The sequence below is a fragment of the Camponotus vicinus genome, unplaced genomic scaffold (assembly GCF_025532165.1).
Source record: "Camponotus vicinus isolate PSW18456_S1 unplaced genomic scaffold, iyCamVici1.0 SCAF_4, whole genome shotgun sequence".
In the NCBI taxonomy this organism is placed as follows: Eukaryota; Metazoa; Arthropoda; class Insecta; order Hymenoptera; family Formicidae; genus Camponotus; species Camponotus vicinus.
This window is the reverse complement of record NW_028141976.1, coordinates 15,673,977-15,799,666: the sequence shown is the minus strand read 5'-3', so window position 1 is coordinate 15,799,666 and position 125,690 is coordinate 15,673,977. Positions and strand designations below refer to the sequence as shown.

Here is a 125,690-nt window from a genome sequence, read left to right as displayed (position 1 = left end):
GCCATTAAATTGTTTTTATGTAAGTTTCACACAAACGAGTAGATGATTCTCTCTCAGCGTATATCCACGTTCTATGAAAAGAAACATAGAGATATATTGTAAAACTAATTATTCGTTTGAATAGCATGACATTATAATACAGTAAAATAATTATCGTTGTTACATTTCATCAAAGCAGGACCGCAAAAATCTATATAATCGTAGATAAAAAATATATTCGAGCTATGATTTATATTCTCTCCGCATATTGTAACGTTATAACTATAAAAAATGGATTGTGTTTTGATGATTATATCATGAAATATGTAGAGATATTCCAGTTAATAAATTTTCGCCTAAACATGTTATTTATATAACTTGTGTAACGTAATAATTTTTATGAAGAAATTTAAATGAATAGTATGCTTGAACGCAATCTATATAAAATCGTAATTGGAATTTCGTCCATATTGGATAATTTTGAAAGGCATTATTCACGAATTATATTTTTTATTATTTTTATTATATACTCTGCGTACGAATTTAGAAGTCCAAGAAATACGAGTAGATTAGGATATTGTGTGAAATGGAATCAGGTATGATACGATGTACTTACATAAGGGGAACAAAACTCATCGGTATATTAAAATTTATTTCCTTTCTCGGCGCTAGTAGAAACTGTTAGTTTTTTGCTTTGGTCCACCTACTGGACTTCCAAGAATAAATCCATGATTTTGTGAAGGCTAGTGTGACTCTAGGAGAAACTATTTTCGACCCTTATCTCCCGCGGAATCGGTGACACGCAATAAATGTCAATGAAAAAAAAAATTGCCTCCATGGCAGAGATCAATTAGGAAAATATAGAACGTTATGTACTTGAATAACATTTGACGAAATCGATACGTATCTTCTTTTGCTTCGCCGTGATATTTGTAAACTTCAGCTTCTTCCTTTTGCGGCGAAAACAAAAAGAACTAATCTGTCTGCTAAAAATAATGATGGAATAAAGATGCTTTAAACGCGCGTGATGAAAAATGCAAAAATGGAGGACGGAAGAAACAACTCTTTTGTAAAAACACTTTTTATATTATTAATTTCGAAAGATAAGCTCTGAAGAATTTGATGATCGTATAAAACATATTTAATAATTTTTTCCAAAAGATCTTATATTGATGAATGAAAGATATTTTCTAAGCAAAATCTTATTAATTTCTTCCTGTTTTCGAATTCTGTCTATCCGAATATTGGAGTGAAGACAAAAACTGCGGAGCAAATTAGTAATGTAATTGATTCTAATAAGTGTCATTATTACGAGCAATTATGTTTAAGATACTTTTGATATTTTGTATGTATAAATCAGCGTTTCTCATTTTGTATGTATAAAAAAGCGTTTCTTTATATATGTAAAGAGCCTTATAGGCATAAACGTGTCCCAAATGTTTGCCCTCGCAGTGTATGTGCGATCCATAGGCTGCGGAGACATGAAAGTGAGAGTCCGGTATTACTCTTCGACTGTTCGAAGGCTGAAAGATCAATAATCGGGTTTAAAATGTGTCGATACATATGTGTAATTATTTGAATGTATAATATATGAAGATGATATAGTTGAAAGCAAAATTGATTTAATTTCCATCGATTGTTATCGACTGTATCGAGATTTGCCGTCGTAATTTTTTAAACTTGGTTTTGATTTCATTTACCGTGCGATATAAAGTTAATGTGAAATGTGTTATATAATATAATTATAATATATCTATGTTTAATAGAATATCCATCAAGATGTCTCTTTTTTAAAAAATAGGTCTATTAAAGCATAAATATGTGGAAATTCTAAACAATCTGAAATCCCCTGAAGAAAACCTTATAAAGGTAAAAAAATACGTCAAATACATAAAAAAAATCAATAAATCTAAAAGAGTGATAAAAATAAAATATTTAAAAACCGATATGAGATCAATACTATTAGCCAAGTACAAACAACAAGCAACGGTTAAAACCTTCGGAAAATTGGTCACAGTTATGACCTTAACAAGATATGTCAAAATCAAAGTAGTCGGTAATGAATCCTAAACGGTAGTTTTACCGTCTTCTTTTTCGAATTTCTCCGCTCCTAGTCGTTTCCGCAAAAAATCCTTTATGATGTGAATGTGTTCTGTTATAGTCTTCAAATGTTGGAAGTTTCATCAAATTCGGAGGTAGGGGCTATTCGGAAGTCTTACCTCGTTTTCGAGATAGATTAGATTTTACCCCCAAGAGGTTTTTGAAAATTGTTATGCGATAAATTAATCTCTCACACGTATACACACACATATACACATATCACACGTATGCACACACATGTACATAAATGGTTTTGTTTCTTAAAACATTTTTGCACACTAAAGCGAATAATCATGCGCGGTATGAACGCAGCTTGAGGGACAAAATCGCTTTGAATGTGTGCGTGCGAAGATACGTTCATGAGTCTGAACCTTATTATGAAGGAAAATGAAAAATGTCACAATTCTGACATGCGATTATCATTTCTCGGGATTGACTGCACCGAATTTATTCAAACTGGTCACAATCGAAAGCTTGTATTCACATTATATAAGAAAAATGCCGTTAGATTTTCAATTACGGCTTTAGTTTCTGAAATATTTCAATCGAAAGTTTATGTGACGTCATTTAATGTTAAATTCCGGATAAGCTACTTGGTAGCGCAGCGTCGAGAACAGTGACTCTCAATGCTCGGATCCAATTTTTATCAGTTTTTTATGTACTTGGCGTCGCGACGCTACCGCGTCGCTTGATAGACGGAAGTCTTATTTCGTCACGGTCACAATCGTGCTGAAAAGTTATGTAACATTTCCGTTTAACGGAAATTAAATTAACGTTTAATTTAAATTTACTTGGAGTTAATGATATTTATCGCTTCTAATTAGATTTTTTTGCTGGTATAATTTTATTAATAATTCTGATTAATATTCATCTTTACTTCTCCAATACTGATTTTGATCTTGACATGTGTTGTCAACATCATGTCCCTGAGTAATATGCAAAATAAAATGCGTTTTAATTTCTTAGGGTTTTAATTATATTGGGTACGATTTTAATTATCCTGCAATGATATTCGATTCGTTTGTATTATAAGAATACTGCATGATTACAGATTTTCTTATCGCTCTACAAATCTGACATTAAATTGTACTATTAATCATGCAAATGAGAGAAAGTTATATTTTAATACGTAGATTAATATATTTTGTTGATATTATAAAAACAAGCTGAATTCTGAATCATTAATATAGTAACTCAATAACTATAAAATTACATTTAAATATTTATTTACTTATTTTAACATCTCTTAAGTTTTTTATTGTATTAATAATGTATATCAATATATGTATATTAGTATTGCATTAATTATTACTTGCTAATACACATAAATTAATATATGTATATTAATGTGTAATATATATGTGATTTAATAGTGGATAATATTACAGTATAGATTATAATTTTAGTATAATGTAAAATAATTACGAATGTTGTATGTAATAAAATATTATATGTGTAATTAATATTATAAAATACTGTACATATAATTAATATTTAAATATATTTGTATATAAATATTAACAAATTAGTGCGTTATATTAACATATGTTATTAATATTTTAAATCCTATAAAAAGTATTCTTTACCTAGATAGCACAAGGATATCCATTGTACATCCAGTGAACATTCGCTTGTGGACATTTGGACATACAAATAAAGTCCAAGTAAGGTCCGCCGGACATTCTATGGATGTTCATAAGATGTACGTTTGTCACAACTTTGTACGTATACAGAATGTCCGCTATATACCTAATTTTGGACTTATTACAGACTGATTTTGGATATAATTTTTAGTTATAAATTTTAATTAGAAAAACAACAACTAATTAGGTAATTTTTTAAATCTATTTATTTATTTTTTGCGTTACAAAATATTTATCGCAAAAGAATATTTAACAAATTATTTAAAACAAAATATACATTATTTTAATTATAAGCTTTTTAGTATATAAACTTTTGGTATATAAACTTTTTAATGTATAAACTATATTATATTATATTATATTTACCTATATTATATTATCTTAATCATATTTCATTTAGTCTGTACGATTATTCTGTTCTCTCTGCAATTTTTTTTCACTTGCGTCATATCTTTCTTTAGTTCTTCGTAGCCATTTTTGTGTAGACTCTTCCAAATCTTTTCTAGTAAAGGACGCATTGTATGCTTCTCCTGCAGCTGAAACATAAAAATATATGTCGAGCAATAATAAAAATGTTTTTAAATCAATAAGTTTTAGAGATTTTCGCCTTATTATTGCGTTTTGAATTGTGCACCATTTCATAAACATTGTGTTTATTAAAATGACTTGCAAGCTTTCTAATATACGTATATTCTACACAATATCAGAGAGATTATCAGATTTGATGAAGTAAACTATATAATCTTTATAAAACGTCAATAAATAAAATAAATAATTTGATGAAGTAAACTATATAATCTTTATAAAACGTCAATAAATAAAGAAGCAAACTCAATATCTAGAAAAATGGAACAAGAAGAAAACTTTTAATTTTTAAATTATTTAGACATTATTTATTACTTACCCATTAACATTTTCGCTAATTTCAATTCATGAAATTTTTTTTCTGCTTCTTCCCAAACCAACTGTATTTTTTACCCAGGTTATTACTTAAAAGTTGGTTCAAATTTCGTTTTACGAATTCATACGAGTTTTTACCACCAATACGCGATGCTTGTACTATCTGCAATATATTTATGTTAACTTTTATATTATCTTATAATTTTAATTCTTAATTATATATAAGAGTTTTAGGTAAAATGTATACGTGTGTGTGCACGCGTGTGCATATACATGTGCGTATGTATGTGTATGTGTGTGTGATTTATTTTGAATACTATTTTAATTTTTTAAGTACCTAAAAGATTACAGTATTCAATATAAAGCAATAGATTACCGATATTTCAAAATTAGCTTGATTTTGTAAATATTGTTCTACTTCTTCTAGTTGTTCTTCCGTTTCTAATGGGAGCGTGAAAGAAGAAAATATTGATTCTTGTCTTTGAATGCCGTTAGCTTGATTTAATCCTGTATTTTTCATGTCTCGTATGTCTTCGCATGTTTACCATAATTGCGCCTTGAAATAATTCTGTTGGCGAATTATTTCTTTAAAATATATTTCTGAAAAAACAATCATTATAAATAATTTTATATAACACATATACACGATGAGCTAAAGATAAAATGTATACCATTTTTACTTTGCATTTCAACGTGTGCTGGACAAACTTTACAAGTACATTTTGTTGAATCAATTAATTGAAAATTATTATTTTCTTTTCCTCGATCAACAAAATTATCTTTGAAATAATCCTTCTGTGTAGCACGCAGCTGTTTGCCTGTAATTTTCCATAGTTTTGTAAAATAATTAGTAGAAAATATTGTGAATTTGTGTGTGCGTGTGCGTGCGTACGTGTGTGTGTGTGTGTGTGTGTGTGTGTGTGTGTGTGTGTGTGTGACAACATTATTTAAACATAATATCGCATCACTTTAATTGTAGTTAACAATTTGTTAATAATTGAATACCTGTTATACAATAGGGTTTTCTCATAATCAGAGACGGACTATTTTGAAAAGCATCTTCAGGATAGGATTCTGTCGTATTATTTCTTGTGTCAGGCGTTACCGCAACTTCTTTACCATCGATTTTATTATTTTTTCTTAACTTGTAATTGTCTATATAAACATTTAAATATTTAAATTATAGAAATTAAATTAACAGAACGTAAAACATTTGTTTCGAAATAACGAAAAATGCTTGGCAAAAAAGCATGTATGTATTGAGTATTTAGTATTTTTTAATATTATAATATCGTAATAGTGCAACGGATGTGGAATGGCAATCATTTAAATTTTTATCTTTTGTACATATATCACTTTGTAATTAACTATTAATTACAAAAAATAATAAAAAGTATAAGACTCGAAATATAAAATTAAACAAAACAGTTATAATGGCAATACGAGTCGAGTGTCGATGTTATAACACATTTATTTATAATACAATCAAATAAATATTGATATTAAACGAATACAAAGAGAGGATAGCGAACGTTTCGACCCTATTTTTGGGTCATCTTCAGCGCGAAAGTATATAATAAAAGATAATATAATAAAAGAAATAACAAAGTGTTTTATATCGGAGTCTGTTACAAAGGGTGCTGTCTAAAGCGATAATAAATGTCTCGGTATTTCATTATCTTGACGATGCCTACGTAAAAACAAAGGACAAAAAGTAAAATAAGTTAAATAAATAATATAACACTAATATGAACAAAGAAAGAAAAAAGTACTAAGAATTAAACATGAAAATTACGAGATTGAAATTATTTTAATGTCAATTTATTAAAAATGATCTAAATAAATATAAACTGAACATATAGTCAAAGAAATAAAAATTAAAAAGATTAAAAAGATAAGAAGTTAAATCTATGGAAATAAGACTTACTTCCAGGCATCGAAGATAATGACGCGCCGAGGAGACGAATAGAGACAACTTAACATCTCCGAAGACAAAGATCGACTCATCTTTAACGGATAAATGTGATTTATATATAAACGGTAAAACGAGTCAAGTAATGTATAAATGTACACATACGCAAAGTCGCAGACCTATTTGTTATGATAAAAACTGTGTTAAATTTTTGGCAAGTTGTTGACAATGTTTAAATAAATTTCTGGTAAACGTTCAGTATCCGTTTGCAAATTGAGACCATTTTTTTGCCTTTTGATATATAGCATTTCGGAGATCAATCTTTTACTCAAATATGGTTCCCGATCGAAAACCTGAACGCCATCCCAATTAAAAGTATGATCAAAACCAACCCTGTGATTAGTGATGACGGATTGAGAATTAGTGTTATGTTTAATGTGACTGCGATGTTCGTTGATTCTGGTATGCAGTTGTCTGCTAATTTGTCCAACGTAGGACACATCGCAATCCATGCAGTTCAATTTGTATATGACATTCAAAGAATTGGAGGTAGGAAGAGGATCCTTATGAGCCCTGATGAAGTTTTTCATTTTATTGATACTATAATATGAGAATCGAACATCCAAATCCTTAACGATATATTTAAAACGCTCGGAAATTGAAGGAACGTATGGTATCGTGAAATAAGTAATGTGATCATTTGTGTTTATGACCTGGGTATTATTCACTAAGGAATTTGATTTGAAAAGGTGTTTCTTAAGTTTCTTAAGGAAAATAAAATTTAAAGGGTATCCATTGCTTAAAAGGATGTTGATAGCCAATTTAATATTCTTATAATGGAAAACAGGATGGGACAAGCGGAAAACCTTGTCTATTAAACCAATTACTGTGCCTCTTTTTTGGCAAAGAGGATGTTGAGATAAGAAGTGTAGGTATCTACCGGAAAAGGTATCTTTACGGTACCAGTCAAAAATTATAAAATTATTGTCGGAAATTAAAGTCACATCTAAAAAGTTAATTTTATTGTCTTCAGCAATTTCCATTGTGAATTGTAAACGAGGATGGAAAAAATTGAAAGTGTCAAAAGTGTCTTTAAAAAAAGAAGGAGGAATGGCTAACAGAACATCATCAACATATCTTAAATAAAAGGGGGGGGGGTAAATTTTAAGGAGAGAAGCGCTTTGTTTTCCAAATCCTGCAACACTATGTCAGCTACAATAGGAGACAAGGGGGAGCCCATCGGCGTGCCAAAGGATTGCTTGTAAGTGATATCGTTAAAGGTGAAAAAGGATGAATCCAATACAAACTTAACTGCTAAAAGGAATTCATTGCATGGTATGTCACAATTTGGCGAGATATTACTCCATCTGGAAGAAACGCTGTCAATAATCAAATCTGTTGGCACGTTGGTAAAAAGAGAAATTACATCCAGCGAAACTAATCTGAAATTATTGTCGAGGTATGTATTAGACAGTTTTTTAACCACATCACAACTGTTGGAGACATGACTGTGAGAAACCGGAAAACTCTTAATCATGATCTTTAATATCAATATTTATTTGATTGTATTATAAATAAATGTGTTATAACATCGACACTCAACTCGTATTGCCATTATAACTGTTTTGTTTACTATTAATTGTTAATAATTGAACATACCATATGTATATTTTATAATCTTAAAATTGAAAATTACAAATTAAAATATAAAATTGTAAATTAAATAATTATATTAAGTTATAAGAATAGGTATAAGTATTATATTAAGGTTTTCACTTTTATCAATCAAAATTAAAAAAGTTATATATATATACAGGGTGATTCTAAATAACTTTATGTTTTTGCAAAAACATAATCTTGACCGAATTCTAAGACGATTTTTCTTTTGGCAAAATTTCGTCCGAAGCTTAGTTTTTGAATTATTAAAGGAAGTAGTTAACGTATGACGGGTCGAATACAAGAGGCAGGCAAGGGTGGCGCGATTCACCGTCAGACGCGAGTGCTTACGCGGGGCGCCTGCTGCGATCAGCTGGTCGCTATACACATACAGACACACATGCGAACACATACATTCTCTCTGTCTGTCTGTCTGTCTCTCTCTCTCTCTCTCCCTCTCTCTCTCTCTCTCTCTCTCTCTCTCTCTCTCTCTCTCATTCGCTCACTCACCTGTAATTTTTTTTTTTTTTTTTTTTTACGAGAGGGGAAAATGCATTTTATGCATACCCACCGGTCGATCCAGTGAGTTATGTGGGACTCGAGTACCAAGTCGAATTACCAACTCGGTACTCCCTACCCACTAAAAACCCCTCTCTTTTCACGAATTTCCTTTGACACACTGTCCCTCTGACTTCCCGAGATCTGTTTTCACATAACGTCAAAAAATAGTTATTATTACCTTGTTCGATGACTTTTGATGTATTGCTGTAATTGCTTGAAGGAGAAATGAATTTTCCGATAGATCGTACGTTCTCAAATTTAACGTAGATATCACGTTGCAAAAGACAAGAAATCCACATTAAATTATTAACTGAAAGTTTTTCTTCTTTCATGAACTGTATTCTTTTATAAACTTTAACGTAATCACATTTATTTACTCACTCGATGAGACGAGAAATTTACTAATGACTCTATCACTAATCACTATTAATCACTGTCGAATAATAACTGTTGGCGATTAAAAATCACTCGATGAAAGAAACACGCGCGGACACGTTACTACACGACGCGACGACGCGATAATGCGACGATAATTACTCAGCGACTGCAAGTAGTTTTTTGTCATGGTAGGTTGCGGTAGGTTAAGGTACTACTGGCGCTATCGAACGCGATCATGTGTTCGATTGAAGAATGCGGTAAACATAATAAACATTTAACATATTAATATTATTATTATCATGAATGTGTCTGATATCCATACATCGATATCTACTTAAAAATTAATCAGATTAAATAAGTGTTTTTAAAATATTTATTACTTTTACTATTATCTTAAATAAATATTTAATATTAATATTTTATATGATAATAGTAAAAGTAATAAATATTTTAAAAACACTTATTTAATCTAATTAATTTTTAAATAGATATCATACGATGTATGGATATCACACACATTCATGATAATAATAATATTAATATGTTAAATGTTTATTATGTTTACCGCATTCTTCAATCGAACACATGATCGCGTTCGATAACGCCAGTAGTACCTTAACCTACCGCAACCTACCATGACAAAAAACTGCTTGCAGTCGCCGAGTAATTATCGTCGCATTGTCGCGTCGTCGCGTCGTGTAGTAACGTGTCCGCGCGTGTTTCTTTCATCGAGTGATTTTTAATCGCCAACAGTTATTATTCGACAGTGATTAATAGTGATTAGTGATAGAGTCATTAGTAAATTTCTCGTCTCATCGAGTGAGTAAATAAATGTGATTACGTTAAAGTTTATAAAAGAATACAGTTCATGAAAGAAGAAAAACTTTCAGTTAATAATTTAGTGTAGATTTCTTGTCTTTTGCAACGTGATATCTACGTTAAATTTGAGAACGTACGATCTATCGGAAAATTCATTTCTCCTTCAAGCAATTACAGCAATACATCAAAAGTCATCGAACAAGGTAATAATAACTATTTTTTGACGTTATGTGAAAACAGATCTCGGGAAGTCAGAGGGACAGTGTGTCAAAGGAAATTCGTGAAAAGAGAGGGGTTTTTAGTGGGTAGGGAGTACCGAGTTGGTAATTCGACTTGGTATTCGAGTCCCACATAACTCACTGGATCGGTGGGTATGCATAAAATGCATTTTCCCCTCTCGCAAAAAAAAAAAAAAAAAATTACAGGTGAGTGAGCGAATGAGAGAGAGAGAGAGACAGACAGACAGACAGACAGAGAGAGAATGTATGTGTTCGCATGTGTGTCTGTATGTGTATAGCGACCAGCTGATCGCAGCAGGCGCCCCGCGTAAGCACCCGCGTCTGACGGTGAATCGCGCCACCCTTGCCTGCCTCTTGTATTCGACCCGTCATACGTTAACTACTTTCTTTAATAATTCAAAAACTAAGCTTCGGACGAAATTTTGCCAAAGTAAAAATCGTCTTAGAATTCGGTCAAGATTATGTTTTTGCAAAAACATAAAGTTATTTAGAATCACCCTGTATATAGTGCGGTACTCGCTTTCAATATATTGCATTACTTCGTAATGAGCATTTATAAATAAAACATTAATAATAATATATAATTAATATATTAATTTTTAATGGAATCATTTAATTATAAATTTGGAAATACAATATTTTTTATGTGTTATTATACAACAGAAATAAACATTATATAAAATATTTTTTTTTACTTTCAGATATTATCTACAATGACAATGTAGATTGTTTTGCGACTAAAATCAAAATTGCCCGTTTCATGGCCCATAAAATAATACAGGAATGTTCTTATTATGAAAATCCACTTTGGCCGTTATCCTCTTTGTTAAATGAGGCTATTGTCGCATTTCTTGGATTATATGTCACCAATCAGGTTATTTTAAGCATTCTTTAGCGCAAAACTTGCTCACTAGCAAACAATATGATGGATATATTATATATATATATATATATATATATATATCATATATATATATATATATATATATATATATCATATATATATATATATCATATATATATATATATATATATCATATTGTTTGCAAGTGAGCAAGATTTGCGTTAAACATATATACAGGGTGTCAGGGAAATTTTGGGGGTCAAATGGGTCAAAATTGGCTCAAATTAAGAAGGAAGGACTTGTACTGTTTTGTAATATTCGCAATAATTAACGAAAAATTAAATAAAGAATATCGGCCAATCTGCGTGAGTAGAAGCGCGCGGCGACGAGAGTCGTCCCACTGTAATCTTATACTAGGCGCGCGGCGAAGCGATGGGCGGATCGCTCTCCGAGACATGATGGTGGCGTGCGATATATCGCAATACCGCGCCGAAAAATGACCCGTCCTTTTAGTGGCGAGAAAATGATGCGCTATCATTTCCACACCACCTTGCGGTAGATAGCATGGTGCGCTTTTTTTATAGTGGTTTCCCCCATAGGCCTATTCCACTCTCAATTTAAATATTTGTGAAAATTGTTCAAAATGCCGTTACTGTACGCTGAATGTATCGTAAATGTAAAAAATTGATGATGACAGTACCTTTACAAAAATTGATCCGTGGTTGAAAATCCCTCGATAAAATGTGTTACACACGTTGGTAATGATACGGACGTAATCCATTACACGTAAAGCGTGATGTACCGCGTATCGTGAAAAACCAAATTCATGTGCCACACGACGCACGCTAGTTCCAGGATTTTCATAAAATGCTTCAAGAATCCTTTCTTCATCTCGTACATGAAGACGCACTGCTGGACCGGTTATCCCGATATTATGCACGATACCCAGTTTCACATAATTATTGCACAACTCGTAAAACTGTACGTTCACTTGGCTTTCGTGCACGCCCGGAAAATCATTCCACGTAAATTACGGCCGCGCGATAAGTATTTTCTCCCGCTAGCCCGTATGCCACAATCATATCCGTATATTCCTGTAGAATACACTTCATTTTCACTATTAATTTACTACGCGAACACAAGATTTTTACTAAAACCGTCTGAGCTCTCGCAGGCTGTTGCCAGAGTGCATACGCCAGCAGCACGCAATTACAACTGAGCGGACATGCGAGTGTAAGCGTACGTGAGCTCGCCTGCGCATTATGATTACATGCCCGGATCGTAATCAAATACAGATTAAATATTTAATTACATAATGTCTAATATTTTACATTTTATTGGAGATATATTTGTTTATAATGTAAACAATCCGGGCACGCCAAGTTCTCATAACTTACTTCGATTTAAAGACTGTGCGATTTAAAACTTGCGTAAAACTTTTTTTTTAATTATATACATTATATAAAAAGTGTTTTAAGAATTAAAAGAATCTTAATTCTCATTAAATATTTTAAAAATCAATTTTGTCTGAATAAATATAAAATGCATTTTAATTTCTTAGGGATAATTTATGTATAATATTTCTACTGTATAAAATTGATATTTCACGGCAAATATTATATCAAATTTACAAATTGCTCTTAAGTACTTGGCTAATAATAATTATTGATTTCATATTTAGTTTTGATATTTTATTTTTTAATATTTATTTATGAAAACTGTTTGTTGAGGTTTTGTTTTTTTAGGAAAATGATTTTTTGAGGGAAAATTACTGTAAAAAATTATTTTTAAGGAATTTTTTTAATGCATACAAGGTAGAATATTTTTTATGTACTTGGCGTATTTTTTTTACCTTTGTAAGGTTTTTTTTAGAAGGATGTATACTAACTGGAATGAGTGCTGGGCCTGTCGGTGCGTGACGAGAGAGAGCATGTCAAGTGCGCATGCAGAGAGCGCATGCAAGCATGCAGAGTGCGCGTGTACATGATAGGCCAGTTCGCTTTCGAGACGATCTCCATGTTGTCGAGAGGGTTACAATACAACGAGGTGGTCAACTCCTCGTCGTCGTGATTCGCGCGCGCGTAGATAAACGCGGAACATTCGAAAGGATGCGCGATTCCGTCGCGTTTCAACGACGTATAATACTTACCCGATCGACCCGTTTGATTGTCGATCTCGACGTACGAATGCAAGCCGTTACAATAGTTCAAGGTCGATATTCATAGTCCGATCTTATATTTGAGATCGTCTTAAGTTCGAGCTTAAAATGCTACGCAGCCATTTGATTGGTTGAATGAGGTCTTAAGTCAACCTCGGACTAGACTTAAGACAATCTTAAATATAAGATCGGACTATGAATACCGGCCCAAGAGCAGACATTCGGAGATGCACAGACCTTTGAACATCTCGTATTCCTGAAACATGAGACCGGTGGTGCCAGAACACATCACAACGCTCGTCGCTTCGATGGGATAGAGCGAAACGTGCGTGCCGTTATTCTCGAAACGAGTTCGACAATTCTTCAGAACCCACGCCTCGTCCTCGTCGTCCAGGACGATCGCACCGGGCTGATAGATGGACATGTCGATCGACGTTCCGCCACCGACCGCCGCGGTCGACGAGGCGAAGAAACGTTGATGCACGATAATAGGTATGCATGACGATCGAATCGAAGGTTCCAGCTCGATACGTGTAAAACGGAAGATTGCTCTTCAGCGCGTGACAACTGAAAGCCCAACGTTGCTCGTACATGCGTATGAAACCTATACTCGGCACACAGGCAATCCCGAAGCGCGTCTTCGGCCACAGCCAATAACTCGGTAGAGTGGACCCGTTGCCGAAAAAACCGAAACCCACGTATTTCACTTGACGATACGCGAAAAGCTCGAGCATCGCGTAGTCCGATTTCGACAAAACCTCGATATTCGTAGCGCGACGGTTGGCGATTCGATCCAATTGCCGAAATTTGTCGCTGAACACGAATCTATGCCATATATCTCCGTAGAACGGAATACGTCCGCGCCATAATCGTCCACCGTTGCGTAGACGCACGAATTCGTTTTCCGGCACGCTCTCGGAACCCACCGTACCGAGAAACGTGTCCAGACGCGCCGATCCGACGAATATCACTTTACCGAAACCGAACGACGGAGGGAGCGGTTTCGCAAAGAGCTTCGATCGCGTCTCCGTGAGACTGCGTATCGCTCGCCGATACGCGACGTCTCGCACGAAAGAGACGTTTTTACGATTCCGCGCAAGCGACGCTAGTACGATCCACGGATACGCCGCGCGATAAGCGGTTATATCGTCGACGTCGTCGCTCGTTCGACACGCCAAGCGATACGGATACTTGGCGAGATAAGCGAGACATTTGCTCGCGAGCTCGTACAAACGACGGTCGTCGACGAAGTACATGCAATGAGCGAAATGTTCCGCTGCGTTGATCACGTACAGTCTCCAGTCGGCGAACATATTCGTTTGTTCGCCGAACGAACGAAACGTTGCGCGAAATCGCACAGCACGGCGAGACTGCGACCTGTGTGAAGTTAGCCCCGCACTTTTTGAATTTTATATTTTTATTAATTGTGCCGTATTGTGCTACGTTTGTGCTGATTTGTGCCGCAAACCGCAACTCAATAACTTGAACCATATTCGAGAAAATAATAAAAAAAAAAGAAAAATTACTAGCCCCGCACTTTGTCAGAATCGAGTTCAATTTTTTTAAATAAATTGGCATAAGTTTGTGCCGTATTGTGCCGTTAAGCAAAGCTTTGTTATCTTATTCCATTTAGCTAAAAAAAATTCGTAAAGATAAAAACAATAATAATACGTAAATTATTTTTTATAGCACTAATTGAACTTTAATCAATTGTGTTATGTTGTCCTCATAATTAGAAAGGATAAACAGATAAAAAAATATAGGTAATTATAAAGTTTGATTAAATATTTAATAAAAAGGAGTGGGTGAAAAAAAATTTAACATTTTTTATTTTTTTTCTCTTGTGCCAGATTGTGCTAGACGAGTGCAACAACTTTTCCTAATGACAAAATGCCGTCAGATCATTAGTTTTTGTTGTGGAACAGAAATTAAAAACGGATTTTTAGGAATACAAAACTTTACATGCATATATTTTTCAAACTATAACAGATAATCTGATTCTGCAACTTGTGCTATCTTGTGCCACCAAAGGCGAAGAAATAACAAGTAAAAGATGCATCAACAATCCCAGGGATTGATTAAATATCGATTAAAAAAGGGTGGGGATGAAAAAAAATTAATATTTTTAATTTTTTTTCTCTTGTGCCAGATTGTGCTACATGAGTATGACAACTTTTCCTAATGACGAAATGCTATCAGATCATTAATTTTTGTTGTGGAACAGAAATTAGAAATGGATTTTTAGGAATACAAAAAGAAAAAATATGTAATTGTTAATTGCAAATTACATATTTTTTTTTCGAAACAACTATGTATTTTCTTTACATCAATTAATTCCTCTCATTATTTTGTACATAAAAGTATTAAGGTAAGATAATCGAAAAATAAATATTTTACAAGATATTTTACGGTTTATGTAAAATTAAGAAACGATTTCAAGCCTCATAATTCGGAAAGTACTTAATGAATATTTAATGAATATTCGGCTGATACGGGTGGTCTGCGACACCCTGTATACATACATATATACATATATATATATATATATTTGTAAATTAGATGAAAAAATCACACTATATTATACACGAATTTAAAAAAAATAATAATTACTAAATAAAAACATTTATATTGATAAATTTAGAATTAATTAATATAATGAACAAAATAAACAATATAAAATTTGATACAATTATTTAGCTACATAAAACTTTGCATACAACACATGTACGCAATTCATTGATTTTAAATTATATTATAAAGATTGTTAAATATTATTTTGAAGAATTGTTCAGTATTATTAAAATAAAAATTATTATAAAAATTGTTAATAAAATCGAGACGAGACAATAAAAAACGAGCTTTTTGCTGCGAAAATTCATTCAAGACAAGATTTAAATTTTCGAAAATTTTCGATATCAATGCAATATTGTTATGAATGTTGTCTTATCTTGAGTCCAAGTACAATCTTAAATAAAGTATACTAACCATCCTTTCGTTTCGTCGCTCGGCTGCGGCGGCTTGTGACGAAGCAGGCATTCTTCACGCCCTCCTGCTTCTCTCGCTTTTTTGAGGCACTTCTCCCCTTCAATGTTGAACGACACCTCTTTGCACGACTCGGTCCATCCTATGTCTTGTTTCTGTCCAAAACAAGGTACTAAAGATTAATAAAGAACATTTAATGTATAATCAGGAAATTTAAATTATTGAATAATAAGGAAGTGACAGTGAAAATTGTCGAAAATCGTTTACATATTTATATATTTAATTAAATAATTAAATCATTTGAAATTTCGATTAAAATAAAAATTAATTGCCGATATACAATTTACCATTAATTTACCACAAGATTCTTTTACCATAATATATAATTCGACAACTAATTTATGACTTTTCCTCATACAATCAATAAAAAATTTAAAGATAAGATCGCTTTGCTGCAGATAGTCTATCTTATCACGTATGTATTTTATCCTAGTTATATCTTTCATCTGTAGCAAATGCTCGCCTTGAATCTACGAATGTTTAGCTCGTGCCCAAATATTATCACATTCGCGATATGTGTTATTTCCGAAAAGTTTTATTCCAAAATGTACGCATCACTTTCCTCTCCGATAGTAGATTGATTTGCGGTAAAAGAAATTAATTCTTACAAGTGTTTAAGATCTCCGAGATACTTAAAAATATTAAATATTTTTAAAAAATACATAAATAAATAAGATGCGTATATTTTTCCTAAGAATAAAGCATTTTAAGAGGACACCTTCTCAATTCTTAGATATCGCTCCGAAGACTCTTGGAGCGATTGAATCGCATTTTTCTCGACGACCTTGCCGTTGCTCACGGTAGAGCAGATCGCGGGACATGTTCGCTGATTATGGTCGTTCATTCTCCACGACGGGACACGTCGCGTAGACTTCGATACGTCCGATCGCATCGCATCAGTCAGTCGGATAGAATTCCTACGATATTCCTATGACAAGCGTGGTCGCTTCAATGACATCGTGATATCAGGTGTGCAAACGCACGGAGATGAGCAGCTTGTCAATTCTCCCTCTCTCTCTCTCTTTCTATCTCGTCAAAGATCGAGCAAGCGAACCTTTCGGAGCAGCAGTTCTGGAGCGAAGAATGAATCTTCGGAGGAGAAAATCGAGGATCACGATGAAGTCAAGGTTGGATATTTCTGTCACTGGCTCGCGCACGTAACAGTCTGTTTTCCACCAGTGGTTTCATTTGGCTTATCTGAGAGATATATAAGTGCTATAAGTGATCTTGCTATAAGCGATTCTTGTGGAAACTTACTCTTGAGGAGGATGATCGGCATCATCTTTTTTTGAAGCTTACGACGCAAAAATATATAATTAAAGTGTCGTTAGATGTTTCATGGATACCGTGTGTTCATCGCGTTTTTTAATCGTTATAGGAACAAGAACTTTAGGAGACTAGATATACTCGAGAAATCACATTAAGAAAAAGAGCAACTATCTCCGATGTACAGTGAATATTGTGAAAAAGAAGGATATTATCCAGTCATTCTAGAGGAACGTTGCACGAGAAAAATGATTAATCCGATTCAGATGAATATAAAGAAATATTTAGCACATTCATATTCATTGTTGTGTCAAATGTATCTTGTATAATCAGTATTTACTCCTTGAAAAACATAGAAAATCTCTCAGGGATTCTTTTGTATCAAGAAAAAACAGGGAAGTCTCATGGAATTTTATTAGGACTTGAGAATTTAAAAAGAAATCTTATTTCTTTCATAATTTTGCTTTTATATTATAAACAGCAATAGAGCGAATTACGTATTTAAAATATTATAAATATTATATAAATATTATAACATATTTTATAAATATTATAATATTATAAATATTATAAATATTATAAAAATATAAAATATTATAAATATTATAAATATCTATTTTTCTGTTTCAATGTATTCAATGTTTTTTCAACGTCTAATAAAATATTGAATATACAGGGTGGCAGGGAAATTTTGACAGTCCCGAAGTGTGAAGGTAGATTGGCTCAAATTAAGAAGGAAGCTACTATACTAATTTGCGATATTCGCCATAATTAACGAAAAATTAATTAAAGAAGATCGACCAATGCGCGTGACTCGAAGCACATGACGGCGAAGGCGGTCTGACTGTAACATAATGGCGGCACGCGGCGAAGCGGTGATTGGGGAGGGGAGGAGCCTTCGCCACGCGCTTACACACTCATCGCTCCTCCCCTCCCCAATCACCGTTTCGCCGCGCGCCGCCATTATATTACAGTCAGACCGCCTTCGCCGTCGTGTGCTTCTAGCCACGCGCATTGGCCGATCTTCTTTAATTAATTTTTCGTTAATTATTGCGAATATCGCAAAATAGTATAGTACCTTCCTTCTTAATTTGAGAAGGTCAAAAATTGATGACATCCTGTATAGTACATATTTATTATTGAAATTTTTAGATAAAAAATGAAAATGTTTATTTCACGAAAGTGCTATATAGTTTTTTTAATACATTTATAAATTCAGCACTTGAAACTTAAGAGGCTCTGTGTTTTATCTTCGTATCTGATTGAAAAAATATTAAAAATATTAAAAAAGCACATGCAATAAAAAATTTATTTTAAAAAGTTCATCAAAAAATCTTTAAAATATTCTCTTTTTTGTCTTGAATTTTAAACAAATATATCTAGAAGGTCAGAGAATTTTTTACAAGATTTGAATAATCACTCTGTACATTTAATTTATTTGTGTCTTTTATGATATACAAAAATATAAGAGATGTTTTAAAATATTCCTTTTATCTAAAATTTTAAACAGAAATACTTGAAAGATCAAGGAATTTTCAAGAAAGGTTTTTTCAATATTTGAATATATGTATATAGACACTTTGACAATTGAAATTAATCGAAACAATCATCAAAAATTTAAATTAATGATATGTACTCGTTTTTGGTGTTCTCTAAGTTTTCATTTGTATTATTAATCGGATAAATTATATCTTTATTGTTTTTTGTGGTTTTACTTATAATCTTCTTCATAATCTCAAAGCAAACATTCACAGCAAATATATTGTAATCTACGACCGCAAGACAATAAGATGTTAGTTCGACAATTGTGTTGTAATCAGGTAGATACAAAGAGCCATTAATGAGAAACTTGTTCTGGATTGAGTAGGGATTCATCAAATAGTGTCCAGTTTTCTGATATGAATCGTGAACAACCAAAAGAAATGCATCGTCTACTTTTTCACTTTCAGTTCGAAACGAATCATTAATGTAACCATACATGTTTCGCAGGAAAACAATGTAACCTTGTCCAGGAATGCATTTTCTGTTAACCAGACGATTACCGAAAGGACAGCATAGTCGAATACAGGTAATATCGTCGCACACCTTGTGTGGAATAATATTAATTTCACTGTTATCTCTATTGAAATTATTAAAGGAATCGTACGTAGAATATTGAGTTCTTGTGATATAAAATTTCTTCTGCTGTCAAACTCTGTTGAATTGATGCGAGAATTCACGTATATTTCACTATCATATTCTCATGCGCTCGAGATTTATATTGTGTGAAATGGTCAATCATCAAGTGCTCGTGATTATTATTCGTGAAATTGATGCGATACTGCATATTATCGTTATTTTTAGTAAAACTTTCATGCAAATTATTCCAATCTTCTCCATCATCATAATTTTTCATAGTATTTGCATCAAGTTGATATCGAACCGTTGAATAATCTTTTTTTTTTGTTGTCACTCGTAAAATTTGATCAAAATATCGAAGATGAAGCAATGATTGGAATCATGCAATAAAGCGTGAGATTTTTTCCATACATCATCGATTATTTAACGTGTTGAATTTACTTGTGAAAAAATGTTCTTGATTTCTTTTTACAATAGTTTCACAGACGGGTATCTAACAGTCATAATAATACATAAATTAAAAAGTTGAATAATATTGTAAAATTGTAAAAGATTTGATGATGCTTACTTGCAGCGAAGAACGAATTTTTCGCAACAAACTTACGATTGCACTTTTGAAAAAAACAATGTCGATGAACAAATATTTCGATAATTGAAATTTAATGTATTTAAGACGGTGACAAAAGATGTATTATTAGTTTGCTCCTGTTAGTCTTACTATTCTGAAATTTATGATTTTTGTTATGAAATTATGAATTTTATTTTTTGTAAAAGCTTATAATTTATGAAAATAAAGGATATCTGAAATTTATGATTTAAGTAATACGTCGCATAATATTTATTTCCATTTATATGGCTTTATTTTTAGAATTTTCAAATTAAATTTAAAAATTTGTTATTGTTTATACTGATACAGTAAGAAGATACAGTAGATTTTTAGTTTTTTTCACTCAACTCGATAAAATAATTATTTTATATTTTGTTGTTATATTTTTGTCTTTGACATATACAGAGAGAAGATCGTACGAGAAACGCGGTAAGACTATCGGAGATGACGACTCGTCAAAGAAGCGGTCTGCGTGCTGCTGTAATAGTATATATATAGTGTGTCAAAAACGTTTTATATGCAAACTTCTATGGATGGTATTTTGGTTAATTTAGCGACAAAAAAAATTTGAGATATTTTATTATTTAAACATTTCATCCTTCGATGATAAGTCGTTACAGTTTCGAAAAATTACTAAAAATAAATTCATACACAGATTACCCGAGTCGAAATTATGGCCCTATAATAAACCTTCAATTTCATTATATATAGGAGTTAAGATAGTAAAGGAGGTCCAATTGCAAGGATAGAATTTACTCCTACTCAAAACCTAAAAGTGTCTGAAAATTCTGTTTTCGCACAATTAGCATTAAAGTAGGTCCTCTTTCAGTAGGAGCTAAAGTAGCACGATAGGTTCAAATAAAACCTCTATTGAAGCTTCATGTCCTACATGTATATCTTTTATTCTTAAAATTACATGTTTATAAAAATAATAATAATAATAAGCAAAAAAGACAAGTTAAAATATAATTTTACTTATTTAGCTAACACTGTAAAATAATTGTAATTTAATTTAACAAGATTGTAAAATAAGACAAAATATAAGATGTAATAAATTGCACTTCATGTCTTATTTTACAATTGTTAAACAAAATTACAATTATTTTGCAGTGTTAAGTAAATAAAGTTATATATTATACATGTTTTTTAACGTGTCTTCTCGCAAATATTATTATTATTTTTTTATCTTATTATCTCTTATTTTATTACATCTTAATTATAATAATAAAATTATCTGTGTTTATTATATAATATTTATTTATTAGACACACATAATAATACTTTAATAAAATATTTACCATACACATATTTTAATATGTACGATGCATATATATATATATATATATATATATTTTTTTTTTAATTTATGTATAATTGTATAATAAATTTAATTAAATGTTTATAATTATTACAAATTTGTGTGTGTGTGTGTGTGTGTAATTATAAAAATTTTTATAATTCAAATAATTTATATGAAGAAGAATCTGAAACGCAAAAAACAGTAATTAATTACAAATAAATGATTTTTTAAATAAATAACATTGTTATTCTACAAGATTTTTGCACAAGAATAAAACTTATAACTTTCATCAGTTATAATTTTCAATTACGACTGCATAAAAATTTAAAAAAAATTAATAATTATACCATATTTAACTTAGTTTTTATTAAAATCCTAGCGTGATAAGGCATTTTTACAAACGGACTTGAATTCAGCATATACAAAAATTTAAAAAAAGTAATAGGTTTTATCCTTGTACAAAAAAAAGTTCAATTTTGTCGAGTGTAATCTTTATTTTTGCTTATAAAATCTTTTCTTACCACTCGTTGCTTTATTCTCATAAATTTGCGATGTAGTTGCTTGTATGCATGTTTGTAATTCTGGGATATTATCGAGGGATATTATGGAGTTACTATTGGAATTTATTGCTGCGGAGAAATGAAAGCAAATTTTAAGAAATCTAACATTATTATTACCAAAAAGTATTAATTATTAATAAGAAAATAATTGTAATTAAATTATTACCGTCGATATTAATATTATTGTTATTTAATAGAATATTTTGATCTTTATTCTTTCTTTTGGATTTAATATTTTTCTGTCCTTTAGTTTTTATTTTTTCTTTTGATTTTACGGCCTTCCTATATTTTCTTTTATTGGAAGCCATTTTGTTGATAAAATTAATAAAATCTTTTTTTGTAACAATAAATTGTGTGTTTATCCATTCTGAAAATAAAAAGCATATATAAACGTTTTCTTTATATTTTATATACTTACACGGAAAAAATTTTATAGTAAAAATTATTATGACGTGTTTGTAGTTGCTGTGGACCATCAGAATTATTTTAAAGTAAAGTGCTATGAAAAACTATAAAAATTGCATGAATTAACTAATTAATTAATTAAGTAATTTTTACAGTTTTACATAGTACTTTATTTTAAAATGATTCTGATGGTCCGCAGCTACTACAAACCATAGTAATCTTTACTATAAAATTTTCTCCTTGTAGACATAAATTTCTTACATATTGCAATTTGTACAATTTACACGGAGATAATTTGATATTAAAAATTATTATAGCATATAATAACTGCAGATCACCAGGACCATTTCAAAGTAAAGTGTTACGTAAAATTGTAAAAATTGCATAATTTTTACTATACAATTACTCCGTGTAGAATGTATACGTATAACACATGTGTGTGTGTGTGTGTGTGTGTGTGCGTGTGTGTGCGTGTGTGTATTTACCATATAATCCTTTAAATAGCATAGGATTAATTGCTGGTCTGTTCGTCCTTTTTCCTGTTGCAGAATAATTTGCAATGCTAGAACTGTATACGTCTAATATCGTTTCGCGCACCATTACTTTCCAATCTTTATTTAAATTTGCTTTCATTTCTAAAAATGTTTTCTTTTTTTTGGATAAATAAAAGCCACAATTTGTTGCTATTTCTTCCTGAAATTATTAGGTGCGCAACTAAGTTCTCGCTGTTTTTTTTATGAAAATGCAACTTTATTGTGAAAAAATGGTTACAAATGAATCATTCAAAGTATTGCCCATCGCTAGCTACAACTTTTTCCCCATCTTTCTGGCAGAGCTCGAATACCGTTACGGTAAAAGTGTTCATCTTTTGAGGCTATCCACGAATCAAGCCATTTTTTGATGTCTTCATATGAGCGGAACTGCTGATCAGCCAGACCATGTGCCATCGAACGGAACAAGTAATAATCGGACGGCGCAATATCTGGGGAATATGGCGGGTGGGGTAGGACTTCCCATTTGAGCGTTTCCAGGTAGGTTTTAACGGGTTTGGCAACGTGAGGCCGAGCGTTGTCATGCTGTAGAATCACTTTTTCGTGCCTCTGCTCGTATTGTGGCCGTTTTTCGCGCAGTGCTCGGCTCAATCGCATCAATTGAAGTCGATACCGTTCCCCAGTGATGGTTTCGTTCGGTTTCAACAGCTCATAATAAATAACACCGACCTGGTCCCACCAAATACACAGCATAACCTTCGCAGCGTGAATATTCGGCCGAGCCGACGACGTAGAAGCATGACCGGGCAGTCCCCATGACTTTCTTTTCTTTGGGTTGCTGTAATGAATCCATTTTTCATCACTCGTCACGATGCGATGAAGAAAACCCTTCCTTTTTTGCCGCTGGAGCAGTTGTTCACAGGCGAAAAAACGACGCTCAACGTCCCTTGGCTTCAAATCATAAGGAACCCAAGTTCCTTGCTTTTGAATCATTCCCAACGCATGCAATCGCTTGGAAATGGCTTGGCGGGTAACTCCTAATGCTGATGAAAGCTCTTGTTGCGTTTGGCATGGATCCTCATCGAGCAATGCCTCCAATTCAGCGTCTTCGAAGGTTTTTGGCCTTCCTTCACGCGGACGGTCGTCAACATCGAAATCACCGTCTTTGAAGCGACGGAACCAATCACGGCACGTTGTTTCACTTAGAGCAGCATCTCTGTAAACTTTGTGGAGCTCTCGATGCGCTTCAGCCGCCGTTTTCTTCGAATGAAAGAAGAAAATCAACACTTCCCGCAAATGACGATTATTTAGCACAAAATCAGACATTTTCACACAACCAAAAGTATATGACGCCAAAACAAAATCACTACTGTGTCAAAACGGTTTGTTTACCATATGTCTAAGCTTGATTCATGACGTTTTGGATATGTCGAAATCGACCAACACTTATTGGTGGCGCAATCTATTGACAAACAGCGGGAACTTAGTTGCGCACCTAATATTAATATTAAGAAAATTAGAAGCAACTAATAATTTAAAGAATAAATTAAAATATAAATAATTAAAAATATAAAATTAATTTAATATATTTTTACTTTGTCTTCAGCCGCCTTAAAATAATGATTTGGTAACTGCAAAAAAAAACAAAATTGTTATGTACTTTATACATATATTATTTTTTCCATTTTTATATTATTTCGTTTATATTATGATATTGTTATTATTGATATTTTTTTATTATTCTTATGAAATTTTGTAAATATATATATCAATGTAATTATAATTTTTTTATTATATTCTGTATGTGTGTGTGTGTATGTGCGCGCGCGTGCGCGTGCGTGTGCGTACGTGTATTATTATTACCGCAAAAATTTCTTCTGATTCAACGTCCATTTTCTTTTGACTTTCGTAAGCATTTTTCATCATTTGTAATAATTGTTCTTGAAAACAAATATCTCTTTTTGTGACTGGAAATGATAAATTATAATTTATAATTGCGAATAATTAAAATTTATGAACAAAATTAATGCTTACTTATTCCATTTGGAAGCCCAAAAAATATTCCTTTTCCAACATTATTCTGTTCACTTTCTCGTGAATTTTGTGAAGATGAATCAGAATCTGATAATGAATCTGATGATGAATCTGATAATGAATCTGTGTTGTTTTGATATATGCGTTTTGGTTTTTGTTGATGAAATAAAGTCGATGAAGAGCAAGAAAATGATGATGTTGTAGCTGATTTATTTATTTATTGCAAAATATTAACATTAAAAATTTTTGTATGAGAAAAAAGAAACAAGTTAGGATTATACAACAGATATACCCACATTGTTATAGTGTTGGTAAATACAAAATACAACCAATTACAGATATTATTCGAAATGCATTTGATAATAGTGAAATAACATATGATAATTTTACAATATATCAGTATTTCAGACTTCTTTACAATAACAAACTGTACGTATCTAAAATGTATAATAGAATTCTGCAAAGTGAATCATCTATAGTACGATATTATCAAAACAATGAAGAGAAATTAGGTTCCATTTACTGTTTTGTTAAGCTTTCAAATTGTAATCAGCTTACTTGTAATTGTTGTCACCAACATTATGTAATTATTAATGAAATTAAAAAACACGATGTATTTAACACTGCAGGCGATCGATTTGATTATTCTACTACACAATTTTTATATAAATGTTATGTAACCAATAATTTATATGCTGTTAAAGTGAATACTCTTATGACAACTTGTATTTATATGAATTTTGATAATCAAACATATGTTGCTTTTCCTATTAATAAAAAAGAATTTGAATGAGAAAAATTTGTTTAATTTTTTAATTATTTTATCTTTTTATTTGTTTAATTTTTTTTATTTTTTTGACGACACAATGGACAAATATGCATGCGCGCATTATATTTTCGAAAACAGGAATAGAATAATTAAAAAAACACTTTAGTTCTGACGCTTTCCAATGCATTAAACTGTAACTGAACGTGGCATGCGATGAATAAACTTAATAATGGTTCATTTCGGTCATCATCGTTAATGACATTGTCTTGCTGTTTCTTGCAAACTTGTTCAAGTGATTTGAAAAAATAAAAACTAAAAGGACAGAAAAATATTAAATCCAAAAAAAAGAATAAAGATCAAAATATTCTATTAAATAACAATAATATTAATATCGACGGTAATAATTTAATTACCATTATTTTCTACACACACACACACAAATTTGTAATAATTATAAACATTTAATTAAATTTATTATATAATTATACATAAATTTAAAAAAAATATATATATACATATATATATGCATCGTACATATTAAAATATGTGTATGGTAAATATTTTATTAAAGTATTATTATGTGTGTCTAATAAATAAATATTATATTAATAAATAAACACAGATAATTTTATTATTATAATTAAGATGTAATAAAATAAGAGATAATAAGATAAAAAAATAATAATAATATTTGCGAGAAGACACGTTAAAAAACATGTATAATATATAACTTTATTTACTTAACACTGCAAAATAATTGTAATTTTGTTTAACAATTGTAAAATAAGACATGAAGTGCAATTTATTACATCTTATATTTTGTCTTATTTTACAATCTTGTTAAATTAAATTACAATTATTTTACAGTGTTAGCTAAATAAGTAAAATTATATTTTAACTTGTCTTTTTTGCTTATTATTATTATTATTTTTATAAACATGTAATTTTAAGAATAAAAGATATACATGTAGGACATGAAGCTTCAATAGAGGTTTTATTTGAACCTATCGTGCTACTTTAGCTCCTACTGAAAGAGGACCTACTTTAATTATCAAAATATTGACAGCATTTTTAGTTTCAAAATAGCATTAAAGCAAAATTTTGCAGAATTCAAAATTCAATGCAGGAGTAAACAAGTATAATATCATCAAAGTAGGTTATTGCCACTCGTATAAGCAATAGATCTGTTAAGTAGGAGCAAATTAGTTTTAAAAGTGTCAAAGTAGGATCAAGATTTCGACTCGGGTAGTTATGCGATTAGCTTATGCTGGAACGAAGAAAATTTTTTTACACCAGATGTTTATACACAGTCGAAAATCTCTTAAAAGCAAGAGGACGTACATTTGTATTCGCTACATTTTAAAGAATCCTCTTCCGCTACTGTGTAGAACGCACTGGTTCGGAACGTATCGTCTTGACCAGCGATCGTATAAAATAAATCTCCTCAATCGATATGTTTTGAGTAACCTGACAAAAGTACATACTACCAGGAAAGAAACCAACATTTTTTTACTCGACACAGAGACAAGCGTAAATGATTTCGGAAATGTTGTAAAAAAAGAGTGTTCGGAAGAGAAGAACAGACAGAGGAAGCGGTTGTGTTCACTTCTACTTCGAACGTTAGTAGTACCACCGATCGCTCTCGATACACCACACTCGTCTCCTCGTTCTCTCAAAATATTGGCCGTACTCGATAACGATAGCGACGAGAAGTGGCGAAAACGATCGACGTTTTTATTCCGTTACATCATTTCGCGATTTTTTTTACTACGTCAACGACGTTACGTAGCAGCAATCTGTTCTTTCTCTCGCGCGAACAAACTTTTTCGTTGTATTTTTCTGTCTGTGTTTTCGAGTCATACATCACGAAGGTTTTGTTCGATTCGTTCTCTTTTTCACTCGTACGGAATCAGAATGCCGCGTCCCGCCTTCGAGTAGAGACAGCTCCACGTAAAGCGAAAAAACTACTCTAATCGCACAGTTTGAAAAAGCATCTACAACTACTGGCATTACGATAGATTTGTTTTCTTGGCTCTTCGCATCGTATAAAAATTTCACAACGTCACGAAAAATGTAGTAACCTAACTTGACATTGCTCATTTTTTCATTCGGTTTGCATTCTATCTACGAAAAATTGATATAAAAATTACATACGATTTATTTATTATTGGTGCATGGAAACTTAGAATTTGAAAGCTTATTTCGCTAACCGTCGACGGATGGCAACTCGGATTAGATCTGATTTCATGTCCTTGAATGAAATTAGAACGTCTACCCTTTGAGGTCTTGACGAATAAAAATCGTTTTTTTCTTTCGTAATGCAAGACGATGTGTTTAACACATAGGATATGTAGGAGCATGTTTCGTGCGAAACTATGAATTATAAACATAAATCGTACAATTTATGTACAATACACGCTTGAGCCGACAACAAGAAAGTACTGCCTCGATTGTTACGCACAATTACGGCATCTTTAACGCGACCATCCACTATGTCCGAGAAGTGTACGTTGGCTGCTGCGGCGAAAGATAACGTCTCGCCGTCGTGGTGATTCTCACCGACGGTAGATTCGTTAAAGACGGACAAATAGGCGAAAGGGGGGTTTACAATAGCCGTCCCACATTCCACGATACGATTTTGCGCGTCGCGAGTACAAAGTTGCGCGATCATTTTTCCATCCGCGGCGCTCTCGATGCCGGACACACCGAGAATTCGATTGTACGCTTTTTGAAAACCAACGAAATTACGAGTGTTCGCTCGACGAAATATAACGCCGCCGCGACCGATAGCCGCTTGAATATCCTTGCGTTGGAGTCCGCGACAATCGTTCATTCCGCTAACCAAGTGCGAATTATTCTGTTGTAAGAGACCCATGATATGTATGTACGTTCGTTCGTCGACATCGTACGCGAGAATAACGATACGTCTACCAATGACTTTATCCATTTTTAAATATGCGAGCATTTCGAACGCATCGAACTTCTTTGCAGCAATACGTTGCGACACAGTTTTGCTGAACGCAATTTGACGCGATTCATCAACGACATTCAGGCTCTTTTTCGCGCTATCGTATCGTATGGTCGCTACGGTGCCGTTACCGTTCACGAAAGCGTAACGATCGTCGGGAGCGAACCGATAATCAGCGAACGAACTTTTCACGTACCATCGTACATCGGCACGCATCGCGTACGTCCGAAACGAGACCTTCGTCGTTCGCGAATCGCGCGAATGATTATCGTCGTTGACACGAGAAGAGGGTTTAGGTGATAGAGGCAGCGGTACAGCGGACGATGATAAATTTGTCGCTACCGTCATAGCGGCGGTAGCTGTGGCTGATGCGTCTGTATTTACCACGTTAACTACAGGGTAATTTTCGTATATAGTGTTATCGTTTGTAGCGATACGGCAGAGATCGCGTTCTGAACTCTGATCACTCTGCGCTCTCCCGATAAGCTCTTGCTGCTTCGCCACGATGTCCTCTCGCTGCCGGGACGTTGCGCTACTCTTCGGCGTCGATGTGCGGAATGGATGTGACATCTGTTGCGGTCTTTCGCATCCAGGTATACTGTTACCACCTTCAATACTACCGTATCCACCACCATCACCGCACTCGCTACGATTACGATCATCGTCAGTACTGACGCAGCCGTTCGTTTTTACAGATTTTGCGATATTATACATCGCTTCCTTCGACATCGATGCCGTTTCGCCGTCGTTTGTTTTTACAGAATTTGCGATATTATACGTCGCTTCCTCCGACATCGATGTCTTTTCGACGCCCGTAACGACGCCGTTCGTTTCTACGGATTCTGCGATATTGTCTTTAGTTGCTTCCTCCGACATCGATGCCTTTTCGACGCACTTACGTTTCTTCGTACCCGTCTCGACGTTGCCGAGATCTATTCTTTCTCGTTTCTTCTTGCATTTCGATGATGTCTTCGACGAAGACGAAGCTTGGCAGAACCGTTCACTGTCGGATTTACTATACGTTTTTTGATTGTCATAAATATCGTTGATGATACACATTGCCCTTTTTATATAGCGGAGCCAAGTCCAACGAATCAGTTCCTGTTCGGTCGCGTCTTTGTATTTAGTCAGCATTGCAGCGTAGTCACTCCGTACGCCCTGGTACGCACGCTTTTCAGAATCGATTATATGTTTCGCCGTTTCCAAAAATGCTGTCCTCAGTTGCTGTTGCACACGATCGCTAACCTTTCCTGCCATCGCGCAAGCGTATACGTAGTGGATATTGGAATCGACGATTATTCGACAGAATATGTTACAGCGTCTACAACAACTCACTGTGACGACGGATCTTCGTGTGTACCAATTTATACAATAATTTGAGTAAACAGAATACTTCAAAAACGATTATCGTATCTCCGAAAACCTTATCATCCGCTTCGAACATGACAAAGCATAGCGTTATCGATCGCCCGTGACGTAGTATCCGATAAATAAAAAATTAATCGATCGTCCGCAACGTACATGACGATCCTAATCGTGGATTTTTTCCGATATCACTCGAAAAAGTAATCGTGGTTCTTTCGGCGCGTCTACCGCGGAATTTTTTACACGTCGCTGCTACGACGAACGATACTTCGTATAGCGCGCGTTGGATTCGAACGCGATACTGCGCAATGATCTCGAAATGTTAGGGCGGTCGCTGTTCCCTGTCGCGACCCTTGGGAAAAACAATCTCGCGTTGCCAAACAAACGCACCGTTGTATTTCATACCGCGACACAACATCGAGCTATTTCAGCGCGGCTCGAAGAACGTATCGTTCCGTCCTGACGAGCCGCGGCCTGCACAGTGAGGCGAATTGATCAAAAACCGGATATTGGAAGAAAAAATTAAAGATGCGTAATTTGAGTTTTGACAATTTTTTCTTTTAATATATATCAAGAACTATGAATAAAGGTGTTTACAATTGTTTTATTTCTCTTTCCTTTATTAAAATAGTCCGATAAAGTATGACATTTTCGTAAAAGTTTGAATTCTAGTAATTCGATACATTACTTTCTAAATTTTTTGCGGAAAGCATTACTATGAATATAAGTTAAATGCTTATTAAAATTTGTTATTAGGTTTTCAAGAAACATATTTATTTTAATTTTATGTCATTTGAGCACTGTTATATATTAATAAATAGATGACATATTCGATAGACAGAAGAAATTCTCACTTCAATATTTAAAGATAAAGAAAGTTTTTGGAATGGGATAGAATGAAATGAAACTTTCATCATTTTATAGGGCAAAGTATTTAGTTTTTTGACATGTCAGATTAGTACCCCCCTTCATCCCCCTTAAAAAGACATATGAAATTTACTCCATATGTCCTCAACCTTTCTTTTAGCAATATTTCAATGGAACGAGCAAATAACCATTTCAAATTTTTTATGAAGAATTATAATAATATAAAATAAATTCTATGTTCTCTCTTGTTTATATCTTGTATTTAAAACTTTTTATCTCATTGCTTCCGATGCACATTGGAGTAACTTAATATTAAAAGATGATGTTATGTACCTTATTAAAGCCTTGAAATCTGATAAATCGAGATTATTTTCACCCAAATAGTTAAAAAGTTGACGATTTGTACGGAGATTTTCCATTTTAGTTAACGACATTCTTATGGAGAGACCTACAAAAATCTTAATATAAAAATTTTCAAATTTTTTTTTTATAAATAAAATTTATCAAATTTTTTATTTGTCAATTTATCAAATTTTTTTCTCAATGTTTTGTAATCAAAAACTAGCACTATAAATACGATTTTACTTGAATTGCAAATGAATGTAGCGAAGTCGAATCACATAGAACGATCGAAAGAAGAATAAGAGATCGAAATTTCACAATTTTATAGTACATATTCTAATAGTACATATGAGCAAACTTGCTCTAAATAATGCCTTCTTTTTAAACTGATGTTTCTTAAGGCAACTCTTCAAATTTCAGTGTTGTTTATAACATTAAAGCGCGAAAGATATTTATCTCATCATAAGCGTTACCTCAAGTATTTTCGATAATGTTTGCGCTCGGGTAAACAGTACCGAATCAAAACAATAAAGAATCTACACTTTATATATATATATATATATATATATATATATATATTTGCTTCTAGTCGCAATTGTCTGACACATTGTTTATAACCGGCTGAACTGTTTTTATTCAGTATTGTTTTTATTCAGTATTGTTTCGATCCCGCTATTATTTCGACGCTAAAATTGAAATTGCTTTAAGAAGTATCAAGCTTAAAAAGAAAGCATTATTTAAAGTAAGTTTATTTGTTCATACATACTATAGAATTATACAATCGCTAGTGGCAAAAAGATTAATGTATCGGAATTCGAATCCTACGCTTTTAGAACTGCCGAAATATTTGTATCATTATACCCATGGTATTACATGCCAGTATCAATTCACAAATTATTGATTCATGGTAGCGATATTGTAAAAAATGCTATTGTACCAATAGGACAATTATCTGAAGAGGCTCCAGAAGCAAACCATAAATATTTTAGAAAATATAGAGAAAATCATTCGCGAAAAATGTCACGGATACAAAATAATGAAGATATTTTTAATAACTTGATGATTGCTTCAGATCCAGTAATATCTCATTCGCGAAAATTGATGGAACGTAAGAAGAGAGAATTAACTGAAGATGCAAAGCGTTTATTATATTTCAGCGATGATGATGCAGATTATGATGATTAAATCCAAAAAAATATATCGATGTTTACTTTTACAATTTTATTATTCGACTTGTACAGTGCTATATTTTTATTTATTTATTTATTTATTTATCTATTGATTTATCTATTTATTTATCTATTTATCTATTTATTCTAGTATTTCTTTTATATGTTCTTTTAAATTATTATTGTCACATTGAGGAGGGCCCGAAAGGGATTGAAACGTTTGTGCTTTTAGAATTGGGTTTCTTCTTTTTTAAAAAACATAGATTTATAAAACACGCAATACCACCTGCGCCCTTCTTGATCTTAAACAACCCTTCCTTATTATTATTATCAAAAAAATATATGTGAAAAACAAGACATAGAAAAATTAAGCACCACGAGGAATTAAATATCTGACACATCTATATTGTTGAGTAATGTTAAAAGCAGAAGTTACAGATTTACATTTTATACAATGAAAATATACCATTCGTACATTATTTATATTAAATTTCAAGTCATTTCATCAAAAAATGTGGAAGTTATAATAAGCAAATGACCGAAAATACGGTCAATGCGTGGACACTCAGTCGCGTTAGATACGCGCGCGTATCTAACGCAATCGTTAGAGACGCGTGTCTAACGATTTATCGCGCGTATCGTCGAAGAGAAATGATAGATCGACGTAGTTTTTTGCGTCTAGGTATCGAATGTACATTTAACGATCGGCGCGACTCGTTTTTCTCGTCGTCGAGATCGATCGTGCGCGATCGTTCGAAAGCGCGCTGTCTTGTCGTCTAGAAGATCATCGTCGTCGAAATACAGAGAGAGAGATATGCGTATCGCGCGCACGTAAGTGTCGAGGAGGATGTAGCGGCGCGCGCGTTCGACGACGCGTGAATTAAGTTTCCGCGACGAGAAGAGCGATCCGTAACATCGACGCTGCGCAGCGTCGATCGTCTCGCGAACATGAATAGCAGCTATCCCAAGTACGGCGAATTGTCGGTTCGATACTCGTTTTTCGACTCTTATCCCAAACGTACGACGACGTGGTGTTTAGCGAACTCGGATTTCTTCTACTCGGGCATCGAGGACGTAATTCTATGTTATCATTGCGGTTTGGCGCTGCAGCTGACGCCGCGTACGATCCACGACAAGATATTGCTCGAACATATATTCTAGGAGGACAATTGTTGCTTCGCTCGAGAACTGTTCGTGCGACGCAAATGCTCCACGAAAGATTTCGTGCCTATGACTCTGAAAACGATATATCGAATAGACAACATCAAACCGGCTGTACTCTCTAAATTTCTTAGAGTGAAGCTTGCACTCGAAAAATTGAGTGACTGGTCAAATCACTCTAGTTAGAGTGATACTCATAGGAGTGAAAAATCACTCTAACTAGAGTGATTTGACCAGTCACTCAATTTTTCGAGTGCAAGCTTCACTCTAAGAAATTTAAAGAGTACGTTCTCGCATCACAGATCGACGCGTGTCGTTATACGGCGAGATGAAAACGTTGACCGACTTCATCGTAGATACCATGGATTTCTACGATCGATATCGACGCGTGCTGTCTCGCAGCATCGACATCGAGTCTCGTCTGTACGCGAGTCGAGATGTTCGCGTCGAACGAGTACGCGAAGGCGAATGCGCGAACCTTCGTCGACGAAATTTGTCGAGATCTAGACGTTTTGGAAGAACGCGAACACCTATGTCCGACAAAAAGCGTCACAAGACTATACTCGCCGATCAAAACGTCGCGATTCGCTAGTCACAACTATGAGGATCTGGAACGATTGTATCGGAGTAAATCGGGGTGTTCGGTCTGTTTTCTCACGACTTCCGTGGTTCATACGTTTAACGATATGTCTATATCGGACGTTCTAACGAACGATAACGTTTCGTCGTCGTCGTCGTCGTCAGCATCTTCGTCGTCCTCGATGAATCGTTTCAACGACGACGAGGCGACGTTCCTGGATCAATGTCCGTATCGCGATGCCGACGTCGTGATTTTCAGAGGAACGTCGTCGAAAAGAACGACGTTTGTTCGTCGGACGAATGCGTCGTATGTTATTCGGCGTAACGAAACGTCCTATACGTGCCGTGTCGGCACTTCGTCGTATGCGCTAACTGTTCCGTCCGATTGGACAAATGCCCGCTTTATCGCGCGAACATATATTATAAAATTCACGTGATTCGCGGCTGATACGTCGCCACGAGCGACATTCTATCGATCGATCGTAAATTGCGAAATAATGAACCGCGCGCGATGCGTACGCGACGAACGGAAGCGACGTACGAGTTTGCGGTTGATGTATCGCGACGAACGACGACGACGTTCTGTCGATTGATCGCAAATTGCGAAATAATAAACCGCGCGCGATGCGTACGCTCCTCTTCGAATGGACATTCAGTCTATCCGACGACGCATAAATCATTTAATGATGGTTCTTTCAGGGACACCGCGCCGACGCCGAACTCTATAATGGATAAGTGGCGTGTCGAATGGGTGTCAAAAGAATCTCAGTTCCGAGAAAGGACGGCGGATGCTTTACATATCAATGATGCTATTTGTGGAACTGGTGAGATAATTGCCCCGTGTTGCGCAACGTCTGCGGTTTTGCGCGCGCGGCCTATTTATCCGGTCCAAACGAAATAGACTGAATGCTGGGAACAGGATAGATAACGATCCTTCCGCGACGCGGGAGGATCGGCCGAAAAGGCTTCCCATCACGCTTATCAGCGGTCTCCTGTTTAGGCCACTTTTTGCGCATTTGTATGTGTACCATGACGGTCACGCTTTAACCCGATATGGAATAAATATGTAACACAACTCATACATATATCCCTTTTCTTCTCTTTCCATTACACTTCCTCCGAAAGACGAAAGCGAGAACTCGCAGGCGATAAAAAATGGGTAGCCGAACTAGAAGCGACAGAATTGTACGGCCGCGGCTCGTCAGGACGAAACGATACGTTCTTCGAGTCGCGCCGAAATAGCTAGGTGTTGTGTCGCGGTAGTAGGTATACAAGGCGGGTTCTAACTCAGGTCCTCTCAGGGGGGGTGAGGCGCGAGGGGATCTCAGCGGCGCGGGGGAATGACGTCACGCGGGACGGAGGGGATTTCGTAGGCGCGGGGGCTGCGGGGCAGGGCGGGGGACGCTTGTGTTGGATGTTTTATGACAAGTATAAACAATCATAAACCGATGTTCGGCTGCTTTGTACCCTTGCCGCGCGTGTGAGAGAGAACGATAATATCGCGTGCGAAAAAAATGCGTACGAGAGAGAACGATAGCGAGACTTATAATTAGCGCAAAGAATGGGAAAAGGGTAGTGCAAGGGAGAGGTGCGTAAATAATTATACATTTTTCTTCTTGAAATATAATTTCGGTGGCGCGGGGAATGACGTCACGCGCGAGGAAGGGAGTCTGCGAGGAGAAGGGGGATCCGCGGAAAGAAGACGGTGGTGTGAGAAGGATAGCGCTACGTGTGGGAAAAGGACAGCGCTACATGTGGGAAAAGGATAGCGCTAAGTGTGTGAAGAGGACAGTGCGACAAGGATGACATCAACGTGCGACAAGGATGGTGCAATGTAAGATGGCGTGAGAAGGACGACGCAAAGGTAAGTGAGCGACGAGCATATGAAAGAGAGAAAACGACAATAGCGCGAGAACAACGCGTGCGAGAGAGAACGATATTGCAAGAATAACGCGAGTGAGAGAGAGAGAACGATAGCGCGTACGAAAGAGAGAACGATAATAGCGCGAGAACAACGCGTGCGAGAGAGAACGATATCGCTATACTTACAACTAGCGCAAGAGAGACGCAAGGGATGGGAGCGCAAGGAGAGGCGCGTAAATAATTGCAATTTTTTTTTTCGTTACAATTAAAAATATGTAGAATTTATTTAAATGTGTGTATGAGTATTACAAATTGTGTGTGTGTGTGTGTGTGTGTGTGTGTACTTAATATTAAAATTTAAAAATTAATAAAATATAGGGAAAGAAAATAAAATGATGAATATAAAATAATGCGGACGGTGCGCCGGGCTGTAAGGGGGAGGCAGCTCCTGAAACAGGAAAAACGCTACATTAATTTTATCTTAATTAAAATAAAAAAAATAAAAAAAAAACTAATTTAAAAATTTTAAAAAGAAATATGTACCTTAGCCCCCTGGAACTGCAGAGCCGTACCAGTATTCCAGTAACCGTCTTCTTCTTTCCTCTCCCAGTCTTCTTTGTATTTCCCGTATTCTCTCCTCTTCGATTATTCTGTTCTCTTCGTATCTTATAACCGATAATTCGCAGATTTCGTCAAATAGGGACTCCATCCCGAAGAGCAGCCGCAGATTAAAAATGTCGAGATATCTCCACGATCCATTTACATCATTATCCTGGCGACTCTCCGGGGTGTCGCCCCATTCCTCCGCGAGATCGTGTCGCGCGTTCCAGCGCTCCGCCCGCACGTTGCGTCGATGCTGTATGTTGATGAACCCGGGAATTTTGACATCATCGGGGTACTATAAAATAATATATATTAAAAATCCACATACACATACGCACAATTGTTTTCACAAAAACACTACCTACCTTCCAGACAAATACCACTTTTAGTATCACAGAAAATAAGAGCTCTACAAAACTCCTCTTCCAAAATGAAAAATGAAAAATAGAATCCATCTTATTTGCAGCGTAAGAAATAATCACACACGGAAAAAGAAATACCACGGTTAAACTCGCTGACGCTCTCCTTTCGGACAATACACGACTGAGATTGAAATCGAATGTTACTCTCCGCTGTAGGAATTATAAAGGTCTCAAAACTGGAAGGGTTACACTAGTGTACGAATATTTTTTACACCCACTGTATATATTAACCATTCATGATCCTTTCATGGTCTTTTTCTACGCTCGGTATAAACAATATGAACAGTATTCCTATGAAGAGAAATGGATCTTGGAACCTTCCTTCTTTTTATGTTTTCTGTTTATGATACCAATATTCGACTGCTTTACACCCTTGCCGCGCGTGTGAGAGAGAACGCGTACAAGAGAGAACGATAGCGAGACTTATAATTAATGCGAGAGCACGCAAAGGATTGGAGCGCAAGGGAAAGGCGTGTAAATAATTGCAATTTTTTTTGTTACAATTAAAAATATATAATTTATTTAAATGTGTGAGTTTAATAAAAAAAAGTATACAATATAAAAGAAAAAATAATATATAAAATAGGCCGTCGGGCTATGTGGGGAAGCCGTTTCTGAAAACAGAAGAAAACATATGCATTTCATTAGTTTAAATTATTTAATAATTTATTTTAAGATACTTTTGATATATCATATAATAAATTAAAAGATACTTACAATGTTATCCATGACTCATCTATTTTAATTTGTGCAAATAGGGCACATGTTGCAGGGCAATATTTGATTCAAACATTTTTTTGCACCCTTTGCATGACATATTATCCATATTGCTACAACCTATGGTTCTATGTTCCCGAACAGAACTAGTTTCTTCAAACTGATACGGGTCTTCTAGAAAGCATTCGGTACAATATTTCGATCCATTTTCCATATAGTAATAAGAAATGCAACATATCTTTGTTGCTTCGTTTAATGTTATTATTTCAGGTATGCTTAAATTTCGCTGTTTCTTTTGTAACTTTTCATCAAGAATATCGTCACTATTGTCACTATCGTAATCACTGTCCTTCGCCAAGGGTTCTATTTCTATATTATTGAACTTGTAAATTTCTATTTCCCTTTTTAATAATAAATTGCAGATTATAATTTAAACATTAATTGCATACATGTGCTATGATAATTACGTTCAGATTATTTTCTAATGCAAAGTATATAAAATGTTTTATCAAATATACTACAATGATCAAATTGTGTAGGTGACAGAACAAGAATTAATAGACTTAGTGGCAAATAACATGATGATGATCAATACAAACTTCATGCTGAAGTGATATTTCTGAATGCTTTTCCACGTACAAATTCAGGAAAGAATTAAAAGTTATGGCTAAGAAATTAATTTCAGAGCAAAAGGATAAATTATATTTTTTATAATTATTATAATATTGAATTATAATTTAATATTTTCCATATAACTGTGGGCATATATAAAACTTAAACATATATTGTTAGAAATTTCTTTCAAGTTATTAATAAATCATACACATTTAAAGACAATGGAAAATGGAATGTATATGTATATATAAATATATACACATATAAATAAAATTAATAAAATCTACATATGCACGTCTATTTTCAAATCTTTTTCCTTTATGTATTTTTTTTTTATAATATAAATGTATATCTCTTCTATACGAAATGATAATTATAATGATCAGTTTTATTATCGAGAAATATATGTTATGCCATTGATTCTTATTTTCATTTAAATTTAAAATAAAAGCGTTCTTATAATTCAAATGTAACTTCATTTTAATATTTCAGAGTAATAATGTTGATCATGTTTCATACGAATCGTTATGGTATAAGAAGTATTTTTACAGAAAGACTTAATATATGTTGCATTGCGATGTTAGCAGCTTATATCCGTAACTGTACCATGCATACTACCGATTCTTTCAATTAATTACTATGCTTCTGTAAGTTATACTGGGATACCTGAGATAATTTTGGCGATATACATAATTTAACATATTTCTAACCATTTCTCTTTGCAACAAAAACACAATGCAAAAATTCCTAGTAAATAATAGTTGCTGTTTTCGAATTATAAATATTATTATTTGTATATTTTAAAACAAATAAATTTCTGTTTGCAGAAATATTTGTTACTTAAATTAAACTATAAAATTGAAAATCATTTATGTATTGGGAAAAATAATTAGTTAATTAATCTATATATGTTCAAAAACTATATAAAAATCCTAATTTAACTATAATAAATTTTGTCGAAATATATTTGTTGAATATGTATAAATCTTTGTTTCATTAAATTGCAATTCTCTCTATATCTACAATTAATATATCTTAAATTTATATTTGATCAAAATAAATGCACATAGGCGAAAGTAAAATAAGTAACATAAAATTAAAACATATAAGTAGATAAAAATAATATAATATATAATATAAGAACGACCAGAAATGTAAAACTTACTGCTCGCATATGTGTTAAATTAAAATTAAAATTTGAATGGTGTAGACTTCATTGCCGGAGCGTTTAAAATTAAATAAAATGAATCCATTATATATAAACTCAAGCTACAAATTTTATTTATCTGTTTTGATAATTCCTCATATATTTTGCGAATCTTTATTAATTCTTTTGTAATATTGCATAAATAAATAATAAAAAAAATAAGATAAGATAGCAAAAATGAAAAGAAGAAGTAGAGATATAGTAGATAGAAAGGCAAAAAATTAAGAAAGGAATTCTGCGGATCTATTAAGAATTTTTAATAACTAAATGTGTATTCTTTTACACTGCATTTAAGTACAGTGTATTAAATAAAAAATTGATAGCATTCGATCGATTTGCATTTCGTTGAAAAATTAGTTTCCATTTTTTTTATATGTTCCGCTTTATTATATGATGGGCATTAACCATAAGTTTTATAAGCAAAAAAAGAGAATATGAAAATCAATAATCTATCTCTTTAGCACATACATGTATAAATTTTGTCTAATTGAAATAAAAAAGTTCCATATTTATATCAGTCACGTAATATTTTTAAGGAAATCACAAAAATTAATGAAATATAATCAAGCAATTATTGAATATGTCATATTGAAGTGTATACTAATATCATATTCAAAAAATTACATAATTATAAAAAATATATAATAATGAATAATAAATCTTTTATTAAAAATAATTTATAGGCAAAGAAATTTAATTAAAATCATAAAATGCCGGAAAAATTATTACGCTATCCGAATCGTTATGTCGAATATGTAGTTTAGGCAAATACGCTTATTGTTTGACAGAATAGAATGTTGGAATGCGCAGCAATTTCTTTCTAATTAGTTTTTATCTTCTTGCGTTTTACAAAAAAGTATCGTATATATTACTTCAATTTTCTCTCTCTTTTGTTTGATATATTTATTCAAATCTTATCTTCTTAACAATACAAAACAATCACATCTTCTCTCTTAAGCATATAATAAAAGTAGAGGTAATATATTTCTACTGTATGGTACAGTAACTTTATGGAATAATATCTTCCAGTACGTTGATAATAGGACATCGTCAGTATTCACTATAGTGGTTACTACATAATATTGTACCAGTGAGTATAATTTTTAGCATATTAAGTGTATTCATTCGTTACAAAAACTTTTTACAAGCAGTATACAACTAAAAAAAGAAAAGCAAGTCAACATTGTTGTCGACGTGTAAATAGGAACGAGTGATATTTGGTTTTCTCAAGATGCCTCGATTACTAAGGAATTATTCAAAACTTTTTGTTTTGGAGAAACTGAAATAAGGAATGAAATAAGGAATCGTGTTAAGAATGAAATATACAGCTCAGACTTGATAAACGGTTTTTTATTTTTAATTTAGACGCACGCTTCTATTTAAAAACCTATGCAATTTAAATATAATATATTTTTGAATGTTATTAAAGATCGTAAACCTACATTGTATATTTAATATCTTAACAATAAAATATGCATTTTTTAAATTTGTATGATTATATAAAACTATTTTAAAAAATTATGAATTTTAATTTGTTAGTTTTATAATTTTATTAAAAAATTATTATCATAATATGAAATATGTGAAAGTGTCTAAACACTATACTTTCTATGCACTAATTTTAAAATCGTAAAAATGCTTCAAATTATGCTTTTTACCAATTATATCCCAATCACTCTTGATTTAATTTTAAGCTATGCAATACTCATTTAAAAGAAGATTCATTTTATTTTAATGAAAATGTATATATTATATCCACTTCACTAATTTAATTTTCGTTTAATTAATTGAGACGACCAAAATAAAATTTATTTAGTGCAATTATTTAGGGTACAGTGCTATTAATCGCTAAATCGATTTTTAATTGAATTCAATGTTTCATACCTAGGATCTAAAATTCAAATATTTCCGGAAAAATGGATGATTCAAAGATAAATGCAAAAACAAATATAATCTTATATAATATTTAAATAGCAAACTATACTGTCAATATGAAGTGAGATATGCACAGAGCATTAAAGATATGAGATGCAAATGTACTAGGTTTATAAAAATTTTATAATTAATTAAAAAAATAAACATCTATTATTTTTAGAATTTTACTGTGGAAAATAATGTTTATGGCTGTCGAACGGCTATCGAACGGGTCAGAAACGACTGTGAACGAGGCTACGGACTACCAACAGGGCCAAGGACGGCAACAAACGGGTCAAGAACGTCTATCGAACTCCAACGAACGGGCAAGGAACATCTATCGAACGTCTATCGAACGCCAACGAACGGGCCAGGAACGTCTATCGAACGGCTATCGAACGGGTCAGAAACGACTGTGAACGAGGCTACGGACTACTTAGAAGCGACTACCAACAGGGTCAATTACGGCAACAAACGGCTGCGAACAGCTATCGAACGGGGCAGGAACAGCTAACGAACGGCTATCGAACGGGTCAGAAACGGCTGTCGAACGGGGCAGGAACGGCAACTAACAGCTATCGAACGGGTCAGAAACGGCTATCGAACGGCAACTAACAGCTATCGAACGGGTCAGAAACGGCTATCGAACGGAGCAGGAACGGCAACTAACAGCTATCGAACGGCTGTCGAACGGCTACGAACGGTAGCGGACGATACAGAACGGCTATTGAAAAAAAACGACAAACGGTAGTGAACGGCTCAGAAACGAAGAGCTAAAGAGTGGCAACGAATGATAAAACGCACGGTGATACTCGGGGCACATATCGTTTGATCGACGAATCGAAACAACGATGGATCGACGATCGGGAATAACCGAGGAAGCGAAGAAACAACATAGTTTAGAGAAATGGCAGTACACACACACACACACACACACACACTATTTCCGTTCGATAACCGTTCAACGGTCGTTCATTTCCATTCGACAAACGTTCAATAGCCGTGGCTATTGAAAAATGAACGGTTATGGAATGATATTGAACGACTGTCGAATGGAAATGAACGACCGTTGAACGGTTATCGAACGGAAATAGTGTGTGTGTGTGTGTGTGTGTGTGTGTGTGTGTGTGTGTGTGTGTACTGCCATTTCTCTAAACTATGTTGTTTCTTCGCTTCCTCGGTTATTCCCGATCGTCGATCCATCGTTGTTTCGATTCGTCGATCAAACGATATGTGCCCCGAGTATCACCGTGCGTTTTATCATTCGTTGCCACTCTTTAGCTCTTCGTTTCTGAGCCGTTCACTACCGTTTGTCGTTTTTTTTCAATAGCCGTTCTGTATCGTCCGCTACCGTTCGTAGCCGTTCGACAGCCGTTCGATAGCTGTTAGTTGCCGTTCCTGCTCCGTTCGATAGCCGTTTCTGACCCGTTCGATAGCTGTTAGTTGCCGTTCGATAGCCGTTTCTGACCCGTTCGATAGCTGTTAGTTGCCGTTCCTGCCCCGTTCGACAGCCGTTTCTGACCCGTTCGATAGCCGTTCGTTAGCTGTTCCTGCCCCGTTCGATAGCTGTTCGCAGCCGTTTGTTGCCGTAATTGACCCTGTTGGTAGTCGCTTCTAAGTAGTCCGTAGCCTCGTTCACAGTCGTTTCTGACCCGTTCGATAGCCGTTCGATAGACGTTCCTGGCCCGTTCGTTGGCGTTCGATAGACGTTCGATAGATGTTCCTTGCCCGTTCGTTGGAGTTCGATAGACGTTCTTGACCCGTTTGTTGCCGTCCTTGGCCCTGTTGGTAGTCCGTAGCCTCGTTCACAGTCGTTTCTGACCCGTTCGATAGCCGTTCGACAGCCATAAACATTATTTTCCACAGTAAAATTCTAAAAATAATAGATGTTTATTTTTTTAATTAATTATAAAATTTTTATAAACCTAGTACATTTGCATCTCATATCTTTAATGCTCTGTGCATATCTCACTTCATATTGACAGTATAGTTTGCTATTTAAATATTATATAAGATTATATTTGTTTTTGCATTTATCTTTGAATCATCCATTTTTCCGGAAATATTTGAATTTTAGATCCTAGGTATGAAACATTGAATTCAATTAAAAATCGATTTAGCGATTAATAGCACTGTACCCTAAATAATTGCACTAAATAAATTTTATTTTGGTCGTCTCAATTAATTAAACGAAAATTAAATTAGTGAAGTGGATATAATATATACATTTTCATTAAAATAAAATGAATCTTCTTTTAAATGAGTATTGCATAGCTTAAAATTAAATCAAGAGTGATTGGGATATAATTGGTAAAAAGCATAATTTGAAGCATTTTTACGATTTTAAAATTAGTGCATAGAAAGTATAGTGTTTAGACACTTTCACATATTTCATATTATGATAATAATTTTTTAATAAAATTATAAAACTAACAAATTAAAATTCATAATTTTTTAAAATAGTTTTATATAATCATACAAATTTAAAAAATGCATATTTTATTGTTAAGATATTAAATATACAATGTAGGTTTACGATCTTTAATAACATTCAAAAATATATTATATTTAAATTGCATAGGTTTTTAAATAGAAGCGTGCGTCTAAATTAAAAATAAAAAACCGTTTATCAAGTCTGAGCTGTATATTTCATTCTTAACACGATTCCTTATTTCATTCCTTATTTCAGTTTCTCCAAAACAAAAAGTTTTGAATAATTCCTTAGTAATCGAGGCATCTTGAGAAAACCAAATATCACTCGTTCCTATTTACACGTCGACAACAATGTTGACTTGCTTTTCTTTTTTTAGTTGTATACTGCTTGTAAAAAGTTTTTGTAACGAATGAATACACTTAATATGCTAAAAATTATACTCACTGGTACAATATTATGTAGTAACCACTATAGTGAATACTGACGATGTCCTATTATCAACGTACTGGAAGATATTATTCCATAAAGTTACTGTACCATACAGTAGAAATATATTACCTCTACTTTTATTATATGCTTAAGAGAGAAGATGTGATTGTTTTGTATTGTTAAGAAGATAAGATTTGAATAAATATATCAAACAAAAGAGAGAGAAAATTGAAGTAATATATACGATACTTTTTTGTAAAACGCAAGAAGATAAAAACTAATTAGAAAGAAATTGCTGCGCATTCCAACATTCTATTCTGTCAAACAATAAGCGTATTTGCCTAAACTACATATTCGACATAACGATTCGGATAGCGTAATAATTTTTCCGGCATTTTATGATTTTAATTAAATTTCTTTGCCTATAAATTATTTTTAATAAAAGATTTATTATTCATTATTATATATTTTTTATAATTATGTAATTTTTTGAATATGATATTAGTATACACTTCAATATGACATATTCAATAATTGCTTGATTATATTTCATTAATTTTTGTGATTTCCTTAAAAATATTACGTGACTGATATAAATATGGAACTTTTTTATTTCAATTAGACAAAATTTATACATGTATGTGCTAAAGAGATAGATTATTGATTTTCATATTCTCTTTTTTTGCTTATAAAACTTATGGTTAATGCCCATCATATAATAAAGCGGAACATATAAAAAAAATGGAAACTAATTTTTCAACGAAATGCAAATCGATCGAATGCTATCAATTTTTTATTTAATACACTGTACTTAAATGCAGTGTAAAAGAATACACATTTAGTTATTAAAAATTCTTAATAGATCCGCAGAATTCCTTTCTTAATTTTTTGCCTTTCTATCTACTATATCTCTACTTCTTCTTTTCATTTTTGCTATCTTATCTTATTTTTTTTATTATTTATTTATGCAATATTACAAAAGAATTAATAAAGATTCGCAAAATATATGAGGAATTATCAAAACAGATAAATAAAATTTGTAGCTTGAGTTTATATATAATGGATTCATTTTATTTAATTTTAAACGCTCCGGCAATGAAGTCTACACCATTCAAATTTTAATTTTAATTTAACACATATGCGAGCAGTAAGTTTTACATTTCTGGTCGTTCTTATATTATATATTATATTATTTTTATCTACTTATATGTTTTAATTTTATGTTACTTATTTTACTTTCGCCTATGTGCATTTATTTTGATCAAATATAAATTTAAGATATATTAATTGTAGATATAGAGAGAATTGCAATTTAATGAAACAAAGATTTATACATATTCAACAAATATATTTCGACAAAATTTATTATAGTTAAATTAGGATTTTTATATAGTTTTTGAACATATATAGATTAATTAACTAATTATTTTTCCCAATACATAAATGATTTTCAATTTTATAGTTTAATTTAAGTAACAAATATTTCTGCAAACAGAAATTTATTTGTTTTAAAATATACAAATAATAATATTTATAATTCGAAAACAGCAACTATTATTTACTAGGAATTTTTGCATTGTGTTTTTGTTGCAAAGAGAAATGGTTAGAAATATGTTAAATTATGTATATCGCCAAAATTATCTCAGGTATCCCAGTATAACTTACAGAAGCATAGTAATTAATTGAAAGAATCGGTAGTATGCATGGTACAGTTACGGATATAAGCTGCTAACATCGCAATGCAACATATATTAAGTCTTTCTGTAAAAATACTTCTTATACCATAACGATTCGTATGAAACATGATCAACATTATTACTCTGAAATATTAAAATGAAGTTACATTTGAATTATAAGAACGCTTTTATTTTAAATTTAAATGAAAATAAGAATCAATGGCATAACATATATTTCTCGATAATAAAACTGATCATTATAATTATCATTTCGTATAGAAGAGATATACATTTATATTATAAAAAAAAAATACATAAAGGAAAAAGATTTGAAAATAGACGTGCATATGTAGATTTTATTAATTTTATTTATATGTGTATATATTTATATATACATATACATTCCATTTTCCATTGTCTTTAAATGTGTATGATTTATTAATAACTTGAAAGAAATTTCTAACAATATATGTTTAAGTTTTATATATGCCCACAGTTATATGGAAAATATTAAATTATAATTCAATATTATAATAATTATAAAAAATATAATTTATCCTTTTGCTCTGAAATTAATTTCTTAGCCATAACTTTTAATTCTTTCCTGAATTTGTACGTGGAAAAGCATTCAGAAATATCACTTCAGCATGAAGTTTGTATTGATCATCATCATGTTATTTGCCACTAAGTCTATTAATTCTTGTTCTGTCACCTACACAATTTGATCATTGTAGTATATTTGATAAAACATTTTATATACTTTGCATTAGAAAATAATCTGAACGTAATTATCATAGCACATGTATGCAATTAATGTTTAAATTATAATCTGCAATTTATTATTAAAAAGGGAAATAGAAATTTACAAGTTCAATAATATAGAAATAGAACCCTTGGCGAAGGACAGTGATTACGATAGTGACAATAGTGACGATATTCTTGATGAAAAGTTACAAAAGAAACAGCGAAATTTAAGCATACCTGAAATAATAACATTAAACGAAGCAACAAAGATATGTTGCATTTCTTATTACTATATGGAAAATGGATCGAAATATTGTACCGAATGCTTTCTAGAAGACCCGTATCAGTTTGAAGAAACTAGTTCTGTTCGGGAACATAGAACCATAGGTTGTAGCAATATGGATAATATGTCATGCAAAGGGTGCAAAAAAATGTTTGAATCAAATATTGCCCTGCAACATGTGCCCTATTTGCACAAATTAAAATAGATGAGTCATGGATAACATTGTAAGTATCTTTTAATTTATTATATGATATATCAAAAGTATCTTAAAATAAATTATTAAATAATTTAAACTAATGAAATGCATATGTTTTCTTCTGTTTTCAGAAACGGCTTCCCCACATAGCCCGACGGCCTATTTTATATATTATTTTTTCTTTTATATTGTATACTTTTTTTTATTAAACTCACACATTTAAATAAATTATATATTTTTAATTGTAACAAAAAAAATTGCAATTATTTACACGCCTTTCCCTTGCGCTCCAATCCTTTGCGTGCTCTCGCATTAATTATAAGTCTCGCTATCGTTCTCTCTTGTACGCGTTCTCTCTCACACGCGCGGCAAGGGTGTAAAGCAGTCGAATATTGGTATCATAAACAGAAAACATAAAAAGAAGGAAGGTTCCAAGATCCATTTCTCTTCATAGGAATACTGTTCATATTGTTTATACCGAGCGTAGAAAAAGACCATGAAAGGATCATGAATGGTTAATATATACAGTGGGTGTAAAAAATATTCGTACACTAGTGTAACCCTTCCAGTTTTGAGACCTTTATAATTCCTACAGCGGAGAGTAACATTCGATTTCAATCTCAGTCGTGTATTGTCCGAAAGGAGAGCGTCAGCGAGTTTAACCGTGGTATTTCTTTTTCCGTGTGTGATTATTTCTTACGCTGCAAATAAGATGGATTCTATTTTTCATTTTTCATTTTGGAAGAGGAGTTTTGTAGAGCTCTTATTTTCTGTGATACTAAAAGTGGTATTTGTCTGGAAGGTAGGTAGTGTTTTTGTGAAAACAATTGTGCGTATGTGTATGTGGATTTTTAATATATATTATTTTATAGTACCCCGATGATGTCAAAATTCCCGGGTTCATCAACATACAGCATCGACGCAACGTGCGGGCGGAGCGCTGGAACGCGCGACACGATCTCGCGGAGGAATGGGGCGACACCCCGGAGAGTCGCCAGGATAATGATGTAAATGGATCGTGGAGATATCTCGACATTTTTAATCTGCGGCTGCTCTTCGGGATGGAGTCCCTATTTGACGAAATCTGCGAATTATCGGTTATAAGATACGAAGAGAACAGAATAATCGAAGAGGAGAGAATACGGGAAATACAAAGAAGACTGGGAGAGGAAAGAAGAAGACGGTTACTGGAATACTGGTACGGCTCTGCAGTTCCAGGGGGCTAAGGTACATATTTCTTTTTAAAATTTTTAAATTAGTTTTTTTTTTATTTTTTTTATTTTAATTAAGATAAAATTAATGTAGCGTTTTTCCTGTTTCAGGAGCTGCCTCCCCCTTACAGCCCGGCGCACCGTCCGCATTATTTTATATTCATCATTTTATTTTCTTTCCCTATATTTTATTAATTTTTAAATTTTAATATTAAGTACACACACACACACACACACACACACACAATTTGTAATACTCATACACACATTTAAATAAATTCTACATATTTTTAATTGTAACGAAAAAAAAAATTGCAATTATTTACGCGCCTCTCCTTGCGCTCCCATCCCTTGCGTCTCTCTTGCGCTAGTTGTAAGTATAGCGATATCGTTCTCTCTCGCACGCGTTGTTCTCGCGCTATTATCGTTCTCTCTTTCGTACGCGCTATCGTTCTCTCTCTCTCACTCGCGTTATTCTTGCAATATCGTTCTCTCTCGCACGCGTTGTTCTCGCGCTATTGTCGTTTTCTCTCTTTCATATGCTCGTCGCTCACTTACCTTTGCGTCGTCCTTCTCACGCCATCTTACATTGCACCATCCTTGTCGCACGTTGATGTCATCCTTGTCGCACTGTCCTCTTCACACACTTAGCGCTATCCTTTTCCCACATGTAGCGCTGTCCTTTTCCCACACGTAGCGCTATCCTTCTCACACCACCGTCTTCTTTCCGCGGATCCCCCTTCTCCTCGCAGACTCCCTTCCTCGCGCGTGACGTCATTCCCCGCGCCACCGAAATTATATTTCAAGAAGAAAAATGTATAATTATTTACGCACCTCTCCCTTGCACTACCCTTTTCCCATTCTTTGCGCTAATTATAAGTCTCGCTATCGTTCTCTCTCGTACGCATTTTTTTCGCACGCGATATTATCGTTCTCTCTCACACGCGCGGCAAGGGTACAAAGCAGCCGAACATCGGTTTATGATTGTTTATACTTGTCATAAAACATCCAACACAAGCGTCCCCCGCCCTGCCCCGCAGCCCCCGCGCCTACGAAATCCCCTCCGTCCCGCGTGACGTCATTCCCCCGCGCCGCTGAGATCCCCTCGCGCCTCACCCCCCCTGAGAGGACCTGAGTTAGAACCCGCCTTGTATACCTACTCGCGGTATGAAATACAACGGTGCGTTTGTTTGGCAACGTGAGATTGTTTTTCCCAAGGGTCGCGACAGGGAACAGCGACCGCCCTAACATTTCGAGATCATTGCGCAGTATCGCGTTCGAATCCAACGCGCGCTGTACGAAGTATTGTTCGTCGTAACAGCGACGTGTGAAAAATTCCGCGGTAGACGCGCCGAACAAACCACGATTACTTTTTCGAGTTATCGTCGGAAAAAAACCCACGATTAGGATCGTCACGTTCGTTGCGGACGATCGATAAGTTTTTTATTTATCGGATACTACGTCACGGGCGATCGATAACGCTATGCTTTGTCATGTTCGAAGCGGACGATAAGGTTTTCAGAGATACGATAATCGTTTTTGAAGTATTCCGCTTATTCAAGTTATTGTATAAATTGGTACACACGAAGATCCGTCGTCACAGTAAGTTGTTGTAGACGCTGTAACATATTCTGTCGAATAATCATCGATTACAATATCCACTACGTATACGCTTACGCAATGAAGGCAAAGTTTAGCAATCGTGTGGAAGAGCAAATGAGGACAGCGTATTTGGAAGCGGCGAAACGTATAATCGATTCTGAAGAGCGTGCGTACCAGGGCGTACGGCGTGACTACGCTGCAATGCTTACTAAATACGAAGACGCGACCAAACAGGAACTGATTCGATCGACTTGGCTCCACTATATAAAAAGGGCAATGTGTGTTATCGACGAGATTTATGACAATCAAAAAACGTATATTAAACCCGACAGTAAACGGTTCTGCCAAGCTTCGTCTTCGTTGAAGACATCATCGAAATGCAAGAAGAAACGAGAAAGAATAGAAGTCGGCAACGTCGAGACGGGTACGAACAAACGTAAGTGCGTCGAAAAGGCATCGATGTCGAAGGAAGCGACGTATAATATCGCAAAATCTGTAGAAACAGACGGCTGCGTCAGTACCGACGATGATCGTAATCGTAGCGAGTGCGGTGATGGTGATGAATACGGTAGTATTGGAGGTGGTAACAGTATACCTGGATGCGAAAGACCGCAACAGATGTCACATCCATTCCGCACATCGACGCCGAAGAGTAGCGCAACGTCCCGGCAGCGAGAGGACGTAGTGGTGAAGCAGCAAGAGCATATCGGGAGAGCGCAGAGTGATCAGAGTTCAGAACACGATCTCTACCGTATCGCTACAAACGGTAACACTATATACAAAAAGTATCCTGCAGTTAACATGATAAATACAGACGCATCAGTTACCGCCGCTATGACGGGAGCGACAAATTTATCGTCGTCCGCTGTACCGCTGCCTCTATCACCTAAACCCTCTTCTCGCGTCAACGATGATAATCGTTCGCGCGATTCGCGAACGGCGAATGTCTCGTGCTCGATGCGCACCGATGTACAAATGGTATTTACGTGAAAAGATCGTTCTCTGATTATCGGTTCGCTCCCGACCATTGTTACGCTTTCGTGAAGAGTAACGGCACCGTAGCGACCATACGATACGATAGCGCGAAAAAGAGCCTGAATGTTGGTGACTTGCGTCAAATTGCGTTCAGCAAAACTGTGTCGCAAGGTTTTGCTGCAGCGGCGTTCAATGCGTTTGAAATGCTCGCATATTTAAAAATGGGTAAAGTCGTCAGTAAACATATGGTTATTCTCGCGTACGATGTCGACAAATAAACGTACAGACGTATCGTCGATCTCTTACGACAAAATCAATCGCACTCGGTTTGTGGAATGAAGGATTGTCGCGGACTCAAACGCAAGGGTATTCAAAAGACTATCGGCGATGGCGGCGGCGTTATATTTCGTCAAGCGAACACTCGTAGTTTCGTAGGTTTTCGAAAAGCGTACAATCGAATTCTCGGTCCGGCGTCGAGAGCGCCGCGAATGGAAAAATGATCGCGCAACTTTGTACTCGCGACGCGCAAAATCGTATCGTGGAATGTGGAACGGCTATTGTAAACCTCCCTTTCCGATTCCCCCTTTCCCTTGCCGATTTGTCCGTCTTTAACGAACCTATCGTCGGTGAGAATCACCACGACGGCGAGACGCTATCTTTCGCCGCAGCAGCCAACGTACACTTCTCGGACGTAGTGGATGGTCGCGTTAAAGATGCCGTAATTGTGCGTAACAATCGAGGCAGTACTATCTTGTTGTCGGCTCGAGCGTGTACTATGCATAAATTGTACGATTTATGTTTATAATTCATAATTTCGCACGAAACATGCTCCTACATATCCTATGTGTTAAATACGTTACATCGTCTGGCATTACGAAAGAAAAAAAACGATTTTTATTCGTCAAGACCCTCAAAGGGTAGACGTTCTAATTTCATTCAAGGACATGAAACCAGATCTGATCCGAGTCGCCATCCGTCGACGGTTAGCGAAATAAGCTTTCAAATTCTAAGTTTCCATGCACCAATAATAAATAAATCGTATGTAATTTTTATATCAATTTTTCGTAGATAGAATGCAAACCGAATGAAGAAATGAGCAATGTCAAGTTAGGTTACTACATTTTTCGTGACGTTGTGAAATTTTTATACGATGCGAAGAGCCAATAAAACGAATCTATCGTAATGCCAGTAGTTGTAGATGCTTTTTCAAACTGTGCGACTAGAGTAGTTTTTTCGCTTTACGTGGAGATGTCTCTACTCGAAGGCGGTACGCGGCATTCTGATTCCGTACGAGTGAAAGAGAGAACGAATCGAACAAAACCTTCGTGATGGATGACTCGAAAACACAGACAGAAAAATACAACGAAAAAGTTTGTTCGCGCGAGAGAAAGAACAGATTGCTGCTACGTAACATCGTTGACGTAGTAAAAAAAATCGCGAAAAGATGTAACGGAAGAAAAACGTCGATCGTTTTCGCCACTTCTCGTCGCTATCGTTATCGAGTACGGCCAATATTTTGAGAGAATGAGGAGACGAATGTGGTGTATCGAAAGCGATCGGCGGTACTACTAACGTTCGAAGTAGAAGTGAACACAACCGCTTCCTCTGTCTGTTCTTCTCTTCCGAAAACTCTTTTTTACAACATTTCCGAAATCATTTACGCTTGTCTCTGTGTCGAGTAAAAAAATGTTGGTTTCTTTCCTGGTAGTATGTACTTTTGTCAGGTTACTCAAAACATATCGATTGAGTAGATTTATTTTATACGATCGCTGGTCAAGACGATACGTTCCGAACCAGTGCGTTCTACACAGTAGCGGAAGAGGATTCTTTAAAATGTAGCGAATACAAATGTACGTCCTCTTGCTTTTAAGAGATTTTCGACTGTGTATAAACATCTGGTGTAAAAAAATTTTGTTCGTTCGAGCATAAGCTAATCGCATAACTAATCTGTGTATGAATTTATTTTTAGTAAATTTTTCGAAAATGTAACGACTTATCATCGAAGGATGAAATGTTTAAATAATAAAATAACTCAAATTTTTTTGTCGCTAAATTAACCAAAATACCATCCATAGAAGTTTGCATATAAAACTTTTTTGACACACTATATATATACTATTACAGCAGCACGCAGACCGCTTCTTCGACGAGTCGTCATCTCCGATAGTCTTACCGCGTTTCTCGTACGATCTTCTCTCTGTATACGTCAAAGACAAAAATATAACAACAAAATATAAAATAATTATTTCATCGAGTTGAGTGAAAAAAGCTAAAAATCTATGTTATCTTCTTACTGTATTAGTATAAACAATAACAAATTTTTAAATTTAATTTGAAAACCCTAATAATAAAGCCATAAATGGAAATAAATATTATGCGACGCATTACTTAAATCATAAATTTCAGATATCCTTAATTTTCATAAATTATAAGCTTTTACAAAAAATAATATTCATAATTTCATAACAAAAATCATAAATTTCAGAATAGTAAGACTAACAGGAGCAAACTAATAATGCATCTTTTATCACCGTTTTAAATACTTTAAATTTCAATTATCGAAATATTTGTTCATCGACATTGTTTTTTTTAAAAGTGCAATCGTAAGTTTGTTGTGAAAAATTCGTTCTTCGCTGCAAGTAAACATCATCAAATCTTTTACAATTTTACAATATTATTCAACTTTTTAATTTATGTATTATTATGACTGTTAGATACCCGTCTGTGAAACTATTGTAAAAAGAAATCAAGAACATTTTTTCACAAGTAAATTCAACACGTTAAATAATCGATGATGTATGGAAAAAGTCTCACGCTTTATTGCATGCTTCCAATCATTGCTTCATCTTCGGTACTTTGGTCAAATTTCACGAGTGACAACAAAGAAAAAGATTATTCAACGGTTCGATATCAACTTGATGCAAATACTATGAAAAATTATGATGATGGAGAAGATTGGAATAATTTGGATGAAAGTTTTACTAAAAATAACGATGATATGCAGTATCGCATCAATTTCACGAATAATAATCACGAGCGCTTGATGATTTACCATTTCACACAATATAAATCTCGAGCGCATGAGAATGATAGTGAAATATCGGTGTATTCTCGCATCAATTCAACAGAGTTTGACAGCAGAAGAAATTTTGGGTGTACTTCCGAAAACCGATTACCTCCGATTTGAATGAAATTTTGTAGAAAGCTTCCTTTTAGTCTAAAATATAAGCCTGCAAAAGGAATTTTGGTGACTGCTACAAAAAAGTCATTCTTTTTAAAGCGAGGTTCCACATGGGTTTGTAACCTTCCACGCGAAGCGAGGGGAACGGGGTGGGTTTGGGAGAGGGGCCGAAGGCACCCCCTTGCACACCCCCGTGTGTGTGTGTGTGTGTATACGTTCCTGATATTTATATAAGTATCTTTTGCGAAATATATGAAAACTTTCTTTTTCGAATTTCTCCGCTCCTAGTCGTTTCCGCAAAAAATCCTTTATGGTGTGAATGTGTTCTGTTATAGTCTTCAAATGCTGGAAGTTTCATCAAATTCGGAGGTAGGGGCTATTCGGAAGTCTTACCTCGTTTCGAGATAAATTAGATTTTACTCCCAAGAGGTTTTTGAAAATTGTTATGCGATAAATTAATCTCTCACACGTATACACACATATACACATATCACACGTATGCACACACATGTACATAAATGGTTTTGTTTCTTAAAACATTTTTGCACACTAAAGCGAATAATCATGCGCGGTATGAACGCAGTTTGAGGGACAAAATCGCTTTGAATGTGTGCGTGTGAAGATACGTTCATGAGACTGAACCTTATTATGAAGGAAAATGAAAAATGTCACAATTCTGACATGCGATTATCATTTCTCGGGATTGACTGCACCGAATTTATTCAAACTGGTCACAATCGAAAGCTTGTATTAACATTATATGAAAAAAATGCCGTTAGATTTTTAATTACGGCTTTAGCTTCTGAAATATTTCAATCGAAAATTTATGTGACGTCATTTAATGTAAAATTCCGGATAAGCTACTTGGTAGCGCAGCGTCCAGAACAGTGACTCTCAATGCTCGGATCCAATTTTTTATCAGTCTTTTATGTACTTGGCGTCGCGACGCTACCGCGTCGCTTGATAGACGGAAGTCTTATTTCGTTACGGTCACAATCGTGCTGAAAAGTTACGTAATATTTCCGTTTAACGGAAATTAAATTAACGTTTAATTTAAATTTACTTGGAGTTAATGATATTTATCGCTTCTAATTAGATTTTTTTGCTAGTATAATTTTATTAATAATTCTGATAAATATTCATCTTTACTTCCCCAATACTGATTTTGATCTTGACATGTGTTGTCAACATCATGTCCCTGAGTAATATGCAAAATAAAATGCGTTTTAATTTCTTAGGGTTTTAATTATACTGGGTACGATTTTAATTATACTGCAATAATACTCGATGCGTTTGTATTATAAGAATACTTCATGCATGATTACAGATTTTCTTATCGCTCTGCAAATCTGACATTAAATTGTACTATTAATTATGCAAATGAGAGAAAGTTATATTTTAATACGTAGATTAATATATTTTGTTGATATTATAAAAACAAGCTGAATTCTGAATCATTAATAAAGTAACTCAATAACTATAAAATTACATTTAAATATTTATTTACTTATTTTAACATCTTTTAAGTTTTTTATTGTATTAATAATGTATATCAATATATGTTTATTAGTATTGCATTAATTATTACTTGCTAATACACATAAATTAATATATGTATATTAATGTGTAATATATATGTGATTTAATAGTGGATAATATTACAGTATAGATTATAATTTTAATATAATGTAAAATAATTACGAATGTTGTATGTAATAAAATATTATATGTGTAATTAATATTATATAATACTGTACATATAATTAATATTTAAATATATTTGTATATAAATATTAACAAATTAGTGCGTTATATTAACATATGTTATTAATATTTTAAATCCTATAAAAAGTATTCTTTACGAATGTGTTTTATTAATGTACTACTAATGTTTTTAATTTAATAATAAATTATATGGCATAATTCTTGGAGCACGCTATCTCTATAATACTTTTATTCCACAGTATAAAAAAATCTTTCTCAATTTTAATTTAAAAATATGCTTCGTTATAAGAATGACACGATTATTGACTTAATCGATTTGAGGGATTTCCTGTTGTTTTATTCATATATCCATATAAATTTGAAAGAGTAAACAAGAACCTAAAAAATAATAGTTATTCATTATATTCTCTTATATACAACACTGTAATATTATATTCTATCGTTAATAAGTTACATTTTTTCATTAACTTGCTCAAAAATAACCGATACAGCACAGAAGCTTGCATCAACATTGCACATAGCAGTGTAATGCTGCAGAAATATTGCAGAGACATTATTTCATAATATTACGTTGGCAATGTTGCAGCAACATTTTAACATAGCGAAAATGTATAACATGTGTTTCTTTACTTGCCGCTATGTGGCGACACTAAACTTAACTAACTCGTATTCGAATTTTCATCTAAAGTGGATATAAGGACTACAAAGGACTAATGTAGTAATTATACTTCTTGTCTTGTGTCAGTTAAATTTCTGATAAACTAACTTGATTTATTTAATATTCTGAATCCTAAGGGATCTAGATTATTTAAACAAATAATTTGCTTAATAATCTGTATCCCTCGTTGGGATTCAGAATATTAAACAGATCTTTTTTCATTGAATGGGTAAATGGGAAATAATTCATTTATTGCACGTATTAAAATATTCTAGTATCGAGTGTATGTAAAATAATTGTATGTATATTACTGAGATAAATATTTAATAAGACACATTTGATAAAAAACATTAATAGATGTGTTTTTTCAAAGGCGGTAAATGTTTTCTTCCTATCTTTCTTAAACATTTCTTTATATTTTCAAGGTTTATTTATTAAATTTAAAACAGTCTGCATTTGTAGCAAAACGCGTTTTAATATTACAAATACGTTGCACCGTAACATTACTATAATCTTACAATGTAATATTTCTGAGGGCGGACATTTCAACGTTGCTGCAAGCTTGCAATAATGTTGCAGAAACATTTCGCAACTTCTGTGCAATATTACAATGTTTCAATGTTAGGTCTATGCAACGTTTTTGCAATCTTTCGGTGCTGTATGGGAACTTACCGATACACTCTCGTAATAATGTAGTATATAAAATTTCATTTGAATGTATATTGTAAATTATAAAAATTCTCAAATTTTTGGTAAAGAAATAAACTACTTTTAAATAGTATAAAAGAATTCAAATACATATATTTACAGATATTTTTGCATTCTACGTAACGGTAGCCTCTTTTGCTTTAGACCAACGCGAAATAGACGGTTCTGTCATCTTACGGCGCTCGATCGATAGCACGAATTTGGAGTGGGAAAAACGGCACCGTGCTTTGCTATTACATATCGTTTCTCGATCGAAACGTCTGTTAACGACCTCAGAAGTTGTGTGTTTACATATGACATACACATTTATTGTAATATCGCCAAGTGTTGTTAGTCTTTGGAAGTTTCTCGAAATAATAAGAAATCATAAGTGCGCATATATATTTTTCATGTTTCAATGATAGTGGATAAAACATTAATTTATTGCAGCTAATTATTGTAACGAAACATACACTTGCATGGCATTTGTGGTATATCTCATTATACAGAGTAAGTCATTCAAAATTAAGTTTATTTTTATATATTTGTCTTAATTCCTTCTTTTCCACTAAATCATGGTAGAGACAGTGCTGTGTTTAATTTGTCTGTTTGTACTTTCTAACAAAAATATAGTTTTACAGATATCTAAGATAAAAGTAGTATCATGTTTCTTAAACTATTGTTAAGTAGCAGTTTAACAATCATCGTCGCGGCGGCTTTTTTAACCGACGATCAGATAATTAAAATATCTGAAGAAGAGTTAAACAGGCACTCGAATAGTATATTACCGCAACAATATGATATCATCGTTACACATATCGAAAAAAATATTCTTGTCAGCAACTGCAGTATACGTATAAAGATTATACATCCAATATCAAGCATATTATTGTATTTACACGTAAAATATAATATAACCGTGCTTTATTATCCACAATATAATCCTACAAATGGTAATGAAAAACCGATCATTTATCCATCGGTAAAATCTATGTATGATATTGAGAAAAACATTATCAAATATATATTCGCTAAAGATCTATTGATGGGATATTACATCATAAAATTAGTTTATAATATAACTGAAGATACAGGCCTAAAGAACTTTTATAAAAGAGATGAGCGACAGTGGTAAGTATAACTGTTAAAATGTTAAATATATAGTAATGTTTATGAACAAGCTCTGGTGCAGCATGTTATAACTATTTAAAAAGTATTTCGGTAGTGTTTCGAATTGTTTTTAAATATAAGTATAATTTTGAAGGATTTATATTTTTACAAAACTTGCTTATTTGAAATTTGAAATTTTGAACAAATACTTAAGTTTTACACTGTTTATTTTGACAATACCAAACATTAGGAAATTCGTTTCTAATATTGAAAAAACTTATAATTCAGAAGGAAAACATTTCCAGATATATGTTTATACGAATTCTTTTTATCCTTATAATTCATAAAAGTCATTATCAAAATTTAATCAGATCATGAACACTCACAACTTTCATAAAAACACTCTGCATATAATATATAAAATTAAATATACAAGCTATACTTATGCTGTTTTATGTATTTTAACGTGCATCTACACACACCCATACTATTTTGAAACAATACTAATTTCGCTAATAACTAAGACATATATACATATGTGTTTCATTTAATAAACTATCACTGAAATAAACAGTTTTTTTAACTTGTATAAAATTATGTACGGAATCGTTGATAATACATCAATTAAAATCAATTTAAAAAAGTTATTATTCTAATATTGTTTTATATTGAAATTTATTTTAATTTTATTAAATTTTCATACTAAATATTAATTATTAAATATTTACTTTGTACCAGTATATTCTAAAATAAGCATTTTATAAATCTCGCACAACTAAAATATATGCAACTTTTATACAATTTCATTGAAACTACTTTTGCATAAAGTTTTTGCGGTGTCTTTTATTATTGTTAATTCATATTTCTAAATGTGATAGGTTGGCAACGTATGTTGATATTGGGATCCAACACATGGTTCCGTATTTTCCCGAATCTTTAAGAACCACTATGCCCTATAAGCCCATCTATGATATTATTGTAGAACATTATCAAAACTATACAGTTTTATCAAATGTACCGATACAAGAAATAGAAACGAATGATAAACACATGACGAAGACACATTTTAATACGCATGTAAAGCCTATTTATCTTTTATTTCTGACTAACCGAATTAATTTATCTCTTATGCCTGGTACAAATGAAAGTGTCAGAGTTAATATGTGGTGTAGAATGCACTGCGAATTTGCACACGAATTTGCTGAAAATATAACATCGTACTTGTTCGATAAATGGAAACGTTTGAATGAAACTTGGCAAATAAATCATGTTGCACTTCCGGATTTTCAAAACGAAAGCATCATAAATCTGGGCCTTATTCTTTACAGGTAACTATATAATTATAAAAAATTAATATATTTCGAAGATGAAAAAAAGGATACCACAATTCTTGGTAACTAAAATTATTTACATATCTTTTCTCTATTTTTAAAATATTACTTGAATATGTTTTAAAAAATAAGTAAAATTGTATGAAGCAATGAGACGAGAAACATATCTAATCGTTTATTATTAGTCCAGTTTATTATTTGTCCAGAAAGTTATTGCGATTTTTATTATTTAAAATTTGGCGCCTTTTTTACGTTGTTTTTCTTTTGTATCTATGTTATAAAAATAACTGTATTTTGATATTGGTTTGCGTTTTATTTAAACTATGAAATTAAGAATGAAAAAATAGCAAATTCTAGCGATTTTTTTATATGAATTCAAAATGAGTCGTAAAGCAGCTGAAGGCTCGCAATATTAACGATGCATTTGGTCTAGGAACCGCTAATGAACGCAATGCAATGGGGGTTTTCTCAAATTTCAGTGGAGATGAGAGCCTTGAAGTTGAAAAGTTCTGGACGACTGCGATTATTGACGACGACCACTTGAAGGTGTTCATTGAAACAGAGTCACGCATGTCGATTCGAGAACTAAAACTTGGCGTAAACAAGTCAGCTGTTTCTGATTACCTGGAACTAATTGGAAAAACAAAAATGCTCGACAAATGGATGCCTCATCAATTGAGCGAAAATCAAAAGAATCGTCACTTTGACGTATGTTCTGCATTGATTTTGCGCAAACAAAATAATCCGTTTCTTGATCGCATAACTTGCGATGAAAAATGGATCTTGTACGATAATCGTCGACGTTTTGCACAATGGTTAGACCATGATGGATCGCCAAAACACCCTCCTAAACCAAAATTGTATTAAAAGAAGATTATAGTGACTATTTGGTAGTCAGCCGAGATAATCCACTACAGCTTTTTAAATTTGGATGGAATTATCACGGCAGAGAGGTACTGTCAAGAAATTGGCAAAATGCATCAGGAACTGATACGTTTGCGTTCGGTGTTGATCAACAGAAACGTTCCAATTGTTCTACACGACAATGCTCGACTAAACGCCGCACAACCGACGCTGCATTAATCAATTGAGCTATGAAGCTCCATGAAACTCTGTCTCACCCATCATATTCGCCGGTCTTCTCACCAACTGACTATCACTTCTTTAAACATTTCGACAATTTCTTGCAGGGGAAAATCTTTAACAATAAAGCTACTGTCAAAGACGCCTTCGAAGAGTTTGTCGCTTCTAGAAATCTAAATTTTATGCTACAGGAATAAATAAATTGTTTCTCGTAGGCAAAAATATTTAAATTTCAATAGTTCTCTTTTCAATTAATAAAATTCACTTGCTAAAATATGCGTACTTGAATTTGAACGTTAAAAACCATAATAACTTTCTGGACAACCTATATCTTCAATGTACATCAACTTATATGAAGAATAATATTAAAATATATATATTTTATAATCTTAAAATTGAAAATTACAAATTAAAATATAAAATTGTAAATTAAATAATTATATTAAGGTATAAGAATAGGTATAAGTATTATATTAAGGTTTTCACTTTTATCGATCAAAATTTAAAAAAGTTATATATATATATATATATATATATATATATATATATATATATATATATATATATATAGTGCGGTACTCGCTTCCAATATATTGCATTACTTCGTAATGAGCATTTAGAAATAAAACATTAATAAAAATATATAATTAATATGTTAATTTAATAGAATCATTTAATTATAAATTTGAAAATACAATATTTTTTATGTGTTATTATACAACAGAAATAAACATTATATAAAACATTTTTTTTTTTTCAGAGAAGCAGATATTATCTACAATGACAATGTAGATTGTTTTGCGACTAAAATCAAAATTGCCCGCTTCATGGCTCATAAAATAATACAAGAATGTTTTTATTATGAAAATCCACTTTGGCCGTTATCCTCTTTGTTAAATGAGGCTATTGTCGCATTTCTTGGATTATATGTCACCAATCAGGTTATTTTAAGCATTCTGTAGCGCAAAACTTGTTCACTAGCAAACAATATGATGGATATACACACACACACACACACACACGCACGCACGCACGCACGCACGCACGCACGCACGCACGCACGCACGCACGCACGCACGCACGCACATATATATATATATATATATATGTATATACATAACAATATGATGTGTATATATATATATATATATATATATATATATATCATATTGTTTGCAAATGAGCAAGATTTGCGTTAAACATATATATATATATATATATGGTAAATATTTACCTTTACACAGCCATCCCCAAATGACTCGACCTTGACATATATTGTCAAGGTTACTGCCCTGAATAATATCCAAAAAATTTTAGGCGTCGCTCGTTGTTTATTAAAAAGTTATAAACAAAAGAAGTTTTATAAGGTTCACAGAATTTTTGGACACTATGTACAATAATAGATCTTCCATATTGAAAGTTATAAAGGAATAAACATATTGAAAAACTTTTTAATAAACAATGAGCAACGCCTAAAACCTTTTGCATGTTACTTACAAGTAAAGGTACCCAACTGTCACTCACGGATTCTAATGAAACTTTGTACACTTGTAAAACTATGCAAAATAATAGACACGTATTTTTATCTGCGGAGAAGCGATTTTAAGGGCAGAAACAACCCCTTGTATATATAAGGTGGATATACGTAGACTTCGTATCGCAAAAAATTTAAGTTTTATAAAAAATTGTTTCAGACAAAAGTTGTAGGGTGTAAAAAGATCTATTTACTGGCGCCATGAGTTTGATCTTGGATGGCGTCGCCAAGGTATACCACCCTGTATACAAGGGGCTGTTTCTGCCCTTAAAATCGCTTCTCCGCAGATAAAAAAAAATACGTGTCTATTATTTTGCATAGTTTTACAAGTGTACAAAGTTTCATTAGAATCCGCGAGTGACAGTTGGGTATCTTTACTTGTCAGTGCAGTGAGCTTGACAATATATGTCAAGGTCAAGTCATTTGGGGCTGTGTAAAGTTAAATATTTACCATTATAGCGTGTAATTTATTTTATAAATCAGAATATTTGGCGAAGTTTCTATATTTACAAAGAAAAGTGAGTTTTTAAAAAATGCTAATTTTCAAGTAAATCTCCAATATACATAGATAATACAATTTAAAATATTTTTACATTTTTATGTTTCTTTTATTTTGTGTGTGTTTGTGTGTCAAAGTCACTATGTTACATTTGTCCGACTTTAAATTATTATATAAAAAGAAAGAAAAAATTTCATTTAAATTCTACATAATATATGTATACATATAGAAATTGTGTAATAAGATAATTTTGCTATATAATATATTTTAATAATTCTAAAAATATTAATTTTAAAGTTATATGTCGAGTAATCATTTTTGTTATTAATATATTATATTTTTAAATTATTTATTCTATATTTTAAGAGTATTTGAGTATAACAGATTTTTTTTACATACACGTAGAAAGTAACAGCTCTAATGCATTTTTCTATTGTGTGTTAAATCTAATATTAATTAAGTAAATACATTTAAACTATTTTCTATAGGCTTTCCCAAGTACCCGGATGATGGACTTGTTTGTGGTACAAATTCAACAAGAATCTCTTCATTTCGATACTGAATATAATACATCACTTTATAATACATCATTCAACATTTCTTTTGAACATTACCGTTACATTAAAGGTATGATAATATAAATAAAAATTGATTATGAGTAAATTTTTGAAAATAAATGCTTAAAAAACAAATAGAATAACTGATAAAAATTTTAATTTTATATATAATCTCTTCATTATACACATGCACACATATATACATATATAATGAAGCTGTAGTATATAAAATTATATATAAAATATATTATATACAGAATGTTTCTTTTTAAGTGATACAGTCGATTATCTCGCGAACCGATGATTTTATTGAAAAATTTTTCGAACGAAAGTTGCATAGCTTGAAGGGGTACACATGATGAAAATATGGACTTGACCTTGTCAAACTCAGGTCAAGGTCATTAGTACTTTTTAACATGAAAATCTCTATTTTTTTATTACATATTCTTGTAGATTACCTCGAAAACTTTTCAAGACGCTATAATAAAGTATTTTTTCATTGAGTACTTTTCAAGTTATATCTTAATTTTACATAAGCTATAAAATATCTAGTAAAATATTCATTTCTCGATTATCTTACTTTAATACTTTTATGTACTGAATAATGAGACGAATAAATTGGTGTAAAGAAAAAACATAATTGTTTTTAAGAAAAAATATGTAATTTTCAATTGCAAATTAATGTGTTTAATATCAGTTTGCTTAAGAAAAGTATTAAAGTTGTCAAACTTTAACTTGTTATATCTTCTAAACCAATGTCGCCTCTCATTTACTTTTTTGCGCGGAATTACTCAGGACATCTTCCTCTATAACATATTCAAATGATGATAAAATCGGTGATGTGTAACGTTTTATGCACTTTTACCATAATTATGAATTATTATTTACTATAACTAATATCTTATTCATATTCTGATGTAAATTATATAATTATAGTATCCAGTGTATTGCGTACGTTACAACTCATGATTACTGAAGAGATATTTTGGCAGAGTATCCGTATATATGTAAAGGACAAGTAAGTAATACACTATACTACTATAATTACTATTTTTATTTAAATTAAATTAATTTTATTTTTATTTAAACTTATATCGTTTCTTCCATACTTTATTATCTTTATTATTACCATTTACAATTCTTTTTACCTTCAATGTCATTAAATATTCAAGATATATTTTCAAATTACATATACACTTATCTTTTAAAAGTAATTAAGTTTGGCCATTCCTCTTAAATTATAATTTAAACTGTAGCATCAAATATATATTAACAATTTTATATTGTAATAATTATATATATATAAATATACATATATATAAATATATATATATATATATATATATATATATATATATATATATATTTGCTTATAATACCTTTCGTTAACACATCAATAAATTTTGCATAAATTTTATAACTTTAGCAAGCCAACTTTTAACTATTTTGATGAAATTATGAAGAACCTGTCGTCCATTCAAATGTCTGAAGACAATTTACTTCGTATAAGTCAGCTAATTAATTCTTTAACAAAACAAAAATATTGTCCTGTAGTGAAAATAGTACGAGATTATAATTATACTATCGGAGGGATAAAATTAACGTTTTACGATACAAATTTAAATATGACGTATGATTACATATCTAAGAAGTGGAGTACCTTTATGACATATAATTTAAAACAAACTGGTAAGTTTGCAATAAATTTATTACATTTTATAGTGTTTATCATACATACACATTGAAGAGAAAGATTTACATTATTAAAAATATTATTCATTTTATTATGTATTATATACAGTACATTTATTATACATTATATATACATACATACATTACATATACATACATACATACGTACAATTATTAGAAATATTCAATTTTCATGCAAAATGATTTTATACCTAATATAACATATAATTTGAATTTCCATTTATGTTCACTTTATGATACATTTTTGATCTCTGTTAATGTACAAAAGTATAAGTACAAAAGTATAAAAAGATGCTTGTACTGAACCCTTTGAAAGAATTATATATATATATATATATATATATATATATATATATATATGTATATATATATATATATATATATATATATATACAGGGTGTTGAAAAAAAAGGGTCACATATTTTGATAGCAGGTAATATTGATCAAAACAAGAAGAAAAGGTCTAATTAACATGGGTCCTAAGACTAATATCTTCAAAGATACAAGCTATTTTGTTATTTGAGCTCTTTGTCATTTTGTTATTAGTCGTGTCATCTTTAGAATGTAATGAACAAAGGAGTAGGGGAGAGTGGGGTACAATGGGGATATCTTTTCTCTAGGTGCCTTAAAAAATAAAAAATAAACAAAGAGAGATAAAGAAACAATTTTTATTTTAATATGAAATGTAATCATTTATCTTCCATAAAAAAACTGAAGTAAAGAAACTGAATGTATGATAACAAAATAAAAACTCTTTTTTTACAAAAAACAAAAAATTTTAATGCTGACTCAGCATTAGAGGAGGTGCTCTATGTGATTGCCATTCACTCTCACGCATCTATCAGCCCTACGTCTTAGAGAATCACGCACTCTTTCAAATACACCTGGCTGGTCAGAAATTTTCCGACACGCATTGAAAATGCGATCCTGCAGTGTTTGGATGTCATCGACGGGTGTTGAATACCCCACTCTCCCCTACTCCTTTGTTCATTACATTCTAAAAATGACACGACTAATAAGAAAATGACAAAGAGCTCAAATAACAAAATAGTTTGTATCTTTGAAGATATTAGTCTTAGGACCCATGTTAATTAGACCTTTTCTTCTTGTTTTGATCAATACTACCTGCTATCAAAATATGTGACCCTTTCTTTTCAACACCCTGTATATATATATATATATATATATATATATATATATATATATAATATACAGGGTGATCCAGAACAAACGTTTGTCTTTAAAAAAATAAATTGTCGAGTCTATTCTAAGACGATTTTCCCTTTACCAAAATTGTCTATGAGGCTTAGTTTTTAAATTATTAAATAAAATAGTTTGCGAATTACGGAACGAGTACAAGAGGTAGACAGGGACGGCGCAACTCACCGTCCGATACAGGCGATCATGTGGGGCGCTCGATGCGATCAGCTGATTGCTGCACACGATGAGTGTAACAATCAGTGTGTGTGTGTGTGTGTGTGTGTGTATTTATGCACGCGTATCCACACATGCACCGTACTCTCTCTCTTTCTCTCTCTCTCTCTCTCTCCCTCTTCCTCTCTCACTCTCTCACTCACTCACTCACTCACTTATTCTTACCTTAATAATGAGATTCTTCATATTGCTGATAAATAGCAGTGCCCAGTGTGTTGCACGATAATAATCGTCGTCGACGAGACGTCGTTTCTTCAACACGCAGTCTGACACATCGTCAAATAAGCGAAGTTTTTTCTTTCATCACTTTCGACACTTTTACAAATTTATTCGCAGACTTAATCACTCACGATTGATAAAAGGAGGAATTTACCAACGGTTACGGTACGAATTTAATAAACGGTTAACGCATTTAATTATTAATTACACACTCGATTAAAGAAACGCGTTAACAGAACGCGATACTCGATGCAAAGCGCGCGACACGACGACCGACGACAAGCAGGTCAGATTAGTACTAGCGCCTCTAGCGCTGCCAAACATAAACGTGTAGCATTACGAGAAGAAACGACGTCTCGTCGACGACGATTACTATCGTGCAACACACTGGGCACTGCTATTTATCAGCAGTATGAAGAATCTCATTATTAAGGTAAGAATAAGTAAGTGAGTGAGTGAGTGAGTGAGAGAGTGAGAGAGAAAGAGGGAGAGAGAGAGAGAGAGAAAGAGAGAGAGTACGGTACATGTGTGGATACGCGTGCATAAATACACACACACACACACACACACACACTGATTGTTACACTCATCGTGTGCAGCAATCAGCTGATCGCGTCGAGCGCCCCACATGATCGCCTGTATCCGACGGTGAGTTGCGCCGTCCCTGTCTACCTCTTGTACTCGTTCTGTAATTCGCAAAATATTTTATTTAATAATTTAAAAACTAAGCCTCGTAGACAATTTTGGTAAAGGAAAAATCGTCTTAGAATAGACTCGACAATTTATTTTTTTAAAGACAAACGTTTGTTCTGGATAACCCTGTATATATATATATACAATTCATTTATTTTACAGAATATTATCGAGTCAATTATGATATCGAGAACTGGCGAAAAATTTCAAGTTATCTAAATTCTAAAGATTATAGGACAATGCATGTTTTGAATCGTGCCCAAATTATCGATGACGCTTTCCACTTAATGATAACAAACCAACTTAATTCCACTGCATTCTGGAATATTACGAAATATCTATCACGAGAAACAGACTACGTGGCATGGTATCCTATGTTCAAAGTTTTAGAATATCTGTCCAATATCTTTCTATTTCAGGAACCAATATATTTTAATATCAAGGTAATAACACATATTATAAACAATGTCAATAGTGATGTCTTAAACATACTAAAAACATATTACTTACTGCACATATTAATATTGTGTGCATTTATAACAATAATTATTAAGTGCTTTTCAAAAAGATACATACAATAAAATACATGTAGCTAGAAAAAATTTCATTAGGTATTTTAAATATACATATTTTGGATGAAAGATAAGTATATTTGTAAATTAATATTCGAGTAGTGTATGTACTAATATTATAAGAAATTGGAGAGGAAAAGGGAGAAAAATTTGAAAACTGTTATCATTTTTAATCACAGCATGATATTTATAATGACGATTTAAATATCATTAATTTTGAGATAGAAAGTTGGTAGGAAACATATATATTAATTATCTATGTGTTTAATACTCAAATAGTTAATAAGTTATTAAATTATGTTATATATATAATGTCTACATTTATGTCTACATGTCTACAATATATGCATGTATGCACTTCTGTATGTTTATTTTGTGATATGAACATGTGTTAAGCATGTGTGAATGTGCACGCAAGAAAAATTCAAATTTGCGTATAAATACGTATATATAAGTATAGCTATATAATAGATATCTTTATAAAAAGAATTCAGAGTTGTTTACAAAGACAGAATGTTCTTAATATACACGGTGAGTCATTTTAATCTATAATCCCAATTATCTCGTTGGCAAAGCATGACAGAGAAAAAATTTTCCCACAAAAGTTGTTTGTTTCTTTGGGGGCATAAGATAGTATCATTGGTTTGACCTTGAAGACTTATTTGAAGGTCACCTTCAATTTCTTAAATGCAACCTACTATTTGTCATTGTATATTCTTGTAGCTTATCTCGAGAGCTTTCCGAAACACTATAATTAAGTACCTTTTTGTTAAATACTTTTTGAGTTATGAGGCTTGAAATAATTTCTTAATTTTACATAAACCTTAAAATATCTTGTAAAATATTCATTTTTCGATTATCATACCTTAATACTTTTATGTAGAAAATAATGAGAGGAATCAATTGGTGTAAAGAAAACACATAGTTGTTTTTAAGAAAAAATATGGAATTGTTAATTGCAAATTACATATTTTTTCTTCAAAACAACTATATGTTTTCTTTACACCAGTTGATTCCTCTCATTATTTTGTACGTAAAAGTATTAAGGAAAGATAATCGAAAAATGAATATTTTACAAGATATTTTACGGTTTATGTAAAATTAAGAAATTATTTCAAGCCTCATAACTCAAAAAGTACTTAACGAAAAGGTACTTAATTATAGTGTTTTGGAAAGCTCTCGAGATAAGCTACAAGAATATGTAATGAGAAAATGTAGGTTCCATTTAAGAAATTGAAGGTGACCTTCACGTGACCTTCAAATGACTTCAAGGTCAAACCAATAGTGCCATCTTATGGCCCCCAAAGAAACAAACAACTTTTGTGGGAAAATTTTTTCTCTGTCATGCTTTGCCAACGAGATAATTGGGATTATAGATTAAAATGACTCACCGTGTATAAACTTTCTTAATATGTAAAATACAATTGCGCAAGATATCTTTCTATATAGTAAAATATAATGCAAGAATCGAAAAATATAAAATTTATATCAAGTAACAATATAAATACATATAAATATATATATATATTTATATATTTAGGAGAAAATGCTAAACTTACTATACAATTTGCTTGATAAACTTGAATACGATGAAGTTTCTAATGAACACGAGCTTACAAAGAGTTTAAGAATGGAGGCTGCGAAATGGGCATGTAATCTTGATGGTCGCAGATGCATAAGAGCAGCCCAGCATAATTTAGATCGACATCTCGCAGATCCCGAAAAGAACACGTAATTTTTCTTATATATTCTCGGTTATTTTAATTTAATTGTTTTGTAGATACATGTGCAATGTTTATTACATTATTTGCTCAAAATTTAAATTTATTAGATTATATTATGAAATTATAATTTCTTAAATTATTTGATCAAAATGTAAATTTAATATGTGCATAACTTTTATATTAGAATTTGTTGTTTGTTAAATCTCGTAGGCTTTTGCCATGGTGGAAAGAATGGACATACTGTCAAGGTTTAAAAGCATTGTACTATTCTCTTAGCAATGAAGATTCTCCTTGGTGGGGAGTATATCGTCTGGGAAAAGAAAAATTTAAAACTAAACCTTTAAAATATCTGTCTTGCCCTGAGGATTCACAATTTATCAAAGACTATTTAAATCTTATAAAAAATGATAGTACAACATCGATTATGTTTTTAAAAGATTTTTCCGATCAAGATTATATTAATTATTTTCTTTTTACTATCGCAAAGCATGCAAGGAATCCTGTAGTACTCGACTTCATATTAGAAAAACTTGCGAATATAAAACCTAAGTAATACAATTTTCACTATAAATATGTATATATCTATCATTCAACAATTTATGTGTGTATAAATACATTTATTGTTTTACTGTTATAGACAAGTCAGCCAGCATGCAACATTTGCTGTAATTATTAATCATGTGTATTCTACGATTCAACTCAAAGAGGTAAAAATAGCATGTGCTTATACAGGGTGACCCATTTTAACATAGGCAGCCAAATAACTCGAAAAATAAGCAAGATAGAGAAAAATGTTTTAGACAAAAGTTGTATGGTTTCGAGGGGGCCATAAGATGGTATCATTGGTTTGACCTTGAAGAGTCATTTGAAGGTCACGTGAAGGTCACTTCAATTTTTTTAAATGGAATACCCTATATATTTTTGTACATTCTGGTAGCTTATTTCGAGAGCTTTCCAAAACACTATAATTAAGTACCTTTCCGTTAAGTACTTTTTGAATTATGATGCTTGAAATAATTTCTTAATTTTACATAAACCGTAAAATATCTTGTAAAATATTCATTTTTCGATTATCTTACCTTAATACTTTTATGTACAAAATAATGAGAGGAATCAATTGGTGTAAAGAAAACACATAGTTGTTTTTAAGAAAAAATATGGAATTGTTAATTGCAAATTACATATTTTTTCTTCGAAACAACTATGTGTTTTCTTTACACCAATTGATTCCTCTCATTATTTTGTACATAAAACTATTAAGGTAAGGTAATCGAAAAATGAATATTTTACAAGATATTTTACGGTTTATGTAAAATTAAGAAATTATTTCAAGCCTCATAACTCAAAAAGTACTTAACGAAAATGTACTTAATTATAGTGTTTTGGAAAGCACTCGAGATGTGCTACAAGAATGTACAAAAATATATAGGATGTTCCATTTAAAAAAATTGAAGTGACCTTCACGTGACCTTCAAATGACTCTTCAAGGTCAAACCAATGATACCATCTTATGGCCCCCTCGAAACCATACAACTTTTGTCTAAAACATTTTTCTCTATCTTGCTTATTTTTCGAGTTATTTGGCTGCCTAAGTTAAAATGGGTCACCCTGTATATACATATATATATATATATATATATATATATATATATATAATATATATATATATATTTATATATAATAAATAATGCGACATCAATTTATCATTAAATATTGTTGTGCAATATCATCAAAATAATTTGTTTTAGATAAACGACTTCCTAACTGATAATTTTATTAATATAACGCAAGTTGAATTAAATGAATATAAGAAGATAAAATGGTTATCACATATGGACGGGAAAGATGTGAAAGTAAAGGTACATTTGATGAATATCATTATATTAATATATATTTCGTTTTTAATCGTTAATATTTTTTTTTCATACAGAATATATTAATTTAGTCACAGTATCTCAAAACGACAAGCAAAAATTAATGTTATGTAATTTTATAAAATAACCATATTTTTATTTCTAATTTCCAAAAATATACTGTTTCCAAAATACACTTTTCAAAAAAAAAAAAATAGAGAATACTTTTTGTACCCTAAAAATTGGGCTATTTTCAAACCGCAGAAACTCGTCGAAAAATCATCGTAGATAAAAAATCAGAAAAGCAAGCTTGAAAGCTTTGAAGCTTGAAGTTTCAACTTTAATGCGCAGTTGATGGTATTTCAAATTTTTCTTATTTTCCTTATTCTGCGTTTTAAAAAAGAACACACTGTTTAGTTCCTTAAAATTATGTATTTTTAACACGCAACTTAACTCTTGATATAAAAGGGGGCGTGGAGCTGGGACGATTGTGTCAGGGATAAAGTAAAATACTTTTTGCTAATAAACTCTGTTACGATACTTTATTGGAAAATGAAACGACCCGACACTCACGTGATTACTGTGTAATGACGAGTAAACGAAGATAAAGAGATGCGCATACCGGGGAGTATCGACAAAAGAAAAAAATCTTTAACTGAGAATCTATTAGATGTCACCACGGGTGTCGCCACATAAGATGATATAACATTAAAAAAATAATTTTTCTGGAGAAATTCACCTCAAGTTCTATAAATTACAAAATTTTCCCTGCGAAAAGCTTTTTTAAAAATTTTCCTTTGACTTTTTTTGACCGAGTAATATATAAATAATAAATAACAAATATGATTCTGAAAATAAACCAGCAATTTTTATATACGATGTTGATACTCGGCGAAAAATGGTCGTAGACAAAAAATAAAGAAAGCATTATGAAGCTTGAAATTTCATCTTTAACGCGCTATTGTTAACTTTTTTAATTTTTCCTTGTTCTATGCATTAAAAAAAGACATTGTTTTGTTTACTAAAATTACGTATTTTTGACACTCTGCAGTTCGATAAAAAAATTTTTCTCGAAAAATTTTTTCATAATATCTAAAAAATACTGGTTTATTTTTAACATTGTATTACTCGGTCAAAAAAATCGTAGGAAAATAAAAAAAAAAGCGTTTTGGTAAAAAGCGTTTCAGGCAAAATGTTGTACTTTATGAAATTTTAGTTGAATTTCTCGAGAAAAATTTTTTTATCAAGTTTCGATGTATTAAAAATATATAATTTTAAGGAACTAAACAATGTGTTCTTTTTTAAAGCGCAGGATAAGAAAGATGAAAAAATTTTTAAAAATCACCAACTGTACGTTAAAGTTGAAGCTTCAAGCTTCAAAATACATTTACTATTCTTTTGTCTACGATAATTTTTCGACGAATTTCAGCGGTTTAAAAATAGCTCAATTTTTAGGGTACAAAAAGTGTTCTCTATTTTTTTTAGTAGTGTATTATAATTTTTAGTGAATAAGAGAGTAAGAAAGAACATGGGAGCAAGCAAAAGCAAAAGAGAAAGAGAATTTCTTTGCTTGGAAATTTTAATTATCTTAATAAAAATGGATTTGTATAAATTTTAAAAAGAGAATTTATAGCTTTGAGATGTTAAATAGCTCTTAGTTAAATAAATTTAAATATTTTTTCAATATGATTGAGAGAGTTATTAGGTAATGTGATTAGCATACTCTAATATTACATGAGTCATTTGTTAAACTAAAACTGTGATAATGATAGGTTAACACAACAATTAATACAAAAAATGGCCTGCTAGATATAACAATTATAATATTATAATATAATGATATTTTCTCTGTGATACCCATAGCTCTTATAAATTTCTAATTTTATATTTAAAATCGCTAATTCTAAATTCTGTAAATTTTTATTTGTCAAAAGTTACTTACAAAATATTACTTATAAACATTCTTTGGAGACATAAGGATTGTTAAATAAAATATGGTGCAACACTATGCACATAATGTAATAGAACGTAGTATAATAGGAGTATGATTTCATTTTCGTTTCAGCAACTTCGTCTCGATATTTTTTCATCTACGCTTTTTTATAGGGATTAGGGATTATTTATTTTAATAAAAATCTTAAGTTCAGATTTATTTCGTTATTTAGTATCGCATCGAGGAAAGAAATGTATTCCATATACAACGATTTATTTTGAAAGAAAAATTAATTTTCTCTGAAACTGAGGCACTATCATCCGCATTTCGCTTCCTCTTACTAGTTTGAAAAATTTAAATTTATATTTCACATTTAGAGCTTTACTAATTTCTTAAAATTCATATTACCTTATTCAATAGCTGACAAATTTTTTACAAAGCGAAACCTGCATAGAAATCGACATATATTGATTTAAAATGTTTACAAACTTATAAACCCGTTTTTTCTTCGCGGTAACTAAAATTTTGATTCTGAGAAGAGAATGTAATTTTCATAATCTATAATTATTATTATTTATTCCAATTATATTTAAGATTATTATTATAAATAAAATATTCAAGATAAATATATATGTATATATATATATATATATATATATATATATATATATATATATATATATATATATATACAGGGTGACCCATTTTAACTTAGGCAGCCAAATAACTCGAAAAATAAGCAAGATAGAGAAAAATGTTTTAGACAAAAGTTGTATGGTTTCGAGGGGGCCATAAGATGGTATCATTGGTTTGACCTTGAAGAGTCATTTGAAGGTCACGTGAAGGTCACTTCAATTTTTTTAAATGGAATACCCTATATATTTTTGTACATTCTTGTAGCTTATTTCGAGAGCTTTCCAAAACACTATAATTAAGTACCATTCCGTTAAGTACTTTTTGAGTTATGATGCTTGAAATAATTTCTTAATTTTACATAAACCGTAAAATATCTTGTAAAATATTCATTTTTCGATTATCTTACCTTAATACTTTTATGTACAAAATAATGAGAGGAATCAATTGGTGTAAAGAAAACACATAGTTGTTTTTAAGAAAAAATATGGAATTGTTAATTGCAAATTACATATTTTTTCTTCGAAACAACTATGTGTTTTCTTTACACCAATTGATTCCTCTCATTATTTTGTACATAAAACTATTAAGGTAAGGTAATCGAAAAATGAATATTTTACAAGATATTTTACGGTTTATGTAAAATTAAGAAATTATTTCAAGCCTCATAACTCAAAAAGTACTTAACGAAAATGTACTTAATTATAGTGTTTTGGAAAGCTCTCGAGATGAGCTACAAGAATGTACAAAAATATATAGGATGTTCCATTTAAAAAAATTGAAGTGACCTTCACGTGACCTTCAAATGACTCTTCAAGGTCAAACCAATGATACCATCTTATGGCCCCCTTGAAACCATACAACTTTTGTCTAAAACATTTTTCTCTATCTTGCTTATTTTTCGAGTTATTTGGCTGCCTAAGTTAAAATGGGTCACCCTGTATATATATATATATATATATATATATATATATATACATATATACATATATATATGCGAGATAATATTTAATATAATATTTATTGATAATTGATAGTTGCTATTCACTAATAATTAGTATCGATATAATCTGTTTTAGACAAGCCAATTGTGTAGAAATTACGAAGATGTCAAAAATATTCAGCAATATATTTTACATATTCAAAGCAAGATACAAATACGCTTTCTCGAAATCAAAAGTCAACAGGATTACTTTCAGAATTTTGTAAAATTTCATTAATACCCGTATAATGAAAGTAACAATTATGACGCGAATACATCTATATATCTTTCTTATAAATAGCTTTTTATAATGTTTATAGTTATCGACTTATTATTTATGCTTATGTGCATTAATAATATATAATGAAATGTATTTACAAGGATTTATTTTATCCTGCAATTCATATTTGCATTAATGTTTTTATATCCTTATTAACATATATATTATTAACATATTTATATATATATACATATGTATACATATATATATATAAATGATAAATTGTTGTTATAAATTTAATATGTATTATTAATATTTTAAATATATATTATTAATTGTTTGAAACTCATGATCTTTGTAAATTTATAATCTTTAATTTATAATATATATATAACACACATGGCACAATTTTTTTATACATCTACATGTCTATTTCTCTATACTTCTTCTTACATATATTTAAGGAAATGTAACATATATACATTCGCGCGCATTCGTGTGAATATTTACACAGGCACGTGTACGCATGTACGCGCGCACTAATGCAAACAAATTAATTTGCGCCTACTACATCAGCAAATAGCGAATATTTTTGCATTTTTTTTCTATAATTTATAACAATATAGAAATTATCAAATTTAATTCACTTGATGTCATATAAAAATCACTGCTTTTTGTTAGATTGCTATATTGATATATAGATTAATATGTATATTCATGAATCGCTGCATACTATCCGATTTCAATCCGAGTTCAATTTTTGGATGTTCGTTTAAAAAACGGCGTTAATTACAAATTAATATTTAATAAATTTCTCTTTTCTAAAGCATCATAGAAATAATTCACATTTTAATTTATTTTTCATTAAGGAATATTGTGCTTCTTTAGTTCTGTTTGATTTAAGTTTAATTCCATGTCTTATATTGCTCATATTTTATATTTATTCTTTTTTTTCTTTTAACTGAAAAAAAAATTTATTTTCAGCTGTTTCTTTCTTTCTCTATTTGTTTATATTTTTGTCATGTGTTATGTTTAGATTCTACATAAAATATTATTTCACATGCGCCATTAAATTGTTTTTATGTAAGTTTCACACAAACGAGTAGATGATTCTCTCTCAGCGTATATCCACGTTCTATGAAAAGAAACATAGAGATATATTGTAAAACTAATTATTCGTTTGAATAGCATGACATTATAATACAGTAAAATAATTATCGTTGTTACATTTCATCAAAGCAGGACTGCAAAAATCTATATAATCGTAGATAAAAAATATATTCGAGCTATGATTTATATTCTCTCCGCATATTGTAACGTTATAACTATAAAAAATGGATTGTGTTTTGATGATTATATCATGAAATATGTAGAGATATTCCAGTTAATAAATTTTCGCCTAAACATGTTATTTATATAACTTGTGTAACGTAATAATTTTTATGAAGAAATTTAAATGAATAGTATGCTTGAACGCAATCTATATAAAATCGTAATTGGAATTTCATCCATATTGGATAATTTTGAAAGGCATTATTCACGAATTATATTTTTTATTATTTTTATTATATACTCTGCGTACGAATTTAGAAGTCCAAGAAATACGAGTAGATTAGGATATTGTGTGAAATGGAATCAGGTATGATACGATGTACTTACATAAGGGGAACAAAACTCATCGGTATATTAAAATTTATTTCCTTTCTCGGCGCTAGTAGAAACTTTTAGTTTTTTGCTTTGGTCCACCTACTGGACTTCCAAGAATAAATCCATGATTTTGTGAAGGCTAGTGTGACTCTAGGAGAAACTATTTTCGACCCTTATCTCCCGCGGTATCAGCGACACGCAATAAATGTCAATGAAAAAAAAAAATTGCCTGCATGGCAGAGATCAATTAGGAAAATATAGAACGTTATGTACTTGAATAACATTTGACGAAATCGATACGTATCTTCTTTTGCTTCGCCGTGATATTTGTAAACTTCAGCTTCTTCCTTTTGCGGCGAAAACAAAAAGAACTAATCTGTCTGCTAAAAATAATGATGGAATAAAGATGCTTTAAACGCGCGTGATGAAAAATGCAAAAATGGAGGACGGAAGAAACAACTCTTTTGTAAAAACACTCTTTATATTATTAAATTCGAAAGATAAGCTCTGAAGAATTTGATGATCGTATAAAACATATTTAATAATTTTTTCCAAAAGATCTTATATTGATGAATGAAAGATATTTTCTAAGCAAAATCTTATTAATTTCTTCCTGTTTTCGAATTCTGTCTATCCGAATATTGGAGTGAAGACAAAAACTGCGGAGCAAATTAGTAATGTAATTGATTCTAATAAGTGTCATTATTACGAGCAATTATGTTTAAGATACTTTTGATATTTTGTATGTATAAATCAGCGTTTCTCATTTTGTATGTATAAAAAAGCGTTTCTTTATATATGTAAAGAGCCTTATGGGCATAAACGTGTCCCAAATGTTTGCCCTCGCAGTGTATGTGCGATCCATAGGCTGCGGAGACATGAAAGTGAGAGTCCGGTATTATTCTTCGACTGTTCGAAGGCTGAAAGATCAATAATCGGGTTTAAAATGTGTCGATACATATGTGTAATTATTTGAATGTATAATATATGAAGATGATATAGTTGAAAGCAAAATTGATTTAATTTCCATCGATTGTTATCGACTGTATCGAGATTTGCCGTCGTAATTTTTTAAACTTGGTTTTGATTTCATTTACCGTGCGATATAAAGTTAATGTGAAATGTGTTATATAATATAATTATAATATATCTATGTTTAATAGAATATCCATCAAGATGTCTCTTTTTTAAAAAATAGGTCTATTAAAGCATAAATATGTGGAAATTCTAAACAATCTGAAATCCCCTGAAGAAAACCTTATAAAGGTAAAAAAATACGCCAAATACATAAAAAAAATCAATAAATCTAAAAGAGTGATAAAAATAAAATATTTAAAAACCGATATGAGATCAATACTATTAGCCAAGTACAAACAACAAGCAACGGTTAAAACCTTCGGAAAATTGCTCACAGTTATGACCTTAATAAGATATGTCAAAATCAAAGTAGTCGGTAATGAATCCTAAACGGTAGTTTTACCGTCTTCTTTTTCGAATTTCTCCGCTCCTAGTCGTTTCCGCAAAAAATCCTTTATGATGTGAATGTGTTCTGTTATAGTCTTCAAATGTTGGAAGTTTCATCAAATTCGGAGGTAGGGGCTATTCGGAAGTCTTACCTCGTTTTCGAGATAGATTAGATTTTACCCCCAAGAGGTTTTTGAAAATTGTTATGCGATAAATTAATCTCTCACACGTATACACACACATATACACATATCACACGTATGCACACACATGTACATAAATGGTTTTGTTTCTTAAAACATTTTTGCACATTAAAGCGAATAATCATGCGCGGTATGAACGCAGCTTGAGGGACAAAATCGCTTTGAATGTGTGCGTGCGAAGATACGTTCATGAGTCTGAACCTTATTATGAAGGAAAATGAAAAATGTCACAATTCTGACATGCGATTATCATTTCTCGGGATTGACTGCACCGAATTTATTCAAACTGGTCACAATCGAAAGCTTGTATTCACATTATATAAGAAAAATGCCGTTAGATTTTTAATTACGGCTTTAGTTTCTGAAATATTTCAATCGAAAGTTTATGTGACGTCATTTAATGTTAAATTCCGGATAAGCTACTTGGTAGCGCAGCGTCGAGAACAGTGACTCTCAATGCTCGGATCCAATTTTTTATCAGTTTTTTATGTACTTGGCGTCGCGACGCTACCGCGTCGCTTGATAGACGGAAGTCTTATTTCGTCACGGTCACAATCGTGCTGAAAAGTTATGTAACATTTCCGTTTAACGGAAATTAAATTAACGTTTAATTTAAATTTACTTGGAGTTAATGATATTTATCGCTTCTAATTAGATTTTTTTGCTGGTATAATTTTATTAATAATTCTGATTAATATTCATCTTTACTTCCCCAATACTGATTTTGATCTTGACATGTGTTGTCAACATCATGTCCCTGAGTAATATGCAAAATAAAATGCGTTTTAATTTCTTAGGGTTTTAATTATATTGGGTACGATTTTAATTATCCTGCAATGATATTCGATTCGTTTGTATTATAAGAATACTGCATGATTACAGATTTTCTTATCGCTCTACAAATCTGACATTAAATTGTACTATTAATCATGCAAATGAGAGAAAGTTATATTTTAATACGTAGATTAATATATTTTGTTGATATTATAAAAACAAGCTGAATTCTGAATCATTAATATAGTAACTCAATAACTATAAAATTACATTTAAATATTTATTTACTTATTTTAACATCTCTTAAGTTTTTTATTGTATTAATAATGTATATCAATATATGTATATTAGTATTGCATTAATTATTACTTGCTAATACACATAAATTAATATATGTATATTAATGTGTAATATATATGTGATTTAATAGTGGATAATATTACAGTATAGATTATAATTTTAGTATAATGTAAAATAATTACGAATGTTGTATGTAATAAAATATTATATGTGTAATTAATATTATAAAATACTGTACATATAATTAATATTTAAATATATTTGTATATAAATATTAACAAATTAGTGCGTTATATTAACATATGTTATTAATATTTTAAATCCTATAAAAAGTATTCTTTACCTAGATAGCACAAGGATATCCATTGTACATCCAGTGAACATTCGCTTGTGGACATTTGGACATACAAATAAAGTCCAAGTAAGGTCCGCCGGACATTCTATGGATGTTCATAAGATGTACGTTTGTCACAACTTTGTACGTATACAGAATGTCCGCTATATACCTAATTTTGGACTTATTACAGACTGATTTTGGATATAATTTTTAGTTATAAATTTTAATTAGAAAAACAACAACTAATTAGGTAATTTTTTAAATCTATTTATTTATTTTTTGCGTTACAAAATATTTATCGCAAAAGAATATTTAACAAATTATTTAAAACAAAATATACATTATTTTAATTATAAGCTTTTTAGTATATAAACTTTTGGTATATAAACTTTTTAATGTATAAACTATATTATATTATATTATATTTACCTATATTATATTATCTTAATCATATTTCATTTAGTCTGTACGATTATTCTGTTCTCTCTGCAATTTTTTTTCACTTGCGTCATATCTTTCTTTAGTTCTTCGTAGCCATTTTTGTGTAGACTCTTCCAAATCTTTTCTAGTAAAGGACGCATTGTATGCTTCTCCTGCAGCTGAAACATAAAAATATATGTCGAGCAATAATAAAAATGTTTTTAAATCAATAAGTTTTAGAGATTTTCGCCTTATTATTGCGTTTTGAATTGTGCACCATTTCATAAACATTGTGTTTATTAAAATGACTTGCAAGCTTTCTAATATACGTATATTCTACACAATATCAGAGAGATTATCAGATTTGATGAAGTAAACTATATAATCTTTATAAAACGTCAATAAATAAAATAAATAATTTGATGAAGTAAACTATATAATCTTTATAAAACGTCAATAAATAAAGAAGCAAACTCAATATCTAGAAAAATGGAACAAGAAGAAAACTTTTAATTTTTAAATTATTTAGACATTATTTATTACTTACCCATTAACATTTTCGCTAATTTCAATTCATGAAATTTTTTTTCTGCTTCTTCCCAAACCAACTGTATTTTTTACCCAGGTTATTACTTAAAAGTTGGTTCAAATTTCGTTTTACTAATTCATACGAGTTTTTACCACCAATACGCGATGCTTGTACTATCTGCAATATATTTATGTTAACTTTTATATTATCTTATAATTTTAATTCTTAATTATATATAAGAGTTTTAGGTAAAATGTATACGTGTGTGTGCACGCGTGTGCGTATACATGTGCGTATGTATGTGTATGTGTGTGTGATTTATTTTGAATACTATTTTAATTTTTTAAGTACCTAAAAGATTACAGTATTCAATATAAAGCAATAGATTACCGATATTTCAAAATTAGCTTGATTTTGTAAATATTGTTCTACTTCTTCTAGTTGTTCTTCCGTTTCTAATTGGAGCGTGAAAGAAGAAAATATTGATTCTTGTCTTTGAATGCCGTTAGCTTGATTTAATCCTGTATTTTACAAGTCTCGTATGTCTTCGCATGTTTTACCATAATTGCGCCTTGAAATAATTCTGTTGGCGAATTATTTTTTTAAAATATATTTCTGAAAAAACAATCATTATAAATAATTTTATATAACACATATACACGATGAGCTAAAGATAAAATGTATACCATTTTTACTTTGCATTTCAACGTGTGCTGGACAAACTTTACAAGTACATTTTGTTGAATCAATTAATTGAAAATTATTATTTTCTTTTCCTCGATCAACAAAATTATCTTTGAAATAATCCTTCTGTGTAGCACGCAGCTGTTTGCCTGTAATTTTCCATAGTTTTGTAAAATAATTAGTAGAAAATATTGTGAATTTGTGTGTGCGTGTGCGTGCGTACGTGTGTGTGTGTGTGTGTGTGTGTGTGTGTGTGTGTGTGTGTGTGTGTGACAACATTATTTAAACATAATATCGCATCACTTTAATTGTAGTTAACAATTTGTTAATAATTGAATACCTGTTATACAATAGGGTTTTCTCATAATCAGAGACGGACTATTTTGAAAAGCATCTTCAGGATAGGATTCTGTCGTATTATTTCTTGTGTCAGGCGTTACCGCAACTTCTTTACCATCGATTTTATTATTTTTTCTTAACTTGTAATTGTCTATATAAACATTTAAATATTTAAATTATAGAAATTAAAATAACAGAACGTAAAACATTTGTTTGGAAATAACGAAAAATGCTTGGAAAAAAAGCATGTATGTATAGAGTATTTAGTATCTTTTAATATTATAATATCGTAATAGTGCAACGCATGTGGAATGGCAATCATTTAAACTTTTATCTTTTGTACATATATCACTTTGTAATTAACTATTAATTGTTAATAATTGAACATACCATATATATGATTAGGCTTTTTCATAATTAGAAACGGACTATTTTGAGAAGACTCTTCAGGATAGGATTCTGTAAACGTGTTATTTCCTGCGTCATCTGTCACCTCTTCATCATCAATTTCATTATTTTTCCTTGGCTTGTAATTGTCTATATAAACATTTAAATATTTAAATTAGAACGTTAAATATTTGTTTGGAAATAACAAAAAATGGAAAAAGAGGATATATATGTGTTACGGCATAATATAAGCGTCGTGCACGACTGCGATATATATACATATAAGAACAAAAAACAAAAATAAAACGAATTTCGCGACCCGAATGATCCCCAGGCGTCGTCGCGATCCGAGTCATCAGCTCGAGACGTCATCGCGACTCAGAATCACTTCGAGACGTCGTCGCGAAGAAAGCGAATAAAATATAATAAAATATAATAATACGAATCTAGCGACCCGAGTGATTCCCAGGCGTCGTCGCGATCCGAGTCATCAGCTCGAGACGTCATCGCGACTCAGAATCACTTCCAGATGTCGTCGAGGAGAAAGTGAAGACAATAGTAACCAATAAATTAAAACGAGGCTTTCGCGTAAGAGATCGTCCTTCGACGCCACAATGCCGAAGGACTTGTAACGTCATAAAATTCAGCGAAAGAACCAGCGGAAGGGTTCACGAGTGGTCAACACATGTCGTTGCGCTAGCAACGCGCGAGTGTGGCCCTTTGACCTGAGTACATTGTAGTCTCGACAGCGGAGAGGAACGGTTGCGTTTAGTCTTGAACTGTGACGAGTCATATCAAAAAATCATTTAATTATTAATATCACGCAATCTTTGTTCTACGAATTTGTACGAAAGTGTAAATTATAATTATTTGAATAAACTGAATTATAAACGAAACTACAGAGTGAACACGAGAGTGTTGACGCTGACTGAACATTTGGTGCCTCCTGTGAGGTCTCACATCAAAAGGAGACGAGGACGATCAATTCCACACGCACGCTGATCCATTGCTCGTGGGAGAAGCAATCATAACCAGTGAGACCGATCTTGAAACAACAGACTACATCCACAACAGACGGTGTAAGTCGTTCATCCTTTCTAAATCCTATATCATAATCGCCTAACAATGTCGGAAAGAGTCAAACTTTTAGTGCAAAAGCGAACCTCCCTAAAATCTCAAATCACACATGTAGGCAATCTTCTCGACAAAGGTGAGGTAGATAAAGCCGTCTTAAAATTGCGAATCGCCCGTGTAACGGATTTATATCATGCATTCGAGGAACATAACGACGAGCTCGCGGTATTAGATCCGAGAGAAGGACATCAAAATGAATTCGTTAATATTCAAGAACGTTTTTATTCGCTCGCTAGTAAGGCAGAGAACATCTTAAACACGACGAATAACTCGAACGCAGGCTCTGGCCCTTCAAATAACGAGCCGCGAAGCGATAACGCAGGGACTGCCGCATCCGTGAATAAACGAAGGATAAAATTGCCCGAGGCGCCGCTGCCTACATTCGATGGCAAGTACGAAAACTGGTTGTCATTCAAAAAGGCATTCCATAGCATGATAGGGTCTCAAACCGATCTGTCGGACATAGACAAATTACATTACTTAAAATCCGCATTAATCGATGAAGCGGCTAATAAAATACGAATTTTCACAATCGATGGTATAAATTATTTAAAGGCATGGGAACTATTGGAGCGATCATACGAGGTAAAGCGCGTCTTAGTATCGCGACATCTTGCCTTAATCTTAAACACGCCCGCGTTAGACAAAGAAACTACGAGCGGTTTATCGAAGCTTGCCGATGATACGCAGCAACATCTCGCGTCACTGAACGCCCTAGGAGTTTCCGGCGGATCGGAAATGATCGTTCATCTTTTAGAAAGCAAATTACCAAAGGCCACATTAGAGAGATGGGAGGCGAGTCTGGAGAGAGACGAATTCCCAAAACTCGAGCAAATGTATGAGTTTTTATACAAGAGCGCGGTGTGCGCGTCGAGACGCGAGAGAGCGAAGACGGCAGATTCAGAAAAGGGTAAATGCGAGCCCCCGGTTAAGAAGAAGCGCGTTTCAAATCAAATTTTCTTAACAAGCACGCCGCGTAATTGCATGGTATGCAAGAGCAAACGACATCCGCTCTTTTTATGCGACATATTTAAACAATTATCCATACCTAAGCGCATTGAGACCGTAAAGAACGCGAAACTTTGTTATAATTGTTTGCGATCTCATCGAGATAGTCCTTGCAAATACTCGAATTGCACGACTTGCCAAAAACGACATAACACCCTCTTACATCTTGACAAATTCTCGAGCAGCGGTAAAGCAAACACATCGGACGCATCGAAGTCCGCGATCACTACTTCCGATTGACTAACCGCCTGCTCCGGGGGGAGAACGATAAGCCTCGCGGCGATGTCACTCCCATCTTCACCGCAATTATTAATGAGTGCCGTAGTACACATTCGAGACTGTAAAAATAATCTTATCAAGGCCCGTGCATTATTAGATACGTGCGCTACTGCAAATTTTATTGCCGAACCAATCGTGAAACGTATAGGCTCACGCGTGATCGCGCACTCTTTGCCTATCAGCGCGATTAACACCATGAATACCGAATCGAAGGGCTTAGTAAAAATCACGATACAATCAAGGATTGACGGTTTCTGTAAAGAATTGACCTGTTTAACGATACCGGTTATTACAGATCTAGTTCCTTCGGAAATTTTCCCACGAGAGTCGATCGAAATACCTTCGAATATCCGCCTAGCAGATTCGGATTTTCATCTACCACGTTCGGTCGATTTGTTAATAGGGGCCGGTGCGACACTGTCATTATTCTCCATCGGTCAAATAAATTTGTCCCGTGAAGGTCACGATTTATATTTGCAAAAAACGCGTCTGGGCTGGATAGTTGTCGGCGGCGCACCAGCGCAAAACGTAACAAAATCGGCATGCTACTTAACAACATTAGAAAGTCAAATAAACAAATTTTGGACGATTGAAGAAATCGCGACACAGAGACCGCAATCAAAGGAGGAAGTCGAATGCGAAACATATTTTGCGAATACCGTGAGTCGTGATAACAGCGGACGTTATACCGTTCGTTTACCGTTTCGTGAAGCTAAGCCGCAACTCGGCGAATCGAGAAGTATCGCACTCAAGCGACTATTATCTTTAGAACGCAAACTCGATGCGAATGCAACTCTTAAAACCGAATACACGCGAGTTATAGAAGAATATTTAAATTTAGGTCACATGTCTGTAGTCGAAAATCCCAACGATGACGGGTTTTATATGCCACACCATGCGGTAATAAAAGAATCGAGTAACACCACTAAGGTACGAGTGGTTTTCGACGCGTCCGCGAAGACAAACAATGGTATTTCGTTAAACGATATCTTAATGATAGGACCTACGATACAAGACAAATTGTTTTCACATCTCGTTCGCTTCCGTTCATATAAGTTTGTCATTACTGCAGACATAGAAAAAATGTATCGCCAAGTGCTGTTGCACAAAAACGATCGGCGATATCAACAGATTCTCTGGCGTAGGAACGGCAGATTAGAGACGTTTCAGTTAAATACGCTGACATTCGGCGTTTCTTCTTCGCCATTTCTCGCTATTCGCACCATACACCAACTCGCGAATGACGAACGCCAAACCCATCCTAAGGCGGCTAAACTCCTCGAATCGCATCTTTACGTAGACGACTTACTGTCCGGTGCCGAAACCATCGAGGAGGCTCGCGCGATTAGAGACGAAGTAATTGATTTATTAGCGCGGGGCGGTTTCACTATTCGACAATGGACATCAAACGATAAGAGAGTCATCAATGACTTAACAGAAAGCGAATTACACGCAAATTTTACAGTAAATATAGATCACTCTCTAAAGACGTTAGGTTTAACGTGGAACGCACATGCGGATAAAATATGTTATTCAATTCATCCAACAAGGATTATGGAACGATTAACAAAACGAAATATATTATCTGAAATTGCAAAGATTTTCGATCCTCTGGGATTGATGGGCCCGGTTGTTTTATTCGCAAAGAAATTAATGCAAGATGTGTGGCGATGCGGAGTGCAATGGGACGAATCCGTTCCACAAAGCATATACACCGAATGGTCTGAATTCGCTCGACAATTAGAATTATTGACTCGGGTCTCTTTCGATCGCCGATTATTAATAGATAACTATCAAAATGTTCAAATCCATGGATTTTGCGACGCTAGCAACACCGGTTACGGTGCATGTCTATACGTACGCTCGAGTGGGAAATGTCTCTCATCACTACTAAATTATTATGTGCCAAGTCCCGAGTCGCGCCATTGAAAACCATCACCATACTGCGGCTCGAACTTTGCGGCGCATTATTATTGGCGCGATTATGCCGCGAAGTAAACGATGCATGGGACATTAAACCCAACAAAATAATCCTCTGGTGCGATTCGAATATCGTCTTGCACTGGTTAAAAACATCATCGCATCTCCTTAAAACTTACGTGGCGAACCGAGTCGCGGAGGTGCAAGAACTCACTGGCGCGTACGAATGGCGACACGTTAAGTCGGAAGACAACCCAGCCGATGCAATATCGAGAGGTCAATTACCTCACGCGTTCATACGAAACCGAACATGGTTTACCGGACCATCACGGCTAAGTAATGATGAAGGCGAGTGGCCCAGCGAGAGCGTACGAATAGACAAAGTGCCCGAAATGAAGACAAACACCTGTTTGTCAGCGATGGTGTCCCGTAATTTCGAGATGTTTGAAAAATATTCTTCACATTCCAAATTGCGTAGAATTGTCGCGTATTGCCTTCGATTTCGTCCAGGTAACAAACACATCGGAGCGTTATGCGCGGGAGAAATCAACGAAGCCGAAATGCGAATTTTGAAAATTATACAGACCGCGCAATTCTCCGACGAAATCGAACGACTCAAAACTAAGCGTACGGAAATCAAGGGTAAATTTATTAATTTAGACCCATTTTTAGACCAAAACGGTTTGATTCGAGTAGGAGGGCGTTTACAGAAATCTAATCTAACATTTTCTCAAAAACATCCGGTATTACTTCCCAGCCGACACCGCGTAACCGACCAAATTATTCGCGAGATCCACGAGACCCATCATCACACGGGAATTCAAACAACACTATTCATACTTCGACAAAGATTTTGGATACTTGACGGACGGAATCAAGTACGAAGAGTGATACGGACGTGTACGCGCTGTTTTCGTTTTGATGCCAACCCGGTAGAATACAAGATGGGCAATCTCCCCTCAGTTCGCGTACGCGAAGCAACACCTTTCGCGAATACTGGCGTTGATTTTTGCGGTCCTTCCTACATCAAGGAGAAAAAATATCGCAATAAAACGCGAATTAAAGTATACATATGTGTCTTCGTATGCATGTCAATTAAGACCATACATCTGGAAGTCGTGAGTGATTTGTCATCTGACGGTTTTATCGCGGCGTTACGACGCTTCGTGGAGTCGAGGATTGCCGACACATATCTACTCAGATAATGGGACCAATTTCATAGGTGCAAATAATCAATTGAAAGAACTATACGCTCTATTTAATTCGGATTCGCACAAGATAAATAATGGAGGTTCGCCAGCGAACATCGCATTATTTGGCACTTCATACCACCAATAGCACCACACTTCGGTGGGCTTTGGGAATCTACGGTAAAGTTATTTAAGCATCATTTCCGACGCGTAGTTGGCGATTCCTTGTTTACCTTCGAAGAATTAAACACATTCACAATAGAGATCGAAGGTATTCTAAATTCCAGACCTATCACATCCCTTTCAACCGATCCGAACGACATGTTAGCATTGACGCCTGCGCATTATCTGATTGGCAAGCCACTAATGTCCTTTCCGGAGGGCGACATATTGTGTGTTTTAGCTAGTCGATTATCTACCTGGCAGCACATTACAAAGGTACGACAGGATTTCTGGGCTCGATGGAACCTTGAATATCTGAACGAGCTTCAAAAACGCAATAAATGGACCAAGGATGGACCAGAGCTACACGTTGGAACTGTCGTACTTCTAAAGGACAAAAACCTACCGTGTTCGCAATGGGCACTCGGTAAAATCACCAAACTGCTGCCAGGCGAAGATGGAATCACACGAACTGCGATCATCAAAACCACGACCGGGGAATTAAAAAGAACAACCAAACTCCTCTGTCCCCTACCGATCGAACAATAATCATACAAATGTAAACGCGAATACGAAACAAATTGCGCTGCTAAACGAAGCATGCGAACGACTTCGTCAGTCAAACATAACATAATCCGAACATAAATTAATCGTTACCCTCTCAACGGGGGGAGTATGTTACGGCATAATATAAGCGTCGTGCACGACTGCGATATATATACATATAAGAACAAAAAACAAAAATAAAACGAATTTCGCGACCCGAGTGATCCCCAGGCGTCGTCGCGATCCGAGTCATCAGCTCGAGACGTCATCGCGACTCAGAATCACTTCGAGACGTCGTCGCGAAGAAAGCGAATAAAATATAATAAAATATAATAATACGAATCTAGCGACCCGAGTGATTCCCAGGCGTCGTCGCGATCCAAGTCATCAGCTCGAGACGTCATCGCGACTCAGAATCACTTCCAGATGTCGTCGAGGAGAAAGTGAAGACAATAGTAACCAATAAATTAAAACGAGGCTTTCGCGTAAGAGATCGTCCTTCGACGCTACAATGCCGAAGGACTCGTAACGTCATAAAATTCAGCGAAAGAACCAGCGGAAGGGTTCACGAGTGGTCAACACATGTCGTTGCGGTAGCAACGCACGAGTGTGGCCCTTTGACCTGAGTACATTGTAGTCTCGACAGTGGAGAGGAACGGTTGCGTTTAGTCTTGAACTGTGACGAGTCATATCAAAAAATCATTTAATTATTAATATCACGCAATCTTTGTTCTACGAATTTGTACGAAAGTGTAAATTATAATTATTTGAATAAACTGAATTATAAACGAAACTACAGAGTGAACACGAGAGTGTTGACGCTGACTGAACAATATGTATACATGATATCACATTATTACAAGTATGCGCGCACAAAATCCTCGAAAAATTAGAATAAACTTCTTTAATAATTTCATGACTATTAAATCAATAATTTGCGAAAATTTAAATATACAAATTTTCTTATTAAAAAGTAAATGTTTTTTATAAAATTATTAATATTTAATAAATTATTATTAATTATATTAATTATTAGTATTTAATAATATTTAAATAAATCTTTCAAAGGAGGAGGCGTTGGCAGCAATCTATAACTGTATTCATCATCTTCTGAAGAAGAAAGTTGTCTTTTTTTAATTATCCTGTTTTTTTGTTCACCAGCTGACATTTCAGAATTTAAATCAGACGTACTTTCGGCTTTTCTACATTTTTCTCTCGCCGCTTATGTAATTCTCTAAAAAGAATAAATATTCAATTTATATAAATATATAACAACTGAATTGCTTCATAAATACTCGATTTTTATTAATTAAAAAGTCCTGAATAACAAGTTCATAAAATATATAATTTCAAGTACCATAAGTGCTATTTCGGAAAATGGTCACTTCATATAAAGGCCAATCCATATCTGGCTCTTTATTTTTACGAATTGCTTGTATTACTTTATCACGTTGAAAAGGTGGCCAAAAACAATGTTTACTACGAATCCACCAAGATAGTACGGCTTCAACTGAATTCTCGTCAGTAAACTTGACCACAGTCCACGATGGCATTTTTACTAGAAAATTTAACAGCCAGAGCAGCATACAAATTGAATAAAAAAGAAAAAGAAAGAGAAAGAGAGAGGAAGGGTAGAGATAGAGAAAAGAGAAATAGAAAGTACTGCACGCAATTGTAAATTAATTCGTATGTAAAAGGGGAAACACAACATACTGATTTTTATATTTTAATTTTAAACATTTATATGCAATTTGCTCTAAGTTCCAAATCTGTAAGTTTCCAAGATTATCGACTAAATAAATGCCTAACTTAGATGATAAACAGGGTTCAGAATAAAAATCATTGAGTGATTTATGTTTATGTCCAATTACAAAAATATCTTTATCATTTGAAATAAAATTCTTAATAATTATAATAGCTCCATCAGTTAAAGAACAGCAATTATCAGGTTCATCCGTTTTTAAAGAATAGTTTTGATATAACTTTATTAAATTGTTTGCATGTCTGAAAATCCAAATGTGAATTTAAATTATTAATGAGTGGACCGTTAAAATGCGGATTGTGAAGTTTATTATTAATTATTTTTAATTTTTTACTATCATTAGCACACAAATTTTGCTCACGTATTCGACAAACAATTTGTTCCAATATTTTATCATTTTTACGAATCATTTTTAAAATTGACTGCAAATAATTTTCAAATGGAAAAGCGCTAAATTCCTGCAAAGTTCCAAATTTTATTACATCATCATAAAGATGCAATAAGTGGTGAATATTACTCGATACATTTTCTTTGCCATATAAAATGATGAAGGTTTTTACAAAATATTCTAATAATGACTTAGCATAATCTGAATAACAGCTTATATGTTTAGAATTTGAAAAAATTGTAACAGCTACGTGTAAAGTTAAAAAATTAATATATTTATTATAATTGAGAATAGATTTCAAAACAACAGGTCCCGTATATAACAAAAATGTTCTGAATTCAGTTGCTTTCCACCTTTTACATTCAAATAATGAGCGTGTTTTCCGGTTAATTTCGTATGGTATATTAACCTTTTGAATTTCTAACATTTTCGATATTTCACACATTTCATTAAATGATAGTTTAGATCGGGGTGTTCCAAAGCACCATAAGTTAACAATTAATTTCCTGACAATTCCCAGATAAAGCAAATGCATTGAATCTGACGGAAAATCTTCAACCATATCTATTGTAGGAATTGATTCTAAGATAGATGTACCCGTATAATGGTCTCTTTGTAATTTTAGTCTAAAATCATTATTTGTTCTTAAAAGAAAATTATTTAAATATGGATAACATACTCGATTATGAATATATTCTCCTTTTACTGTACATTTTGAACATGAGTAATAACCGGAATGACCCTTAGTAAATGTAATAAAAGATTTAGCAGGTACATCGCATATGAAAGCATTAATTTTAAATGGATAAGTATGATCATTAATTGTTATACCGTGAGTTGTCAAAATAATTGCTTCGTCTGTGAAATCTTTCAAAAAAACATTTGCATCTGCAGGTTTTTCATTTCCGTAATAAATTCCAACAATATTAACTTCATTATAATTTTCAACTAAATTACATAGAATAGGATATACTTGATTACTTGAACTTTTAAATAAAGGGAGACCATCAATATTAATATTAACTTTGACACATTGCAAATGTTTAACAGAATACCGCGACAAGAGTTGCTTGATACAATTACTTAAACCGAAATGATAATACTGCCCTGGTCTTACATTTTGTACATTTACTTTTCTGGGAGTTTTTAACAAGCTACGAGCATCTAAAGGTAATGCCGGATATTTAGGTTTTATACGTTTCAATAATTCATTTAATGCAACATGAGAAATACGATTTCTAAGAACCCATTCTTGAAGCCACGAAACAAAACTAGACGAATCATCGATGAGATTATCAGATCTAGGAGAATTAACAATATTAATTATATTAACAATATTAATAATATTCATTGATATCAAAATTGCTATCATTTATATTCTCATTTTCTAAAACATCGTTACTTTCTTCAGAATAATTAGAATTATTAATAGAATTTATAGACTTAATAGAATTAATAAAATTAATAGAATTATTAATAGAATTTATTTGCTCAAGATTGTCCAAATCGTCATTCAATTGATAATTATTACTATAGATATTCTGTTTTAATAAGAAATTATTTGATACATAATTTGTACTATTGGATAATGAAATATTATTACTTGAAGTAGAGGATGCACTTCCAAATGAAGCTGAATTACAAATAATATTCTGCGTAATGCTAATTGTTGACTCTAATTGTCATCTCTTTAGCTCGTCGATAATATCGTCGTTTTATTTTTGGCATTTTTTAAAATTATTAATTATTATATATATTCTTACCTTTATTATTAATCTCTGCTGTCTTTTTCACAACTTCTATTTAATGATATGTTCACAACTTTTTCACAACTTCTATTTAATGATAGTGTAATGTTTCAAGCTGTGAAAAAAAGAATCTTAATAATTTTTTAATTAAATATTGATTATTACATTATTATTGTTTAACAAATGTTAAACTTAACAGTTTATATATGTATAACTCGAAGATAAAGTGTCATAGTTTCTTAATTTTACACAAATATTATAAAAAAGAATACAAAATACATCTAATAATTTTGTCAAGAAATGTAATTAAAAAAATCTTTATAAAAATAATCTTTATCTTAATTATTAAGCAAAGTTTATAAATGCTATAAAAATATTGATTGTTTAATTTAATTTAATAAATTAATTTAAAAAATTAATTTAATAAATTAATAAATAATTAATTTAATTAAATTAAGCATCTAACGCAAAACATATGTTACATTATTAAAGTTTGTTTCGCTTCAATAAAGAACCTAGTAAACACAGATATAATGTTGTATGAACATACGTTACATGCATATTCATTACAATTTCCTGAATATAATATTAAATATAACATTAGTAAAATATGTTTTACGTTGGAATTTATATTGTAGTTAATATGATGTAGCATATATATCATATTAACTACAATATAACGTAAAACATATGTGTTACATTATTAATGTTATATCTAATATTATAATATACATTATATAATATACATTATTAATGTTTATCTAATATTATATTTAAGAAATTGTAATGAATATGCATGTAACGTATATTCATACAACATTATACCTGTGTTTACTAGATTCTTTATTGAAGCGAAACAAACTTTAATAATGTAACATATATTTTACGTTAAAATTTATTGCAGTTAATATGATATAGTATATCAGTTAATATGATATAGCATATATCATATTAACTACAATATAAATTCTAACGCAAAACATATGTTATATTATTAATGTTATATCTAATATTATATTTAGGAAATTGTAATAAATATGCATGTAACATATGTTCATACAACATATTATATTTATGTTTACTGACATGAGTTCTCAGTTTTATTGAAGCAAAAGAAAAATTATTGAGCAAACACTTATAAACTTGGAATGTAATGTTTCAAAGCTGTGGAAAAAAGATTATATATAATAATCTACTTTATATATAATTTTTACCTATATATTATTAATTTTGCTCATTAATTCAGAATAACTTAGCAATACTTGCGCAGATAATCACACCTACTGAAAAATAATTAGAAAAGATAAATATCCATGCTTATTGAGAATTTCATATTTGAGGTGAATAACTAATTTCTTAATAATTTGCCTTCTTAATAACCTAACCTTGTAACAACGTGTATTCAATTGTAATTTGATGTGATTGTGATTTGATGAAAATGTTAACAACAGAACGAATAAGAGTGTTAATAAGAAGTTTTTACATATATTAATAAGGATATACTTACATTTTCTTGTTGAATCAATCAAAACTCTTCGAAATAATAAATAAGTTCTTTCTTACGGCGACGAACACTTTAGACTTTTAAGACGCACGCACATAGCACATATATTAATAACAGGAAAACAAAAGAATTCGTAGAGACACGTGTACAGTCGACTGTTCCGACTTTCGACTCTCGTGCCGTGCGTTTGCTTTTTGTCAAACTTTAGCGCCAAATACACGATAAAGACGACGCAATGCACATGCGCGCATTAACAGACAGAATTTATCATTTTGATCAAAATGTGTACATTAATAAATAATTAAAATAATTAATATAAATATAATTAAACACGAAACATAACATATAATATAAACATAACATAAAATATAATAATAAAATGATTTTATTATTATATTTTATTATTGTTAAACGATGAATAATAAATAAAATTTGTATTATATTTTTTAATTAATTATTAAAAATTAAAGTATTATTAGGAAAATTGCTCCACTAATATTAAATATATAATAAACATATCATAAATATTAAATAAAAAAATCATAAAAATAAGAGATCCAAATGCGAACATAAATTGTACATTCAAAAAATGTTACTTAACAGGATATCCATTTTAATGGACATTTAATGGACGTCCATGAACATAAAATGGACATTTAACAAATATCCAAAAATGGATATTTGTTAAATGTCCATTTTATGTTCATGGACGTGCGGATATAAATTGGACTTAAACTGGACATCCTTGGAATGTCCAGTGCTATACGAATGTGTTTTATTAATGTACTACTAATGTTTTTAATTTAATAATAAATTATATGGCATAATTCTTGGAGCACGCTATCTCTATAATATTTTTATTCCACAGTATAAAAAAATCTTTCTCAATTTTAATTTAAAAATATGCTTCGTTATAAGAATGACACGATTATCGACTTAATCGATTTGACGGATTTCCTGTTGTTTTATTCATATATCCATATAAATTTGAAAGAGTGAACAAGAACCTAAAAAATAATAGTTATTCATTATATTCTCTTATATACAATACTGTAATATTATACTCTATCGTTAATAAGTTACATTTTTTCATTAACTTGCTCAAAAATTAACTTATCGATACACTCTCGTAATAATGTAGTATATAAAATTTCATTTGAATGTATATTGTAAATTATAAAAATTCTCAAATTTTTGGTAAAGAAATAAACTACTTTTAAATAGTATAAAAGAATTCAAATACATATATTTACAGATATTTTTGCATTCTACGTAACGGTAGCCTCTTTTGCTTTAGACCAACGCGAAATAGACGGTTCTGTCATCTTACGGCGCTCGATCGATAGCACGAATTTGGAGTGGGAAAAACGGCACCGTGCTTTGCTATTACATATCGTTTCTCGATCGAAACGTCTGTTAACGACTTCAGAAGTTGTGTGTTTACATATGACATACACATTTATTGTAATATCGCCAAGTGTTGTTAGTCTTTGGAAGTTTCTCGAAATAATAAGAAATCATAAGTGCGCATATATATTTTTCATGTTACAATGATAGTGGATAAAACATTAATTTATTGCAGCTAATTATTGTAACGAAACATACACTTGCATGGCATTTGTGGTATATCTCATTATACAGAGTAAGTCATTCAAAATTAAGTTTATTTTTATATATTTGTCTTTATTCCTTCTTTTCCACTAAATCATGGTAGAGACAGTGCTGTGTTTAATTTGTCTGTTTGTACTTTCTAACAAAAATATAGTTTTACAGATATCTAAGATAAAAGTAGTATCATGTTTCTTAAACTATTGTTAAGTAGCAGTTTAACAATCATCGTCGCGGCGGCTCTTTTAACCGACGATCAGATAATTAAAATATCTCAAGAAGAGTTAAACAGGCACTCGAATAGTATATTACCGCAACAATATGATATCATCTTTACACATATCGAAAAAAATATTCTTGTCAGCAACTGCAGTATACATATAGACATTATAAATTCAACATCAAGCATATTATTGTATTTACACGTAAAAAATATTAGTCTAACTGTGTTTTATTATCCACATTATTCTATGAATAATATTGAAAAACCGATCATTTATCCATCGGTAAAATCTATGTATGACATTGAGAAAAACATTGTCAAATATGTATTCGCTAAAGATCTATTGATGGGATATTACATCATAAAATTAGTTTATAATATAACTGAAGATACAGGCCTAAAGAACTTTTATAAAAGAGATGAGCGACAGTGGTAAGTATAACTGTTAAAATGTTAAATATATAGTAATGTTTATGAACAAGCTCTGGTGCAGCATGTTATATCTATTTAAAAAGTATTTTCTAAGAAAAACACATTTATACATAGACATGTACGTACATATCTGAAATGTTTCCATTCTTAATTATATGTTTCTTAACATCTTTTAGTAAAAATTTTGCAATTTAATATTATCATTATTATTAAAATGAATGTAAGCTGCAAATAAAAATTAATTTAATTAAAGTAGTCAGCTATAATACATGTCTTACACAGCATTTTATTGTCAACATTCGAACGAAAAAAAAAATATTCCGGTAGAGTTTCTGAATTGTTTTCAAAATATAAGTATGATTTTGAAGGATTTATATTTTTATAAAACTTGCTTATATGAAATTTGAAATTTTGAACAAACACTTAAGTTTTACACTGTTTATTTTGACAATAACAAACATTAGGAAATTCGTTTCTAATATTGAAAAAACTTATAATTCAGAAGGAAAACATTTCCAGATATATGTTTATATGAATTCTTTTTATCTTTATGATCCATAAAAGTCATTATCAAAATTTAATCAGATCATGAACACTCACAACTTTCATAAAAACACTCTGCATATAATATATAAAATTAAATATACAAGCTATACTTATGCTGTTTCATGTATTTAAACGTGCATCTACACATACCCATACTATTTAGAAACAATACTAATTTCGCTAATAACTAAGACATATATACATATGTGTTTCATTTAATAAACTAAAATAAGCAGTTTCTTTAACTTGTATAAAATTATGTACGGAATCGTTGCTAATATATCAATTAAAATCAATTTAAAAAAGTTATTATTCTAATACTGTTTTATATTGAAATTTATTTTAATTTTATTAAATTTTCATGCTAAATATTAATTATAAATATTTATTTTGTACCTGTATATTCTAAAATAAACATTTTATGAATCTCGCACAACTAAAATATATGCAACTTTTATACAATTTCATTGAAACCACTTTTGCATAAAGTTTTTGAGGTGTTTTTTATTATTGTTAATTCATATTTCTAAATGTGATAGGTTGGCAACGTATGTTGATATTGGGATCCAACACATGGTTCCGTCTTTGCCCGAATCTTTAAGAACCATCATGCTCTATGAGAAGCCCATCTATGATATTATTGTAGAACATTATCAAAACTATACAGTTTTATCAAATGTACCGATACAAAAAATAGAAACGAATGATAAACACATGACGAAGACACATTTTAATACGCTTGTAAAGCCTATTTATTTTTTATTAATGAATAACCGAATTAATTTATCTCTTATGCCTGGTACAAATGAAAGTGTCAGAGTTAATATGTGGTGTAGAATGCACTGCGAATTTGCACACGAATTTGCTGAAAATATAACATCGTACTTGTTCGATAAATGGAAACGTTTGAATGAAACTTGGCAAATAAATCATGTTGCACTTCCGGATTTTCAAAACGAAAGCATCATAAATCTGGGCCTTATTCTTTACAGGTAACTATATAATTATAAAAAATTAATATATTTCGAAGATGAAAAAAAGGATAACAATTCTTGGTAACTAAAATTATTTACATATCTTTTCTCTATTTTTAAAATATTACTTGAATATATTTTAAAAAATAAGTAAAATTGTATGAAGCAATGAGACGAGAAACATATCTAATCGTTTATTATTAGTCCAGTTTATTATTTGTCCAGAAAGTTATTGCGATTTTTGTTGTTTAACATTTGGCGCTTTTTTTACGTTGTCTTTCTTTTGTATCTATGTTATATCAATTTAAAAGCGCACACTTCGCTCTACATTTTAATAAAAATAACTGTATTTTGATATTGGTTTGCGTTTTATTTAAACTATGAAATTAAGAATAAAAAAATAGCAAATTCCAGCGATTCTTTTACATGAATTCAAAATGAGTCGTAAAGCAGTTGAAGGCTCGCAATATTAACGATGCATTTGGTCTAGGAACCGCTAATGAATGTACAATGCAATGGTGGTTTCCGCAAATTTCAGTGGAGATGAGAGCCTTGAAGTTGAAAAGTTCTGGACGACTGCGATTATTGACAACGACCACTTGAAGGTGTTCGTTGAAACAGAGTCACGCACATCGATTCGAGAACTAAAACTTGGCGTAAACAAGTCAGCTGTTACTGATTACCTGGAACTAATTGGAAAAACAAAAAAGCTCGACAAATGGATGCCGCATCAATTGAGCGAAAATCAAAAGAATCGTCACTTTGAAGTGTGTTCTGCATTGATTTTGCGCAAACAAAATAATCCGTTTCTCGATCGCATTGTAACGTGCGATCAAAAATGGAACTTGTACGATAATCGTCGACGTTTTGCACGATGGTTAGACCATGATGGAGCGCCAAAACACTCTCCTAAATCAAAATTGTATTAAAAGAAGATTATAGTGACTATTTGGTAGTCGTCAGCCGAGATAATCCACTACAGCTTTTTAAATTCGGACGGAATTATCACGGCAGAGAGGTACTGTCAAGAAATTGGCAAAATGCATCAGGAACTGATACGTTTGCGTTCGGTGTTGGTCAACAGAAAAGTTCCAATTGTCCTACACGACAATGCTCGACTACACGCCGCACAACCGACGCTGCATTAATCAATTGAGCTATGAAGCTCCATGAAACTCTGTCTCACCCATCATATTCGCCGGTCTTCTCACCAACAGACTATCACTTCTTTAAACATTTCGACAATTTCTTGCAGGGAAAAATCTTTAACAATAAAACTACTGTCAAAAACGCCTTCGAAGAGTTTGTCGCTTCTAGAAATCTGAATTTTATGCTACAGGAATAAATAAATATTGTTTCTCGTTGGCAAAAATATTTAAATTTCAATAGTTCTCTTTTCAATTAATAAAATTCACTTGCTAAAATATGCGTACTTGAACTTGAAGGTTAAAAACCATAATAACTTTCTGGACAACCTATATCTTCAATGTACATCAACTTATATGAAGAATAATATTAAAATATATATATTTTATAATCTTAAAATTGAAAATTACAAATTAAAATATAAAATTGTAAATTAAATAATTATATTAAGGTATAAGAATAGGTATAAGTATTATATTAAGGTTTTCACTTTTATCGATCAAAATTTAAAAAAGTTGTATATATATATATATATATATATATATAGTGCGGTACTCGCTTCCAATATATTGCATTACTTCGTAATGAGCATTAATAAAAATATATAATTAATATGTTAATTTAATAGAATCATTTAATTATAAATTTGGAAATACAATATTTTTTATGTGTTATTATACAACAGAAATAAACATTATATAAAACATTTTTTTTATTTTCAGAGAAGCAGATATTATCTACAATGACAATGTAGATTGTTTTGCGACTAAAATCAAAATTGCCCGTTTCATGGCCCATAAAATAATACAGGAATGTTCTTATTATGAAAATCCACTTTGGCCGTTATCCTCTTTATTTAATGAGGCTATTGTCGCATTTCTTGGATTATATGTCACTAATCAGGTTATTTTAAGCATTCTTTAGCGCAAAACTTGCTCACTAGCAAACAATATGATGGATATATATGTATATATATATATATATATATATATATACACAATATGATGGATATATATATATATATATATATATATATATATATATATATATGTATGTATATATATATGATAAATATTTACTTTTACACAGCCATCCCCAAATAACTCGATCTTGGCATATATTGTCAACGTCACTGCCCTGAATAACATCCAAAAAATTTTAGGCGTCGCTCGTTGTTTATTAAAAAGTTAAAAGTTAAAAGTTAAACAATAGAAGTTTTATAAGGTTCACAGAATTTTTGGACACTATGTACAATAATAAATCTTTCATATTGAAAGTTATAAAGGAATAAACATATTGAAAAACTTTTTAATAAACAACGAGCCTAAAACCTTTCGGATGTTACTCACAAGTAAACCTACAGAAGTGTCACTCACCGATTTGAATGAAACTTTGCACATTTGTAGAACTATAAAAAAATATTTGATACGTATTTTTTTTTAATCGGCCAAGGTTCGCTCAGAAGGGTTGAAACTATCCTTTAAATGTAAAGGGTGAATTTTATGCACCAGGTGGAATAAGTTAAATGTTTCAAGAAATTAAATACTTATAGCGGGTTTTTGTGATCAGCGATGTCGAAAACCTTGAGAAACACCAAAATTCAAATTTAACATTTTTTTACAATATTTCCTTACCCTACAGGGCCGAACAGAACACTTTTTTTATGTACCTGGAGGCCATATTGGATCGGCCATTTTGATTTCCACATTTTTAACATCAGATTCAGTTTCAGCGACCCAAAAACCCGCTATAAGTATTTAATTTCTTGAAACATTCAACTTATTCCACCTGATGCATAAAATCCACCCTTTACAGGGTGGTTTCAACCCTTCAGAGCGAACCTTGGCCGATAAAAAAAATACGTATCAAATATTTTTCATAGTTCTACAAATGTGTAAAGTTTCATTCAAATCGGTGTGAGTGACACTTCCGTAGGTTTACTTGTCGAGGGGTTGTTTCTACCCTTAAAATCGCTTCTCCGCAGATAAAAAAAAATACGTGTCTATTATTTTGCATAGTTTTACAAGTGTACAAAGTTTCATTAGAATCCGCGAGTGACAGTTGGGTACCTTTACTTGTCAGTGCAGTGACCTTGACAATATATGTCAAGGTCAAGTCATTTGGAGCTGTGTAAAGTTAAATATTTACCATTATAGAGTGTAATTTTTTTTATAAATCAGAATATTAAGCGAAGATTCTATTTACAAAGAAAAGTGAGTTTTTAAAAAATGCTAATTTTCAAGTAAATCTCCAACATACATAGATAATACAATTTAAAATATTTTTACATTTTTATGTTTCTTTTATTTTGTGTGTGTCAAAGTCACTATGTTACTTGTCCGACTTTAAATTATTATATAAAAAAAAAGAAAAATTATCATTTAAATTCCACATAATATATGTATACATATAGAAATTGTGTAATAAGATAATTTTGCTATATAATATATTTTAATAATTCTAAAAATATTAATTTTAAAGTTATATGTCGAGTAATCATTTTTGTTATTAATATATTATATTTTTAAATTATTTATTCTATATTTTAAGAGTATAAGAGTATAACAGATTTTTTTACATACACGTAGAAAGTAACAGCCCTAATGCATATTGCTATTGTGTGTTAAATCTAATATTAATTAAGTAAATACATTTAAACTATTTTCTATAGGCTCTTCCAAGTACCCGGATGATGGACTTGTTTGTGGTACAAATTCAACAAGAATCCCTTCATCTCGATACTGAGTATAATACATCACTTTATAATACATCATTCAACATTTCTTTTGAACATTACCGTTATATTAAAGGTATGATAATATAAATAAAAATTGATTATGAGTAAATTTTTGAAAATAAATGCTTAAAAAACAAATAGAATAACTGATAAAAATTTTAATTTTATATATAATCTCTTCATTATACACATGCACACATATATACATACATAATGAAGCTGTAGTATATAAAATTATATATAAAATATATTATATATACAGAATATTTCTTTTTAAGTGATACAGTCGATTATCTCGCGAACCGATGATTTTATTGAAAAATTTTTCGAACGAAAGTTGCATAACTTGAAGGGGTACACATGATGAAAATATGGACTTGACCTTGTCAAAGTCAGGTCAAGGTCATTAGTACTTTTTAGCATGAAAATCTCTATTTTTGTATTACATATTCTTGTAGATTACCTCGAGAGGTTTTCAAAACGCTATAATAATATATTTTTTCATTGAGTACTTTTCAAGTTATATCTTAATTTTACATAAGCTATAAAATATTTAGTAAAATATTCATTCTTCGATTATTTTACCTTAATACTTTTATGTACTAAATAATGAGACGAATCAATTGGTGTAAAGAAAAAACGTAGTGGTTTTTAAGAAAAAATATGTAATTTTCAATTGCAAATTAATGTGTTTAATATCAGTTTGCTTAAGAAAAGTATTAAAGTTGTCAAACTTTAACTTGTTATATCTTCTAAACCAATGTCGCCTCTCATTTACTTTTTTGCGCGGAATTACTCAGGACAACTTCCTCTATAACATATTCAAATGATGATAAAATCGGTGATGTGTAACGTTTTATGCACTTTTACCATAATTATGAATTATTATTTACTATAACTAATATCTTATTCATATTCTGATGTAAATTATATAATTATAGTATCCAGTGTATTGCGTACGTTACAACTCATGATTACTGAAGAGATATTTTGGCAGAGTATCCGTATATATGTAAAGGACAAGTAAGTAATACACTATACTACTATAATTACTATTTTTATTTAAATTAAATTAATTTTATTTTTATTTAAACTTATATCGTTTCTTTCATACTTTATTATCTTTATTATTATTACCATTTACAATTCTTTTTACCTTCAATGTCATTAAATATTCAAGATATATTTTCAATTTACATATACATTTATCTTTTAAAAGTAATCAAGTTTGGCCATTCCTTTTAAATTATAATTTAAACTGTAGCATCAAATTTATATAAAAACTATAAATCATATGATTAATTATGTAATTAATTATATATTTAATTAAATTAAACATAAAATATAATTAACAATTTTATATTGTGATAATTTTATATATATATATATATATATATATATATATATATAAAATTATCACAATATAAAATTGTTATATATATATATATATATATTTGCTTATAATGCCTTTCGTTAACACAACAATAAATTTTGCATAAATTTTATAGCTTTAGCAAGCCAACTTTTAAATATCTTTTTGAAAGTATGAAGAACCATTCGTCCATTCAAATGTCTACAGTCAATTTAATTTATATAAGGCAGCTAATTAATTCTTTAACAAATCGAAAATATTGTCCTGTAATGAAAATAGTACGAGATTATAAATATTTTATCAGACAGACAAAAATAACGATATACGATACAAATTTAAATAAGAGGGTGGATGATTACATATTTGAGAAGTGGCGTACCTTTGTGATATTTAATATAAAACAAACTCGTAAGTTTGCAATAAATTTATTACATTTTATAGTTTTTATCATACATACACATTGGAGAGAAAGATTTACATTATTAAAAATATTATTCATTATATTATGTATTATATACAGTACATTTATTATACATTGTATATACATTATATATACATACATACATTATATATACATACATACGTACAATTATTAGAAATATTCAATTTTCATGCAAAATGATTTTATACCTAATATAATATACAATTTGCATTTTCATTTATGTTCACTTTAAGGTACATTTTTGATCTCTGTTAATGTACAAAAGTATAAGTACAAAAGTATAAACAGATACTTGTACTGATAAACCCTTTGAAAGAATTTTATATATATATATATATGGTGTTTCATTTTAATCCGACCAGTCGAATATCTCGAAAACCAAGCCCGGGAGAGAAAAATATTTCAGACAAAAGTTGTTTGGTTTCGAGGGGGCCATAAGATGGTGACAATGATTTGACCTTGAACAGTCATTTGAAGGTCACATAAAGGTCACCTTAAATTTCTTAAATGGAATACCCTATATATTTTTGCACATTCTTGTAGCTGACATCGAGAGCTTTCCAAAACACTATAATTAAGTACCTTTTTGTTAAGTACTTTTTGAGTTATGAGGCTTGAAATAATTTCTTAATTCTACATAAACCGTAAAATATCTTGTAAAATATTGATTTTTCGATTATCTTATCTTAATACTTTTACGTACAAAATAATGAGAGGAATCAATTGGTGTAAAGAAAACACATAATTATTTTTAAGAAAAAATATGGAATTGTTAATTGCAAATTACATATTTTTTCTTAAAAATAACTATGTGTTTTCTTTACACCAATTGATTCCTCTCATTATTTTGTACGTAAAAGTATTAAGGTAAGATAATCGAAAAATGAATATTTTACAAGATATTTTACGGTTTATGTAGAATTAAGAAATTATTTCAAGCCTCATAACTCAAAAAGTACTTAACGAAAAGGTACTTAATTATAGTGTTTTGGAAAGCTCTCGATGTCAGCTACAAGAATGTGCAAAAATATATAGGGTATTCCATTTAAGAAATTTAAGGTGACCTTTATGTGACCTTCAAATGACTGTTCAAGGTCAAATCATTGTCACCATCTTATGGCCCCCTCGAAACCAAACAACTTTTGTCTGAAATATTTTTCTCTCCCGGGCTTGGTTTTCGAGATATTCAACTGGTCGGATTAAAATGAAACACCCTGTATATTCAGGGTGTCCCAGTTTAAAAGTTCCACCCTTATAACTTTTCAGGATCAACGTTTGAAGGAAAACGACTCGGATAAAAGATGTAGGGAACAAAGGGGGCTATCTAATAGTGATATTGGATTCGACATTAAAGGTCATTTTCAATGTCATTTGAAGGTCAACTTTTGTTTCTTAAATGGCACCCCCTATTTTTTATTACATATTCTTGTAGCTGACCTCGAGAGCTTTCCAAAACACTATAATATAGTATTTCTTCATTGAGTACTTTTTGAGTTATGAAGCTTGAAATAATTTCTTAATTTTATATAAACCATAAAATATCTAATAAAATATTCATTTTTCGATTATCTTACCTTAATACTTTTATGTACAAAATAATAAGAGTAATCCATTGGTGTAAAGAAAACATACAGTTGTTTTTAAGAAAAAATATGGAATTGTTAATTGCAAATTACATATTTTTTCTTAAAAACAACTATGTTTTTTCTTTATACCAATTGATTGCTCTCATTATTTTGTACATAAAAGAATTAAGATATAATAATCGAAAAATGAATATTTTACTAGATATTTTATGGTTTATATAAAATTAAGAAATTATTTCAAGCCTCATAACTCGTAAAGTACTGAATGAAGAAATATTTTATTATAGTGTTTTGGAAAACTCTCGAGATAAGCTACAAGAATAAGTAATAAAAAATAGGGGTTCCCATTTAAAAAACGGAAGTTGACCTTCAAATGACCTTGAAAATGACCTTTAATGTCGAATCCAAGGTCACTATTAGATAGCCCCCTTTGTTCCCTACAACTTTTATTGGAGTCGTTTTCTTTCAAACGTTGATCCTGAAAAGTTATAAGGGTGGAACTTTTAAAATGGGACACCCTGTATACAGGGTGACCCATTTTAACTTAGGCAGCCAAATAACTCGAAAAATAAGCAAGATAGAGAAAAATGTTTTAGACAAAAGTTGTATGGTTTCGAGGGGGCCATAAGATGGTATCATTGGTTTGACCTTGAAGAGTCATTTGAAGGTCACGTGAAGGTCACTTCAATTTTTTTAAATGGAACATCCTATATATTTTTGTACATTCTTGTAGCTCATCTCGAGAGCTTTCCAAAACACTATAATTAAGTACATTTTCGTTAAGTACTTTTTGAGTTATGAGGCTTGAAATAATTTCTTAATTTTACATAAACCGTAAAATATCTTGTAAAATATTCATTTTTCGATTACCTTACCTTAATAGTTTTATGTACAAAATAATGAGAGGAATCAATTGGTGTAAAGAAAACACATAGTTGTTTCGAAGAAAAAATATGTAATTTGCAATTAACAATTCCATATTTTTTCTTAAAAACAACTATGTGTTTTCTTTACACCAATTGATTCCTCTCATTATTTTGTACATAAAAGTATTAAGGTAAGATAATCGAAAAATGAATATTTTACAAGATATTTTACGGTTTATGTAAAATTAAGAAATTATTTCAAGCATCATAACTCAAAAAGTACATAACGGAAAGGTACTTAATTATAGTGTTTTGGAAAGCTCTCGAAATAAGCTACAAGAATGTATAAAAATATATAGGGTATTCCATTTAAAAAAATTGAAGTGACCTTCACGTGACCTTCAAATGACTCTTCAAGGTCAAACCAATGATACCATCTTATGGCCCCCTCGAAACCATACAACTTTTGTCTAAAACATTTTTCTCTATCTTGCTTATTTTTCGAGTTATTTGGCTGCCTAAGTTAAAATGGGTCACCCTGTATATATACAGAATTTATTTATTTTACAGTATATCAACGAATCAATTACGATATCGAGAATTGGCGAAGAATTGCAAGTTGTCTAAATTCTGAAGATTATAGGACAATACATGTTTTGAATCGTGCCCAAATTATCGATGACGCTTTCCACTTAATGATAACAAACCAACTTAATTCCATTGTATTCTGGAATATTACGAAATATCTATCACGAGAAACAGTCTACGTGGCATGGTATCCTATGTTCAAAGCTTTAGAATATCTGTCCAATATCTTTCTATTTCAGGAACCAATATATTTTAATATCAAGGTAATAACATATATTATAAACAATGTCAATAGTTATGTCTTAAACATACTAAAAACATGTTACTTATTGCACATATTAATAGTGTGTGCATTTATAACAATAATTATTAAGTGCTTTTCAAAAAGATACATACAATAAAATACATGTAGCTAGAAAAAATTTCATTAGGTATTTTAAATATACATATTTTGGATGAAAGATAAGTATATTTGTAAATTAATATTCGAGTAGTGTATGTACTAATATTATAAGAAATTGGAGAGGAAAAGGGAGAAAAATTTGAAAACTGTTATCATTTTTAATCACAGCATGATATTTATAATGACGATTTAAATATCATTAATTTTGAGATAGAAAGTTAGTAGGAAACATATATATTAATTATCTATGTGTTTAATACTCAAACAGTTAATAAGTTATTAAATTATGTTATAGATATATTGTCTACATTTATGTCTACATGTCTACAATATATGCATGTATGCACTTCTGTATGTTTATTTTGTGATATGAACATGTGTTAAGCATGTGTGAATGTGCACGCAAGAAAAATTCAAATTTGTGTATAAATACGTATATATAAGTATAGCTATATAATAGATATCTTTATAAAAAGAATTCAGAGTTGTTTACAAAGACAGAATGTTCTTAATATATAAACTTTCTTAATATGTAAAATACAATTGCGCAAGATATCTTTCTATATAGTAAAATATAATGCAAGAATCGAAAAATATAAAATTTATATCAAGTAACAATATAAATACATATAAATATATATATATATTTATATATTTAGGGGAAAATGCTAAACTTACTATACAATTTGCTTGATAAACTTGAATACGATGAAGTTTCTAATGAACACGATCTTACAAAGAGTTTAAGAATGGAGGCTGCGAAATGGGCATGTAATCTTGATGGTGGCAGCTGCATAAGAGCAGCCCTGCATAATTTAAATCGACATCTCGCAGATCCCGAAAAGAACACGTAATTTTTCTTATATATTCTCGGTTATTTTAATTTAATTGTTTTGTAGATACATGTGCAATGTTTATTATATTATTTGCTCAAAATTTAAATTTATTAGATTATATTATGAAATTATAATTTCTTAAATTTTTATTTCTTAAATTTGATCAAAATGTAAGATTAATATGTGCAAAACTTTTATATTAGAATTTGTTTTTTGTTAAATCTCGTAGGCTTTTGCCATGGTGGAAAGAATGGACATACTGTCAAGGTTTAAAAGTATTTTACTATTCTCTTAGCAATGAAGATTCTCCTTGGTGGGGAGTATATCGTCTGGGAAAAGCAAAATTTAAAACTAAATTTTTAAAATATCTGTCTTGCCCTGAAGATTCACAATTTATCAAAGACTATTTAAATCTTATAAAAAATGATAGAACAACATCGATTATGTTTTTAAAAGATTTTTCCGATCAAGATTATATTAATTATTTTCTTTTTACTATCGCAAAGCATGCAAGGAATCCTGTAGTACTCGACTTCATATTAGAAAATCTTGAGAATATAAAACCTAAGTAATACAATTTTCACTATAAATATATATCTATCATTCAACAATTTATGTGTGTATAAATACATTTATTGTTTTACTGTTACAGACAAGTCAGCGAGCATGCAACATTTGCTGTAATTATTAATCATGTGTATTCTACGAATCAACTCAAAGAGGTAAAAATAGAATGTGCTTATATATACACACACATATATATATATATAATAAATAATGCGACATCAATTTATCATTAAATAATGTTGTTCAATATCATCAAAATAATCTGTTTTAGATAAACGACTTCCTAACTGATAAATTTATTAATGTAACGCAAATTGAATTAAATGAATATAAGAAGATAAAATGGTTACCACATATGGTCGGGAAAGATTTGAAAGTAAAGGTACATTTTATGAATATCATTATACTAATATATATTTCGTTTTTAATCGTTAATATTTTTTGGTTTCATACAGAATATATTAATTTAGTCACAGTATCTCAAAACGACAAGCAAAAATTAATGTTATGTAATTTTTTTATAAAATAACCATATTTATATTTCTAATTTCCAAAAATATACTGTTTCCAAAATACACTTCTCAAAAAAAAAAAAAGAAAGAAAATAGAGAATACTTTTTGTACCCTAAAAATTGGACTATTTTCAAACCGCAGAAACTCGTCGAAAAATCATCGTAGATAAAAAATTAGAAAAGCAAGCTTGAAAGCTTTGAAGCTTGAAGTTTCAACTTTAATGCGCAGTTGGTGGTATTTCAAATTTTTCTTATTTTCCTTATTCTGCGTTTTAAAAAAGAACACACTGTTTAGTTCCTTAAAATTATGTATTTTTAACACGCAACTTAACTCTTGATATAAAAGGGGGCGTGGAGCTGGGACGATTGTGTCAGGGATAAAGTAAAATACTTTTTGCTAATAAACTCTGTTACGATACTTTATTGGAAAATGAAACGACCCGACACTCACGTGATTACTGTGTAATGACGAGTAAACGAAGATAAAGAGCGCATACCGGGGAGTATCGACAAAAGAAAAAAATCTTTAACTGAGAATCTATTAGATGCCACGGGTGTCGCCACATAAGATGATATAACATTAAAAAAAAATTTTTCTCGAGAAATTCACCTCAAGTTCTATAAATTACAAAATTTTCCCTGCGAAAAGCTTTTTTAAAAATTTTCCTTTGACTTTTTTTGACCGAGTAATATATAAATAATAAATAATAAATACGATTCTTAAAATAAACCAGCAATTTTTATATACGATGTTGATACTCGGCGAAAAATGGTCGTAGACAAAAAATAAAGAAAGCATTATGAAGCTTGAAATTTCATCTTTAACGCGCTATCGTTAACTTTTTTAATTTTTTATCTTCCTTGTTCTATGCTTTAAAAAAAGACATTGTTTTGTTTACTAAAATTACGTATTTTTGACACTCTGCAGTTCGATAAAAAAATTTTTCTCGAAAAATTTTTTCATAATATCTAAAAAATACTGGTTTATTTTCAACATTGTATTACTCGGTCAAAAAAATCGTAGGAAAATTAAAAAAAAAGCGTTTTGGTAAATAGCGTTTCAGGCAAAATGTTGTAGTTTATGAAATTTTAGTTGAAATTCTCGAGAAAAATTTTTTTATCAAGTTTCGATGTATTAAAAATATATAATTTTAAGGAACTAAACAATGTGTTCTTTTTTAAAGCGCAGGATAAGAAAGATGAAAAAATTTTTAAAAATCACCAACTGTACGTTAAAGTTGAAGCTTCAAGCTTCAAAATACATTTACCATTTTTTTGTCTACGATAATTTTTCGACGAATTTCAGCGGTTTAAAAATATCTCAATTTTTAGGGTACAAAAAGTGTTTTCTATTTTTTTTAGTAGTGTATTATAATTTTTAGTGAATAAGAGAGTAAGAAAGAACATGGGAGCAAGCAAAAGCAAAAGAGAAAGAGAATTTCTTTGATTGGAAATTTTAGTTATCTTAATAAAAATGGATTTGTATAAATTTTAAAAAGAGAATTTATAGCTTTGAGATGTTAAATAGCTCTTAGTTAAATAAATTTAAATATTTTTTCAATATGATTGAGAGAGTTATTAGGTAATGTGATTAGCATACTCTAATATTACATGAGTCATTTGTTAAACTAAAACTGTGATAATGATAGGTTAACACAACAATTAATACAAAAAATGGCCTGCTAGATATAACAATTATAATATTATAATATAATGATATTTTCTCTGTGATAGCCATAGCTCTTATAAATTTCTAATTTTATACTTAAAATCGCTAATTCTAAATTCTGTAAATTTTTATTTGTCAAAAGTTACTTACAAAATATTACTTATAAACATTCTTTGCAGACATAAGGATTGTTAAGTAAAATATGGTGCAACACTTTGCACATAATGTAATAGAACGTAGTATAATAGGAGTATGATTTCATTTTCGTTTCAGCAACTTCGTCTCGATATTTTTTCATCTATGCTTTTTTATAGGGATTAGGGATTATTTATTTTAATAAAAATCTTAAGTTCAGATTTACTTCGTTATTTAGTATCGCATCGAGGAAAGAAATGTATTCCATATACAACGATTTATTTTGAAAGAAAAATTAATTTTCTCTGAAACTGAGGCACTATCATCCGCATTTCGCTTTCTTTTACTAGTTTGAAAAATTTAAATTTATATTTCACATTTAGAGCTTTACTAATTTCTTAAAATTCATATTACCTTATTCAATAGCTGACAAATTTTTACAAAGCGAAACCTGCATAGAAATCGACATATATTGATTTAAAATGTTTACAAACTTATAAACCCGTTTTTTCTTCGGGGTAACTAAAATTTTGATTCTGAGAAGAGAATGTAATTTTCATAATCTATAATTATTATTATTTATTCCAATTATATTTAAGATTATTATTATAAATAAAATATGCAAGATAAATATATATGTATATATATATATATATATATATATATATATATATATATACATATATACATATATATATACGAGATAATATTTAATATAATATTTATTGATAATTGATAGTTGCTATTCACTAATAATTAGTATCGATATAATCTGTTTTAGACAAGCCAATTGTGTAGAAATTACGAAGATGTCAAAAATATTCAGCAATATATTTTACATATTCAAAGCAAGATACAAATACGCTTTCTCGAAATCAAAAGTCAACAGGATTACTTTCAGAATTTTGTAAAATTTCATTAATACCCGTATAATGAAAGTAACAATTATGACGCGAATACATCTATATATCTTTCTTATAAATAGCTTTTTATAATGTTTATAGTTATCGACTTATTATTTATGTTTATGTGCATTAATAATATATAATTAAAAGCATTTACAAGGATTTATTTTATCCTGCAATTCATATTTGCACTGAAGTTTTTATATCCTTATTGACATGAAGTAATGCAAAGTGTAAATTATATTTATAATTATAATATATAAATAATTATAATTAAATTATGTTATATTATAATTAAATTAAATACAAATTATATTCATAATAATAATATATAAATAATTATAATTAATTTATGTTTTATTATAATTAAATTATGTTGTATTATATGAATAATTCTAATTATATTAAATGAGAAAGTATCTGCAATATATTTAACATTATATTATTAATGTACTAAAAATGTATTATCTAATTTAAATTATATTCTGATTTATTTTTTAAATTGTATTTGATATGTTCTATATTTGTAACTCTATTTGTTAATATTTTTTAATTTTATTTTGAATCAAATTTTATTATTATTTTATCTTGAATCAAATTTTTATTATAAGTATAATATAAGTATAATAATACATATTAATATTTAAATAACATCTAAAATTAAACATTTATAAAACATGTTATAATTCTTTAATATATATATATATATATATATATATATATATATATATATATATATATACATGTGTATATATATATATATATAAATGATAAATTGTTGTTATAAATTTAATATGTATTATTAATATTTTAAATATATATTATTAATTGTTTGAAACTCATGATCTTTGTAAATTTGATATAATCTTTAATTTATAATATATATAACTCACATGGCACAATTTTCTTATACATGTACATGTCTATTTCTCTATACTTCTTCTTACATATATTTAAGGAAATGTAACATATATACATTCGCGCGCATTCGTGTGAATATTTACACACGCACGCGTGCATGTACGCGCGCACTAATCAAACAAATTAATTTGCGCCTACTACATGAGCAAATAGTGATATTTTTGAATAAAAAAGATATTATAATCATGAATTATTTTCTTTCTATAATTTATAACAATATAGAAATTATCAAATTTAATTTACTTGATGTCATATAAAAGTCACTGCTTTTTGTTAGATTGCTATATTGATATATAGATTAATATGTATATTTATGAAACGCTGCATACTATCCGATTTCAATCCAAGTTCAATTTCTGGATGTTTGTTTAAAAAACGGCGTTAATTACAAATTATTACTTAATAAATTTCTCTTTTCTAAAGCATCATAGAAATAATTCACATTTTAATTTATTTTTCATTAAGGAATATTGTGCTTCTTTAGTTCTGTTTGATTTAAGTTTAATTCCATGTCTTATATTGCTCATATTTTATATTTATTCTTTTTTTCTTTTAACTGAAAAAAAAATTTATTTTTAGCTGTTTCTTTTTTTCTCTATTTTTTTATATTTTTGTCATGTGTTATGTTTAGATTCTACACAAAATATTATTTCACATGCACCATTAAATTGTTTTTATGTAAGTTTCACACAAACGAGTAGATGATTCTCTCTCAGCGTATATCCACGTTCTATGAAAAGAAACATAGAGATATATTGTAAAACTAATTATTCGTTTGAATAGCATGACATTATAATATAGCAAAATAATTATCGTTGTTACATTTCTTCAAAGCAGGACCGCAAAAATCTATATAATCGTAGATAAAAAATATATTCGAGCTATGATTTAAATTCTCTCCGCATATTATAACGTTATAACTATAAAAAATGGATTGTGTTTTGATGATTATATCATGAAATATGTAGAGATATTCCAGTTAACAAATTTTCGCCTAAACATGCTATTTATATAACTTGTGTAACGTAATAATTTTTATGAAGAAATTTAAATGAATAGTATGCTTGAATGCAAACTATATAAAATCGTAATTGGAATTTCGTCCATATTGGATAATTTTGAAAGGCATTATTCACAAGTTATATTATTTATTATTTTTATTATATACTCTGCGTACGAATTTAGAAGTCCAAGAAATACGAGTAGATTAGGATATTGTGTGAAATGGAATCAGGTATGATACGATGTACGTACATAAGGGGAACAAAACTCATCAGTATATTAAAATTTATTTCCAGCCTTTCTCGGCGCTAGTAGAAATCTTTAGTTTTTTGCTTTGGTCCACCTACTGGACTTCCAAGAATAAATCCATGATTTTGTGAAGGCCAGTGTGACTCTAAGAGAAACTATTTTCGACCCTTATCTCCCGCGGTATCGGCGATACGCAATAAATGTCAATGAAAAAAAAAAATTGCCTGCACGGCAGAGATCAATTAGGAAAGTATATAACGTTATGTACTTGAATAACATTTGACGAAATCGATACGTATCTTCTTTTGCTTCGCCGTGATATTTGTAAACTTCAGCTTCTTCCTTTTGCGGCGAAAACTAAAAGAACTAATCTGTCTGCTAAAAATAACGATGGAATAAAGATGCTTTAAACGCGCGTGGTGAAAAATGCAAAAATGGAGGACGGAAGAAACAACTCTTTTGTAAAAACACTCTTTATATTATTAAATTCGAAAGATAAGCTCTGAAGAATTTGATGATCGTATATAAAATATATTTAATAGTTTTTTCCAAAAGATCTTATATTGATAAATGAAAGATATTTTCTAAGCGAAATCTTATTAATTTCTTCCTGTTTTCGAATTCTGTCTGTCCGAATATTGGAGTGAAGACAAAAACTGCGGAGCAAATTAGTAATGTAATTGATTCTAATAAGTGTCATTATTACGAGCAATTATGGACTTCCGTTTCCGGCGCTATCGTGAGTGACACGTGTGTGAGTGACTGGGCGAAAATCAGGCAAAGAGGCGTGTGAGAGGGTGTGTGAGAGGGCAGCGAGTGGGTGAGAGAGAGAAGTGGAGGAGTGAGAGAGCGTATGTGGGAGGGCACGGGTCAATGGGAGAGGATAGGTGTAGATACAGGAAAGGGAAAGTAGAGTAGGGACAACGGACAGACAGGTAGGCACGGAATAAATCAGAAGAGAGGGGCAAAGTGTATAGGCAGGGACGTCACGGTGTCGCGCTGTCGCGGAAACGCGCGTGGGGGCATAGACTAGTAGAGATATAGAAGGGAAATTCATTGAGGCATAGAATAACGGGACAGATTGATATAGCCGAGAGAAAATGACGGAGGAAAAAGGAAAAGCGGCAAGAGTGAAGGAATTAGAGGGGGAAGAACAGGAGAGAGGAAGAAGGGAGAGAAGAGCAAGTACAGGAAATGTAGATTTGATAAAGAGAAAGAGAGAGGAGATAGAGTCGGAAAAATGGGCCTTCAACAGGAGCAAGAAGGTGCAAAGATCACCGCAAAAAGAAGGCAAGGAAATTATAGGAGATGAAAGAAGCTGGATAGAGGAGATAAAGAATGAGGTGAAAGCGGAGATGAGAGAAGGGATAAAGAAGATGATAGAGATAATGAGGGAACAGGGAAGGGAAATTAGACAAGAGGTGGAAGATTTAAGAAGAAGCATGGAAGAAAGGGAAAAAAAATGGATGAAGGAGAAAGAGGAGATGGAAGAGAAAATAAGAGAATTGGAGGAGACGGTAACAAAAAGGAAAGAGGAGGGAATAGAAAATGAAGAAGACACAGGAGAGAAGGGTCTGGAGAGAAAGCTAAAAGAAATTGATAAGAAATTAGAGATGAGAGAGAGAGAGGAAAGAAGGAAAGACATAGTTATAAGAGGAACAAAAGGAAAGAGGGACGAAATAGAAAAAGAGGTAAAAGAAATTCTAAAGGAGGTAGGAATAGAGGCAGAAGTGAGCTGTAAGAGGGTCATTGAAGATGGCAGAGAGGGAGGTATAAGGATGGCAATAATAGGTCTACAGGGATTGGAACAGAAAAGAAAGGTCATGATAGAGAGAAGAAGACTGAGAGAAAAAGGTATAAGAATAGATGATGACCTGACATGGAAGGAGAGAAAGATGAGATGGAATTTAGAAAACATTGCAAGGCAGGAGAGAGGAAATGGTAAGAGAGTAAGGGTAGGATATGGAAAAATGCAAATAGAAGGAAAATGGTGGAAATGGGAGGAGGATGAGGAGATATTGCGAGACAACGAAGGAAAAGTGTGGAAGAAAAAGGGGGAAGAATAAAAGAGGCAGAGGATGGAGACAATCCGGAAGAGGAGGAAGAGGAGGTCAAAGAGGGTAAAAAGGAGGAGAAAGAAGAGAACAAAGGAGGAAAAGACGGAGAGGAGGATAAGAGAAATGAAGAGAGAGTGAAAAAGAAAGACAAGAGGCAGGAGGAGATTTGGAAGGTAGTCTTCTGGAACGTGGCGGGCATAACAAACAAAGATAAAGAGTTCTGGGAGAGGGTAAAGGAATGAGACGTAGTGATAATGATGGAGACATGGCTGGATGAGAGGGGTTGGGAGAGGATGAAAAAGAAGATCCCAGGCGAATATAGATGGAGAGTACAGATAGCGATCAGGAAGAACAAAAAAGGAAGGGCGAGTGGAGGCATGTTATTAGGAATACGGAGGAGAATAGAAGAGATAAATGAAGAAGGAAGGGGGGAGGAAGAGGAAGGAAAAATCGAATGTAAGATAAGAATAGGGGAAGAAATATGGAGAATAATAGGACTATATGTAAATGATGATATTGACAGGAAACTAGAAGGCTTGAGGGATAGGATGGAAGAGGGAGAGAAGGGAGTAATAACTATAATAGGTGGAGACTTTAATGCTAGAACGGGTGAAGAGGGAGGTTGGGAAGTAGAGGACGAGAAGAGGATGGAAGGAGGAGGGAGGAGATCAAAAGACATGAAAATAAATAGGGACGGAAGAAAGCTACTAGAATTCATAGAGGAAAGAGGCTGGATGATATTAAATGGAGGCGTGAAAGGAGATGAGGAAGGTGAATTTACGTACACAAGAGGGAGAGGCGAGACAATTATAGACTACGTGATAGGGGAGGAGGAGGCCAGAGAAAGGGTAGAAAGAATGGAAGTAGGAGAAAATGTGGACTCAGATCATCACCCATTAATAGTATGGGTGAGGGGTAAACATGAGAGAGAGCAGAGAAAGAGAGAGGGAGAAAGAATAAGAAGAAGAGGATTATGGAGCGAGGAGGGAAGAACACAATTCAAAGAGTGGTTAGGGATGATGGAGGGAGGAAAAGGGGAACTACAAGAGGAGATAGAAGTAGGAATGGCAAGGATAAGGAAAGTAATAGAGGAGAATGAAAATGAGGGAGGGAGAATGGTCAATAAGGGCAGAAGAGGATGGTGGGACGAAGAATGCAAAGAGAAAAAAAGGGAGATGAGGAAAGAGCTGAGAAAGTGGAGGAAAGGAAAAGGAGAGGTGGAAGGGTACAGAGAAGGGATGAGGGAGTACAGAGAAATGTACAAAAGAAAGAAGAAAGAGGAAAAGGAAAGGATGATAAGAGAAATAGGGGAAGCGAGAACGGAAGGAAAGGTATGGGAGTTGATAGGTAGAGTAAGAAATAGAAGGAAGAGGCTAAACGAAGAGATAAAACTGGAAGAGTGGAAGGAGTACTTCATGGAATTAATGGGTGGGATGGAGAATAGGGTAGTGAAAGGAGAAGAAGGAAGGGACAGACAAGAAGAGGAGGAGATAGAATTGGAGGAGGTAAGAAACGTAATAAAGAAATTGAAAACAGAAAAAGCAATAGGTAATGATGGGATACCGAACGAGGCATGGAAATTCGGAGGAGAGGAAATAATGAGATGGATATGGGAAATTTGTAAAAGGGTCTGGAGAGGGGAAGGGTGGCCGGAACAATGGAAGGAAGGGGAAATAATTCCAATAATAAAGAAAGGAGAAGGGAGAGATGTGAAAGATTATAGAGGAATAACAATTATGTCTTCGATGTACAAGATCTACACAGCGATACTAGCAGAAAGAACAAGGAAGGAGGTCGAGACGAAGAATTTGATTCCCGATAATCAGGCAGGATTTAGAAAAGGAATGGGGACGATGGACCAAATATTCGCACTGAACTACTTGGTAAACAGACAACTGGGAAAGGAGAAAGGAAAGATGACTGTATTATTCATAGATTTGAAAGCGGCATTCGACTCAGTGGATAAAGAAGTATTAATTAGGGTGATGATAGAGAGAGGAGTGAGGCAGGGATTGGTAGATAGGGTAAAGGAGGTATTGAGAGAAACGAAGAGTAAGGTAGGAGTGGGAAGAGAGAGTGGGGGAACATTCTGGATGGCGAAGGGCGTGAGACAAGGGTGCCCACTAAGCCCGATACTTTTTAACCTATTAATCGCGGACTTGGAAGATTATATGAAGAAGGGAGGATGGGGAGGAGTAAAACTGAGAGGAGAGAAAATTTACACGTTAATGTATGCGGATGATATAGAACTGATGGCGGAGGAAGAACGAGACATGAGATCGATGATAAGCAGGCTGGAGGGATACCTGGACAAGAAGGGTTTAACCTTGAGTGTAGAGAAAACAAAAATAATGAGATTCAGAAAGGGTGGAGGAAGGAAGAAAAAGTATGAGTGGAGATGGAAAGGAAAGAAGTTAGAGGAAGTTAAAGAATTCAAATATCTTGGATACACACTGAAGGAAAATGGAGGACAGGAGGCGCACATCAGAGAGAGAAGAAGGAAGGCGGCGAGGGTAATGAGGAAAGTTTGGGGGATAGGGAAAAGAATGTGGAAAAAGGATTGGAAAAGAAGGATCTGGCTTTACGACACCTTGATATGGACAGTGATGAGATACGGGGCAGAAGTATGGGGATGGAAGGAAAGGAAGGAGGTTGAAGGTATACAAGAGAGATACCTCAGATGGGTATTGGGGCTAAATTGGAGGACACCTGGATATATGGTGAGAGATGAGGTGGAAAGGGAGAAGATGAGAGGCAGAGCGAGTAAGAGAGCATGGAAATTCGAAAAGAAGCTAGAAGAAGGCAACGGAGGGGGAATAGCGAGGAAATGTCTGGAAGAAATGAAGGAGAGATGGAGGAAGGGGATGATAATAAGAAGGTGGGAGCAAGAAAGAAAGAGTTATCTAGAAGAGTTAGGGGTGAGAGTTGAAGAGGAGGAAGAATTGGAAGCCGAAAGTATGGAGAACAGAGAGAAATTGAAACAAAAGCAAGAAAGGGATGAAAAGATCGCAGACTCGGGATACAACCGGTGGTACAAGTTTATAAGGAAGGATCCGGATTACTTAAAGAAGGGCTGGGAGGAAACAAGGTGGAGTAGGATTGCAAGGTTCAGACTCGGTAATGAAATTAGAGAGGGACTATACTGGGAAAAGGAGCAGAATAGAAGGTGTAGGATGTGTGGGAGGAAAGAGGAAACATGGTAACACATATGGGAAGAGTGTACAAGATGGGAGAAGTGGGAAGGAGAGTGGTGGCAGGAAGTGGTAGGGAGGTTATTGGGAGAGGAGGGAGAGGGGGAGGAATGGATGAAAGCGATAGAGGAAATGAGAAGAGGGAGGGAGGAGAATGGAGGTGGTGGTTGAACGGTATGAGTGAAATGTATGAGAGAATGGAATGATTGAAAAGATGCAAAGGAACCGGAAGTCCAACCTTAGAGATAAGATAGATATAAGAACGAATAAGCGTATAAGCGTATAAGAGTATAAGCGTAAGCGAGCGAGCGGGAGAGCGAGAGAGCGAGAGATCGTGGCCAGGGGGGTATAGGAAGCACGATTAATGTACAGGGTTGGGTACGTCCCTTCAAAACGCCAATTGTAAAGGTTTGATTACGTTCCTTAAAAACGCCCTTTAAGGCCCCTTCGGGGCATAATAAGTACTTATTCTATCTACATATCTATTACAAGCAATTATGTTTAAGATACTTTTGATATTTTGTATGTATAAATCAGCGTTTCTCATTTTGTATGTATAAAAAAGCGTTTCTTTATATATGTAAAGAGCCTTATAGGCATAGACGTGTCCCAAATGTTTGCCCCCACAGTGTATGTGCGATCCATAGGCTGCGGAGACATGAAAGTGAGAGTCCGGTATTACTCTTCGACTGTTCGAAGGCTGAAAGATCAATAATCGGGTTTAAAATGTGTCGATACATATGTGTAATTATTTGATTGTATATTATATGAATATGATATAGTTGAAAGCAAAATTGATTTAATTTCCATCGATTGTTATCGACTGTATCGAGATTTGCCGTCGTAATTTTTTAAACTTTGTTTTGATTTCATTTACCGTGCGATATAAAGTTAATGTGAAATGTGTTATATAATATAATTATAATATATCTATGTTTAATATATAGAATATCCATCAAGATTTCTCTTTTTTAAAAAAGAGGTCTATTAAATCATAAATATGTGGAAATTCTAAACAATCTGAAATCCCCTAAAAAAAAACCTTATAATGGTAAAAAAATACGCCAAGTACATAAAAAAAATCAATAAATCTAAAAGAGTGATAAAAATAAAATATTTAAAAACCGATATGAGATCAATACTATTAGCCAAGTACAATAAATTATGTGATATTAATTCGTAATCGATACTAAATGAGTTAAGATTACTTTAATTCCTAAAGCATTTTTTATATGATGTATATAATTTAAAAAAGTTTTACACAAATTCTAAATCGCATAAATGACCTTCAGGTCGAAGTAAGAGCGGTCACGGTCACAATCGTGCTGAAAAGTTATGTAACATTTCCGTTTAACAATTTAATTTACTTGGAGTTAATGATATTTATCGCTTCTAATTAGATTTTTTTTCTGGTATAATTTTATTAATAATTCTAATAAATATTCATCTTTACTTCCCCAATACTGATTTTGATCATGACATGTGTTGTCAACATCATGTCCCTGAGTAATATGCAAAATAAAATGCGTTTTAATTTCATAGGGTTTTAATTATACAGGGTACGATTTTAATTATACTGCAATGATACTCGATGCGTTTGTATTATAAGAATACTTCATGCATGATTACAGATTTTCTTATCGCTCTGCAAATCTGACATTAAATTGTACTATTAATTATGCAAATGAGAGAAAGTTATATTTTAATACGTAGATTAATATATTTTATTGATATTATAAAAACAAGCTGAATTCTGAATCATTAATATAGTAACTCAATAACTATAAAATTACATTTTAATATTTATTTACTTATTTTAACATCTGTTAAGTTTTTTATTGTATTAATAATGTATATCAATATATGTATATTAGTATTGCATTAATTATTACTTGCTAATACACATAAATTAATATATGTATATTAATGTGTAATATATATGTGATTTAATAGTGGATAATATTACAGTATAGATTATAATTTTAATATAATGTAAAATAATTACGAATGTTGTATGTAATAAAATATTATATGTGTAATTAATATTATAAAATACTGTACATATAATTAATATTTAAATATATTTGTATATAAATATTAAGAAATTAATGCGTTATATTAACATATGTTATTAATATTTTAAATCCTATAAAAAGTATTCTTTACGAATGTGTTTTATTAATGTACTACTAATGTTTTTAATTTAATAATAAATTATATGGCATAATTCTTGGAGCACGCTATCTCTGTAATATTTTTATTCCACAGTATAAAAAAATCTTTCTCAATTTTAATTTAAAAATATGCTTCGTTATAAGAATGACACGATTATTGACTTAATCGATTTGAGGGATTTCCTGTTGTTTTATTCATATATCCGTATAAATTAGAAGGAGTGAACAAGAACCTAAAAAATAATAGTTATTCATTATATTCTCTTATATACAATACTGTAATATTATACTCTATCGTTAATAAGTTACATTTTTTCATTAACTTGCTCAAAAATTAACATATCGATACACTCTCGTAATAATGTAGTATATAAAATTTCATTTGAATGTATATTGTAAATTATAAAAATTCTCAAATTTTTGGTAAAGAAATAAACTACTTTTAAATAGTATAAAAGAATTCAAATACATATATTTACAGATATTTTTGCATTCTACGTAACGGTAGCCTCTTTTGCTTTAGACCAACGCGAAATAGACGGTTCTGTCATCTTACGGCGCTCGATCGATAGCACGAATTTGGAGTGGGAAAAACGGCACCGTGCTTTGCTATTACATATCGTTTCTCGATCGAAACGTCTGTTAACGACCTCAGAAGTTGTGTGTTTACATATGACATACACATTTATTGTAATATCGCCAAGTGTTGTTAGTCTTTGGAAGTTTCTCGAAATAATAAGAAATCATAAGTGCGCATATACATTTTTCATGTTACAATGATAGTGGATAAAACATTAATTTATTGCAGCTAATTATTGTAACGAAACATACACTTGCATGGCATTTGTGGTATATCTCATTATACAGAGTAAGTCATTCAAAATTAAGTTTATTTTTATATATTTGTCTTTATTCCTTCTTTTCCACTAAATCATGGTAGAGACAGTGCTGTGTTTAATTTGTCTGTTTGTACTTTCTAACAAAAATATAGTTTTACAGATATCTAAGATAAAAGTAGTATCATGTTTCTTAAACTATTGTTAAGTAGCAGTTTAACAATCATCGTCGCGGCGGCTCTTTTAACCGACGATCAGATAATTAAAATATCTCAAGAAGAGTTAAACAGGCACTCGAATAGTATATTACCGCAACAATATGATATCATCTTTACACATATCGAAAAAAATATTATTGTCAGCAACTGCAGTATACATATAGAAATTATAAATTCAACATCAAGCATATTATTGTATTTACACGTAAAAAATATTAGTCTAACTGTGTTTTATTATCCACATTATTCTATGAATAATATTGAAAAACCGATCATTTATCCATCGGTAAAATCTATGTATGACATTGAGAAAAACATTGTCAAATATGTATTCGCTAAAGATCTATTGATGGGATATTACATCATAAAATTAGTTTATAATATAACTGAAGATACAGGCCTAAAGAACTTTTATAAAAGAGATGAGCGACAGTGGTAAGTATAACTGTTAAAATGTTAAATATATAGTAATGTTTATGAACAAGCTCTGGTGCAGCATGTTATATCTATTTAAAAAGTATTTTCTAAGAAAAACACATTTATACATAGACATGTACGTATCTGAAATGTTTCCATTCTTAATTATATGTTTCTTAACATCTTTTAGTAAAAATTTTGCAATTTAATATTATCATTATTATTAAAATGAATGTAAGCTGCAAATAAAAATTAATTTAATTAAAGTAGTCAGCTATAATACATGTCTTACACAGCATTTTATTGTCAACATTCGAACGAAAAAAAAAATATTCCGGTAGAGTTTCTGAATTGTTTTCAAAATATAAGTATGATTTTGAAGGATTTATATTTTTATAAAACTTGCTTATATGAAATTTGAAATTTTGAACAAACACTTAAGTTTTACACTGTTTATTTTGACAATAACAAACATTAGGAAATTCGTTTCTAATATTGAAAAAACTTATAATTCAGAAGGAAAACATTTCCAGATATATGTTTATATGAATTCTTTTTATCTTTATGATCCATAAAAGTCATTATCAAAATTTAATCAGATCATGAACACTCACAACTTTCATAAAAACACTCTGCATATAATATATAAAATTAAATATACAAGCTATACTTATGCTGTTTCATGTATTTAAACGTGCATCTACACATACCCATACTATTTAGAAACAATACTAATTTCGCTAATAACTAAGACATATATACATATGTGTTTCATTTAATAAACTAAAATAAGCAGTTTCTTTAACTTGTATAAAATTATGTACGGAATCGTTGCTAATATATCAATTAAAATCAATTTAAAAAAGTTATTATTCTAATACTGTTTTATATTGAAATTTATTTTAATTTTATTAAATTTTCATGCTAAATATTAATTATAAATATTTATTTTGTACCTGTATATTCTAAAATAAACATTTTATGAATCTCGCACAACTAAAATATATGCAACTTTTATACAATTTCATTGAAACCACTTTTGCATAAAGTTTTTGCGGTGTCTTTTATTATTGTTAATTCATATTTCTAAATGTGATAGGTTGGCAACGTATGTTGATATTGGGATCCAACACATGGTTCCGTCTTTGCCCGAATCTTTAAGAACCATCATGCTCTATGAGAAGCCCATCTATGATATTATTGTAGAACATTATCAAAACTATACAGTTTTATCAAATGTACCGATACAAAAAATAGAAACGAATGATAAACACATGACGAAGACACATTTTAATACGCTTGTAAAGCCTATTTATTTTTTATTAATGACTAACCGAATTAATTTATCTCTTATGCCTGGTACACATAAAAGTGTCAGAGTTAATATGTGGTGTAGAATGCACTGCGAATTTGCACACGAATTTGCTGAAAATATAACATCGTACTTGTTCGATAAATGGAAACGTTTGAATGAAACTTGGCAAATAAATCATGTTGCACTTCCGGATTTTCAAAACGAAAGCATCATAAATCTGGGCCTTATTCTTTACAGGTAACTATATAATTATAAAAAATTAATATATTTCGAAGATGAAAAAAAGGATAACAATTCTTGGTAACTAAAATTATTTACATATCTTTTCTCTATTTTTAAAATATTACTTGAATATATTTTAAAAAATAAGTAAAATTGTATGAAGCAATGAGACGAGAAACATATCTAATCGTTTATTATTAGTCCAGTTTATTATTTGTCCAGAAAGTTATTGCGATTTTTGTTGTTTAACATTTGGCGCTTTTTTTACGTTGTCTTTCTTTTGTATCTATGTTATATCAATTTAAAAGCGCACACTTCGCTCTACATTTTAATAAAAATAACTGTATTTTGATATTGGTTTGCGTTTTATTTAAACTATGAAATTAAGAATAAAAAAATAGCAAATTCCAGCGATTCTTTTACATGAATTCAAAATGAGTCGTAAAGCAGTTGAAGGCTCGCAATATTAACGATGCATTTGGTCTAGGAACCGCTAATGAATGTACAATGCAATGGTGGTTTCCGCAAATTTCAGTGGAGATGAGAGCCTTGAAGTTGAAAAGTTCTGGACGACTGCGATTATTGACAACGACCACTTGAAGGTGTTCGTTGAAACAGAGTCACGCACATCGATTCGAGAACTAAAACTTGGCGTAAACAAGTCAGCTGTTACTGATTACCTGGAACTAATTGGAAAAACAAAAAAGCTCGACAAATGGATGCCGCATCAATTGAGCGAAAATCAAAAGAATCGTCACTTTGAAGTGTGTTCTGCATTGATTTTGCGCAAACAAAATAATCCGTTTCTCGATCGCATTAACGTGCGATCAAAAATGGAACTTGTACGATAATCGTCGACGTTTTGCACGATGGTTAGACCATGATGGAGCGCCAAAACACTCTCCTAAACCAAAATTGTATTAAAAGAAGATTATAGTGACTATTTGGTAGTCGTCAGCCGAGATAATCCATTACAGCTTTTTAAATTCGGACGGAATTATCACGGCAGAGAGGTACTGTCAAGAAATTGGCAAAATGCATCAGGAACTGATACGTTTGCGTTCGGTGTTGGTCAACAGAAAAGTTCCAATTGTCCTACACGACAATGCTCGACTACACGCCGCACAACGGACGCTGCATTAATCAATTGAGCTATGAAGCTCCATGAAACTCTGTCTCACCCATCATATTCGCCGGTCTTCTCACCAACTGACTATCATTTCTTTAAACATTTCGACAATTTCTTGCAGGGGAAAACCTTTAACAATAAAGCTACTGTCAAAAACGCCTTCGAAGAGTTTGTCGCTTCTAGAAATCTTTATATTAAATTTTATGCTACAGGAATAAATATT

General features: G+C 31.6%; 5 protein-coding genes and 2 long non-coding RNA genes across 10 annotated transcripts in view; 5 read left to right on the top strand and 2 right to left on the bottom strand.

Moving 5' to 3' along the window:
• Positions 1–4,075: 4,075 nt before the first annotated feature.
• On the bottom strand, positions 4,076–5,209 carry LOC145971275 (uncharacterized). The gene is made up of 3 exons (XR_014438831.1): positions 4,999–5,209; positions 4,627–4,785; positions 4,076–4,258 (listed from the first exon to the last, which is right to left on the bottom strand). It is a non-coding gene; the product is annotated as an uncharacterized LOC145971275 (long non-coding RNA).
• A 10,827-nt stretch (positions 5,210–16,036) lies between these two features.
• On the bottom strand, positions 16,037–30,071 carry LOC145971271 (uncharacterized). Its single transcript, XM_083098771.1, has 2 exons — positions 29,134–30,071; positions 16,037–16,326 (listed from the first exon to the last, which is right to left on the bottom strand). The coding sequence occupies exons 1-2, from the start codon at positions 30,004–30,006 to the stop codon at positions 16,156–16,158; spliced, it is 1,044 nt and encodes a 347-aa protein (XP_082954897.1). The 5' UTR covers positions 30,007–30,071; the 3' UTR covers positions 16,037–16,155.
• Positions 30,072–46,833: 16,762 nt separating this feature from the next.
• Positions 46,834–49,324, top strand: LOC145970124 (uncharacterized). The gene is made up of 3 exons (XR_014438332.1): positions 46,834–47,363; positions 47,467–48,562; positions 48,658–49,324. It is a non-coding gene; the product is annotated as an uncharacterized LOC145970124 (long non-coding RNA).
• An 8,232-nt stretch (positions 49,325–57,556) lies between these two features.
• On the top strand, positions 57,557–75,619 carry LOC145971269 (aminopeptidase N-like). Its single transcript, XM_083098764.1, has 13 exons — positions 57,557–57,884; positions 58,016–58,505; positions 59,363–59,812; positions 61,659–61,839; positions 63,420–63,558; positions 64,425–64,506; positions 64,915–65,177; positions 67,710–67,990; positions 69,660–69,850; positions 70,054–70,392; positions 70,481–70,550; positions 71,592–71,702; positions 75,342–75,619. Exons 2-13 carry the CDS (start codon positions 58,039–58,041, stop codon positions 75,480–75,482), a joined length of 2,715 nt encoding a protein of 904 aa, XP_082954890.1. The 5' UTR covers positions 57,557–57,884; positions 58,016–58,038; the 3' UTR covers positions 75,483–75,619.
• A 9,545-nt stretch (positions 75,620–85,164) lies between these two features.
• LOC145970652 (uncharacterized) lies at positions 85,165–88,094 on the top strand. The gene is made up of 2 exons (XM_083097524.1): positions 85,165–86,826; positions 86,880–88,094. Exons 1-2 carry the CDS (start codon positions 85,165–85,167, stop codon positions 88,092–88,094), a joined length of 2,877 nt encoding a protein of 958 aa, XP_082953650.1.
• Positions 88,095–95,576: 7,482 nt separating this feature from the next.
• Positions 95,577–111,837, top strand: LOC145971268 (glutamyl aminopeptidase-like). 3 transcript variants are annotated; one of them, XM_083098761.1, is made up of 13 exons: positions 95,577–95,831; positions 95,963–96,452; positions 97,538–97,990; positions 99,841–100,021; positions 101,790–101,928; positions 102,797–102,878; positions 103,364–103,635; positions 106,692–106,972; positions 107,772–107,962; positions 108,178–108,516; positions 108,601–108,670; positions 108,787–108,897; positions 111,613–111,837. In XM_083098761.1, the coding sequence occupies exons 2-13, from the start codon at positions 95,986–95,988 to the stop codon at positions 111,751–111,753; spliced, it is 2,727 nt and encodes a 908-aa protein (XP_082954887.1). In that variant the 5' UTR covers positions 95,577–95,831; positions 95,963–95,985; the 3' UTR covers positions 111,754–111,837. The 3 variants fall into 3 exon arrangements, with proteins under 3 accessions (XP_082954887.1, XP_082954886.1, XP_082954889.1); XM_083098760.1 differs by having other exon boundaries at positions 95,955–96,452; XM_083098763.1 differs by lacking the exon at positions 108,178–108,516 and having other exon boundaries at positions 95,579–95,831; positions 95,955–96,452.
• A 10,086-nt stretch (positions 111,838–121,923) lies between these two features.
• The window catches only part of LOC145969834 (aminopeptidase N-like), a 20,360-nt gene continuing 16,593 nt past the window's right edge, over positions 121,924–125,690 (top strand). The window contains exons 1-3 of one of the 2 annotated variants that reach the window (XM_083096111.1): positions 121,924–122,198; positions 122,330–122,819; positions 123,901–124,353. In XM_083096111.1, the coding sequence (XP_082952237.1) occupies positions 122,353–122,819; positions 123,901–124,353 (920 nt within the window). In that variant the 5' untranslated portion in view covers positions 121,924–122,198; positions 122,330–122,352. Of the gene's footprint in view, positions 122,199–122,321; positions 122,820–123,900; positions 124,354–125,690 lie in introns of both variants that reach the window. The other variant, XM_083096112.1, reaches the window with a different exon arrangement.

Coding starts and splice junctions, on each gene's coding strand:
- LOC145971271 (XM_083098771.1), bottom strand. CDS start 30,006: ATGGCAGGAAAGGTTAGCGATCGTGTGCAACAGCAACTGAGGACAGCA. Junction 16,327..29,133: donor ATTACCCTGTAGTTAACGTG/GTAAATACAGAC, acceptor TGTTTTGGACAG/AAACAAGACATAGGATGGAC.
- LOC145971269 (XM_083098764.1), top strand. CDS start 58,039: ATGTTTCTTAAACTATTGTTAAGTAGCAGTTTAACAATCATCGTCGCG. Junction 61,840..63,419: donor GATTATATGTCACCAATCAG/GTTATTTTAAGC, acceptor TATTTTCTATAG/GCTTTCCCAAGTACCCGGAT. Junction 70,393..70,480: donor CTTGCGAATATAAAACCTAA/GTAATACAATTT, acceptor TTACTGTTATAG/ACAAGTCAGCCAGCATGCAA.
- LOC145970652 (XM_083097524.1), top strand. CDS start 85,165: ATGAATACCGAATCGAAGGGCTTAGTAAAAATCACGATACAATCAAGG. Junction 86,827..86,879: donor GTTACGGTGCATGTCTATAC/GTACGCTCGAGT, acceptor TTATGTGCCAAG/TCCCGAGTCGCGCCATTGAA.
- LOC145971268 (XM_083098761.1), top strand. CDS start 95,986: ATGTTTCTTAAACTATTGTTAAGTAGCAGTTTAACAATCATCGTCGCG. Junction 96,453..97,537: donor AAAAGAGATGAGCGACAGTG/GTAAGTATAACT, acceptor TAAATGTGATAG/GTTGGCAACGTATGTTGATA. Junction 102,879..103,363: donor CGTATATATGTAAAGGACAA/GTAAGTAATACA, acceptor TAAATTTTATAG/CTTTAGCAAGCCAACTTTTA.